At 47.4% G+C, this 143,561-nt stretch overlaps 1 protein-coding gene across 1 annotated transcript; it reads left to right on the top strand.

Annotated features, from left to right (window-relative positions):
• The first annotated feature begins 57,671 nt into the window (after positions 1 to 57,671).
• Positions 57,672 to 126,558, top strand: AMOTL1 (angiomotin like 1). The gene is made up of 14 exons (XM_075717769.1): positions 57,672 to 57,756; positions 60,250 to 60,300; positions 80,682 to 80,828; positions 83,232 to 84,111; positions 96,440 to 96,728; positions 102,350 to 102,494; positions 103,576 to 103,665; positions 110,468 to 110,613; positions 117,071 to 117,220; positions 120,939 to 121,129; positions 122,434 to 122,559; positions 123,970 to 124,196; positions 124,916 to 125,185; positions 126,455 to 126,558. Exons 1-14 carry the CDS (start codon positions 57,672 to 57,674, stop codon positions 126,556 to 126,558), a joined length of 2,901 nt encoding a protein of 966 aa, XP_075573884.1.
• The last annotated feature ends 17,003 nt before the right edge of the window (positions 126,559 to 143,561 follow it).

The following is a 143,561-nucleotide window of genomic DNA, read 5'->3' as shown; positions in this document are numbered from 1 at the left end:
GGGATTTGGATTGGTGTAAAACAGGGTGATCCAATGTCTCCAATTTTATTTAACTTATCTGTGGACACCCTGCTGTGTTGGAGGAGGAAGGATGTTGTTTCCAACACTGCTTGAAAAATGTAACAACTATGGCTTTTGCAGGCAACTTGGTACTACTGAGCGATTCATGGGAAGGAATGCAGAAAAATATTGAAATTTTGGAGGTCTTTTGTGATCTAACTGGCCTCAAGACACAAGGGGAGAAGTGTCATGGCTTTTACATCAAGCCTACGGAAGATTCATATACTGTCAATGACTGTCCTCCATGGATGATTAATGGCAGTCCCCTTGATATGATTGAACCTGGTAGCTCTGAGAAGTACCTGGGCCTATGTATTGACCCATGGACTGGAATATTGAAACCAGAACTACTGGAAAAAGTGAAGTTGTGGTTACAATAGATTGGGAAGGCTTCACTGAAGCCATTTGAGAAAGTTGACATCTTGAAAGGATGTATTATTCTGTGATTGCTTTACTTAGCAGACCAGGCCGATGTAAAAGTTATGTACTTGTAAACCCTTGATTTAGCAGTTTGAGCTGCTGTCAAGGAATGGTTACATCTACTGGCATGTACCTGTGATGTTATCCTGTATTCCGGCATCCAGGATGGAGGCGTGGGTATTACCAGACTCTCAGGGCTGATCCCTAGTGTACAGGCTTGAAGACTACACAGAATTGCACAGTCTTTGGAGGAGACAGTAAGAGTGGTCATTCAGCAAGAGGGTATTGAGAAAGAATTTGAAAGATTATGGATTGCAGCAGGAGGAGATAAGGATAAGATCCTATCTATTTGGGACCTGAGAGCAGCATGGTGATTTCAGAGGAAGCAGGCAGTGAGGAACCAGTCTCGGAATGGGAGATACCTGCTCCAAAAGTTATTTCCGAGGCCCTATAATTGGCAAACCCAAGAATTTGTGAATTGGACCAAGCTGCTGTCCCAGGGCTGTGGTATTTCCAGCTTTGAGAAGGATAAAATCAGTAACAACTGGATTGAATATTACAGAGGCATTCCCCACAGAAAGCTTATCACTGCATTACAGCTAAGAGCTAATGTCTACCCCACAAGAGAATTTTTGGCAAGGGGCAGATAAGAGACTCAGATTAAATCTTGTTGGCATTACCAGGCAGAGAATGAGGCCTGCTCGCATATTATTGGATACTGCCCTGCGGTGCAAGATGCTAGGATTAAGAGACATAACCAACTATGTGAACTGTTAGCAGATGAAGCCAAAAAGAAAGATTGTGTAGTATTCCAGGAGCCACTGCTGAAAGATGAACAAAATGAGTTATACAAACTGGACTTGACATTTGTTAAATGAGGTCAGGCCCTTGTAGTAGACACCACAGTTAGGTATGAGAGTAAATTAACATCTTTGGCAGATGCAGAAAAAGTAAAGAAATACCAACATCTTAAAGGTCAAGTTCAAGAACTAACAAATGCCACTACTATTAAATTTATTGGATTTCCTATAGGAGCACGTGGCAAGTGGTATCAAGGCAACTACAAATTGTTAACAGAACTAGGACTCTCCAGTTCCCAACAGGAAAAGGTCACTCTTCATTTATCAAATCGGGTGCTAATTACTTCAGTAGATATTGTACATATATTTGCTAGTCAGGCATGGACTATTTGAAGATCTTAATGAATTAATGAATTGTAATTGTATGAGCTAATGAATTGTAAATAAACTGATCCTTTCTATCTAAGGTGGGAGCTGGACCCCCAGGAGTGGTGGTGGCAAAAGGCGAGAGGGCGGAAGACATGACAGGGCACTGATAGTATGTAGGGAGGCCAAGGGACTTGGAACCATGGCGCGTTATCTATCCCACTTAAGACATTAATTACCAGTCTTTACGTAGGTGGACGGGCCACCTTTACCTAACCTGGAAAAGGAACATGTATAATTTTATATGTGTTCGTTCGATAAATGGCCCAACATCCTTAATCAAGGCCACAAGCCAAACCCACAAATTAGCACAGATATCTCTAGACACACCCTTTACAAGGTGTCATATACCTCAGAAAGACTCTATCATTTAGGCCATCTGCTGTTTTCCTACTCATGAATGACGTCATTTATTTTACAAAGGCTACTTTAAGAAGGCAGAGTGTTATATTGTCCAAAGAAAAAGCAGTTTGTTTTTTTTCCTGATGTTAACTGCTAGAATATGTGCAGGCTGCCAAAAAAAGATCTGGCTGCTTGGGATGTTGGTCAGCCACATGCTGCTTGTAGTGTTCTGTCAACATCCACATATTCCATGGATTTCACAAGTGATTTTGGAGTATATAGAGTGGTATCAGCTCTTGTGGAAATTCCTGCTTATTGTCAGTCCAGACCACACTATATGCTAGGAAGCTGGCAATTTGAGCAAGACTTCTAAAAATAGATAAACTTTTCTATATCATGCCCATCTTTCTTGCTCTAGATTGGGATCAGTGTTTTAAATCATGCTAGGAGAGCACAACTGCTGCACTGGTGTACCGTGCTCTGCTGCTTTTGCATATCTGCCATGGTCTAGCAGCTTTAGGGCTGCCACAAAAATATGTGCAAATGAGCAAAGAAAAAGAACAGATTTCATCAGTTCAGATGGAACTGTCCCTTTATAACCCTTAAGTTAAGACTTAAGAATGAAGAGGACAGTTTAAAATGGTTTATCTGAAGTTAAATAAATAAAACACAACTTTGGGACTGGGAACCTGCTGTCTTGTGTTCAAGTGATTCTACTGTCACTTCCAGTTAGAAGTTTAAATCTGATGCTTTCAGCTTCAAGACAGGCTGGATGAGAGCCCATATGCTAAGGCAGGGTTTGCTTGACAGAATATGAGTGAGAAATGGACACAAATTTCACCACTGCCCTGTGATTACCCATTACTGGTCATCACTTTTTAGGCTGGATGGCAGGTCCATCTCTGGCAAGGTGGAGGTTATGAGGTCCTGTTCTTGCAAACTCATTTTTGCTGCTTTCAGGTAAAACCAGAGATCCAAATGATTGCTTAGGTATTTACAGCTTTAACATGTCATTGATTCCCTTCGGCTTTGAAGTTTGTTATGAAAGAGCAACATGGGTACCGTTTCTACATTTTACAAATGTGTGAATTTGCTGCAAGATGCTTCAGCATCAAAGATCCCACAGTCAAAGCAGACTGCTATACCATTAAGACTTAGGCCTGGAAGGATTTAGGCATTTCACTCGCTATTGAAATTAAACCTGATTTGCACATCTGAAGGAATCTGTATTTATTTCAGGAAGTCAATGTACAGAAACTGGCTTGTACTGAAATGCCAGATTTCCCCTTTCGAGCTGAAGAAGTGTCTGTACGAGGCTACTGGTGTGCCAGCTGAAGCACATGCTGGTTAGCCCAGGCTGTAGTGAGGGCAAGCGAGAGGGTTAATAAAGTGGGAATAAGTTAATAAGTGGGAAAAAACTAACAGTGGGGAACATGACGGAGGCAGCATCTGAGCTGGTTTAAGCAGGGTGCAGGAGCCACTTGTTTCTCATGCTTGCTGGCAAGGGGTACAACACCTGTGGGCAGGGGCTTTCAGCTCCTGGGAGCCTGGGAGAGCCTGGGTGATCTCAGAACCTGGAAGAGGCAGCTGCTGGGGAGGGACCTGGGTCAGGCACTCGGCAGACACCTGCTTTAAGTGCTGTCTCCATGCAGCCCTACCACATTGACCAGGGTGTTCTTAGGAAGACTGAAGTCCTCCATTGGACTTGCAATACAGATATACCCATGCACAATGTGCATGGGTGACTGACAGGTCTGTGACAGAACAAAGAGCATCTGGTTGGTTGTCTGGAGCCTGGATCTGGACCAAGACCTCACCACAAAGGAACACTGGCTTTGTTCTCACTGAGGGGTCTGACCACATTGTGCCTCCTGGATCATCTTGTTTCTCATGGTGTTCACAGTACATTAAAGCCTTCTGTATTGATCCTTCTGGAATGCTACTGCTGGATCAAAGGAAAAGTATGCATTTGTTTCAGTGGCATCTCACCCGTCTGGTTTTACCAGAGCAGGATAAGAAATGTCAGCACAGCAGTCTACTCTATTTACTTACCAGGGCTGTTAGTTGTCTGAGTTCACAGGTACGTCTCTATTCTTCTAGAAGAAAATAAGTTCAGTTATATCTCAGGTTACTTGGTTTATATGAGAAATACTCAGCATTAGCATTAAGCTAAAAAAAATTATGCCTTTAGTGAAAATGTCACAGAAATTATCTCTGCTTGAGCCTCCACAAAGTCTGGTATAAAACATGAGATAGATTTCTGAGGAGTTTCAAAGTCCTGTGACCAGCCATGGCATCTTTCCTGGCCTTGACTCTTAGGACCGTATCCTAGATATTTCATTATCTCCTCAAAAAGCAACTTGTTCTATGTGTTCATTATTGATAATAACAGGAATTAATTTTCCTCAAGCCATGAGGGTATATGGACATACTGTCCACGCACAGCTGGTGCAGAAGGGGACACCATCTTTTTGAAACTATTTAATTTGATCCTTGGACTTATTCCAACTGCCCAATGGAGTGGAAGGAGCTTCATCTGTGTCTGCTGCCCTTCCCAGTGCAGCAAGGTGGATCTGCTTGCTGCCTGCCTGGGTGTGACAAGCTCCTTAGGAGCTCGCAGGATCCGGGTGCGATCCTATCTCTGTGCCAGTCACTGGAATACAATTTTTTCTGCTCTTGACTTATGATAACAGCTCTCAAACTAGTCTCTGCAATTTATATAAGATAGCCTTTTTTTTGTCCTTTTGTTCTGCTGGAGAAAGTGCTGGGAACTAGGGCTTTTGCTCATGTGTTCTGGGATACAGATTCACCATGATTTGTGTAAGAAGTGCCTCACCATTAGCCACTAACCTAGAAATCATTCTTATCCCAAGCCAGATTGACGTAGAATGCAAGTAAAGTACCTATTAATTTAAAACATCTTTTAAAACATTAAGGCAGCATATTTGTTCAAGTCACAAAAAGCACATAAGAAGAAATGTAGAAGGCAAGCTAACTGTATAGAGAGTCTCCTGTAAGGAGTAGTCCAGGAGGCACAAGTAGATTTCATCTTTTTCTGAAGTCTTACATGTTTCTAACTTTCTGGAAGTCATTCTCGTCTGACTTCCCTGGAGGCGGCAGTGCTAATTCACCAGGATAGATACCTTCCCTGCACTTAACCTCCTCCTCCAGTCTGTGACCCAGCGTGTGAATTGCTCTGGGGAGGGTCTCCACTCAGCCTTACACTGCAGATCTGTGTGCATGCTCACAACTATCCTTCGCACAAAACTGTACTCGAAATAGATGTAGCTCATGATCAGTTCTTATCTGAATACAGAGATGAGACCAGCCAGGTTAGCTCAGTTGGTTAGAACATGGTGCTAATAACGCCAAGTTCACAGATTCAATCCCTGCTCACTGCAGGGGGGTTGGGCTGATGATCTCTCAAGGTCCCTTCCAACCCAAAGCATTCTATGATTCTATGGTAGTAATTAATGGCAGTGGGGTGCTGGTGGCTTTGGGAGAGCTGGTGCCTTCCCCCCAGGAACACCACAGTGGAGTAAGATGGGACCTTCTCAGACCATTCCTTGTTCTTATTTTCCCCTCACTTTGATCACAGTAAGCTGCAAAGAACCCCCCTGTTTGTAAATGGACCTAATATTAACCTTGTTTCCTAGGGGGATTGCGAGATATTTTTCCCCATTAATAAAGTGCTTTGAGATCTACAAAGAAAAAACTACCATGGTGGTATGAAGGAGCTAATGCTAGAGACTACAGGAGTGCATGGCAGTCAAAAGAAAAGAAAGGGGGGCTGCATTAAAGCAGCCTCGATCTGTGACCTCTGCCGGGATAAGCCACAGGCATCTTTGCTAAGCTGAGGCTCTGGTGGGAGTTGTTACTTCTGCCCCAGCAGTGCAGTGCACGCTACCATCCTCATCCCCATCTCCATCCCCATCCCCTGCATTTTGCCTTTGAGAGGAACCTTGCAGCACAACAGAGACAGGAAGGTCTCCTTTGTGCCAGCACTTCCCCATAAGCTTGACCTGGTTCAGTTAAAGGCATCTATTCACCCAAGACTCACCAAAGCACAAGGGAAATCTCTCCAGAGACCTTCTTGGTGTATCACCCTACATGTAAGTGCTGTATTTGCCTACATGGCCACAGAAATTGTCACGGGGGGCACAGCAATAGGACTGCTCCAATACTAACCAGAGTGGCTGCGCTGACGTGGTGTTTGTTCTGAAAGCAGCAGAAAGTGAAATAAGGTCAAATTGTTCTTGCCACAGGCACTGTTTATGTTCTATTAGTTTAGTAATATGTTTACGTACTCCCGATGCTTTGCATCTCTTTGATCTTTGCAATCACACAAGTTACAGCACAAACCGAACAGGGTCTGCAGGAAATAATACTGCATTGTGTGCCTTTGTTTGCAGCAAGCATGACCTCATGGACTGCATTTTGGATGGATCTACAGTACAAGAACCTTGGCTGTGTCAAGAAGCTGGTACTGTGGAATAAAAATAGTAAACCCACTTGCTCTGCTATTTTCAGGTGGGATGGCCTACAAAGGATGTGTGGCAAGGTATTTTAGGTAAACTTTGAATCAGATAAAAAATGTAGTCAAAGTACTATCACAAACACAATATTGTGGGATTCTGGGCTGTAAAATAAACTTTGTTCTGTCTTTGAAAGGTGGCTTTTCGATATCTCAAGCTGACTCTTAACAGGAGCAATATATACCAGTATAGGTTTTTAGCAAAACTTTAGGGAATTTTCCTTCAGACTAATAAAGCAAAGAAGGTCAAAGTGGCAGAGAAGCCTATAGCCCCAGAGGAGGAGACAGTTTTCTTCACCACTTAGATGCAGCCTGTATAAAGGAGAGGTGTGTGATTGTCATGTCTCATCATATTCAGATTTTCAGGGTGGACGCCAAGGTTTTCAATGACCTAATGCTCTTCCTGTCATCTGCTACATTTCATTTGCCACACCGGGGCCGCACTCTGGCAATGGAGGACGTGCTTTTGTCTGCACACTGCAAAGCACGTACGATCTGGGAGCCATGGGGAAGAGGAGGGCAGGATCAGGACAGCGGGCCGTTGCCTCCTGGAGCAAAGAGCGATGCAGCGAGCTGCTTGGTGCCAGTGGCAGCCATCGTCACCCATCCTTGGCCAGGCTACTACATATGTTTGGGTAAAATCAAGTGATTTTCTTAATCTCTGAAGATGGTGTTCCCTATTCTCTTCTAAGTTTAATACAGAATTAATTTGATCTCCAATGCATAGGTATCCAGAGTAAATCCTTAAAATAATGGGCTAAAGCGAAGAGAAGAAACTTGACCTATGTAGTAAAGAACAACTTTCCTTAATCCTCAGCCCAGTTTTGGAGATAAAAGTGCCCTGAAGAGTAACACATATACTGGCTAATGAAACTCATGCTGTCAATGTCCTTCTTTTATAGGAAGGGTAGGCTTCCAGCTCAAAAGCTACTGCCAATTTTAAATAAGAGAGTACTGAATGAGAAGAGGCATAGGCTCTTTGGTAATCTATATCAGGCCCCAAAGACCATTCTGGACATTTCCAGTTAAAATCAGCATCTTGGATTTTATCCACAACTTGAAATTATTAGTATCTCCTAGAACAGAGGGGTCAAAGACACAGGTGAAATTCAATTACAGAAGTGAAATTCAGACCCATGGGGTCCCCCTGGGAGAAGTTTGGGGACCACCCTAGATCTCAGTTGACATGGGTTTCATACTGTTGGCCTTATTTGGGAGCAGTTTTCTGGCCTGGCTATGTATTACCTTCTGTTACTGTGATCCAGTCCCAGTGTAAGATAAGCACAGATAACTGAGACAAAGTCTGCATAGAAAAAGACATGGTTGGAAAAATGCCTAGTTACGCTGAACACTCCTCTTTCTCCAGGAGCAGGTCAGGCTATCATAATACTTCTGTTTTATTATGTACTTACATTACAAGTGGCAGCTGAGTCCTGTCAGTCAGGTACACAGATATAATTGTCACTTTTGCTTCTGATTACTTTCCAGAAATGAGGTAGGTTATCTGAGTCCTCACCACGTCGAGGCATTGCCAGGTGGCTCTCACCCAAGGCCACGACTCACCTGAACACTGGATTCTTTGTTCCACTGCCCTTCCTCAGGTCAGACAAGGAGCAAATAATCAGATCGCTGTTCACTAACAACCTGTTTTCCTTAGACTAAGATCAAAAGCTTTGATGACTGGGTCTTTTTTGTCAAACCTTCCTCTAGCCTCCAATATTTTTGATGTAATTAAAGAGCTAAGCTCCTAAATGGAGAGAACTATACATGCAGTTAACTGCATGAGTGTTTTATTATAAATAGGATGCATGTCCATGGATACACAGAAATATTGATTTCCTTTGTTTGGAAAACACTTTATTTTGCTTGTGAACTAGCAGCAGAATTGCTTTTCTTGTCATTGTCACACCAGTGAGGACAACTGGAGTGTGCATGCTCTTCAAAACTGAGTGGTTCTTGTTAAAAGCCAGGCAATATGGCTCATTTCCTCTGTGGGTATCGATAAAAGCACTTTACTTGCTTATCAGTTCTCTAGCGGTGTAGCTGTTACCTTGTAATTTGCAGTCCTTTATGTTACCTGTGCGTTAAGAGTTACAAGAACAAAGGACTTCTCTCTAGGGCTGCCTGTGTCTCACCTCTGTTAGCAACATAACGATTGCATGTGTGTTGTGGTTTAGCCCCCAGTCAGCAGCTGAGCACCACGCAGCCGCTCGCTTGCCCTCCCTCCCGGTGGGATGGGGGAGAGAATCGGAAGGGCAAAAGTAAGAAAACTCGTGGGTTGAGGTAAGAACAGTTTAATCATTGAAATAAAATAATAACAATAATAACAGTACTACTAATAATAGTAATAGTAATAAAAATTGTAATGAAAAGGAGAACAGCAAGAGAGAGAAACAAAACCCAGGGAGAAAAAAAAAGTGATGCAATTGCTCACCACTCACCGACTGACACCCAGCCTGTCCCCGAGCAGCGATGGCTGCCCCCCAGCCAACTCCCCCCAGTTTATATACTGTGCATGACATCATATGGTATGGAATAGCCCTTTGGCCAGTTTGGATCAACTGTCAACAAACAATCATGATTGTTTCTTTATGACAGAGTTGTGCTGAAGTAGTTCCACTGTATTGCAATAACTGGTGGAAATGAGAATGTGGTCCATCAAGTGGCATTTCTACTTCTGTTGCCATTTGCCTTTTGTCTCAACTTTAACACACAAATTTGGTGTTTCATAATAGTGTCTGATCAGATTGAGTTTCCAGAGCATCCAGTTCACTGAAGCTGAAAGTGGAATTCCTCACTAGGGAGAGCCAGACTCAATGGAAGCAGTAAAAGGTCAGCTACAAGACAGTTTGTTTCTAAACTGCATGTGGAAATGACATTATTTGTTCAGTACCATAATAGGATGGATCTCCATTTGACAAGGTAATAATACAGAAACCTCATTGTGCTAATACTGTCTTTCAATAATGTTGAAAGTTTCCCTGGCAGAGCATGGGAAGCTGAAAAGTCCTTGACTAGTGTAAGCAGTACTTGGCAACAACTAAACCATCAGTGTATTATCAGTATTATTCTCATACTGAATCCAAAACACAGCACTATGCCAGCTACTAGGAAGAAAATTAACTCTATCCCAGCTGAAACCAGGACGATGTGTCAAAGAAGCCATCCAGACTTCCTGAAACCTAAAATAAGAAAGACAATGTCATATTAACAGCAGACTTTCAGTACCAAGCTCAGCTTGTTCGGTCATCCTTAAAAGCCCAACAACAGATATGAGCGTGACAGCAGGCTGTGGATGTTACTGGATTTGAGTATTTTGGTTTCAGGAGGTGAGGAACTGACTTCCAACCTCAGATTGTAAAACCCACTCTGCTAGCACCTGCCAGAGCTGCTGTGGGAGCATGTTCCCTGCCATAACTGTACCAAGATGGCCCAGAAATCTCAGATTTCAGGCATTCCAGATTCAGTAGAAAACAGCTCAAACTCAGTCCCCTAACCAGCACGCTGTTAGTATGGAGTACGGGTTCTGGGGTTTCATAGAGCACAATGATGCTACACATTTCTGTGGTCCAGCCTTTGTTTTGTGCGCCCACAGGTGTACATATAGGAGCCTGTGGAGGGACAGTCACCAGGCTGCAGGCAGTGGGGTGCTAAAATTGCTACTCATAATGAAGGCCATGATGCTTTGGGTACAAGGAGTGGATGGGATTAGGTAAGAGCATTAGGTTCAGCAGGATTTTGCAAGTGCAGAAGTGAGAGTGCAACAGTTTGGCATCCTGCAGGTAGTAATTAGTGTCTGTACATAGCTGAGGACAGGCAAGGGAAGAGGTTTTAGCCTCTTCCCTTTCGTGATTTCCCCTCTTTGAGCTTGCTGCTTTAGCCAAAGCGTTGTGTATTGAACATCTGTTTTATTACCTCTTTCATGTCACTTCTTTTACACTCTCTTGGCTTTGGGGTGTTAAAGCTTTTAGTGAAGAGCAAGGTGAAGCTGGGCTTTGATGTTCTTCTTGTGCATTGTTTCTTTAGTGTCCTGTATCCATAGCTAGAGTGTGAGAGTCTGGATGGGAGGAGGGAATCGATGCTCATGTATATTAGCAGAAGGTGACAGCAGAGCCAGCCCTGTTCCCCTGTTCTCTCCAGTACCACAGAAGCCAGATCCAGACAGATAAAGCAAGAACCATATGAATTAGGACAGTGTTAATATATAAAAAAGACAGTCCTAACTCACTCTCTTGTATTAGTCACTGACACTATGAAAAGGTCCACTCTGTGTTCCTCTAGCTGCAAAAAAATGAAAATAGCTGTTTTAATTAGGGGGAAATTCGCTTTTCTTGTAACTCTTGAAATACATTATTGTACTGAATATACAATGAATGCTGTGTTTTGTCTGTGCTGCACAAAAAATGTATATGAAGAACGGATATTTATCATCCTTTAGCATAATTTAGCCATGCCTCTCTAGCCAGTTATTTTTAGTATGGTATGAATCATGGCCTGTTTCTGCCCAGTGACTATAAAAGGAGCCTAAAATGACCATCTCAGATGCAGGTGTCTTTTGTAACCATTTTTGTTATACTCTTCCTTAATTTAGTTTCACAGTTACACTTGGTTAGAAAAAGCTGTTCATAAACCAGAAGGCATCAGATCTGTTACGCCAAAACTAAACGCAAAAGTAATTTATTTTATATAATAAAATATGATCTGGAGAGTATAAAAAAATTGCAGGTGATAAAGTAACCCCCCCCAAGATCTCCAGAGTCATGGTTTCCTGTGGTGGGTGCTCTGGCAGCGCTTGTGTGCAGTGGGTGGTGTGTGGGTACGGGGCTCTCCTTGCCCACCATGCTGCCTGCGGTGCGCCTTCCCAGCCCCAGCAAAAGAAACAGCATTTCTCAAACTCTCGTCTTCTGACCTATTTTAGACATCTATGCTGCAGCAAGATGTGTAAATAGATTGAGAAAATTGAGAAGTGAGTGAAAGTTGCTCAGAGGGCTGGTTTCCATCCCTCTGGGCTCCCCTTGCAGCTGGGGACCGCTGCGGAGTGAGGTGTCTGCAGCACCAGCATCCCTCTGCGATGCGATAGACCAGGCTGCATCCCGAAGGAGCTCGCACGAGGGAAAAAACACAAGGTGAAACATGTTGGGGTGGTGCTGGCAGAAGGGCATGCACTGTAGAGCACAGATGTGGCCAGTTGTTATTAGTGGTTTCACGGATGGATTAACAGCATCTTGCAAGATCACTGCCGAGGGGCTGAACCCATGGCTGCTCAGGCTTTGCAGCCTGGGAAAGGAGCTTCCACCAGGGCTGACCGCAGGGGAGCATCAGACCTGACTCCAAAATGTGAGCGTGCAACCAGCCACCCTGCTTTGCTTAAACAAATTGACGGTCAACTACATTATAAGCTCACTGGGCAGTGGCCATCTTTTTTTTTTCTGTTCTATTTTCAGGGTTTTTTCTGACATTGTCACAGTAGAGAGAATAATGCTTTTATTAAAACGTATTATAAGATTGGTGTAATGTATCATTTTCTGACCAAAGGTATTGGTATTTATGAGCATTAGGCACAGAATGCTGTAAATAAATTAATTTCAATGTGTATAAAAATAAACAGTTTTTGTTTTGTAAAATAATTTACTATTGTTTATTCTTTTGTAAAATTTTGCAAATTATTTTGTCATGTTTTGTAAAATAATTTATCGTTTACATTTTTGAAACAAGAATTAATAGATTATAATCCCATACTAGTCATTAAGCCGATTGGGACAAGTTTAGTAAGATTAACTTTGCATTCTGATGCTGTGTACTCTGCTGGCCAAATGAAAAGCGATTAACTGTAACGAACCTTCAGAACTGCTATTCATTTTGCAAAACCAGGAAAAACAGAAGACTGCAATACTAGCTGCTTCTAAACTTCATCGATCCCACTGGACCCGTTAAGAATGAATAATTTTAGGCTTTTCTCCATATTCCCATTTTCTCCATGCACTTTTTCCACACTGCAGGAGAGATCGGATTCACAATGCCAGAGAGGGGGAGGAAGGCTCACTGTAAGGTTCAGGATTGAGAAATAAATACCAGAAAGGCAATATCAGATATCAGAGATCATAAACCAGGTAGAATAGGGGCGGGGGGTTATTGCATTACTCTGCATTTCTGGGATGTGATTTGGACAGTGGCTGAACACTGGGAGGAGGGGACCTCACTGTTTTTGCTGTGAGTGGCTCATAAGGCTGAAGCTTTAAATCGGCACTTGGAAATACGAAAGCATGCTTGTGCAAAGTACTCATCTCTGGTTTTAAGTAGTCATTACCGCTGAGAGGGTGCTCAGAACATGTGTAGGAGTTTTCCGCTACCAAGGGAATATTTTGAGATGTCTGGTTTTTGACATCCTAATTTTCTTTTTATGCTTCAACTCCTTGGCTTCACTTCCTGACGAGACAGTTCTGTCAAGCATTTGCAATCTTTTTGATTCAAAGGCATTAGTAAATCTAACGAGGGTGAAATCCTGCTAAAAAAAAACCCAAAACAAAACAGTAAAGAAGGCTTTCTATTTTTTGGAGAAAATATTCTTTGTATTTTTAAAATACAAATTTAAAATACAAATTTAAATACAATTTATTTAAAAAAAACCCCACAGCTGCATGTTGTCTTGGCTGTCTCCTAGCATTGCTCAGAATTAAGAACAAGGTACCAGGATTATTCAGACACACAGCACCAAGGTGCTCCCTCATGCGTCACCCACCTCTCCCTGGCAAACACCAAGCACTTCCCAAATTCATCAGGCGCCCCGACGCTGTTAATCCATCAGCAACCTCTCTGCTCCTTAAAAGCAGAAGCCTGCTGCCATTTGTCCCCTTGCTTTTACACCAGCACAGGGAAGGGGGGATGAAAAAGAGCTGTTTAGAGAAGCTCTGAAGGTGGCACTGAAGAAATGAGGTTACTTTCCACCGCTGCTGGCATGCCCAGCAATGTGCTCCTTCTCTCACTGCTGCGCTCCTTCCTTTCCTTTGGTTGTCTTCCTCTCATCACTGTGAAGACCCCTGAAGGTTAGGTCGGTGTCCATTTCCCATATTTACTTGTAGTTTTAGAGTTAATTTTTTCCATTTCTTCCCTTATTGTCTCTATCTTCATAATTTCCATAACGTAATACATGTTGATAATGGAAAATTAATTTTTTTTGTTCTCACTTGAGGCTTCGTACATCTTCTTATGCTTCACCAGAGAAGATACTGTCATCACAAATCAATAAGAACTAAGATATTACTATCAACGATGTCTTAAAACAAAATTTTTCATTTATTTTCATTTCAATGGTAGACTCAAAATTGGATTCAAGGTGCCTGCTACTTGCTTGGCTTTACAACCTTGAGGAATTTCTTGGAAAAGCTGAAGCATCTGGTGGTGCTGCCCTTTTTCTGTTACAAAAGCTAGAAACTTTTAATCCTGCTGAGGTAGATAAATAGGCATGCAACTTTGCACGCATGTTTTGCAAGAAAAATGAAAAAATGATGGCTTATCTGCATTGTGAGTGCCTTAAAAATGATGCTTTCTGGGCCCGAGTATGTCATGATGCTATCGGCCAAAATGGCCCCATGCACCATCTCCTGTCCTGCTGAACTTTAGAATGTGGCAGTTTTTCCCAACTGTTTTTCTCCTCTCTACAGCTGGCTGTGTTTCATAACAAATGGGCAAATTTTGAATGTGCTTAATTGAATTAACTTTTTTTTCCTGTTTGAGTTACAAGGCACATAAGGTTTAATTGTCAGGACTGCCTGTCTTCTGCTTTTATACACTTTATACACATAGCTCAGGATATTTTTAAAAATAAAAAACCTGCAGGACTATGATAAATCAGAGCTCTACTGCATATCTTACATTGGTGCCACCGTACCGCATTTATGTTGTTATAGTGTGTGGCTGTCTTCATCCAGCTTGCAGGCATTTTGCTTGGGTGGCCTCACCTCCACGGTAGAAGACTTCAGAACTGTGGCGGGGTGCTGTACCGCAGTGGTAGAGTCATAGAGTCATAGAATGCTTTTGGGTTGGAAGGGACCTTGAGAGATCATCGAGCCCAACCCCCCTGCAGTGAGCAGGGATTGTAACCAGCCTCTGCTCCCCAGGCAGGGCTTCCTCACACAGCGTTGGCTGCTTTCTGGTGCGGAAGCACCACTCGTGCTCCACGTATCCAGCAGCCCACTCTTCCTCCTGCTTGCATGTGGGCTTGCTGAGGTTTCTGAGATGCCTTGCTTCCTCACACATCCTCAGGGCATGGCCAGAGTAGCTCCGTAAATGGAATTAAAGGAAGCCACTCATCAATGACCTTGATTTGTGATGGTTTTTAGCCCTAAGATACACTATGTGACTTAATAGGGGCAATTTTAAATTTAGTCCCAAATTAATCTCTTTTTATGTGTAAAGAATTTCTCTTTATGATGATTTTAACTATCCCATCTCACTTTCTGAGCTGAACTACCCATTGATGTTTCATGCATTGCCATCATTCTGACCAGTTGTTTTCCCATTTTCAATATCTTTCGATATGTCGTCTTCTGCTGTGTGGTATGTGGGAAGGTTTTGAAGAAATTCTTCAAATGGCAGATTGAAGAGAATTTCTCCTTCCTCAGAGCTGATGGAAATTCTCTAGCACAAGCCCATTTCTGTGTTTCTTTTTTTTTCCCTCTTGCTCTTGTTATGCAGGAAAATGGTATTTTTTATGAAATTTTAGAGTGTCAAAAGACTTTGATCATTTTTTCTTGCTTCAAATCAGCTTTATTGATGAGTTTTATTTGAAAACAGAATCCCCACCACCATACCATGCCCCAGCATTTTGTTATGGTGTTCTGGATATTCCAGATACTTGACAGAATTTCTTGTTCCCATCAGCAGTACCCCTAACAGAAGGGAAAGAAAAGTAGGGAAAAAACTGGTAGTGCAGCTGTTTTGTGGGTAAGAACAGGAAATCTGAATTTTGCTTACATGCTGGTTTCTGGAGATAATGATGTTCCATATATTATAAAGCACGACCGAGATTTCTAATGTTAGGATTGATGCACATGGAAACATATTAGACGATGCATGGCTATTCTTTTATTTATTTATTTATTTATTTTGCTGAGATGTGTATTATGAGTAAGGTTGGAAGGACCTCGTTGGTTTTGACATACTCTTGTCCAACTTATGGTGATTTCACTAACCTACACAAACACTCTGCTCAACCCACCTTACTTTTGGAAACTGCCTGGAGCATCCGAGGTGTCTGCAGGTGGCTGTCAGTCTGACACGGGACCTTACAGGAGATCTGGTTCAGCAAGGGGGACAAGGCAGGATTGTCCTGGCGTGTCTCAAATGCAACCGAGGTCCACAGAAGTGCTTGGATCAGCTATCCTCACTGGTGACATACCATATCATGATGGGAGACTCTAGGGACACCGCACTGGATCAACAGATACTGCTCCAGAGAGGTGCATGTGTCCTGTGGATCCTGTGTCTGATGTGCCCGCTAGAGTTTTGGACACTGCAGGGCATCTCGAACAGTGCTTGACACCTGAAACAAGCGTTGAATTTCTCCTGCTGCCAGTTAAGCCAATTGACTTTTTTTCCCTTTTTCCTGTGGATACAGAGATTTTCTTCTGCCTCTTACATATTTAATGATCATGGTCATGTATCTTCAGACTAGATATAAGGAAGAAATTTTTTATGATGAGGGTGGTGAAACACTGAAACAGATTGCCCAGAGAGGTGGTAGATGCCCCATCCCTGGAAACATTTAAGGACAGGCTGGATGGGGCTCTGAGCAACCTGATCTGATTAAAGCTGTCCCTGCTCACTGCAGGGGGGGGTGGACTAGGTGACCTTTAAAGGTCCCTTCCAACCCAAAGCATTGGGTTTGGATTCTAGGATTCTATGATTCTTCTCCACACCAGATAATTGCTATGTTTGAGATTACTTCTCCACACCAGGTAAATACTATGTTTTGAGGTTACTTTTACCAGATAAATACTATGTTTGAGATTACTTTTTACTTTTAACAGTTAATAAAATATCATACTTTAGGACTAGTGTTTGTAAACATTTTGAGGATGAAAACGCTATATGTATGAAATATTATGAGCATTTTGTATTGTGTTAGATCATTGGTGTGGTCAAGCAGAAATCAAAAATCTTCCCACCATCTCAAGAGGTTATTAGGATGCAAAACTCTTGATGAGTAACAGCTAAAGCAAAGTGGAAGTACTGTACCAGTGAGCATACTGACTAATATACTGAGGTGGTGAGACACAGGAGAAGGTTGCCCACAGACGCTGTGGATGCCCCATCCCTGGAAGTGTTCAAGGTGAGGCTGGGGCTTTGAACAGCCTCATCTAGTGAAAGATGTCCCTGCCAATGGCCAGAGGGTTGGACTAGATAATCTTTAAAGGTCCCTTCCAACCCAAACCATGCTGTGATTCTGTGATTATATGAAAATAAAGACTCTTCTTTCTGTTAGACATCAGAAGTAACTGGACCCAATGTTTGGAAGTGAACCCAACACCAACTGTTTCAGTGTGCCAATACACTTTTTAAGGTAGCAAAACAAGGTCTACCCCATTTGAGTCACTGTATTTCACCCTCTACTAATGAACGTAGTTTCAGATATGTAAGTATGCTATCTATATGTAGTTATTATCACATACAGCATTCTATGAAGAATCTCAATTTGTGTTTAATTCAATTCAGAGGACATTAGTCTTAACATGGACAAAAATTTAAATATGTATCATACCTGATTTTTAAACTGTTGATCTCAGCGTAATAAGTGCAGGTAGCATGCATTAGTTAAAATGTCACTTCTACCCATTTTTATGCTTGTGGACAAGTTTAAGAACAGACATGTATTTATTCTTGCTGCAGACATTTGTTTCTAATCACATTTTTGAGAGAACAAAAAAAAAAATTTCCCCCCAGTTTATCATGATAAAGGAGATTAACACAACATTTCCCAGTTTATTATTAGTACCAAAATATTCCTTTCATGTCAGTAAAGTCTCCTCTAACTTACACTGATAAAACAGATGAGAATCCTGTCCCTTCTCTGATACTCCTCGCATGGGCATGAAATACAGCTGGCTAATAAGATATATTTGCTTATGTCACCAGGAATAAAGCCATATATGAATTTTCAGTGAAGTTTTTTGTCTGTGTAATGAGCTTTGCTGAGGAAATGGTGAATTGAACTTTTACTTCTGTCACATTAACAGGTACCTGTAAACACAGGGAAAGTGTGGACTGGCCACATGCTGACAGAGACAACAGCTCACAGTCCTCCCAGTGCCTGGAAATTAGTAATTTTCTATCCTTTGGATTTAAATGTAGGAATCGTTAAGCAACTCTTGCCAACTGCCAGATCTTCTTCTGAGGAAGAATAGCCTCATCTTCAATGCAGATGTGTAAAATAGAGAAAAAAAATTTTTTTTTTTTTTTTTTTGCTACCTTCAGCTTGCTTGTTGACAGTTGCTGAATGGTTACCTGCTGACAGCTACAGAACTGCCTACCAAGCATTCAGAAATTGTAGCTGATGATAACAACACGGGGAAATTCCCATCTGGTACATAGCAATGTCATATTGCACCTCTTTCTAACAGAGAGAAGTCAATTTTTTCATCTAAAACTTCACGAAGCACCAGTGTTGATGATCCTCTGGCTTTGCGTTTGTGGTAAAACAGAAGGTGGCACTCCCCAGTTGTACATATACTTAGACTCTTATATGTACCAAGTTTCCAAAACTAGCATGCCTGTTGCCGTAAGCCATGACAAACATAAAGCAGGCAATTCTGTGCACACTTGGATCTCCTCTGGCTTATCCTCCCCAGTGCTAAAAGACCATATTCTTACAATCATATAAAGAGTGTTGGAAAAAGAAGTATGATATCGATTACACGATAAAAATCCTCCCGAGGAGGCAAGTGCTCTAGTCTAAACAAATGCACTGGAGTCAGAGCATGAAATGAATGTTTTGTATTATTCTTGAGGTCTAAAGAGTGGTCCCTTCCAGCTATAACCTCTATAAAATGGATGGGCTTCAGCCTACAGAACCCTGAGAAGCTGCTATGCAAGGGGGCAGGTGTAGGGCAGGAAACCCCAGTCCCTGCCTAACCATCCGTGACCAAAGTCATGCTGCGGTGTCTAAAAATGCAAGTTTCTATACTGGATTTCAGGGTGCAGAGTTGCTACGTGACTCTCAGCATGTGCCTCTGTAGGATTCCCTGATGTTTTTCCAGTAAGAGTTTGGTGCACATCAGGTTGATCTTCCTATTTGGTCAGGATTTGGCAGTCACATTTTCTTCTTCCTCAGAGCTACTTAAATATCAAGGAACATGGTGTTGTCATCATTTACACTAGTGAGGTATAGGTTCATATCTTAGGGATTCAGAAAGTAGAAGATACTAGTCTCCTTGCAGGAAAGTGAGCTGTTACCTGCGGTCTATATACGAAGTGTTACACTTCTAAAAATGAACCTCATGAGGTTCAACAAGGCCAAGTACAAGGTCCTGCACCTGGGACGGGACAACCCCCGATATCAATCCAGGCTGGGGGATGAAGGGATTGAGAGCAGCCCTGCGGAGAAGGACTTGGGGGTACTGGTGGATGAAAAGCTGGACATGAGCCAACCGTATCCTGGGCTGCATCAAAAGCAGCGTGGCCAGCAGGTGGAGGGAGGGGATTCTGCCCCTCTGCTCTGCTCTGGTGAGACCTCACCTGCAGTGCTGCGTCCAGCTCTGGGGCCCTCAGCACAAGAAGGACATGGACCTGCTGGAGCGGGTCCAGAGGAGGGCCACAAGAATGATCAAAGGGATGGAACACCTCTCCTGTGAAGACAGGCTGGGAGAGTTGGGGTTGTTCAGCCTGGAGAAGAGAAGGTTCCAGGGAGCTTTTCAATCCTTAAAGCAGGCTTGTGAGAAAGATGGAGAGAGACTTTTTACCAAGGCCTGTAGTCACAGAAGAAGGGGCAACAGTATTAAAATGAAAGAGGGTCAAATTAGATTGGATGTAAGGAAGAATTTTTTTATGATGAGGGTGGTGAGACACAAACAGGTTGCCCAGAGAAATTGTGGATTCATCATCATTGGAAGTGTTCAAGACCAGGTTGGACGAGGCTTTGAGCAACCTCACCTAGTGGAATCTGTCCCTGCCCATGGTAGGGGGGTTGGACTAGATGACCTTTAAAGTTCTCTTCCAACTCAAACCATTCTATGATTCTACCTTTTTCAGAAATAGTGAGACCCAGAGTGTGCGTGCATCATATGAACTGAGGCCTTTGGCTGTAACTGCACTCAGTACAGTCTGGGATGAACAGAACGAAGAGGGAGATGCCCTGTGCTCCTCAGTGCTAATCTTGATGTGAACAGAAGCTGAATGTTCATTTTCCAAAGTCAGGTTTGATTTTATTTTTTCTTCTTGTAGCAAATTGCTCTGCATTCATGGGTTTACCAGCTTTTTAAAATAATTTTTGTTTCAATTGTGTTTAACCAGTCTAATCCCTCTTAAAGTATTTGATTTTGTATAGCACATACTTAGGTTTATATACAATCCGTACTTACTGGTGGCAACAGGCAGGGAAAATGAAGACTAGAGTAGCACAATACATGGTAAAATTAGATGAAAACTGAAAAACAGGGTGAGAGAGATGTAGTGCAGGTAAAAATAGGAGGGTTTAAGAGCTGTGTGACAATCAGTCATATGGAAAAGGCAGGGTAAGTGGGAGTTTGGGGCTGGAACAGTGCTATTTTATTTAAAAGCAGTGCCCTTCTCACCTAGTACTGGGCTGCCAGCTGCACATGCTTCTCACCAGCTGAGATGAGACGAAGTCCCCTAGATGGTGTTATAGCACTGTAGTTCTTGGTTACCTCTTATTGCTTGTTCTGCGCTCTCAAGGGACTAGCTGATAAAATAGGCACTATCCTAAGAATGTCTTGTCTTTCGAGGGGTGACATCATGTTGGCAAACGTCACCCAATCTAATCAGCTAGTATTGGGTTGTTTTGCTCAAGCAGTAGTATGAAATACAATCAGATTCTTTGAAAACTAAAGTTTGCTTAATTGATAGCTGTTTCTCACTTTTGTTAGTGTGTACTTAAATTCTTGTCAAATAAATATATATCTATATATAATCTTAGATATAATATAATATAATATAATGTTGTAAGATCTTATATATAATCTATACCAAATAATATGCTTCTGCAGAAACAGAGGCGTATTTATATTGGAGATCTGGCCATGCAGCTTGTGTGCCAAATTTCTTTGAGTGGATAAGTTCTCCCAGCTGAGAAAAGTTAATAGAAGAGCAGAGAGTAAGTTCACAAACCTAACTTTCACCATAAATTGCATATTTCTGTGTGTCTTCACAGTATGGGACTGCCCATCAAGTGTTCTTTGTGGTAGCACATCTGGGCTTTCAAACCCCGGGGAGAAAAGCCTGCTGCTGGAGAAAGGCCAGCTATGTCTTTGTCTCAGTTAGAAAGAAAAAAAAGACAGTCTTTGAACCGCCATGGGGGATTGCTATTTAATGTTATACCATTTCTATCTGCAACGTACGTTCCTGTTAGTAGAAGTTCCTTGGCTGCAGGAGGTGACCTTTCCATGCAGGTGTTCAACTATCAGCATTGTGCCTAGGGAGTGCAGCACTCTTTAATGTGAAATGATTGATCCATATTGGGAAATTTCGTTGTAAGCCATTGATGTGAAAGAGTCATCTGTGTGCCTTAATAATAAGAAAGGAAGAAAGGCTTGATCCTCAATTCTTTGTAAGTAACAGTTATCAGAGCCATACTCGCTTCAAATGCCACAGTGAGCTGACACAGGATGTCAAGTTTGGGTTGAGGAAATCTTGTGGTCCCAAGCCGCAGGTGGAGGAACTGAATGAGGTGGGAAGCACCCCCTGCTCTGCCAAAGCCCTCCCCATTCACGCTTTCCAACCCTGCTCCAGGGCGCACTCCCACCTTGCTATGCAAAAAGGCTCTTTTTCCTGCTTTTTCCAGATATTACTCATGTATTTTAGCTTTCCTTTGGAAGAAGGGGCTTCCTTTCTATAATTTAATATTAATTATTTACACAGCTATAGGAAAATTGTTCCTGAGCTCTTAGTAAACATGACATCTCTGTCACACCTGTGTACCCATCAGCTCCTTGCTCCTCATTCTAGCCATGGAGTCGGAGAAAGAAAAAAATAATCTCCCTCTCTTAACTGCTAAAGCTGCTGGTGTTCAGGGAATGATGCTGGATTTCCTCTTGAAGGTGCAGCAGCTCAGAAATGACAGTTCATGTTTTCTATTTGAGGAGATTGTTTATGAAGATCTCTTTTCCAATGAATTTTTTTCTTTAATGAGTTGGTTGTTTTTGTGGGATTTCTTAATCTTTGCTAATTGGCTGCCAGTTAGTGCTGGCGATCTGTCAAAGGGCAGTGAAGTGCATCTTCTGGGCAGCTGGCTGCTATTGCATTTCTGCAGAAGAGCTGAGCTTGCAGAGCTGCCTGAAACAGTCTGAAAGGAGCCAAGAGTGCAGCAGGGTTTCATATGAAATATCCCAACATGTGAGGTTTCTCAGAGGTGCCTCAGTTTGCTTAGTAGGGTTTGCCATCCTCAGTGCTTTATCACAGCCAAGGGTAATAGTAAGTACTTGCATTCATGTGCCTATTTCATCCAGCAGCACGTAAAGACCTTTCACATGCAGGCATCCCCCAGCGAGAAGATAACTGGAGTTATCTTGAAATGTGTTTTCATTGAATTACCACGTTTGACAGCTTGGTCTTTGGAGCTGGAGCTGTGATGTGAGTCTTCGCTCCATGATTCACTTTCCCACTCTTCTCTGAACACGCCGTTCACTCCTACTGGGAGGTGGGTGCAGAGATTGGGTGCTCCTCAGCAGTGATGCCGATGGGTGGTTTGGTGCTGGCTGCACGGCCACCCTCTTCCTTCTGCAAGTCGACCACAAGTGGCTCTGTGAACTGCACTGTGGATTTTACATAGTTGTGCGACACGCAGGTTTCCTTGAACAGTAACAGCCGTGATCAGAGGAGAGCTGAGATGGCAGGGCTGGGCGCAGAGCTTGGTGCTGTCCCAGCCACAGGGACCTACCTGTGGAGCCAGTGCTGGATGGGGGCTTGCACAAGTCCTGCACCCACAGCTGCCGCACTGGCATCTCTCTGCTTTGCTGGTGCTCGTTACTGAGCATGATTCCTGGGTTCAGCTCATGCTAGAGCTGGGCTTACTTGGGGTCGTTAGCTGCTTTTGACCATAGAATCATAGAATCATAGAATGCTTTGGGTTGGAAGGGACCTTAAAGATCATCTAGTCCAATCCCCCTGCCATGGGCAGGGACACCTTCCACTAGATGAGGTTGCTCAAAGCCTCATCCTGGCCTTGAACACTTAAAGAGAGGGGGCACCCACAACTTCTCTGGGCAACCTGTGCCACGGTGTCACCACCCACACAATAAAGAATTTCTTCCTAATATCTAATCTAAATCTACCCTCTTTCAGTTTAAAACTCTTATCCCTCATCCTATTACCACACTCTCTGATCAAGAGTCCCTCCCCATCGTTCCTGTAGGCTCCCTTTAAGTACTGGAAGGCTGCTGTAAGGTCTCCCTTCTCTTCTCCAGGCTGAACAACCCCAACTCTCTCAGCCTGTCCTCACAGGAGAGGTGCTCCAGCCCTCTGATCATCTTTGTGGCCCTCCTCTGGACCCACTCCAACAGGTCCGTGTTTGAACAAGATGTGTATGCCTGCAGAGCCTCAGTTTCCGGGGTCAGAGTACTCAAACTGACTGCTGACACCTCAGGAAGCTGCTGTTGGGCACATTACAGCATGCAGGTATTACTGCAACATCCTTTATACACTCATTCTGGAACCAATTTATTCCTTTTAAGAACTAGTTACCCCAAAAAAATCAAGATTTTTTTTTTTTTTAAAAAGGGAGGTTTTTAAGTGTTATATTTGATAGATGTGGTATCACACTGGCGACTGGTCCTCATCTCAGAAGAGGAGCAGCAGACTGGTATTTGCAGTCAGTGCCCTGCTGAATGTGTTTACTGCACGTGTTTTTGTTCAGATGACAAGCGCCAGAGTACCGGGTGACATTCCCACAGGCAAGGCAGCAGCACGTGAATTTTGAAGTACAGCTGGGGTTACTGCCTTGTATTGACGCAGGCACCCGTTTGCACTGCATTTGAAGAAGATGCAGCCTGACTTCTGGCTCCTAGGGAGGGAAGACACAGAAGGAAGCAAGTGTTGGCAGCTCAGAGGTCAGAAGCCTTACAGCAGTTAGTTTGGATACTGTTAGCGGCACAACTGCAAGGGAGGGAGGCTGCATTTTGCCCTGCAGCCTGCACTGGAGGCTTTGGTCCCATAGTTAGGCTGTGACTGGTATTTGGACAAGCTGGTTGAAAGCTATATAAAGCATATTTGTGCAAGACACATTAATTTCTTTAATTTTTAGGGTAGGCGTGAAGAGGCTGTGGGTGGAGCGGGGTGGAAGTGGAGTAGGTGAAGGGGTGGCAGCTTGGGGAACACCACGTCCTGCTACACATCTAATGATGTATGCTTGCTTTTTTTCCCTCCCCAGAACTGGGCTAAATTAAGTCTGCTGTATTTGCTCCTTGGCCTGGTAGTGTTGCCATCATGGGGGTCTCACCCTCCAGTGTTTCAGCTCGTTTGATCCTGGCAGGATTTGGCCTGGAGCTGAGTCACCAGTTTATTCAGAGTGGTCCATTTAGGCAGGTATCTTCAGCCCTTTTATACGGATTTAATTTTCCAGCTGTCATCTTGTATGAAAAAGAAATTTGCAGGAAAACTAAGTTAGTTAGACTTCATAAATTCTTCCTGTTTCATGGGAAAAACTGTGTACATGTTTAAAAAGGTGGAAAACCCTTAAGCATGAGGAGATGTGTGGAATTGCAGCATTGCTCCATTACCTCTGTGCCTCCTGGGGAGGCACGTGGGTGCTGTGAAATTTATATGTGGATCTAGTTATAATTTTGCTTGAATGATAAAACTGAAGGAATCTGAGACTACCAACGTGAAGGGGAGTATGTCCTAGGAAGGGGCCTGTGCCAGGGGCCAGAGCAGACAACAGGGAATATTACCCCCAGGACTGCCTGGCCAGGGACACTGTCCTCCTGTGCAAGTAGGAAAGCCAAGTCAGAGACAATCTCTTCCTCTGCAATCTGGACACTGGAAGTATTTTAGCCTTTTCTTCACATAGGTCCCAGAGGTGTGGTGATCTGCTGAGTGATGTAGGAGGTTGTAACAGGTTGTCGTGGTTTAGCCCCAGCCAGCAACTCAGCACCACGCAGCCGCTCGCTCACTCCCCCTGCCCCGATGGGATGGGGGAGAGAATCGGAGGAGTAAGAGTGAGAAACACTCCTGGGTTGAGATAAGAACAGTTTAATAATTGAAATAAAATAAAGTAAAATAATAATAATAACAATATAATAATAATATACAAAGCAAGTGATGCACAATGCAATTGCTCACCACCCGCCAACCGATACCCAGACAGTTCCCAAGCAGCGATCGCTGCTCCCCGGCCAACCCCCCCCAGTTTCTATACTGAGCATGACGCCATGTGGTATGGAATAGCCCTTTGGTCAGTTTGGATCAACTCTTCTGGCTGTGCCCCCTCCCAGCTTCTTGTGTGCCTGGCAGAGCATGGGAAGCTGAAAAAGCCCTTGACTAGCATAAGCAGTACTCAGCAACAACTAAAAACATCAGCGTGTTATCAACATTCTTCTCCTACTAAATCCAAAACACAGCACTGTGCCTGGTACTAGGAAGAAAATTAACTCTATCCCAGCTGAAACCAGGACACAGGTAGACTTGACCCTGGTGCAGAACCATAACCCGTGCGAGGCGTCTGTCCCTGGGGGGTCACCCTGTGTCCTGCTGGTGCTTTGGCACTGCAGAGCTTGAAGCCAGAAGGGGCTGCAATGTGGGGTGTTTCACCCAGGTCACGTGAAGTAGCTGACACGAGAGAATATTATAAAACTAAATTAGCTTTTTCCATTCATCAATAGATTAGAAATGAATTCTATCTATTGGTCATTTGAGGGTTGATCAGCCATAGATTAAAATGTTTCTTCGTTTTCAAAAATAAGTGGGTACTTAGTTATTTACACAATGCATTGTACATTTTGTCAGTGTATTAGTAATAGGAAAAGTTTGCCCCTATGTTTCTGACACATTAATATTAAATCTTTCTTTACTGTTTTTCTCCCCGTCTTCAATATTATAATAAGAATTGTCATAGAATCATAGAATCGTTTAGGTTGGAAAAGACCTTTAAGATCATCCAGTCCAACCATTAACCTAACACTACCAAGTCCACTACTAAACCAATTAAGGGTAAAGTAATAATTTCATGTTTCCTGGCTTGGTGGCTGGATTATTTTTTAATGAAAGTAAAACTAGAATACAATCATTAAGGTTGAAAAGGACCTCTATCAGTCCAACCATCAACCCAACACCACCATGCCTACTAAGCCATGTCCCAAAGTGCCACGTCTACCTGTTTTTTGAACACCTTCAGGGATGGTGACTCCACCACCTCTCTGGGCAGCCTGTTCCAATTCTTGACTACTCTTTCTGTGAAGAAATATTTCCTAATATCCAATCTAAACCTCCCCTGACACAACTTGAGGCCATGTCCTCTTGTTCTATCGCTACTTACTTGGGAGAAGAGACCAACACCCACCTCACTACAACCTCCATTCACGTAGCTGTAGAGAGCGATAAGGTCTCCCCTCAGCCTCCTCTTCTCCAGACTAAACAACCCCAGTTCCCTCAGCCGCTCCTCATAAGGCCTGTGCTCCAGACCCTTCATCAGCTTCGTTGCCCTTCTCTGAACATGCTCCAGCACCTCAATGTCTTTCTTGTACTGAGGGGCCCAAAACTGGACACAGTATTCCAGGTGCGGCCTCACCAGCGCCGAGTACAGGGGAACAATCACCTCCCTGCTCCTGCTGGCCACACTGTTCCTGATCCAAGCCAGGATGCTGTTGGCCTTCTTGGCCACCTGGGCACATTGCTGGCTCATGTTCAGCCAGCTGTCCACCAACTCCCTCAGGTCCTTTTCGGCCAGGCAGCTTTCCAGCCACTCCTCCCCAAGCCTGTAGCGCTGCATGGGGTTGTTGTGACCCAAGTGCAGGACCCGGCACTTGGCCTTGTTAAACCTCATACACTTGGCCTCGGCCCATTGGTCCAGCCTGTCCATGTCCCTCTGCAGGGCCATCCTACCCTCCAGCAGATCGACACTCCCACCCAGTTTGGTGTCATCTGCAAACTTACTAAGGGCACACTCAATCCCCTCATCCAGATCATTGATAAAGATATTAGACAAGACTGGTCTGAAAACTGAGCCCTGGGGAACACCGCTTGTGACCAGTTGCCAACTGGATTTAACTCCGTTCACCACAACTCTCTGGGCTCGGCCATCCAGCCAGTTTTTTACCCAGTGAAGAGTATACCTGCCTAAGCTGTGAGCTGCAAGCTTCTCTAGGACAATGCTGTTGGAGATGGTGTCAAAGGCTTTACTAAAGTCCAGGTAGATGACATCCACAGCCCTTCCCTCATCCACTATGTGGCACTGTAGAAGCTCAAACACCAGTATAATGGCGTCACACCATTTGATTTGAAGTGACCCATCACTGTGAGGCCTCATTATTGAAATCTGTCCATTTGTTTTGACTTCTGTGCATGGGGACATCAGGGACCAACTCCAGTTTGGGCCAGATTCCCATCTCAGTTATAGTCATAAAGCCAATTATTTTCTTCAATCTCTAACAGTACACAGGGATTGTGCAAGGTGCAGGAAGTGGCATCAGGCATTATAAAAACCACAATGTTTAAAATGTAATAATGCATTAGGAGCTCATCAAAAACAGTTTATCACTAAATCACTCCAATTTTAAATACGTTATTTCACAGTTCACATCGCTCCTGGTGATTGATGCTGGTAAAGACCCCGTCAACGCAGAAGGCTGGGTAATGGGGTTGGTGGCCCTCCCTAATTCCAGCATCATGAGGTAAGGCTTTGCTAACACTGCTGCTATTATTACTGTGTCTGTGTTCCTTATTAGAGCAGTCTGAGGTTTAATTTCTACTTGGACAGCCTCAGACAAATCAGATCGTCACTGAACTGGAAGACAGCAAAATTCTTACTAGTAACACTCGCAGCTGCCCCAAACTTCAGGAAATGGGTAAAAGAGGAGGGAGGACAGCCTGCGGATGCTGAATGGCCCAAATTACCTCTGGCCATGGCCAAATTCTTGCTGAAGAGCAGAAGGTGGTGACCCATCTGGTACACTTGGTTATACAGCATGGGGCTTCTCTCCTGTCAGAAAGCATGTGCCTTTGGCGGGACACAAGGGCATCCCCAGTGCCTACAGGGAGGGCATGGAGGAGCTGGAGCCAGGCTCTGCAAGGTGCTGCAGGGCAGGAGAGCAACAGGCAACAGGCACAAGCTTAAACATGAGAGTTTCAGATAGGAGATTTCTCCCCATGAGGACATCCACACCAGCTGCCCAGACAGGCCGTGCAGCTTCCCTTCTTGGAGGCTTTCAGGACCCAGCTGAGGGAAGCTCTGAGCTGCCTGGGCTGATGTGGGAGCCAGCCTCCTGAGGTCCCTTCCAGCCTGAATTTTCCTCTGGTACTATGGAAATGCAAGCGGGCAGGAAAATATCAAGTAGGAGTAGATGAGTTATTGCACCTCCTCATTTGGCAGTGCTGTGGTAATTCTTGAGCTGTGATGGTTTCAGTAACCGTTTAACACTGGGACAGTTTAGGGGTGAGTCACAGATTTAATGAAGTATTGGGAGAAGTGCCTTTGTTGTGAGACTCTTAATGAGCTTAACAAAGTGAAGATTGAGAGTCGGCTTTGATCACTGTAGCTGTTTATTTGAGGGACAAATTTGGTTATGGGCTTTCCAGTGTATCAACTAAAGTCACAGCAAAAGCCAGTGGCTGAAGTCAAAGCTAGATGGATTCAGGAGAGAGGTCATTATTAATCTTCAATAAATCATTTTAATAAGATATTTGATTTTTGGAAAAAATTGCTGTCGGTCAAGATCTGTCCTCCACTATGAACCATGTTTAAATCAAATATTTATTTGACATATATGATCTACCTTAAAGGAGAATGCGTTCAGGCAAGTCCCTTGCCACTCATGATACAAGCTGAGGTGGTTGAATGGGTGAACCTGAGTGGCCAGTGCTGGACTTGTCCCCCGGACCAGTGCCATCCAGGGAAGGCACACAAAGCTGAGCTCAGGTGCCTGGCACAAAACTGCAGCTTTGTTTCTGATGCTCTGTTTAGTCACTTGGACAGAGGTTCAGCAAAACACTCGGTTTTGCTGTAAGAGTGTAAATACTTCCGTCATCAAAAAACAGCTTAAATTACACTTAGTTCCCATGACCTGGTCACATGGACAGTCTAGCTTTCTGTGTTTTACTTTCTATAACTGCCAGATACAGATAATGACTCACTAAAATGCAGCATTTCATTATTCATCTCTATAATTCACAAAATGTGAAGCACGTTTGATGAAAGCGACATATGAACATTACTGTGTTGCAATTAGTTGGCAGTCACAAGTTTAACCTATATTTCAAATAATGCAAACTTAATGTGAGCTCACAGTAGAAAATGTACAGCCTTTGTCCTCTGCATATTTAACAAGCACTCATGAAGTGCTCCACTTCATAGAGCAGTTTTCATCATGAGGTTTAAATACATTTAAATATTAACGGAGTGCCCAGCATTTTTATGAGAAGGATGAGCAATAGTGAGGTAATGGTTTGATTTTAAGAGCACGTGCTGAAGACCAGCAGTGCACTGAGCATAATTCCTGATGCTAACGCTGGTCTCTGCAGCCCTGGGCACCATCTTTTCAAGAGTTTTTTTATTTAGAAAAGTGTATTTACATTTTAATGGACCTAATGTTGGCTATTGTCACAGTAATTCTCAGCTAACAGTCATCAGGGTGCTGCCAGCTGAAGTGTGAATGGGCACAGATGGATAAGCAGAGTCATGAGAAATGACTCATCTGGAAGTTGTGGGAGCCAGGAATAGAGCCCTAACCGGGAATCAGACCTCCCAGGCCACCCGCTCTATGTGTTATATATCGCCTACTTCCATGCTGATGGAGAAATGTGAAGACATTTTCTTTTAGTCCACAAACAACTCCCATCATTGTTGCTGAGCACAGAGAAGTGATTTCTAATAAACCAAGAGCATGGCATCAACTTAAACGATGAGAGTGTCTTAAATGTTATAGGTAACAGTGGATAATCTCACATATGTTGTACGTGCATTCTGTTCTTTATCCTGATGGTAAAATCAGCCAGAGACAGCCATGGGTGTTGAGGTTCCCCAGCTGCTAAATGTCACTGCAGGGTTCAGCACAGGGACAGATATATGAGATTTCTTCTTGTCCTTTTCATGCTCTAGGAGCCTGAGCAGGTTCATTGCTTACCTGCTCTGTAAGGGTTTTTTTTTCCCCAGAAAATATGTATATATAAGAACTTTAAAGGTTTAACATTTCTTATTTCTATAAGGAAATTGGATGTAGAGAGACACTGCCTAGTTTTGTACCAGTGGATGTCTTTCTCCTCCCAAGCCCAACAAACTGCTTAGATGCAGAGGCTGCGTTTGCAGTGAAGGGTCACGGTGTCACATCGAGTGCCTCTGTTTTTGCTGTTAGTGCCATGTTCACCTCCCCTGCCTCCTGACACAGCTCAGATACCTATATGATATATGTAGTTGCTGTGGGCTCCACTGTTAGGCAGTGAAGATGACCATGCAGCTCTGGGAAGAAAACCAGATCTTACAAGGACTGAGCCCATCTTCAGTGATACTCAGCTCACACAGCATCTGCGCAGGGATCCTAGGGTAGGACAGGATGCCAGGACTTAGCTGCCTCAAGTGCATCCTTAGGTGAGATAAATCTGAGCTTAAATTCATTTATATTTAGGAAATATGAATATATGTAAGTATCTGCGTATGTGTGCTTTTGTCTTCTCTGTTGTTTCAAGACCCAAAGTGTCACAGCTGTGGTCTGGGAGAAATGCATCCCTTGGTTCCTTGCATGCACCCTGAATGGCAAGGAGGGATTTACATTGGGCTGAGCAAAAGTTTGGCATCTGCACGGTGAAGCACAGCCCAGTGAAGAGAGCCAAGCTAAGGGGAAGTAACGTTGTTCAGAGGGTATCTGCCATCACTCAGCGTTTTGAGAAAATAGCCAACTCAAAAACCAGGCCATATACCTGGACCTAATGAAGAAGTGCATGACTATTTTTAGCATTTCTTCATCTAATAAACTTGCCTTGCCTTAACTATCTTACAGAAATTCTCATATTTTTAAAATTACAGATATATATTAAAATTCCAATATGGAACTTGCTGACAGAGTCGTTAGTTACGTTGCAAAGAGTGCGCAGCAATCCATGTTAACTTTTTTATTGCTTTAGGATGATCACAGTTCATTAAAAATAGAAGATGTTGCATATAGACCAATTTCATCCATGTAGTCTTAGATTTTAAAGGTAATTACTAATTCATGTGCCTCCTGGAAGAGAAAAATGCAACTGTAGAATTTCTCTTAAAGTAATTCACATAAATCTGATCCCACAGTTTCTCACAGCAGTTCTGCACCGCTGCCAACACAATTTTATAGTGAAGTGTAGTAATAATCTTAATAGCCAAGAAACTATATTAAATAGGTATTGCAACAGGTAATATATTCTGAAATCATACATGGAAGAAGTCTGCATTTGGATATTTCATAACATTTGAAATCAGAATTGCAAGTGTGCTGGAGAAGAAAGACTTTCCTACAATATAAACAAGAGAGTTGCCACACATCTCATATAGGTATCTGAGCTATGAGTCAGGAGACAGGGGAGGTGAATGTAGAGCTAACAGCAGAGACAGAGGCACTCGATGTGTGTGGCACCGTGACCCTTCACTGTGTATGCAGCCTCTGCATCTAAGCAATTTGGTGCTCATGTGCACAAAATGCTTTTCCAACTCCTGCAGCATGGGTTCAGCAGGCATGAGCAGCGCTGCCTGCGCAGCAGCTCCTTTCCAATGCCCAAGGGGTCCAGGGGAGCTTTGGGGGAGCTGAGCAAGATGCAACTTTCTCCATACGGTTCCTGGTGAATAGGAGGGTTCATCTGGGGTATGGGATGGAACACTCTACCGAGGCTGGCACTGGGCACAGGGAAGCGTTTGCCTTGCTGGAGCTGCCTGGAGGTCCTCAGGGGCATGGGGAGCATTGCCAGGCACTGCAGTGTCTTCCCAGAAAGCTGCTGATAAACTGCTAAACATGCTTGTATTCTGAACCTGTTGTTAGTGTGCCTGTGTCAGGGCTGCTGGCTGTGAAGAGCATCACTTGGCAGTGGCAGGAGAGGAGCTCAGTTGGTTAGAGCATGGTGCTAATAACACCAAGTTCACAGGTTCAATCCCTGCTTACTGCAGGGGGGTTGGGCTCGATGATCTCTCAAGGTCCCTTCCAACCTAAAGCATTCTATGATTCTATGATTTCATGATTCTATGATCTAACAGCTAATAGCTGCTCTATTCAGCCCCCTGCTAGCGTTCAGGCATCTGAAACCCTTGGTGATGGCTGGCTGGAAGTGTGGCTTTGGAGCCTGGACTGTCTGGGACCATTCTTTCCAGAACAAGACAGAGCCTGTAAAAACAAATATTTAAATATATTTGCATATCTTCACACAGCACACACACACATGCACTCTGCTGAAAGAAAAAAAATTACAAAGATTTAAATGCTTGGTCTCACTTGTTTTGAAAGATGACTAAATGTAGAAGGCATCACTGCAGGCATCCCACCAGTGCATCTCAGCAGGCATAAGAGCAGGCGTCTCACCAGCCGCCATTCCACATCATCTCACCAGGACATCACAGCAGGAACCACAACAGGCTTTGCTGCCAGCCCCGCTTTGGAGCCTGGTGGGGGCAGATGGATGAGGAAGGCAGGGCAGTTGTGTGGGCAGAAGCAGGCAGTGCAGGTGACTGATCACCCACCGGGTTAGCCTGAGTGGGACGAGGAAGGGCTCAGGAAGGGAGAAGCAGCAGCCTCTGAGAGCATCCAGTTGTGTTGGTTGACGGAAGAGTCCTGAAGGTGTCATGCCTGCTCCTCAGCTGACTTTTAAGGAGTTTTGTGCATGTTTAGTCCAAAACCAGTAAAAAACAGCTTTCCTTCTACCGACTATATATATCATGTCCCCAAAAACACAGTTTTCATAGTGAAATCGAGCCTCTGGCTGAATATGCAGAATATGACCTTGGGCGGCACATGCCCACCAGCGATGGGGAGAGCAATCCTGCCACAGCACTGCGTACAGGAATGGTATTTCCCTGGGGCTTGTCTCTCTCAGAAAAAAAGAAAAAAAAAAGAAGCAGTGGTGCAGATAAGAAATGACCATTTATTTTTCTCAAATGCTTCTTTTGCAGGGTCTGGTTGGCTTGTGAGCACCCCATGCCCACAAACAGGGGGACGGAGCAGCCATACAGAGCCAAGCCTGCAGCTGCCTGACCAGCTTCTCTGCCTAGTAAAGGGAAAAACTTCTTACCCTAAAAAAGATTTTTAGAAATCTCGCTGGAATCTCAAGGCTGCCAATACAGTCTTGCTCCAACTGTCTCTTGCGTTAGAGAGGGGAAAATATTTGGGGTTATATTTAAAATGAGGAATAATCTGTTCTCTGAATTAGGACAGCTGAGGACTCTGTGTGCCTGGTGTGGCACAGCATCAGGAATTATTTAAATTCACATTCTGGTGTCCAGGAGCAACCCCCTCACTAATGGCCTAAGATGTGGGGCATAAATAAACCATGTCTTACCCTGCAGACACAGACATTTAACTTCTGGGTTGCTTTTCAAGGTCGCTTCTCTGTTTACAGAGTTTTTTCTGTCTGTTTACAAGAGATTTCAAACGGATCCTTAAGAAATAAAGTTTCATTGCATTATACGACTATTTTTGCTACATAATATGAATGCTGAATTACTAAAGATATGTTAGGCTGAACTTTTTTCTGAGCTCATTCTGTTGTTAATCTTGATACCGAGTTAATCTTGGTAAGGAAAGAGGCATTGGCACAGATGGTTTGGAAAATGGACCTTAATGTCAATGCAGCGCAGCGTAGGAACAGATGAAGACATTAAAACACACTGACACATGGGCTGGAAATGGAGGAAATGCTCCAGGCCTTGCTCTGGGCTCAGCTTGTACAACTCAAGAGAGTCATTATGTTCTTGCTGTCTGCCCGCCACAGTTACCCGAAGGAGGACTGTGCTCAGGCAGTGGCTGCAGTGCAGATTTGGCTCCCAAAAGACGTAATTTGTAATGAAGAACTAGGACTAAGCCTTTTTTGCAGGGAGTTTATACATTTCCAGTCCAGCCTTGCTGGACACCAGTGAGTTTCTGTCCAAACTATTTCCACATTGAAAGCACAGTGCTTGGCTGTGCAAATATGGCTCTAAGTAATGCTCCTACTGTGGTTTGAATTTTATGTACTATAAACATTGCTATTCAAGTGATGAGTCCAAGGAGCTGAAAAGATCAGGTCACGCATTTCAAATGGCAGTATTCTGTGGATTTCCTGTTTATATTTCAAATATGAGGAGGCTAACAAGTTGGTAATTTAATTTATAGATGGTTTGGCTGATGCTGGCATCCAGTATTTGTCCACCCCTCCTGTTTTTGCAGTAGCCATTTCCTGTATTTGACAATCTCCCTGTGTTTTATCCGCATGCTGGGCCAAGCTGTTTCCCCAGCTCTTATCCACAAGGCGGTTATAGGAGAACTGAGCCATATGTGACTGCCTGTTTAAATACAGGCACGTGAACAGCCAACATGCTCTTAAACAGTAAGAAAACTTTCTGGAAATTATTTTCAAGAAGGAGTGAAAGGAAAAGGATTGCATGAGTTTATTCTATTTATTTGAGAGCAGGGAGAACTGTCAAGGCCAAGGAATACCTGTCTTTACTAATATATCACTAAGAGATCTCTCAATATCCAAATTTATTTCAGTTCTTAGTATCTTGCCATACCCAGTTGGACTAGAAGTTCTTTAAAACAATGTGATGGGGCTATTAAACATGTATACTACATGCAAAGGTGATACTTGCACTTGTGCCCTTTCTTCTCAAATTCTCTTCAAAAGAATTCCTTTCAAAATAAGTAAATTCATTTCAGAATAAGAGTGAGTGGGAGTTTTAACAGGATAAGACTGGGTTTGACTCAATGTTTTCATTCCCTGATAACATTGCAGCATAATAATTTGTGGATCAAGAAAAGCTATGGGATTTTCAAGCATCAGTATCCAATACTTTACATTTTTATTGAAAGAACCTACTTTTACAGCAAACAGCTAACTCACAGAGGTGGTGAGGATCAGGAGATGAATGTCACCTTGCAATATCTCACCTTGCATTTTACCCATGGCCTGAAGGCCCACGGGTGGCTCTGGACTCTGCCCTGGCAGTTCCAGGACAAGAGCTGGGTCCAGCAAGCATCTGACTTCTAGGGACCCTCACTCCTGCCTGGGTCGAGCCCTTCAGCACTTGGGCTGTTGGAGCTGCGTGCGCAGGCACGGCAGCCACTCTGCTTCTGACAGCAGGTTTCCCCATGCGGTAAATTGGTTAATAACAGTAAAATTTCAAAAGCCCTTTTTTTTAACCACAGAGAATAAATAAAGCCAAAAAACTGAATGTGAGCATGGTTTTATTCAGGACAGGTTTGAATCCAGCATCTAATTTAGCCAATATACTTTGAATTATATATAGATTTAACATTTACTCTTCAGAAGCTTAAGGTTCCTTAAAAGGTCATATTTCATTTTGTATTAGAACATGCCGTGTTGGCTTTCTGCTCGTGGTTTTTTGCACGTATGAGCGCTTAAGGTAAAATGTTTTCTACTTCCAAAAGCAGCAAGTGTACAGACACTTAATAAAAAAAATGTTTTCTTCATGCCCATTTCTGGTTAGTAGGAATTTTTCCTCTCTCTATAGAGCAGCAGGGTAGAGGAATTCAGGCCGATTTCTTCGGGTTTCCATCTCAGATTCTCCAGAGAGCAATGAATATCATAATAACACAAAATTATTCTTCATGTTCAGTACCATTCCAGAACGATTTGCCTGTCTAACTCATCATGCTGATCTCAGCTGCCCGCTTTGTTTTTATGAGTTCTGGGAAATCAAAACACAAACCAATTTTGCTTTAGCAATCATAACTTCAACCAGACAAGAAACAAAGCATGTGCGAGTCCTTCTCCCTTCGCCATCAGGCTTAGAAGAAACGTGACTGAAGTTAATGGAATAACACCTGCGTTATATCTACCAGAGTAAGCCAGAAAAGAATGAGACCCATGATACTTACTTACAATTTTGCAAGAGTGGTCTGGTTTTGACTCTATTAAACCAAGTATGGACCCAGCTATGTCATGTCAAAGGTTCAGTGCTAAACTGAAAGATGTGTCTGCTTAAATGTGCAGTATTGCATTGGTTTCATTAAACTGGCGCAACCGGGGTGTGCATACCTCTGACAAGAGTGGCTGTAATGTAATTTGAGGGTCCACACATTTTTAGCTTATTCAGATTTAAATGGGTCAAATAGTAGAACTTTGTCAATCTGACGTGTTTTTGTTCAAGTGGGCTGAGGACATCTGCATGCATGCCCCATCCAGCAGATGCAGAAGGCTGTGCTTCTCAAAGCAGGACACTTGCCCGCACGGTCTCTCCGGAGGAGGTCATCTGTTTGCTGCCAAGGTATAAAGCTGCAGCTCCTGCCTTTGAAGCAGCCCTTAATGAAGCTCCAAAGTGAAGCATCTGGAAAAACTGGTGCAGTCCCTGCAGACATGGAGCTGTAAAGAAAAAGTCAACTCTGAAGCTGACAAAGAGTGAAGTGTCTCTGAACTGAAACTGAAATCACTGTAAAGTGATGTACATGATAACACAAGGAAACAAATTGGAGAATGGAGAAAGAGGACAAAATGCACATATGTAAGACCGAGACAGACACAGCTACGCTACAGAAAGAAATGCTGTCTTCCACCCTATCCATCAGCAGCAGATGACTTCAGGTTTATTAAAATTACCTTCTGCTAATTGCAGTCCAGAGAATAGCCACAGTCTCCCACTTGCTTCTGTAGAGGTTTGTGGATGACTCAACTGAAATGTGATATTTTGGTTTAATGGTAGGCAGAGGAACATAATTTTTCTATCACACCGGGCTGCAGGGAAGTGTTTCTCTCTGGAGCCAGCTGCTGCCTTGTGCAGACATATCCACTGCATGGAGCATCCCTCTGCCATGCTCACCGACATGCCTGAGCACACCAGCAGAAAAAACAAACTGAGGAAATACCCAAAGGGAAAACACAGCTCATCTAAAACTCCAGGAGAGAATGAAATTTGCAGAATGCCATCTCTTCCTGGGAAAACCCTCATAACTCATTAGCGTGCTTTACCTAACAGGCACGGGAGGGGCACACACATGCCTAATTTAGCTTTGCAAATATGTCAGTGGGCACAGGATGGAAATCTACCTGAAGTTGGAGAAACAGAAAGAATTTAGAAGATCCCGACTTTTAAATGCAAAAAATATAAACCAAAGCTGCCTGTAGGGGCCCCAGCTCCAGCCCTGTAACTCCTCGAGCACAGGGACTGCAGGGAGTGGCCTCCCTCTCCCAGCTATGGCTCATCTAAATTGGTCATTTGAGTGCTGATGTCAGTGAAGTGAGAGACGGATGCAGCCCATCCCAAGTCAGGAATTTGGTGTGATTCATCTCATCCCAAATGTCGGCACCTCCATTCACATGGGATGAATTTTACAGCTTAAATCAGGTGAAGCTAATCCTGTCCGTGTACCCCTTCCAGATTAGAAAGCTTTGAAAGTAGTCTGCAGTTGTAGATCCATTTTGGGTGGGAATCATCTCGCCTCTTTAGGACATTCAGAAATCGGATATCCAAGTCTGAAGTAGTTGCCTTTGGCTTTCTTTGTCATCAGCGGAGAAGAATGGGCACCTCTGGAGGGAGATTCATCCCTTTTAGGAGAGCTGGTAGGCTGGTTGGCTGAATCATCCTCTGGAAATGCTCACTGCCTTCTGTTAAGGCAGGTCACTTAACAAAAACTGCTTAAAAATAAGAAAAGAAGCCTTTTGGGAATACAGAAAATATTTTATGAGCTAGAAATACAGGGATTTGCTAGCAGGTGGAGAACCTGGGACTGATTCAGTAGTTGCAGGTGCATTGCTGGAAGCACTCGACAGAAGTGCAGCAGAGGTTAGCCCAAAGCTGACTTACACACATGCTGCACAAATAAAACCCCACAAGTTCTCTGATCTCGGACAAAATAAGGAGTGTGACTCCCAGAGTAACCTCTGAGGATGGAACTTCAAACACTGTTCGACCAGGCTATTCACAGAGTGTTGGATGCAGCTTCACAGGGTTGACACCTGAGTCGAGGTGTGTACCTGGGAGCTGGCTGTCTAGCCCTGCATATCTATCTATCTATCTATCTATCTATCTATCTATCTATCTATCTATCTATCTATCTATCTATTTATCTATATAGGTATGTATGTACAGACATACACACAGAGAGAAGTCAAATGTACTGACATGGAAGGATCTGCTGAAGCTCACTTTATGCTCCAGCATGCAGGTTAAAAGAGGAAAGACATGAGGATGGTTGTGCAAGAAAGACTAATTTTCTCCTGAAACTGAAAACACTGGGTTGGTCAATGGGAGGAGAAGCTGCCATGCTGCGCCCTGTGTAATTCATATTGCCAGTTATTCCAGGCTGAGTCTGTGCTTGTGCATTCAGAGTTAGGAATTTATGTTGGTAAAAAAAAGCAAAGCAGTTTTATCTGAAATAGGTTTTTCTGTATCAAAAGTTCATTGGCATGTGACATAACAATTTAGTTTTGTGCACAGGTACTGTGTAGGTGAAGCTGGTGGGAGGTGTTGGTTGCCCTATCACTCAACAAATGCATTTTTGTTAGCTACACACTAAACCATGTGTAGATAAAATGTGTATGCTCTACTTTTATTGATGAGGTGGTGTTGGCCAAAGTTTTCCTAGCTTTTTATTATTAAACTGCATGCAAAATCCGTATATAGCAATCTGAAATGGTAAAGCGCTGTATACTAAGCAACAAGGAACTGTCATTGTTAAAGTTGGGTATCCTTTGCCCTCTTCTACATCTTGCTGGATGAAGGGGTTTGCTGGATGAAGGGTTTTGGTTTTGCTTTTGTATTACTCTTAACACAAGACTATTGAGACAGCGCTACAGCTTTAGATATGCTTGTAACATCTTTTAAACCTAAGCAATTGTATTAATTTGTTATAGAGCTCTGTAATTTCATAATGAAAGAAGACAAATTAAAGAGTATTTGTTTCTATTGACAGAAAATACATATTACAATTCTTTTGAAAAGCCGCACAGACTTTTTAGATGCAGAATACACATAGATGCAGTTAATTACACAACTAATTTCCTGCAAAGTTATGCTTCATTTATTTCTGAGTAGTCCCTTTAATTTTAATAGGCCTACATGTTAGAATAAGATTAAGCAGATGAATATTTGCATGTCAGAGCCTTAGGGGGCCAGTATATACCAGCCAAAATGTATAATACAGCTTAGTGCTCTATATACGGGCTATGACTGCTCTTTTAAAAATAGATTCCTGGGTTAGAAAAGGGGATGGAACAGAACTGTTTAAACTAAAAGAGAACATAGGCTTAAGAACAAATGGACACTACATCAGGGGGTGATGTGTTTCTCAAAAATCTGGAATAGTTTTCATTTCAGAACTCACATACTTCCCACAGAAAATCCCACTCTTGGGGTGCAAACACCTGACATCCTCAAGGATCAGGTGCCATCACTTTCATTTTCTTTCCAACATTGCTACTTGTAGTACATCTAGACATTAATTTGCCTGTTTCACAACCACCTTTCACTGCGCATCATCCCCCAGGTTTTCACAGTCCGTGACTGCTGAGGATGTTTGCTACAATTTGACTCTGCAGCTAATGAGCAAGATGCAGTGTTGTTCTCAGATCAGTCATTCTTCTGCCCTCTTTTGTTCCTCCTTTGATTAATGTGTTCTCTTTGATGCCGCTCACACTCAGGGACACATTGCAAGTGCCTTCATCTTCCCACCTCCTGTTGCAGTCATTAAAGGTCATCAGTCATTTCCACCAGCCCAATTACCTCTGCAGAAGAGGACTTGATTCTACCTCACAGCTTTCATGTGGAAGTGCTTGAACATAATGAGCTCGATAGTGATTAGTGTGGATCTAAGCACTTGTGAAGAACCATGGAGGTTATTTACATTAAAAATACTCATTACATTGTACTAGAACCAGAAGATGGCTGGAGCAGAGCTCCTGGGTCATCATACTCCATTGCTGTCTGCCACAAGGAATCACATAATGAGATTGTGCTAAACCAGCCAAGGTATATCTCACAGCTACTTTCATCCTCTATATCTGTTTTTCCTATTAGAAGGATCCTCTCACCTTCTGATGGTTAAAGAAGTTCTTCTCATTTCCAGTCTAGATACATTCATGGGCAGTATTTGAGTTCTGAAATGAAAACTATTCCAGATTTTTGAGAAACACATCACCCCCTGATGTAGCGAGCGTATTATTCCCCTGTGTAGTGCTGATAAGGGCCTGTCTGGGCTTGGTTGGGGGGTAGATACCCTGAACTTGAGCATCCCACATCCCATGGGCATGGAGAACCTTCACAGGCTGAAGATATGGTGATGATTTTCCTCAAGACAGAGAAATTTGGAAATGCTGTCAGCAGCTCTTCTACATATCCAATAAATTTAATTCAAATCTGAAAAAAATCTCATTATACTGATAATAAGCTCTACAACTTGTCATCCAGATTATATTAGTGTACTCTTAGGCATCACTAATGTCAGAAACAAGAGGCTGGACTTGAGGGCCATCAGCCTGCTTGGCTCCACTGCCTTTTGGTATTATCATGGGCTAGGGAGAAGCACTGAGAAAGCAATTAAGGGTTATCTTGTTTCTCACAGTCTGGCTTGGAATTAGCTGCTTCCCATGGCTGCCATTTCACTGGCTGTTTGGTGGCTGCAGATCTATTCCTTCAAGAAAGCAAACAGATGGCTCTTTCCTTGCACCCAAAATGCTCCAGTCTCTATTATTCAGGTGCCACACGACTGCAGCAAAACAAAGCAGTTGCTCATACAACATGATACGCTTAGAAACAGAGAGATGCTGCTTCTGATCATGTCAAATGTGGGTGTCCCACAATCTCCATACTGAACCTATTTGAAAATTCAAGGGTATTATTGCAATAGCTTCCTGGGATGTTCTTCATACAAGGAACAGACAGGGCTTTGCAAGAATCAACACAGAATCAAGAGAAAAAAATAAAGTGTCTACGAAAGAGACCATAAACTGCAGAAACCACCTTCTGTAAGTACTGAGGTTGCCAAAACCAAACTGAATTGCAATTACATACCTACAGCTTCCACCCACCTCTACAAATAGCAGACAGATGTGGGATTCAGAGACTCTTCTTGGACTGTGGAGTTTCCTCTTCATCTTTTTGGGGGAGCTGCTTCTTTTGTGACTATTTCCCATTCCTTTCCTTTGGAGGTACACTCCTCTCGGGGCTGGCTGGTTGGTGCGAGCTGCAGCATCCCCTGGAGAAGGGACTTGGTGGCTGCAGGAGGCTCTTGGGGGAGTCTGTGGGCTGGGAGCTGCTCAGCGTCACCTCCCCTCCCACATCACTGCCATGCGGGAGGCATCTCCGTCACCCTCCAGCCTTCCACCCTGACCAGTGGAGCAGGAGCAGTAGCTCCACGGGGCTGTGTGATTTTGGGAGGGGTCCCCATGGCCCTGCCACTGGCAAGCCCAGAGAGGCTGTTTGCTTTTGTGCCATAGCACAGCATGGTGTACCTTGCTGGGGGGTTATTTTTGAAGGGGTGACGTGGTGTAGCAGTGGGGCTGGTGCAGAAGCTCCTGGCTCCATCCTCTGCCTTGTGCTTGGGCTAGGAGGTGGTTGCAGGGTGCTGTCTCTCTCCTGCCAGCCTGACAGTAGCTTTCCTCCAGACCATTTTAGGACTGTCCTAATCCCCTAAATTTAACCAGTGATGTCAAAGGCTCATGTTAGCTCCCTGCACCAAGTCCTGTGCCCACACACGCTGACGTGAGCCAGGAATAACTCCATCACGACGTAGATTTGAATCCCATCCCAAGCACTGCTGCCTGATGCCCATTTTCATAACACAGACCCTTGAGCCATCGCTGTGCAGGTGCAGCAGCACCAGAGCTGGGGGGGAAGGAGGCACCGGGGCTGGGCAAACTCGCTTCAGGAGAGCCGGATATGGCCAACAGGGTAAGGAGAGACCTCTGAAGGTAAGCTGGAAATGGAGCGGTGTTATTTATTGATCCAGCGGTGCCTTGAGAGCAGGCGTGGGGATGGCTGTGTTTTGTTTGGCTGCTGAACTGACAAATTGGAGGAGGAAAGGAAACGTACTCCGGTGTGGACTTATACGGATGTTACTTTTTTTGTTGTTGGTTTTTTTGTTATTAAAACTGCAAAGGAAAGAAGAGAAAGTTCTGTTCAAAACAAAATTTTGGATGGGGCTAGAGATGACTGTTTCCACTTTGGGTGCCCGTAAAGGGAAACAAAGGGCTCATTTCACAAAAATGTTGGGAGGCTGGCAGCCCCCCTGGCCAGCCTCCCATCCACTCTCCTCCTTCCCTTCCTGCCCCCGAGATGCAGCAGTGCAGCACCCCACCAATGTTCAGGACATGGACAAGCTCCCACTCAGCTCCTCCCTGAGCTGCCCTGCGAGGTCGTGCCCAGAAAGACTTTCCTAGGAAAAGTGTCTGTTTTCAGATAGAATTTGCCAACCACAGTGGGATGGCCTTTCTCATCCCGTTGCCTGGTGTGACCCTCTGTCTTCATTCACCCTGCTCTTTTGGGGGAGCGCAGTGCTTGCAGCTGGGCAGATATTTAGCAGAAGACCGGCACTGGTGTGAAGACCTTTCCCCCATCAGTTCAGAAGAACTGGTGAGCAGGATGAGCTGAGAGGAATGGAAGTTTTGACATGGTATTTCGGTGGGGCATTGTCATTTGTGAGGATGGACATTGTCATTTGGTGGTGTTAGGGAAAAGCAGTCACAGCCACGCGTGGTGTTTTGCTGCCTGGGCAGAACCTGGGTGGGCAGAGGGCTTGAGCTGAATCAGCACAGGACAGCCATCACCTCTGCATTTCAGTCTGGTTGCAAGCTATTACAAACTTACTGAAGCCTGTAGCTTTTCTTGTCTCCCAGAGCCAAGTGTCAGAGAGCAGACGCAGCATGGATGGTGCAATCTTGGCTCAGGACACATGGACATTATAGGAAATGTGTGGAGAACATTCCCTGGGAGTAAAACAGCCTGAGTTATGGCTGGGAAGAAACACTTTTCTAGCTTTATCCTTTCTGCCCAACTTCTCAGGAGGACCAAATCTCATCTTTATATTTTTTGATTCATTGATTTTGTTGGGAAAAGAGTTAGAGCCCGAGATTATAAGCAAGGGGTTAAGGATGTGGGAAGCTCAGGTCTGAGATCCCCATTTGAAACAGGCCATCTGAGGTCCCACCAACCGCCAGCTGCTGGCGCCTCCCAGGTGGCTTTTCCACACGTGGACTAAAAATTCCAGCCTGAGAAACTTTTCCTGGCAGAGGTTTTGTTGAAAGTGGTACATTCCCGCAATGAGAAGGAAAAAAAAAAAGGATTAATTGATATTTTCCAGGGAAATATCAATTTCCCTGGCAATTGAGAGGCAGTGGGCTGGGCGCAGGGGCCGTGGGAGCTGCTGCTGACCCCCTTGTGTGCAATGTTGGGTGGACGAGGCTCTTCCATGGGCAGGGAGCAGCTCTGGGGCCTCCGTGTGTCCTGGCCACTGCTGACACAAATGACAGCCCTTTGGAAAACTGTGGAGGCTGGCGTGCAGGCTCCAGTGCCTGGGAAAAAAACAGTAGCGGAAACCCCACCAGCACAGCCCAAGCCACAGACAGCCAAGAATGAGCTGTTAGCTTGCTCATGGGGGAAAAGCGGTACATTTGGTCTCCTTCAGTTCCCATCAAGGGCACATATGCAATGTTTCATCCTTCGTGAAAAAATCTTGGAGGAGAAGCTTAATTCTTGGCTTTTCAGATAACCCAAGCTGTACATCCGATGTGGTTCACTGTCCCCATAGGAGGGCAGAAGGTGGCTTTGCAGAGGACCCTGCCTGCTCAGTGGAGAGGGAAGGAACAGAGATATCGGGGGATCAAGGAGCACCAGCAGCTTTCTTTGAGCTGTAGTGATGGCGAGCTTGGTGTAAGTGGTTACTGGGAGGAGGGAAAAGGGAAAGGGCAGCCTCTGTCACACCATCTTTTGGGGAAGAGCCATTGGACTGCTCCATTCCCTAGAAGAAGGTGACTTCAATTTGCTTAGACCCACTGGGCACACTTGCTGCGTGTGGGTTGCAGAAAGAATGGGAAAAAGGCTTGAGAGCAGATTTTTTTCTTTGAGGCAGAGGGAGTCAGGCAAAATGTAATGTGTTTAATAGAATTTAAAGCTGATCCTTTATTTATGAGTGGTGGTGGTGGTGGGGAAACCCAAACCAACCCTCTGAAAAGAGTTCATGTACAAGTTGTCTTTGATTAGAGAATCACAGTGACCAAAGTGGGTAGGATTGACCATTACGGTGAGCAGCCTGGTAACACCACAGGAAAGTTGTTTAGTTTGTTGGCAGCACCACAAACATGGTGTTAAAGGAGGTGTCTTCTTGGCCATTAAGAAGTGTAGGGTAGTTATTGTGTATCATACAGTAAAAAGATAGAGCTATCCCCATACACTCACTTTGTTGCAGCCAGGCGGTCTGGTCCGTCATCTCTTGAAGTCAACAGGGAAAAATTCACTGGCCCGAGAAGGTCCCTCTTTGCCCCACACCTGGGGCTGTTTCCATTTGCAAAGTGCTACCCACCAATGTTGGACTGCTGATGATTTTTTCAGTAATGTGAATGAATTTTTTCAGTGTGAAAGTAATAACTGGCTGTGTATTACCTCAAGGGATGATTAAATCACCCGGTGTCTCAGTCTCCAGGATGCAGTTGGACACATCCTGTTAGACGCTGTTCTTCCATAATTGACCTGAGCAGACTTTCTTTACGGTTGCTCCTCACCAATAGCTCATACCGGTTACACGGCATCACTGTGTTCGTCAGAGTCGCCCGTGAATCACCAGACCGTGGGGTGGATAATTGGTACTTTGTTTCCTTGCTGAGAGTTTAAATAACATGCACAAATCAAAAGCCCCTTATTGCTACAAAAAGCAAGTCTAAAGAGCACTCAAGCAGTAATGTGAAAGGAGAAGAGGAGCTGGCGTGCTTCACATTTCAGCTGGAACAAATACCACTGCAATGCTGGTATTTTTATGGTGGAGACAGTTTTGTTTTCTTAAGCAGCAAGTGGACCTGGCTGGAAAACGGCATTTCTCTTTTATGAGATATTTAGAAGTTTCAGCTTTTGGTTTTGTTCTGACGTGGAGCAAAACCAAGGTCTTCTCTAGTTTTTCACAAGAACTGAAGAGAGTAAGGCTGGGGCTTGGCGACAGGGACTCTCCTCCCACCATGCCACATCTGAGACTGGTGGCCAAGCCCTTGCTCAGTGTAATTAGTGGGAGGGGGCCTTATAATTGTGCCATCCTCATGCCCAGTGAGCAGCCCTGGCTCCTCCTGTGCCAGTGGGCAGAGAGGATCCTGCATCAGGCAGGGCTGAGACCTGAATGCATCCAGGTCCTCCTGCAATTAGAGGAGGAACCTGCAGGGAATGCGGGGCGGGAGGTGACCACAGCATCTCACTGCACAGTTTGCAGGGAAGGGTGGGCAGCTGGGAGAAAATCATGAGAAAGTGGCTGATGGATGCATTTGTTTGACCCCAGTGGCAAGACATTAGGTGTCTGTGCTGTGACTGACCCTGGGGGCAGAGATCATACCCTCATAAATTGCCACAGAACTCTTGGGGGTGAGGAGACTCATTTCTTTTAGAGAAAGGAGGAGGGAGATTTATTTCTCTTCTCCCTACCACCACAGCAGGGCTTTCACTCTCTGTTTCATGTGGTAGACACGAACAAGCTTGTGGCTTACTGTCATCTTGAGGTCCCACTTGGTCTGCTCTGTAAATATCCCAGCCTACCCAAGCAAGACTTGAGTCTTCTCTCTTCCGCCCATGTGAAACTATCAACGAGCATCCATCTGTGTGTCTCTCCAACAGGCATGCCACGAAGCCAGGTAGGTGGTTGGCCAGGACCTGAGGGCCCCACACCAGCACCTCCCAAGCACCGGTGTCTTTTGCTGATGAAGCTGGGGCTGGGGCACCCAGCAGCCTGGCTCCCACAGCCCAGGGAGAGGCACGCTGGGTGCCGGCTGAGCCGGGAGCGAGCGCGGGCTTGCCCTTGGATGGCGAAATATGGGACCGGGGGAGCCCAGAGCTACGTGTGGGTGAGCCGCAGGGAGCAAAGGTGCTGGGTTAAACCTGAACTGAAGGAGGATGGATTAGAAGCCAGATCAGGTGCGGGATGTCATAGCCCCTATATGCAGCCAGATAAGGAGGGAAGGATAAGGCATCCTTTATATGGGCCAGTGAGGTCTGGTTTTGCCATGAAACTCGTTCCACTGTTGCCAACACCACCCCTCCCTTAACCAACCCTTTCTCTGCTCTTATCTGATCCTGGGGAAGCCATTCAATGAGATGCCGGTTGGATTCCCTCTTTATTTTTCCCTGCAGAGCTCTGATGTTTTTTAGCACAGAATGACATCTCCAAAAGCAGCTTCCTCTGAAGAGAGTGCTGTAAATATGTCTCAGTCCTCTGAAAAATACTGCAGCTTAATCAAAAAAGCTAAAGTGTTTCCCATCTGCCAGCAGAGATTCTGCCTAGAGCCTCCATTCCATTGAATGATATACTTAGGTTCTTGAGCAAAGAAGCTTCCTCAGCCTGCTCTTGTCTCTTCACCAGGGAGAAAATTATGATGATTATGGCTGCGGTGCCTGCTGGGGTCTCAGTGAGACAGAGCTCTGCTCTGACACTCCCACCACCAAGTAACCCAAGAGCTGCTGCCTGTCTCCGCCTGCCCCACAAGTAACCTGAGACTCCCTGCTGCCTGTGGCTGGCCTGGGGTCTTACCTCCTTCCTCCCACCACCCACTCTTCCCTCCTCTCCCTCGCTTGGTGCAGGTAACCCAGCAGTGTTACTGAATGGAAGAGGACGATGTGCACGGGGCAGTGCCCAGGGTGTGGGGACAGGGAACAAACCAGTCCTCAGCCACGAGGCTCCACTGCTGCTCAAGAGGCAGCGCTGCAGCACCCCACCAGTGTCTGGGACATGGACACGCCCCCACCCAACCTCATCCCTTAGCTGCCCTGCCCAGAAAGGCTTTCCTAGGAGAAGTGTCTGTTTTCAGATAGAATTTGCCAACCACAGTGGGATGGCCTTTCTCATCCCGTTGCCTGGTGTGACCCTCTGTCTCCATTCACTCTGCTCTTTTGGGGGAGCGCAGTGCTTGCAGCTGGGCAGATATTTAGCAGAAGACCGGCACTGGTGTGAAGACCTTTCCCCCATCAGTTCAGAAGAACTGGTGGGCAGGGCAAGCTGTGAGGGACTGGAGTTTTGACATAGACACCTGGGTTCAAGGCTCAGGCGATGTGGCTGGAGAAGGAACAGGAGGCCGGTGACATCCAGCACCACCCCATGTCCTCAGCACAGGGTGGGAAGAGAGGGGAGAGGCACCCCCTTTGTGGGTAAACCTTTCTGCAGCAGATGCAATGCTGTGCAATGACTGCTTATGGCTGCCTCGCCCCGTCTCACCCAGGAGCTTGGCTTGGGCTGCAACCATCCTCTCCATTTTTCTGCAAGGCAGATCAGTGCTGCCGGCTGTAAATCTGGTGGGGAGCTCATGACTCACAGTGTACAAGCTGTGGAGTGCTGTGAATTACGTGGCGCCGGCTGCTCACCTTTCTGAAGGCGGTTTTGGCTCCCCAGGATGTTTGTGCAGGAGAGAACGAGCCTGTGCTGCGGTGGGGCAACCACAGCCCCGCACAGACACGCTGGGAGGAGGGTAAGAGCGTGCCCCATGTCAGCAGGCCTGGAAAAGCCATCAGGACTCGGTGGCACTGTATTTACAAGCCTGCTATGTAGGGTTGGTTTGTTTTTTTTTTTTGAAAAAACAAGCTTAATCCAAAGCCTCCATTTCACATACGGCCATCAGTTGACTTCTGTCCAAGCGGAGTGGTTTCTCCAAGTGTCTCCCACTACAGAGTCGAAGCCTCAGGGAATCCCCATCCTCAGGGTGTGTCCTGGGGCACCATCACCCCAGGGGCTTGGTGGGAGAGCTTCGACACTGCCAGGGCTGCTTCTGCTGCGTTGCAGCTGTAGTGGGTCAGCCTGGATGTGAGGATAGCATCTCAGCACAGCCAGGCCTCCTCTCAGCTCTTCACCTGTGCACAGGTGGTGGCACAGCCTGAATCTTTCAGTGTCCCACACACGGGCTGCCACCACAGCTGGCACCAGTTGGCACTGTGCTGGCAGTCCCCAAAACACCCCTTGGTAAGAGCGTGGATGCTTTTTCCTTTGTGGTCAGAGCTGAGACATGCTTCTGGAGGAGGTGTGGGAATGCAGGCTCTTTGAGGGTCTTTGCTCCCTGGCTGCTGATGTCTGCTGCTCCTGGACCTGCTGGCTTCCTAAATTCACAGGGGGCCTGCAACCCACCTCATGCCTGCTCATGCCGCACGAAGGTGCCAAGCACAGCCGGATACTGTTGGAGGCATTGGACAATGTTGGCCAAAGCCAGGATAGGGTGATAAAACCAAGTCCAGCTACAAAGAGCAGAGGCCACAGATCAGAGTTGGCTCAAAGGCTGCACAGCACATTTCTCTTTGTCATTGAGTGCACATGGGTGCTTGAAGTCCTTCTGGTCCTGGGAATGGGAGCTCTTTGCCTCCCAGGTATGAGGTTTTCTGTCTAACCTAGTGGCTGGAAGTCATAGAATCACAGAATCATAGAATCGTTTAGGTTGGAAAAGACCTTTAAGATCATCCAGTCCAACCATTAACCTAACATTACCAAGTCCACACTAAACCAATTAAGGGTAGACTAGACTAAACCATGTCCCAAAGTGCCACATCTACCCATTTTTTGAACGCTTCCAGGGATGGTGACTCCACCACCTCTCTGGGCAGCCTGTTCCAATGCTTGACTAGCCTTTCCGTAAAGAAATTTTTCCTAATATCCAATCTAAACCTCCCCTGGTGCAGCCTGAGCCCATTTCCTCTTGTCCTATCGCTAACTACTTGGGAGAAGTCCTTCACAGCTGAGCTCGTAATTTTGAAATCACCTCCTGAGTACCATAAGCTATCAAGAGAGATGATGAATGGAGCTGGTCTTTTGGGAGACAGAGCAAAAACTAAGATCCATTCACATCTGCCTCAGGTGTGTAGACTGCCTACACTCAAGTGAGCTTGCTGCTGTCATGCATGAATTGGAGCTTCACTTCTGAGATGTCCTTGCTATAAGCCATTTGGGAAAACTGGCGACTCTGACAAAACATTGCAAGGTGTGAACATCTGCTGGAGCTATTCGCTCCATGGTAAGCTCATATTCTTCCTTGCGAGAAGATGCTCTAATCAAGGTCACATTCACTGCTTGCTCTCCATTCTCAGCCTTCTCTCCTCCCTTATGCTTGGCACAAGGGGCTTCGCTGGGAAGCTCACCTGCACGGTATTCCATTCGCCCGTGATATCTATTCCTCTTCTGAGACTGCCTGAGGTGGCATTTGATCATGGCAGAAATGCCTTTCCTGTTGTCACCTTCCCCCAGGTGCTTCTGACTCAACGGAAAACCCGGGAAGACACCCGCCATCCTTATCAAGATGTAACTAGCCCAGACACTGCCACATCACATCATTTTTTCAGCCTGTATCACTGATGACTCAGCCTCCATTAATAGCAGTCATCAGGGACTATTTCTCCCTACCTTTCCTCCTGGCCAGAGGCCACTCCATAACCTGTGCAACCCACTGAAGTTTGGATCAGCCTTTCCAGCACTGTGACTGCTTTTCAGACCGCGCCACTGCTTCTCCTCAGCGCTCCCTGCACGTGCTGCTGCAAACTGCCGAGGAAGGTAGGAATGAAAGCGGACAGCCTAGCATCTCCGTTAGCTTTGACAATTGGGACATATGAATTAGCAAAGCCTCTATTCAAAGTGATCTCCTTGCAGGGCTACTGCTGACCGTCGAGGGATTTACATGGCCAGTTGGTTTTTTTTCCTCTGCTGTGCTTCCACAGGTTACTTTCCCAAAGACAATTATATGACTCAGGAAGACAAATGCATACCTTGCATACTTGCGGGAACCATAATGCCGATAGGTGGTGTAGAGCGTTTTGAAGCTCTTTAAACACACAAGAGCAGCTAAATTCCCGTGACTTACGTACCCAAACCAAAGCAAGTCCAGGCAATGGCTGCATAGTTTTCGTGGAGCCCTTACCCAACGGAGGACAAACATCTCCCCGGGAAAGCTTTGGTCTTGCAGCACCGAGGCACAGACGCTTTTTGTTGGCAGAGGAATCACGGGTGTTTTGTCAGGTAAGATTTACCATTTGTATTTTACCAGTTTTTGAAAGATCTTGTCCAAACTGAGGCTGGAACAGGATCATTTTCTACTATGAATGCAAAAAAAATAAGGCACTTGTATGTTTTCTGAGAGGTCATAGGAACAGCACAGAGAAATTATCCTCTCTTAAATAGGTAGGTGATTGTTATGGCTAAAACAACCTGGCAGCTAATCGCCTGTGAAGATAACTGGCAGAAATGAGGTGCGGTGGTGTTTGGTATTGCTAGTTTAGCACAGACAGCTCTGTAAAACACACAAAGGGAGACACAGGCTTTGCTTCAAGTGCTTTAACATTTGAATCATTGAATTGCAACTCGATTTGCTGATTTTGGAAGAAAACCAGAGAAGTAAGAAAGAGAAATTTTATTCCACGTGGTACCTTGGAGGACCTTACAGATCTTAAAACCACCCCAAATCTGGATCGACATGCGCACACAGCATCTCCTGTACTTTGTCATCAGAGCACTGGTCCTGGAGCGCTGCAGGGTGGCTCCTGGCATCCTGCCGTGCCTGCGGGATGGTTGGGACAGGCTTGTGAGCTCTTTGGGACCATTTCGGGGGCACCCTTGCTCAGGAGTGAGAGTAAGAGCTTGGCTGAAATTGAAGCTAGCATTTTCAAAGCTTTTCAAGCTTTTGGTCTGGTTCCTGGGTATCTGTGTAGATGTGTGTCCCTAGCTAGGGATGAGCTATTCAAATGAAATCATGACATGTAAATAGAGATGTATTTATTGATTTGGTTCCTACCTTTATATCCAAAGGGATAAAGAGGAGCTTCCAGTGCCTGTCTCCATCAGTGTGGGTGACCAGAAATCACCCACCTGCCAATATCTCCCCTGAGACCAGACTGGGACAGGTCCTTGAAAAGGGCTTCATCATACAGAGGGCTTATTGGAAATGCCTTGGGGTCCATGAGCAATGTTGGGAGCCTGCCTCCGAGCCCCTTCCCTCTCTGGCCATCTTCCCAGCCCTGAACTGAGGCAGGGGAACAGCGGCTGCGCTTTTGGGAAGGCTCCTTTCGGAGGAGATCCTGTGTTTCCTGGCTCCTGAATGTTTTTGTTTGTCAGGGCAAGGGGAGCAATACAACTTGCTGCTTGTCCCGACGTGCCTGCTGTGTGGAAACCTGCAGCTTTTATAAAAAGGGCTCCTGTCCTGGGGACTGTGGAGCCTTCAAGCGCTTCTTGGCTCTGGGCTTCTCCTCTAGCTGTCGTAAGATCAGATTAATGATGTATTAGTTCAAGATAACTGCCATGAGATCATGTAATTAACTTGTGATCATGCTCTGTGCCAGTTGGCTGAAACTCGCTGCTTTTAAAAACACCTCTTTCAGACCAGCTACAAATAGAGCTTTTTGAATGACAGCATTAACAAATAGCTCATTAGTTACCTTTTGGGCTAATTAAGGGAGAGCACATCCAAGGCAGTAAAGAACAGCAGTGGGTGATTAAAGGCAGCGATCAGGCTGAGCTCTGCAGTACAGGGGAAGCAGTTTATCACCTTGTGCCCTTCGCTGTGGCCATTGTGCTCCCAGTTACACAGGTGTGTGATGTCCCCCTTCATGGCCTGATCCTGCCCTGCTCAGCTCTGTAAGGCTCAGTCAGATCTTCTCACTGCCGCTCGTGTTGCCCTTGGGCAGACGAATAGCTGCGGAGAGGGGGGTGCAGAAAGGCAACGCCTTCGCAGGGCAGCGATACCTGTCCAAGAGCAGCTGCTGCTTGCCCAGGCGATGTGACTTCATCTCAGCACTGCTCCCACATTTGGTATACGTGGCTTTTTTGACACATAAAAGTTTTGCTGCGAGCAAAACTGAGGGTCAGGGGATGCTTTAACTTCTCTGGACTCATTGGGAGTGGGAAGAATCTGGATTACTACGTAGGCACCATAAGGGTGTATATACCATTTTGGTGAGCACTGGGCTGGAACAAGCACCGTAAGGATGTATATACCATTTTGGTGAGTGCAGGGCTGGACACCCCATGCCTGATGAGAGGAAGGCTATGTCGCTATCCCAGTATTTTTTCAGGGAGCTGGAAAACATCCCAGGGAAAGGGATCTGTCTCGTAGCATTTAATCCCATGTGTGGCTGCTGCAAGACTGCAGCCTGAGACCTTCTTCCACAGTCTGCCCAAGCTCTCTCCCTCTTCTCCAGCTGGACCAAGCTCCCTTCTTCAGTCCCTGCATCTTGCCTCAGCCTTAGTTCTGCCTTGGCTACCCACCTCATCCCTTTGGCATGGTGAATGTCCGTCCCAAATCCCAGAAATTGCTCAGAGGCACAGGTTAGGGTCAGTGCCCTCTCTTGCTGGAAAACACACCAGCAATGGCTGGCCCCCACTGCAGGGTTTGCAACATGAACAGAAACAGAGATTTCTCTCCCCTGTCCCACCCTCCCTCGCCAAACTGATACCCAACCCCACTCTCCTCTGTGTCCTCCCTGCTGCCCCATCTGCCAGACCTCCCATGGCTGGTGGCCACCTCAGCTGTTGTGTAGTCCTTTCTCTTGCCCCAGTCCCTGCCGATGCTCATTTCCCCTTTACACTGGGTTGTGACATGCTGCAGGTGGCTCTGCAGTCACCTGCCCTGGCCTGGTCACCAAGCCCTGTGATGGTGTGGCTTGGGGCTGCTCTGCTGCCCAGGAACCAGCTGTGTGCACCCCACACTGCCTGACTCCCCTGGGCCAGATCCTGCTCAGAAAGGTTCATGTGAGCCCTTCTTAGGTGCTACAAGGGGTTGGAAAGGTTGTTTATCTAAACAAACAAATCAATAAATGCAAAGGGCTCCTGTGTGCTGCTTTGGGGGCTCACACCAGCGAGGTGGTGTGTGGCTATCATCAGCCCTAGGGGGTTGCCAGCCCTAGGTGATCACCAGCCCTACGTGGTCACCAGCCCTAGCAGTGCCCGAGTCAGACTGGACTGAGCACCTCATGAAACTATGCCCTCCTTCATTTCTTGTGGAGGAGAGGAGAAGTAGCTGAGCCTGCGTCTTCTGGAAGATGACTGATTTTTACCCACAGTCAAGTAGGTGGATGCAGATAGAGCTCTGAAGTTGAAATGTATGCAAGGAGGTACGATAGCTCAGAGAAATGGGAGCTTCTTTGTACAGCATCTGCATCTCTGGTCAGCAGCACTTGGTTTTGGTGAGCCACGTGCATGGAGCCAATTTTGAGGGCAGTGCTTGGGCAAACACTGCCAGCTTCTTCTTGTCCTCCAGATCAAGCCCCTGTGTGCTGAAGCGTTTAGGGTTTGACACTTTAATCTCTTGTCTGTCTGGGTTAGTCTCACTCAGGTCATTAACTTTTATTTTCCTGCTGTTCTGGCCATGTGAATTCTGCAGTTTGTGGTACTAAAGAAAAAATCCCCATGCAGCTGCTGAGTGCCCAGAGAGGCTGTGTGGCAGATTGTCTTAAACTGGAAATGCTCCAGAAAATGAGCTTAACTGGGGCTTGTCCTCCAACAGCCACTTCTTACAGATTAGAGAGGTTGTAAAACATTCCTGAAATGGTCATTCCAATATTACACTATTTTATTCTGCAGTTTGGAAGGGATTTGCAGGTTAGGCCAAAAATGGACAGTGGTTTGTGATCCTTTCATTTCACAGCTTTCACTATACCTCAATAACACCCACGTAGATCACAAAATAAAAATATATAAAAAAAAAAATAGGGGCTGAATGAATGTCCTGGTTTCAGCTGGGATAGAGTTAATTTTCTTCCCAGTAGCTGGTATAGTGCTGTGGTTTGGATTCAGTATGAGAATAATGTTGATAACACAATTAAAACACTGATGTTTTAGTTGTTGCTAAGTAGTGCTTACACTAGTCAAGGACTTTTCAGCTTCCCATGCTCTGCCAGGTGCACAAGAAGCTGGGAGGGGGCACAGCCAGGACAGCTGACCCAAACTGGCCAAAGGGCTATTCCATACCATATGGTGTCATGCTCAGTATAGAAACTGGGGGGAGTTGGCTGGGGTGCAGCGATCGCTGCTCAGGGATGGGATGGGCATTGGTCAGCAGGTGGTGAGCAATTGCATTGTGCATCACTTGCTTTGTATATGCTTTTATCATTATCATCATTATTATTATTATTATTTTTATTATTATTTTCTCTTCCTCTGCTGTCCTATTAAACTGCCTTTATCTCAACCCATGGGTTTTACTTTTTTTTTTCCCTGATTCTCTTCCCCATCCTACCCGGGGTGGGGAGGGTGAGCAAGCGGCTGTGTGGTGCTTCGTTACCAACTGGGGTTAAACCACAACAATTACAAATTTACATTGTATCAGGATATGACATATAGCAGGAATATAAGTCAAGTCTTTTCTTACCTTGTTTTTTCTTAGAGGACTGGTGGAAGCTGTAGGTGTGTAAAATGAGCTCCCCCTGCCCTAAATGGAGACTGAACACAGGATCTGAGTGCAGGCACTTTGGAAAATCTGGCATTTGATTTGTGGTCTTCTTAAAAGATGGAGGTAATAGGTGTTGACTATTGACTGCAACAAGGCTGAGCAGTTCAAGCAGCTGGAGCATAAATCCCAGGCCTTGTGAGACACCAGGCTGAGTGGCAATGCCTCTTTCTTCAGCTTTGCATTTTAGTGAGAAGTCTATTGAGTGAACATTAATGCAGCTAGTGTTCGTAGCCATCCCTTTCCCTCCCATCCCATCCTGCTGGGCGGCCGCAGTGGAGGGTGGGCACAACGGATGCTCTGTGGTGAGGCAGGGACACAAACCCATCCCTGATCCTGTGATGCTGGCCCCGAGGACCCGACACCACCAGCCTCTGCTGGCACCAAGCTCTGCTGTGAAGGGAAGGGATGGATGCCCCAAAGCTACAGCAATGACGGAGGTTTATGATCTTTTAGGTGTTTCTCATTTCCAGTATTATTGTCCCCAGTAAATTTTGGCTTTTGCTTTCTCTAATATTGGTTGGACTGTATGCATCAGTAGAGTCAGAAGTATTACATTTGCAATTAATCTTCTGTGTGACGGGAGCTCAGGACTCGTGTCTATATGATTTCATGTCTATACGATTTCCTGTCTGTATGCTTTGGAACAGAGGTGGACAGTGGGCAAGGAGCTGAGGTCTGGAGGTTTGCTTTTTTCTTCTTTCAGAGAAACAAGTGGATATGGAAAAGCCATTTTTTCTTCTGTGCTACGTTGATAAATTGCCCTTTCGTTCTTTCTCTCTTATACTTTTATTGAACTTGCAGACAAACCTCTCCCTTGGCAGGTGGAAAGAATAAATTGCCAGCAGTACACATTGACGAGATGCCTTTCAGTAGTGGAGCTGTACAAATAATAGGTTTTTCATTTCAGTGGCTGAACGGAAAAATTGAAAATACTTTTTGTTTTGGGTCACCCCCTAAAGGAGAATGTTTCTTTTCTTCTTTCATTTATTTTCATAAGCATTGCACGAGACTTTCTAGTTTGAGATTATTTAGTGCTTTTTATAACTTAAAAAAAGAAGACAAAAGAAAAGAAAAAGCAAAGTAGGTCACTTTCAAACTGAAAATGTCATTTGACAGAACAACAATAAATGTTTCATTTAAAAAATGTCAAAATGGAGTCTTGCAAATTTTCTCAGAACTTTTTTCTTCTCTTTTAGCTAAAACTCATTAGATATTCAACCCAAATTCACACAGAGTCTCAGTACCTATTAATTGCCTTTTGGGTGAATTTGCTACATCAAAAAAACCCAGTCAAGCTCCGCCTGCACACGGCAGTGACCAGCCCTGTTTACTGCTCAGCAAACGCATACACACAAGTACTTAATTCTACTTAATTAAGGTGTTGAGCGGGTGAAATGACCTCTCACAGGTCTGGCTGGCCAGGGAAGCACTGGCACAGCCATTATTCACCCTGGTGAGACCCAGAAGCGTGCTGGGGCAGGAGCTTGAGAGCCACCGGGGCGATAGGCCAACGTGGGGCTGCTGCGCCTTCCCGCAGACCCCCCAGCTCTGGCATATCCCCCCCGATGGGAAGGTGGCTGGGGTGCGCCAGTGCTTGGGAAATGCAATGGTGTGGCTCGGCCACGCTTCGCTTCCCCATGGGGCCAGGGCCCATCCGTCTCTTTCTTTGCCTGGTTTCCTAAGGAATCAGTGCTGGTGTGATGGTGTCCCTCCACCGCCACCTGCCCGTCCCTCCCAGGAGCTCCCTGAATTCAGGGCCCTGGCAGCATTAAATTACAACAAATTCCTACAAATGATGATGATGAAAATCAGGGGCTGAATAGAGATGCACAGCTTCCAGTGTGGCGGGTCCCGGAGGACTCACTTCACCATGAAACCAGCTCCACCGGTGCCATTTGGGGTCTGGGTTTGGCTCAGACAACATTAGGGAAAGTCCCTGCTGTCACGTCCTCTTCAGCATCTTACCGCAGAGGCAAAAAAGCTCCACAGTAACTTTTTGTTGAGCTCCACAGTAACTTTTTGTTGCATCCCAACACTGCTGTGTCCTTCCTTGATAAATTAGAGGTTGTTGGTGCTGGAAGGATTCTATTCCCTCCCAAATACATGTAATCATGAAAATTTCGGGGCGGATTAAATGCCCCTGTGTGCTTACCCTGCCAGGGATGCACAGGTCTAAGGGGTCAGGGAGGGAAAATGCCTCCACATATTCCCATGGACTCCCAGCTGCAGCAAACCTGTAGGTAGCACTGAATGGCTGATAGACAGGAAAATAATTCAGTGTTTACACCAGAAAGGGAGTTTATGGGGTTAGGAGCTCCAGCTTTAACTGCTCAATAAAGTCCATCCTTCCCTGGTGGCTCACAGCCGCCGCTCCAGGGCTGGGGCAGCTGCGAGAGCCAAGTGGCCAGTGGTAGCATTGGCTTGTAACGTGTAACTGATAACTCCCAGCCTGTAATTCCTGTCTGTGGAGGGGCTGGGACCAGGTGGGAGCAAGGGCCAGCACCCCTGCCCGCTACCTTCGCCAGCCAGGACCCCGGGATGCAGCCAGGCTGGGCACGTAGAGCTGAGGCACTCATCCCCAATGGACACCCTCGTGGCACGTCACCTGCTCGGAAATAAAACCCTATGCTTGCAAATATTGTGAGGGCTTAGGAATTTCTCAGTGTTGGTCAGACTGACAACAGAAAATTAAGAGGTCCAAGCATCAGTGGCCTTTTGAGACAGCAGGGAGACTTGTCGATAAGTCAAGGCTTGGCAGAGTCCAACAGTCCCCTGTGAGCCATGTGATTCTTTTCCTTTTTTCCTGAAATATTGACAAGACATTTTCCTCTGCTGAGGAAAGCTTCTCAGCAGCTGGCCACGGTGCGGACCACGACAGGCACTCAGAGTATCTTCTGGTTATTCCCCAGAGAAAGCGGCAGGAGGCATTGCAAGCAGATCTTTGATTCTGCAGATCAGAGATGGACCCTGGTGAAAACTGGAAGCTGGATGAAACCAACTGGTTGTCTCATGGTGGGATCCATCCCTTTGCCAGTGTGAAAGGAGGTAGGACACGACTGATGATTTTTAATCCACCCAGAGAATGTGCTGAGAGCCTTCCCGATGTGCTTGCAGTGCTCGCAGGGGTTTTGCTGGGCTACATCCAGAGCAAGGCAGTACTCAGTGTGAAGGTAGGAAAGGTATGACCCAAACGGCGGTGTCTTGCCAGGAGCTGGCACACTGACACAGGCACTTGATCTGTGGCTTGTCTTCCTTATCTGGAGTGGCCTTTTGCCAAAAATAACCCCAACACCCACCTTTCGGCAAGTTAATATGCCGCTTGTGCTAGATGTTACCACCCTCATTCTCCACAAGCAGGACTCTGCAGATGACAGTGGTTGGGGAGGAGTGAGGAGGAGAGCTAGTAAAATAGCCCCTTCTCTCTTCCATCGTATTTGCGTGGGACGATTTAGGATGGCTCCAGGGAGACACGCTGTCCCAGCAGTGACAGGAGGGCCGAGGGCTGCCCTGGCTGGGGCTTCCTGTGCAGGACCATTCAAGGTTTCGGTCCACCTTAGCATGACATAAGACCTCCCCGCCCAGGGCTGGGGTCCATCACTCTCCAGAAATTGCCACTCTCAGGAAAGCACTCGGGGCAGATGCAATGGGAAATAGCCAGCAGAACTATTTCCTCTATCGATTCATCTCTACCTAATTTCCAGCTAGCTGCTGTAATTTCCTTTTAATCCCCATTCGGACATTTGACAGAAGCAGCCACATGTGCTCCCTGCTCAGCCCCAGCTCATCTTCATTACCAGAGGTCCCTGTCCCCCAGGCCAGCACAAGCTGCCCCTCCTTGGGCAAAGCTCCTTCTTTGGCTGGGACATGCTCTGCCCCGGCATAAAACCAAAATAAACCCACAGCCTTCCAGATGACAGCACCTTGGGATCAGAAATATTTTGCTTTGGTAAATCTGTTTCCCTCGGCTTCCCACTGATAGCCTAGGTGCTTGGGGTAGGGGACAGTCCGAGATGCAGCATCGCCTCCTTTTCCACGAGAGTTGAATTAGATAAGGAGGTTTATGCTTTTGAACCCAGCAGCCCTGGGTTCAATCTCCCCAGCCAAGTGCCAGTGGGTGGCATCCTTATGACAGCACATCTGCTGCTTCTGCAGGCGCCCAGCCCGGGGTGGCTCCAAGGGACCAGCACAGGGATGCTTGCTGCAGTCCATCCTTTTTGCCCGTTAGGACAATCTCTGTTTCTGTTATTTTTCTAAAATCTTTGCCATGTGCATGGTCTGTGTTACCATATATAGGTTGGGTTATACTGTTGGGTTTTGAATCCCACAGTGCTTGGGTCTGAAATGCAGAGGAGGGCAGATTTGCAGGCGTTTATGAAAAGCCAAAACAATTAAATGTGGTTTTTGGGTTTGTATGCAGCCTGTTGCTATCCTAAAGTAGTGGCTCACAGCTTTTTCTAACAGATGGGCCCAACAGCATTTTATAGTGGGGGGCAAAATCTCTCAGAAATGTCACAGGTATGGATTACTGTATGATGTCAGTCACCTGCCCTTCTTAAACATCCTCCTTGAACCCCCTAGGAGCAGTCCACAGATTCCAGACCAAAATTTTTTTTAGTCTAACCCATGCATTGAACAAATGCCATGAACCTGGAAGGAAAAAAACCCAGAAACCAACCCTCTGCAATTTTTTTTTTTTTAAGTTGCATTGAGTTTCTGCAATTTAGCAGCATTGTGACATTGAAAAAAAATGTTTGAAAATAAAGAAATACACACCAACTCCAAGGCACAAATGGCATTTAACACTTGGCCACATGCTCCTATGCGGCTGCAGGTCCTTCTGGCAGTGAGGGATCCCTGTGCGCTGTGGTCCACAGCTGGGAGCAGGCAAGGATGGGTGGGCTCATGGTGGGATTGGGCTTGGGATCCAAAACAATCTCCCACAAGCTTTCGGTGAGAGATGCCACCAGCTCAGGAGTTTCCAGAGCTCATGTCTAACCTGCCACAGGCACTGAGTTACAGCAATATTATTATCAGATGACTCAAGGGTTTGCTCAGCCTCTGAAAAATCCCCACCAGACCATTTTCCTGCTTCTGCTGGTTAAACCTACCCCAGGTGCTGTTGTTGGAGAAAACCATAGCACGCAGGAAAGCTTTGCTGTGGGCAGGATGCTCCTTGCCATGCCCTGAGACCTGGCTGAGCCAGGGAAAGGGAGCAGAGAGCCATGGCATGGCCAAAAAGGGGAGCATGGCCAGGGGATCCCAGCATGGGCAGAGACAAGGCAGCAGAGCTCTTGCTCTTTGGCAATGCTGGAGGAGGGTAAGGATTCATCCTGCCAAGTTTTCGTCTTGAGCTGACTCCAGGGTTTTTCAATAACAGCTGGATTAAAAGAAACACACATATAAAGGCTGTCAGGGGTGAACTGGAAGCAAGCTGAGCAGGGGCTTATCTGCAGTGTGATTAAAACAGTCTTGTCACCCCAGCTCTCTGCACCTTCCTCTCCAGCTGATCTTTCCAAGCATTTTTTCTTCTTCCCTCAGACAATGAGCTCTCCGAAGGTGCCCCAGCCCTCTTTGCTCTGGATCAGCTGGGTAAGTCCATGCGTGATACATTTTCCTCTTCCTTTTTTCCTATGTAAAGTAATTAGGGGATGACTTAAAAGACAGGGCAGTTGCTGAATGCTTTCCACTGCGTAAATTCATCATCACTAGTGCTTCCTTTCTGTGTTGCTTTTGAATGCCATCCATCAGAGGGATGGGACAGCTTGATGCTAGATGTGTTTAGTACCTTTCTCTGTTAAACTGATGTGGATTTTTTTCCCCTGGGAGAGAAGCTGTCACTTCTCTGGTGCAGAACGCTCTCACATGCTGCTGCTTCTTGGCTGGGGGTTTGAGTTTTAGCCCACGGCTGGCACTGGAGCTTCTGTGACTTTCTGGTACCTTGCAACTCAACGAGGGTTTTTTCCCCCTGGGAGGCAGAAATAGAGGTGTGTAAAGTGAGAATGAAGAGTAAGAAACCCAGGGAGAAAACAACCTTAAATGGGCATGGGAAGCTGAAGGCTTCAGAGGCTGAAGCCATGGTGGAGCCCTGTCTGGCAGTGATCTCCCCTTAATCCCAGGGCCAAGGTCAAAGAAGATGTGTTGCTTGGGAGGAGTTAGGGGTGCTCAAGGTAAGGTGGGGGTGAGGACCTAAGCTGCACACTGGTAAGCTTCTGCAGGAGGTCTGATGTGCAGGGAAGGGGGAAATCAAGCCCCCAGCCCCTCCTGGGAAAATGGGGGAAGGCTGGAGATGGAGCATGCGGGAAAGTGCAAATTAGATGTGTTGGGAGAGATGCCGGGCTCGGGTCTGCGCACCTTTCCTTGCTCTTCAGCAGCATGGTGGGACTGCCCCCACACACTGCAACGCCTGTCACCTTACATGACCAAGCACCAGCCCTCCCTCCCAAGGAAAAGGCACCCTCCTCTTCACTTTCAGGGCAATGAATTCTCCATCCTTGGAGATATTCAAAATCTGTCTGGACATGGTTCTGGGTGACCAGCTCTAGGTGGTCCTGCTTGAGCAGAGGGGTTGGACCAGATGACCTCCAGAGGTCCCTGCCAACCTCAACCAGTCTGTGGTTCTGTGTCTTCCCCACCTGCCTGGAAACCCACCTTGTCCCCATTAAGGATGCTCTGCATGCACTCACTGGGCTGCTCACCACATGCCGCACTGGTGGAAACTTGGGGTAGGAGGGTAAAAACTGCAGGAGCCCAGTACAGTGATTTTTATCATGTTTAATTATCCCTGCTGTAAACCTCTGCTACTAAGAGCCAGGATCTTGAAAAAATTCCTATAAATACAAAAATGCCTATAAACTGTATGATGCCTTGCTGGTGCTTGAAGGGGTGGCTGGGCCAGCAGCTGTTCTCACTGGCAGTCTCATACACTTGGATCATATTTTAAAGGAGTCCTTGTGAGCTCTCTCCACTTGGTGTCAGGATAGAGACTGCTCTGAGATGTGTTCACCCAGAGGAGCGTCTAACAGGGAATGGGAATAAAGCCAAGAGCCTTCTCTTGGCTGCCTCATTCATTACCCAATTGCTGTTAAAACAAGTCAAGTAACTTTAAAACGCATTTCTGTGACACAGCTTCCACCACCTCCTTTTCTTCTTGATCTTCCTCATCCTATCCCTTGACTGGTGCCTTCCCTCAGTGACATATGCCCATTTCTCCTACCCTTGGCAAACCCTCCAAGTCTTAGCAAATGTATTCAGTCACAAAGAACAAGTTCCCTCTCCCAAATAACAAGATTTGTTTGGTTTTAGCTGAGTAGCAAAGAAATGCATTAGAAGCTAGACAGATGTCTTAGATGTGCAAAATGAGGCTCCTAGTGACCCCTGGTCAAGGGGCAGGACCCTGGAAGGGCAGGGATCAGGGCTGTAACATGGGACAAGCAGCTTCCTGGAATCCTCCTCGCGTTAATGGGGGAACAGTCTGTGCCATCCAGTGTGATCCATTGCCTCCTGAGGTGGTGGTTGACACCTCCCAGGGCTTCTGCACAGCCCCGCTCCCAGCAGGAGCTGCTCGGACACCTCTTTCCTCTGCACAGCAGTATTAGACATCCCTCAGTCTGGAAAAGATTATTCAAACCAGTGCTTGTATCACCTTACATTTCCACTCTGCTTTCCAAACACAGCACAAGACGTGATTGCTCCATCCAAGGTAGACAAGACAGACAAAGGATGTGAGATAGCAGAACAAGTAATGGAAAACTGATCTCTCCTCTTGCCTCCCTGCCGGCTGGTGAGTTTTCAGCTGGATCAGTCTCCTGATCTGAGTCATGTGCAGCTGTGTGTTCTGCAGTGCCAGGCAAGTGAGGGGTAGGAGCAAGCACATGTTGGAGGGGGAGAGGACAAGACCATCCCAATAGCAGCTCAGATTTATGCTGTGTTGAAGTGCTCACGTAACCAGGGCCTGAGAATACCAGGTCAAAAATACTCAGCCCTGGTCAAACCAGCCACCTGAACAGCAGGAGTTATAAGTAGAGGAGAGAATAAAGCAGCATTACAATAACAACATCCTGAGACAAAACATCAGTATGGTAACAAAGCATCATCACCATAAAAATCACAGAAAAGCAGGTCTGAGCGGAACTTCAAGAGGTCAGCAAAACCTCTCTTCTACCTGAAGGCAGGACTAGTGCCTCCTGTTCGCCCATCACCCCACATGGAGGACCAACCTGTCCTAGCAGCTTTCCCAGGCAATCCACCTCAGTGCTTCACTGCACTGGAAGGGTTTTCTTGGTGTCTAATTAAATTTCTGTAATTTAAGCCAATTATGCATTGTGCTGCTGAAGGCAGGCATAAGCAGGGAAAAGCCTTTCCATGGGTCAGACTGAGAGTTTCTTGTCCTCTGTGCAGGGGCTGGAGGAGGATCCCAATGGAGGATCACTGGATTGCGCCCTTTTTTTCCTGCTCATGAAGTCTGCCTTGACCTCTGGTCCTGCATCCAGCTTTCTGGCAGCTTGTCCCAGCCTGCTGTCAACTGCAAATGTAAAAAGCTGTGCTTGGATTTTGAGTCATTCGTGGAAATGCTGATCAGTACCAGATTTACAAGAGGCTTTTTGCGTTGCCTCGTGCCATGAGTAACTAACCTCCAAGAAGTGTTTTGACCTGTCATGCAGCCATCTATTCATACTTTCTCCTAGTCCAGGTGTCCCTCTCTTGCTTATAGTGATACCATATGACACAGCATCACAAACCTTACTTATACGCCAACATATACGGCCTCTGCACCTCTCCACTTCCCCTCTCATCTACAAGGTTTATTACCTCATTGCAAAAGATTAGATGAGTCTGACCAGCTCTGTTCTTGCTGAATCTGCGCTGGCTGTTGTTACTCACATCCTCCTTTTCTATGTGTTTACAAAGCCTTTGGTCGTTCCAGTGCTTCCAAGGATGGAATTAACAAAGACTGGGAAATCATTTCCTAACTCTTCTTTCTCTCCTCTTCTTAAAGACTGGTGCTCTGCTTGCCATGCCCAACCTTTGGAAACACCTCTGTGGTCTGCTGCTGTGTAAGTCAGTGCATGGCTCGCCTGTACCTCGAGCAGTGAGCAAATTTCTGAGGTTCCCTGGAGAAGTACCAGGCAAGGGAGGCAAAGGTGACCCAGGGACAGAGCAGCTTCTGTGAAAGCAGACGTTGAGTAAACTACAACTTGATGAAGTGGAAAAGAGATGCTTGAAGGAAGGTATGGTAGAAGTACAAGAATTATGAATGGCATACAAGTAAATAAGTGCAAGAGAGACATGGACATACTGGAGATAGTCCAGCAAAGGGCCACAAGGATGATGAAGGGACTGGAGCTCCTCTCCTGTGAGGAAAGGCTGAGAGAGCTGGGTCTTGTCAACCTGGAGAAGAGAAGGCTCAGGGGGATCTCATCAATTTATGTACATACCTGAAGGGAGAATGCAAAGAGGACAGAGACAGGTTCATTTCATTGGTGCCCTGGGACAAGACCAGAGGCAATGGGCACAGACTGAAACACAGGAGGTTCCCTCTGAACATCAGGAAACACTTTTTTTACAGTGAGGGTCACTGAGCGCTGGCACAGGTTGCCCAGGGAGGTTGTGGAGTCTCCATCCTTGGAGATATTCAGAAGCTGTCTGGACGCGGGCCTGGGCAACCGGCTCTAGGTGGCCCTGCTTGAGCAGGGGGGGTTGGACCAGACAACCTCCAGAGGTCCAGCCTCAACCAGTCTGTGATTCTGTGAAATAAGGAAAGGCTTAAAACAACCCACAGGAAGTATGTCTTCACACAGCACACAATTACATTGTGCAACTTGCTGCCACAGGATGTCCAGGGTGCCAAAAGTATGAATGGGCTCAAAAAATGCTTAGAAAACATCATGGAAGAAAGGTCTATGAAGGGCTCTCAAACCTGATGATGCGGCTACAACCTCTGGCTCAGGAAGGGAAGCAGGATCACGTACTAGAGGAAACAGGATTTGTACTTGTACTGTTCCTTGTATGTTCTCTGTAGTCATCTACCAGATGCCATGTCAGAGAGAGGACACCAGGAGCTCTTAAGCCTTGGTATAATCCAACGTGGTCCTTCTTGTCTTTCCTTAGGTCCACAGTGACTAACCAGAAGAAAAAAACAAAACAAACCCACACCTCCTCTTCCTTTTCTGTCTTCATCTGTCTCTCCTCTCCTCTCCCACAGCTTTGACTGCTGGATTTCAGCAGATATGAATCAGATGGTGACTGTTGTGTTCCTTTTGTTCTGTAAATGATTAAAACAGAACATTTCACACTTGCTTTGTGGCCCAGCAGAGGAATGCTGCATTGTCTCCTTGGCAAGTTCTGAGGTGGAATTTCTGGCTGTGGAGAAAGTGAGGTCAGGGAAAGAGAAACTCTCCAAACAGGGAACATGTGCAGACTACTTCGCTGTCTCTCTCCTGTGCTTGCATGTCTTCTCTCCATCTTCCATTCTCTCATCCCTCCCCTCTTTTCCACCTCCCTCCTGCTTCATTGGAAATTTTTCTGCTTGCTGCTTTGAGATGATTTAGCTGAATATCAGAAAAAAGAAGAATGAAAAATGCAAGGTGAAAGCCCCCAGCCCAGAAAGCCTTGGGTAGACCAATGAGAATATGTGATGAAATGGAAAAATAAAGTGGGAGTGTGGGGTACAAACCCCACCTTGCCAAAATCAAGATGAAAAATGCTTATGTAGGAGATGCGGTATCTCAGTGGAAACCCCTAGGACCTGTGCCTCACATTTCCTGACAGCTGCCCAGGGGAGGGATTAGCTGGCTGTGCTATTTATACCTGCACCCTGGGTATGGTGAGCCTGCTGCAGGAGGCTCCCCACAACAGCAGCTTGCAGGAAACACTGCTTTTGTGATACCATCTGCCGGGGGAATAAATACGCCCAGGAATGAAATCCCATTGGATAAATAAAAAGGGAAGGAAAGAAAAAGCCCTGGTCCCTGCCCTGTTTGTTCCCACTGCTTCATAGCCATCCAGCTGTTTCTTTTTCTTTGTTGTCCTGACCTCATCCCGTACTGGAGTGAATCCAGAGAGCGAGTGCTCTGCTTAGCTGTCTTCTGCCAGAAACCAAACAGGTCAAGTTATTAGAGAAAAATGAAAGCTCTTTGGCAGAACTGGAAAAACAGATGTGCGAAGATATTTCTGCTGCCTCGAAATACAATGCTGCCTGTTAAGTGCATATCAAGGGGACCTGATAGATGTGCACAGTTGTCATTGTGGAAATCTTAACAGTGGCTATTAATTTAGCAGGAGGGGTTTCTTCAGGGCTCTCCAAGCAGCTGAGCTCACTGCCTGCCTGGTAGCAAGATTGCTTAAAAACCTTCTGCAGATGTGGTTTAGAAAGTGCTGCTCCAGCGCTGCAAGAGGATTCACCTCTGCTCAGTAGTTAGGGATGCTACGGGGATGCTGAGGATGGGTAGGAGGGTCTCTGAGGGGCAGGTGAAGCCTGTGACTATCAAGAAGAGGTAGGATTATCTCCACCTGAGATAATGGTAAGGGCATCTTTCATGCCAAAGGCTTTGTGGCTTTTATTTACTAAACTTACCTGGGTGAAGCTTTCTACAGTGTATTCTGATTTCTTGATTCAGCTCTTGCTGTGGTCTCAGCATCGCACGGTGGTTATTCGTGCCATCCCCAGCGGTGGTGTTAACGGGGCTGTAACTCTCTGGCTGCCCATTGGGCATCGTTAAAAGCAGCAGCGACAGCAAGAAGTGAAATTGCGTGCAGGCATTTGGGGTTGCCGCAGCATCAGGCAGAGTGGGACAATTATTTGTTTGCTTGCAGTATTAGGAATCTGTGGGATTACACGGATGGGTGGGTGCAAATGTAACGAGTGTCAATACCCGAGTGCGCTTGAGATTTGGGATGGCCGCGTCCCTTCTGCAGGGCCTCGGTGGTCCAGCCCCAGGTCTGGCGGTAGCAACTGCTCGGACCTCCCCAGCCATGGGGGATTCGGGATGGTGCAGGGATGCTGAGTGATCCAGGGGGCTGCTAACGGCCGAGCCAGGGAGGCACCTGGAAATGCTTCTCCCTTCCCACACAGCTCACTGAAATGCGTGGGAAATGGATGGGAGGTGTTTATTTTCCACAGCAGGGTATAACAGACACGTGCTTCCAGCCCATGGATCATGTGTGTCTCCTGGATCTGTAATTACCAGGGAGAAGCCAAAGGGATGTGGTGAAGCAAGATGGCACTGTCAGCTCCGCTCCGCGGCCCTGACAGCTGGAGTTGTGGTGGCACTTGGCCCCAGCTGAGCAGGTTAGGACCAAAGGGGGTGGAAGGATGAACTTCTTTCTTTCTCCAAATTCAGTGGGGGAATAACATAAAAAATATTTTAAAAAATATACTTAAATATATATATATAAAAAAATAGTGGAGCTATTCCAAAATTAATTGGGGGAACAATATATTTAGTATATTTTTATACATATATATATTAAAATATATATATAATCAGTGGAGCTGCAAAGCGGAGGAGCTTGAGCAGTGGTTGCCTTGCCCTCCTGGGCAGGCACAGCTTCCTGGTGGTTATCAGGTGTATCAAACCACAGAGGGATTAGAGAACTCCCTGTCCGATCTGCCATCCTTAATTTATCAAATCAAAATAGAGTTGAACAGGAAAAAGACTTTGAAAATCACTTGGAAACATGCACCAGAAAATTAATAATTTGGGGGAAAAAAGACACTTTTACCTAGGCAGAAAAAAAAGGCTGTTTTCCTTGGATACATAACAGCATGGTTCATGAGGTCTTTGCGATGCTACTGAAAGATAAGAGAGCAGAGAATCCTTTTTCTTGATATATTTGTTCTTCTAGCACCAAAATCATCACTGATCATCAAGCAGCAGTAGGTAAAAGGGGAGCATAGACCGTGGGGCCAGAATGAGAAACAAAATAAGCCCTTGGGCAGGCTGGGTCTGCTTGGCTGTGGGTACTACAGCCAGATCGCACTGCGATCACCCAGTCCCCCATGACACAGACTGTGAAGCAGAATAACCAAAATAACATGTCCCATTTTGCCCAACCGAATGATAAAGTTAGAGCATGACAAAAAGTAGAGCTTGAATTGCCATTTTGAACCGGGCTCAGCGAGCAGTGCCCTCATCCAACTTCATCCACTGCTGTGAACAGGCAACTAACAAGCCGAGGGCAAAATTTCACCTTCATTTACAGCTGAGCAGGTTCACGCTTTGCCTGTGTCTATAAGCAAAGCCAACATTTATCTCCAGGGGAGGTAGGAGAGAGCAGCTATACAATGTGAAAAACCCAAAGGCCAGCTCCTCCAGGGGACTGAGGTGTCTAACTCTATCTATTGCCATGATTTTGCAGAGGATTTAGCATTTCAAAATGTTAATTAGGGCTTGAGTTGCTCTGAGATACTCGGGGCATCTATAGGAGACGAGGGAACTCAACATCCCCATCCTCTTCAGCCTGTCGCTGCATTTCCCTGCTTTTACCCCTTTGGTAAAGATGGAGAAACCCAGGCAGCGCGCTGGCAGCACCAGTCATCCAAGAAGAGGTCTGCCTGTGGGGCAGCGCTGGGAAAAGGCTGCAGAGGGGCTGCTGAACCCAATTTGTGCCCACATGGCCCCGAGGAGGGGGACGGAGCATGGTGCAAACACCCGAGGAGATGTCCCATGCTGTCCCCCGTGCCAGACCCTTGGCAGCAGGGCCGGGGTGGGCTGGGGAGACGAAGCGGCGGCTCCAGCCCTAACGAAAACGCATCCCACGGAGCTGGTGTGCTGAACCGCAAAGAAACCCTGAGCTGGAAACATGTCCTGTGTTCCCGTTACCGCAGTGCTCGTGCCCAGCATTGGCTGTAAGTCCCTTGACGTCAAGGGGTATGTGCATCCGCCGCTCATGTGAAAATGCGCCATGAAGGGGGTGGGCAGCAGAGGAAAGGGGCTGCATTTAAGAACAGGGGGGGCTGTATCTCCCCAGCAGGCACAGGGAAAGCGGCCGGAGCCCCCAGGAGGCGGGGAGGATGCCTGGGGTTAATGTCCAGGCTTGGGACTCGGGGTAACTCCTGCCAACTGCACATGGCCCGCGAGGCGGGGAGCGGGGCCCGGGGAGCCTGGGTCGGTGTGTGGGATGGGATTCCGCTCCCAAGCACCCCCGAGCACCGGGTGGGGAGGCCGCGCTGCCACCCAGGCTCGCCCCCGGCCGCAGCCAGGCGTCTTCGGTGGCTCCGTTTGGGGCTGCAAAACTCCAGCAAACCCCGCGGCCCAACCCGGGGGGGGGGAGCGGGGAGCCGGGGCTGCCCCCGAGCCTCGACGGGAGGCACCTGCGGCCCCGCCGCCCCCGCCCCCGCCAGGCCCCGCCCACGGCCCCGCCCACGGAGGCAGGCCCCGCCCACTACCCGCCCCCAGCGGCTGGCCCCGTCCCCGCCCCCCAGCGGCTGGCCCCGCCCCGCCCGCTGGCCCCGCCCCGCCCCGCCCGGCGGCGCGCGCCCGGGGCGCGGGGAGCGTGCGGATGGCCGCGGGGCTGCCGGCGGCGGCGGGGCGCGGGGCCGGAGGTAACGGCGGCGGGGCGCGGCGCGGCGCGGCGCGCGCGTGTCTGTGCGCGCCCCCGTGGGCGGCGGGGTGCGTGCGCCTTTGTCCACGTGCGCGGCGGGGGTGCGTGGCGGGGCTGCTGCCCGAGTCCGGGGCGGGCTGCGGCCGCTCGCACCCCCCCGTGCGGGGCCCGGCCGGGGTCGCGGCTGCCCGCGGAGGATGCGGGGAGGCCCCGGCAGCCCGCGGCGAGCTCCCGGACCCGCCTGCCCCCGGGCTGCGGGGGAACCGCAGCCGGCGTGGGAGCGGGGGCGAGTTCATCCTTCCCCCGCCCCGCTGCACCGTTAGGGCCGGGCAGCCCGGCCCGGCCGCGGGGCGCTCCGCGCTTCTCCGCGCCCCTCCGCGCCCCGAGCCCTCCCCGCGCACTCGGGCGAGTTTTCTCCGCTCCGGAAAGGCAACAGCGGGCGGGCGCGGAGCCCGGGGCTGGCGCCGCGGCAGCCGCCGGTGGGGCCGGGCCGCCTGCGGCTCGCCCTGAGGGAGCAGCGCGCCAGGCGCTGGGGGGGAGCCGCCGCCGCCGGCTTTCCCGGGGAAGGGCGAAGCGGGCGGCCGGGACTGTCAGCCGGCGGAGCGGGGGGGCTCGGGGCGGCCCCCCGGGAGCAGCCGTGGGGGCGGCGGCGGGTCCGGTCCCGCTCCTCCGCCGGGCGAGCGCGGCCGCGTCCCGCTGCGGGGCGTGGGGAGGGCAGAGCCGGCGGGGGTGCCGCGCAGGGGGGGCCTCCGCGCCGGGGGAGCGTTGTGTCACGTTGTTGTTGTTGTTGTAGGGGGATGGCGAGAGGGAACTTTTATATTTAACCTCCCTACCCCCGCAGGGAGAACAAAGATAAACTCCTGTTTAAAAGAAAAAAAAAAAAAAAAGCATTGAAAAAGGAGGAAAAAAAAATTGAAAAAGGAGGAAAAAAAAATTGAAAAAGGAGGAAAAAAAAAAGCATTGAAAAAGGAGGAGAAAAAAAGCATTGAAAAAGGAGGAGAAAAAAAGCATTGAAAAAGGAGGAAAAAAAATTGAAAAAGGAGGAGAAAAAAAAAGCATTGAAAAAGGAGGAAAAAAAATTCAAAAAGGAGGAGGAAAAAAAAGCATTGAAAAAGGAGGAAAAAAAATTGAAAAAGGAGGAGAAAAAAAAGCATTGAAAAAGGAGGAAAAAAAATTGAAAAAGGAGGAGAAAAAAAAATTGAAAAAGGAGGAAAAAAATTGAAAAAGGAGGAGGAAAAAAAGCATTGAAAAAGGAGGAAAAAAATTTGAAAAAGGAGGAGAAAAAAAAACCATTGAAAAAGGAGGAAAAAAATCGAAAAAGGAGGAGGAAAAAAAAAGCATTGAAAAAGGAGGAGAAAAGAAAAAGCATTGAAAAAGGAGGAAAAAAAAAAAAAGCATTGAAAAAGGAGGAAGAAAAAAAAAAACCCATGTGAATTTAACTCGAATCCTCCTGCCAGGTTTTGTGATTCATAGCTTTAAATACAGGAAGGTCGCTGCTTGGTCTTTTTCCTCTTTCGGTGGAAAGAGGTTTGGTTTGGTTTTTTTTTTTTTTCCCCTCTTTCCTGGTGCTGTGTGAACGTCCCGGGAGCGGGGAGCAGCTGCCCGCGGAGCAGCGCCCGGCCGGGCGGCCGCACGCCCACTGGAGACCGGGATCTGGCTGCTGAGGCGCCTGCAAGGCCCTTAGCGGGCACCCGCTGAGCTGAGGTTTTGTCTTTTTTTGTATAAAAATAAAAAGCCTAAAAAGCTTTCTGAGAGAGGGGTGGCCTTGAAGATGAGGAGACCCCTGATTTTTTTCTCGCATGCGGCTACCTGGCAACGCCGTTCCTGCTCACAGGTGTGCATGGAGGTATATATTTCTTTATATATATATTTACATATACACAGAGTTCTATATGTAAATATATGTAGGCATCTATTTTTATACCTTTGTGTAGAGATATATAAAAATATTTGTAGATACATATGACTACGTATATATATAAAATATATAGTACATATATTTATATTTTTTTGTGTGTGTGTATATACATAATATATATACGTGGTCGTTGCTAACGGCTAGAAAAACTCTTAAAAGGATCCTATAAATACCTTATCAAGAAACGCCCAAGTGGGGAGGGCAGGGAATACCGGCTGGGCGAGAGCCTGTGATGAAGCCCTCTTTGGGCTTGCGCTGGGTGCGTGCTGTGGTCCCGCGTGGAGGGGCCGCATCCTGCCCGGCCTTCCGCATCCCCAGCCCCGGCTGGAGCCGTGGTGTGAGGGGATGGAGTTGGCTGGCTGGTGCCCCCCAGCACTGCTGGGGCTGGCCCCCGCCTTTGCCCAGGCTGTGAGGGGCCGGTGGGAGCCCTGCCATCGCCTGCATGTCCATCCTCCTCCTCCTCTGTCCTGATGTCCGCCGCTCCCCTTTGCTCTCCGCCAGCATTTGGCGAGGGGGGGGGGGGGGGCTTTGCTTTCCCTTTTCTTTTGGAAAGCACTCGGCTGCTGGAGGAGGGCAGCTTCAACCGACACGAGCGTGTGGTGTCCCTCCGAAGCCCCGATGCCCGCGGGATCAGTGGTTGCTCTCCCTTGTTCTTCATTTCCAAGCACGTGCTGCTCCGGCGACGTTGTGGAGGAGCGTGGAGGCAGTTCCCGGCGTCCTGGCCCCGCACGGCGGTCTGGACCAAACCCACCGCACATCGGCATCCTGGATGGGCAGGCTGATGTAGAGACAGCTCTATCGCTCCTTGCAAGAGCTCTTCTGTAGGAGCAGCCAGCGCGGAGCCGAAGGCGTTGCGTTTCTCCGGCGCAGACGCGCCAGAGGGGGTTTGTAGGGATTCCTGCAGCAGCTCCGGGAGGGATGTCCGCGGGGCTGTCCGCGAGGTCAGGCTCAGCTGGACTGTGGGGATGCACGTGGAGGTTTTGGGGAGACATGGAGATGTTACTGCTGACCATTGCAGCTTTCCTTCGGGAAATGAAAGCCTGATGGTCCCCAGTGCCATTTTTTAACACTGGTAGGTGTATAACTCGCTTTAAAGGCCAGATCTGGTAGAAATGTTACTCGGTGCTAAGGTGGGAGTACATGCCTTGCACAGCCTCCTTGTCCTGGAAACCATTAGGAGGACGGCTGCGTGCTCGGGTTTTTGCACAGAGACCATCTATCTGCTAATGTAATAGTCCCAGTGGAAACTTCAGTGCTCGGGAATATTTTGCGGATTTGGGAAAAATCCCAGGAGGATTTTTGGCTTCATACAGCAATTGCTTTTTGGCAGCTTTGGGATAGATGTAATCTGGTTCCCATTTGTGTCCTGAGTTTTTAAATGGAGCAGCCTGCCTTCAGCTCAGAGCAGAAGTAGAAATAGATGGAAGTAAATAGAAAATAATAGTAATAACAGCAAGAACAACTTCACCTCTGTAAGAAAAATTGTTAGGGCAACTTTTCTATTGAAATGTTGCATTTGAATAGAAATGTTCTTTTTTGGTCTTTTAAGGGACTTTTTCAGTAGGTGGCATGCTGCTGTGGCTGTGAATCTGGAGTAAATCTGTAGAAGCTGCTGAAATTACTCTGGATTTGGACGAGCGCGGGCGAGAGCAGAGTTTCGCCTCGCAGTAAGGCATACCCTGCGTGCAGCGGCAGGTCCTGCAGCACTTGCCGGCGTGGCTGCTTGCCGCTGCCTCTCGGTGGCCTTGCCGCAGCCCTGGCGCGTGCCGCCGCGGCGCGTGGCCGTGCCTTTCCCCACGCGCGTCTCTGCCGTGGCTTGAAGCTGTAGCAGGTCCTCGTTGCACGAGCTGGGCGATGACAGCCGGCACGTGTCGAGGCAGAGCCTTTCGAAGCGCGGGGTGATCTATAGGGGGATGCCACATCTCGGGGAAAACACAGCCTGGGATTAAATAATTGAGGAATGCTTGGGGTTGTCTGTTCAGACCGTATTAGTTAGCACAAATATAAAAGTGCTTTAGACAACAGTAACTCCAGTGATCAAGGCTCAGGCTGGAAAATAATGGAATTATTTTATTGATTTAATTTGATTTAACTTAATGAATAATTTTATGAATTAAAATGCTTTTAGGAAAATTCAGTCTCCATTTAAGACCTAAGCCAGCTGAAATAATTAAAAACCTGTTATTCCTCTGCCCTCCCTCCCCAGTGTGTATGTTGTGAGCAGGTATTTCAGTGAAGTCCCCGCCGGGCTGAGGGTCGGCACATGGGTCCCCCCGAGGTGGCTGGAGGTCCCCCCCAGGGACCTGGTCTGGGCTCCTGCATCCCGCAGAGGCGGGGAGGCACTTCTCGGGGGAACTCCCTGCATTTTCAGTTAGAAAGTACTGTACAGTCTTTGTACTATTTTTGTTCTGTCCTTATCCCAGGCTCCTTTGTACGCTGCAAGTTTGTGGGAATGACTCAGGGAGAAAGCTATTTAACCTAAAGGACACCACTGGCAAAAAAAATAGACGGATAAAGAGCAATGTCAGTGACTGCGAGTGGGAACTGAGAAGAATATATGTGCATATCTGAGGAAGAGGATCCTGAAACTGTCTCCAAATGGGGTGGGAAAAAAATTCAACTTTTTCAGATGCTGTTTATTCAGTTCAAGAAGGGAGTTTTATAATATGGTTTCTTGAAGTAACGAGGAGCTAGACTTAATGATCCACACTCCTAGGTCCTATTTCACTTCTGGTTAATTAATGGAAGGGCTTAAATATCCAAGTGACACGGATCATGCTAGTGCTTTTCTGTAACGTGATCATTTTTAAAGGCAGTAAGTACAGCAAACTTAATCGTAGCTTAAACTCTTGCTTTGCAAGTGTCTTGTCTGTATGTTGTAGCTGGTTGATTTATGATTTCCCTCCCCCCGCCCCAGTGGAAAAAAAAATCCTTCCCTAAGATTTGCATGATGAATTTTTATCTTGGAGTTTTTTATGGATTGGAAATCAGAATTTACGGCGTAGTGAAAATGTCTGCAGACTCTTCGCTGTGCTGACAAGCGGTGCGGCTGTAGCAGAAGCGTTGTCTCACTTGCAAGCTCCATGTCAGCCTTTGTATTTCACTCTTTCATGGAGAGTTTCTTCCCTTACTTTCAGCTCTGAATAATACTTACCCTTTTATCTCAGAGCAGCAACGCTGACATGAGTCGTCATTGTGCCGCTGGCACTTTGATCAAAGCAGAACTTTCAATTATTGATTCAATTCTTTGAATAAATTTGGGCTGGCTGCATATTGTAGACTCACTGTTATAGCTGCAGAGGCAAATGTATAGCTCATAATATATAGAGACCTTTAAAATGCACATATTTCTGCAAAGCCTGGTGCAGCCACCTAAGGAACATGTATCCCCTTCTCCATCGGGTTGATGCCCAGGTAACTGCTCAGCGCCTGGAGCTGCAATGAAAATACTCTGCCTGCATCCTGCCTCTCCTCCGGGGGTGAGCCTGGGAAGGGGGAAAAAACAGCGGATTATTCTAAAATTATAAAACCTGTAACCATCCAAGATGAAAGAGTTGTGACAGGCACCGTTTGCCCCCACATGCCCGCGCACCTGATTTCCATCGGGAAGGCGGGCAGGCGTGGGCATCCATGGGGGATCTCCCGGGCAGGCAGACTTGGCTCCGCTCTTTCCTGTATCCATCTGATCTCATGCCAGGTTCAGGAGCTGCTTTCAAGGCGCCTTTGCTTTGCTTCGCTCGTAGCTTTTTTGCTCGTCCCCTTTGTTTTTTGCTGACGGGAAGCGTATATGAAAATAAGTGCGCGAGGCTGAAGTTTCACGGAAAGCGTTCATCCTTGTAGGCAGTTAAATTTGGATGTGTTAGCACGATTCCTGGGGAGAGCTGGGGTTTGGCTGCTTCCCTCGCCTTTTCTCATTAGTCTTGCTAGTGCTTTTTTGGACGATGCGCTTTTTGGAGAGTGAGATGACAGTATCCCAGCTGGGAGACTCCAGGAGCTCTTCTCGAGCAAGGGAATAGCACAACATGGATCCCGAAGCTAACACTGGGATGAGGATTTCTTCCCCCAGAGCAGGGAGCTGTGGAGGGGGGGCTCGATCTGGCAACCCTGCCAGGCACAGGGCTGAGGCTTCTCCCGGCTCAGATGTGGTAGATCCCCGGCTTTCATGTGGGAAATGAGAGGTGCTGCTCGCTCACATCTGGTGTGCGTTATGTGGGTTGGATTTCTGTCCTGCAAGATGTTGCTCTGCTCCCGTGAAAATAATATTAGTGATGCTTGTTCAGTTCTTGCAGCGGTCAGGAGCCCTGGCAGCGGATGTGAGGTTCCCAAGCGGAATTATGGGGTGTGGGAGTGAGTCAGCCACCCCAGCAGTGACCTAGAAAACCTGCACATCAGCCAGGGAGCTGCTGATGGGAAACAATCACCAACGTGTGTCTGAGCCCCTGCTCTTTGTTGGAGCTGGGGCTGCAAAGGAGTCCTGGCGCTGCCGGAGGAGAGCTGCCGGCGGTACCAAGAGCATCCTTTGCAACGCTGTTGGAAGCGGCATCTCCTTTTTGTAGGCAAACCAAGAAATGGGACGCGTGAGTTAATGTTTTCTGAGCTGAAGGAAACTCCAGTCTGCCTCCCAGCCTTGGGAGAGTGGCATGCCTGTGTGGATGGGGTATGGTGATTTCCCCCTCTCGAAAATGGGCTGATGCTTGGGAGAGGAACTAAGGTTCACGGGCCAGGATGCGTATGGAGGGGCGTCCAGCCTTGGCGGAGGGTCCCCGTGACCCATTGGAGGGACTGATGGGTCCACCCTGGGGGATTCATGGCACAGCCTTCGGGCCGCCCCTGGGACCCTGGAGCACTTCGACCATCCTTTTGCTGGTTCCTTTAAATAATTATTTTCCTTTCTTGTTGACGTGAGATTTTTATGCAGCGACAGGGCAGAGAAAATATTTTAAATGTGGAATAAGGTATTTATACTCCTTTCTGGCTTGGCTATGAGACAGACGGACAGATGTGGGCTTGGAAACGGTGTCATTTTTGTTCTGTCATTTTTGGACCTCCCTTACAAACCGCGGCAAAGTTTATAGGAAAGTGTAAAGCCATCTTACTTACTTTTTAATTTCAGATGATTGCTTTGGATGGTATTTGAAATGCCTTGGTCTCTTTCAAACCGCTCGGTCAGTAGGGTACAAATTGGGAGAGGATTTTTTGGAGGATAACTCTGTGTTTCTGTTTGGCTGGGTGGCTTTTGGGTGGCGGAGGAGGAGCCGTATGTGCCGGCAGCGCAGGCTGTGCCACAGGCGGCCGCAGAGCGGTACCCACGCAGGCAGTGGGGTCTGATGCAGAAACGCATCACTTGGGCGCTGTTTTGAGGCGTTGCCTCTAAATAGCAGCAAACTGTCTTTGCACAACGGGCATTTTTTTGTGTTTTACTGAAGGTAAGAGTAGTAGGACAGTCTGGCTGTTAGAAAACCATCTTCTCCGACTATTTTTTTGAGCAGGAAATTTGCTTCCTGCGGATGCTGTTACTGCTCTAAAACCGTGGCTTTCCTGTAATGTCACAGCAATGAGCTTCCTATGAGGTTTTGCTTTAGATCCTTTTCAAAACCAGACTGAAACCACATCAGAAACAGGAAATATGTAAGCATTGCTCCTCTGTCTCGGGGTCCTTGCTGACTGTCTGGTGTTAATCTTAGCAAATGATTCATTGAAATCATTGCGAATCTTCAAAAGAATTGTGCTGCTGTGTAGTAACCCTCCAGGATAATACGTCTGCTTCTGTACAGTGTAAGGCGTGTTTATCTTAAGAAAAAACAAAACAAAAAACCAAACAAAACCAAATGAATTGGTGTCAGGCAATCACTTAGATGTGGGAGAGTTGGTAGAGATGCAGAAATGAAGGCCTGGAGCAGCTGCCCAATTCAGCAAGGACTGAACCGGGACAGAAATGTGGTCATGTCTTACAGAGTTGGCTATAAGAGACACCAGATGTATGGCATTGGAAGAGGTGATGTTTATGGACTGGGCTGTATCCTGGCACACTGGGGCTGAGGGGGTGGGGCTGGCTTTGGGAGAGGAGGGGGCACAGCACAGCCGGCAGCTGCCCGTGGGCACCTACAGAGGTGATGCATGCAGCTCTTCTTGGCAGCGGCAGCGACAAAACGTGGGGCAGCAGCCATGGTTTGTGGCTTGGGGCGTTTGGTCTGGATGTGGGTAGAAAGCCCTTCCCTGGGGACGTGTCCTTGGAGGGGTGATGGTCTCCATCCTAGGTTGCCCTCAATCAGCTGCTTGCCCATGGCCCCTGGGCACCGCAGCTCTGGCACCGGGATTCAGTTTTAGGGAAATTGCTTTTTCGGTGAGCATCGTAGAAGAATGGGGAGGTTTGGGGAAGGAGCAGGTGCCCGAGCATCGGAAGGGCGCCTTGCATCCCTGCAGGGCTGGGTGTAGCAGACTCTTTCCCTCTGGAGAGGGGAGCTGGGATGGATGGGGGAGGCTCCAATAATAGCAAGGGAGGAAAGAAAAAAGGCTCGTGCCTTGCTCCAAATGGCTTGTGAGGCTTCTCTAAGCTTTCAAGTGTTGTGTGTGTATTGCCCATGATCTCGATTGTGGCCACGTGCCAAGCACTGATCTCTCAGCAACTGTTATCTGTTTTACCCATAAACTGCCTTTCTGTGCCAGTTACAACTGACATTTTATTAAAACCTACTGTGAATGAACATAAAACATTGTATGTCATTTTTAACATCATAAAGCACCATTACTTCATTTTATGATGATAAAACATCAACATGGGTACAGCAAAGTGCAATGGTTTCTGGCCAGGTCAGAGCTACTTGGTTTCAACTCCGATATAACAGAGATCAGAAACCGAGCAGTTTGACAGATGCCAGCATTTACAGTCCTTGTGATTATAGTACAATATTACTTGGCCACGGCTACAGCCCCCAGAGACAGTTGGTTAGGTGAGAATTTCTGCTCTTATCACAGAAAAAACAAGTCTTTATTCTCCATTTTGCATCTTGGAAAATTTGAAAACATGATCCAAGGGTGCCTACAGACTCAAAACACAAAAGGCGAGCGTACAGTTTTAGTAACAGTTTATTTCTTTTAAATTCTGTTTGGTGAATGGTGAGGCCAAGCTGGTAGTTGCTGGTTGTTTGGGTTGCCTTTAATGCTCAAAACTGCATGTCTTCCTTGGGTATGTGGATTTTCTTTATTTCACCCCAGTCCGCTTTTTATTCATAAAACAAGCCCAGGCTCAAAACTCCCTTGTTTCGTACAGAATTCCTGATTCCAAGGCAGGACCATGTGTGTGGAAGAGCAGTGAAGGATGTTATTCTGTACCAGAATAGGGTAGTAATGTTGGAAATTAGGGTTCTTGAGATTTGTCTTAGGTCTGTATCAGTATCAGCACAAATTCCAGGCCAGTCTACCATGCTCATTTTCACAAACATACTTGGCTTAGATCTACTCAAGTGAGCAATCTTTCCCTCTTGCTCTCTGAATATAGATAACTGCCATGCACATTCATGCATAATATGAATGGTAAAGGGATGAATTAATTAACATTTCACAGAAATGCCTATTTTCTCTCCTCTGGGTGCGGAAGAAAATAGTATCTTCATGCCTGTAGAGAAGATGGGCTGGATCCTGCCCTCCACTATGATCCTTCTGCCCTGCTCCATGCAGGGGCATGGAGTTAGCAATGACCTGTACATAAGGAGGAGAGCAAAGCAGCCTCCCCGTGTGATATATGCCCGTGTGATATATGCCAGTGAGCATGCAGTTAGTCGAGCGCAAACCAAGCAGTCAGGATTAGTAAGTCCAGGTCATCCGTGGTGGATGTTTTTTCCTGCAGAGCATGGTGCTGTGGGTCCCTGTGCTCATGGGCTTCCTGCCTCACTGGGATGGGCAGATGCCCTGCTGGGACGGATGGATGCCCTGCCAGTGCCACTGCGAGCCCTCCACCTCCTGCCCGAGCACACCCCTTGGCAGTGGCCAGTGCTAGAGGTTGATGGCTGCCCCTTAATCTAAAATGTCTGGCAATGGCTGATGTAAATGAAGAGCAATTCTGCTGTGTCCCCACTGCACCAGCGTAGTCGGGGCCAGGAGACGCTCACCTCCGAGGTTTGAACCTCAAAGAGCCTTCTCTTTACAAAAATGAGGTAATGCTCAGAAAAATAAGTAGGAAGTGGGAAATCATAGAATCATAGAACAGCCCAGGTTGGAAGGGACCGCAGAAGATACCTGGTCCAACCTTCCATGGGAAGGGGAGCCTAGATGAGATTATCTAGTACACTGTTCAATCGCATCTGGAAAACCTCCAGTGATGGGGACTCTGCCATGTCACTGAGGAGGTTGTTCCAGTGAGTGATGGTTCTCACTGTAAAAAATTTCTTTCTTATGTCAGGATAAAACCTCTCTTGGTGCAGCTGGTACCCATTACCCCTTGTCTTCTCCATGTGGCACCTTGTGAAGAGAGAGCCTCTGCCCTCTTTGTAGCCACCCCTTTAAGTACTGGAACACTTCGATGAGGTTCCCCCCGCCCCGAGCCTTCTCTTCTCCAGGGAGAAAAGATCTAACTCCTTCAGCCTTTCCTCACAGGGCAGGTGATACAGCCCTTTGATCATCTCTGTGGCCCTCATTTGGACCCTCTCCAGCCTGTCTGTGTCTTTCTTGAATTGTGGGGTCATGCCAATGTCATTCCTGTCTTAACACTGCTGTGTTGCATTTTGTATGAGCTTGTTAAGACAAGCACCGCTGGAGAAAGCCATCCCTGAGAGCAGATTTAGGATGAGCTTTGTTGCTTGCCAGGAGAGCTTGTTCCTGCTCACTGATTGTGAAAGGGGTTGGAGGACTAGTCCAGCTGTGATGTCTGTGGGATGCCGGAGTTCGGGCATGCAGCTCCTGTGCAGTTGGTCTGCCGGACACATTCCCGTGGCTCTCCAGCTATGTTGTCTCCTTACCATAGTAAGAACATCTGGACAAAGTGATTTATAAACTCTCTCCCTTGATAGCGTTGGCTGTATTTTATGTCTCAGCAATTTTCTGTATTGTTGAACTATTACTCCTGAGCGGATTTTGTGGCAGAGCCTTTCCCAAACTTTAGCCATATTACATGTGTGGCTGGGTCCTCACCTATCCTTCTTTTTACCCACTCCCTCTTTCACTTTTACTCTGTCTCTGTTGGCTTCATGTCCCAGGGCTGTGCCTTGATTTGTGAGCTTGTCACTGGCAGCTCTTACAAGCCGGGCTGTGCCAACCTTGCTTTGTATCTGGTATCAAAGGCCAGGCTGGGTCGGTGCATGGAACATGACTTGGTGGCTGCCTCTTCTTCCTCAGAGCTAATGTGTTATTTGGGTGGTGAGGACAGCAGAGGCAGTAGGCTCAGTGGCCTCAGCAGGGCTTCTCAGGTACCTAACCATGCTCAAGAAAACATTTTGAACTTCTGTCATAAGTCATGGCTTTATATTCTGTTATTCAAGTGGTTTATTTACTGAAATCCCTTTCTTCTTTCTTGCAGGCTCCACATCTGTTTGTTACAAGCCTACCAGCCCAGTCCAGGTGCTGGAAGACACTGGCTTTCTTTACCAGGATCACCAGTTGTTTGCTGGCAGGCATGAAGTTTCTCCTCTAACAGCTGAAGCAATCAGTGCCAAAGAAAAAGCTGGTAAGTGGGTGGCCACACTTCCATAGGAACCCACCGCATTTACTGCCAGGTTTTTCCCAAAGTATAAATTGAGCAGTTTAGACCATTTACAAATAATATTTATGGAGTTGAAGGCCAGCTTCGCATCCTTGGTCAAAGGGGAGTTGCCTGTGACCTGAGTGTTATGACCCACCATCATTTGTCACCTGTACTTCTGCAGGATGCAACGTTTCCACTTGTCCTTCAGGACATGGTTGCTCTTCGCTGCACAGCTGGACCAAGGTCCATAGCTTTTTGCCGATGGAACAGGACTGCAGGCTCCTGTGGAAGGCTTGCTGTGGTCAATCCTTTTGGACCTCAACAACAGGCATATAAAGTACATCTCCCAAATATAAGGATGCTAACAGATATCTAGCTCGGGGGTGGAAATCCTTGTGGTGTATGATAAAGAGCTGCCTTGATAATGTAGCGTTGGCTTTTTCCACTTTCCGCAGGCTTATCTCAGGCATAGCCTAACAACCTAGACTATGAGCTTTCTGGTACGTTAGGGAGATTTTATTGCATGTCTGCAAAAATGTCCAGTATGTTGAGGCTTCTGTGTGCTGTGATAACACAAATAAAGCAGTAAGAGGTTCCTGTAGCTGCAGGGGCATATCAAGTAAATGGATCCTTGGCTGTTGTGCAGACAGGCAGATGGAGGTGTGTGTGTCTGTGCATCTTGTTGGCTCAAACAGTGGCCCAGGGAGCTGACAGACCCTCTGAAAGCTGGTGGTCAGGCTGGTAGGCAGATAACATCTCAGGGAAAGCAGGAGAGGTGTATCTCATAGGGCAGGCGTGGAGCAAAACAGCCTGGGAATCTTCTCTCCCCCTCGAGCCCCACAGTCGTCTTTAAGGCTTTGCCACAGAAATGTTGGTGGATATGACCTATTCTCGTAGTTAAGAGTCGAAGGCTGTTCTTCCCCTCTGGCACCCAGGTTATATATAAGTTATCCCACAGCATGTGCAGTAACTGGTGAAACCTCAGGGAAATACCAGACCTCAAGAGAAAGTTTGCTTTTTAACTACTTTCAAATGCCAAAAAACAAATGTAAGTACTTCTGCCAAACTCCTCTGAGAATTGGAAACAGCAGGAGAGAGAGAAAGTTGCCAAGAATGACCTCAAAAAGCTGAACTCAAAACGGCACCTCCTTCTTGCTTAGGGACACAGGAGGACTCTGTCCAGAGCTGTGGGCTTATTCTCACTTTTGTCCACACCGGGGTCTTTCAGGAGCACCCCTCTGGGCTCAGACACTGTTCAGACAGATGTCTCCCAGCAGGGAGGGATCCCAGCCTCCCAGCCGTGGTTGTAAGCCATTAGATGCTTAGCTCCAGGCAAGCTCCACTCTGTATATGGTGCAAAAATGGTACCGTTGCCTCTGAATTACTTCAGTAGCCTGTGTTAGGGTTGTGTAGCTGATCTGTCTGTGCTCTTTTCAAAATGCTGCCATTACATCTATGACCATAATGCCTTCCTTGTACTTACCCAGCAAAATTACAAAAGTTAGGATTGACTCCCTTAGAAATAGTGTTATTGGCCAGAAGGGAAATTGCAGTTTTAGGGGAAGATGCTACAGCACAGATTGTTCTTTAATTACACTTTCAGGACCCTTTTATTTTCAGTGTCGTTTCACAGTTTTTCTGTGACACATTCTGCATTTTGTTTTGTCATGGCAGGCAGTGCACTTAGGAGGGGATTTGAGTTGTCTGACTCTGGCCATCAAAAATGCAGCATCTCATTTAGTATTGCCGTGCAGGCTCCCTCTGTAAGCCATGCAAGGCATCTCCGGGGGGCTGGTCAAACATTGGAACAGGCTTCCTAGAGAGGTGATCGATGCCCCAAGCCTGTCAGTCTTTAAGAGGCAGTTGGACAAAGCCCTTAATACCATGCTTTAACTTTTGGTCAACCCTGAATTGGTCGGGCAGTTGGACTAGATGATCATTGTAGGTCCCTTCCAACAGTCAATTCCGTTCTGTTTGATTCCGTTCTGTTCGATTCCGTTCATATTTTAGAAAAGACCAAATTTCCCTGTGACATCGTCTGTCCCTCCATTGACTCAGGAGGGGCTTCAGAGCAGTGGGTATGGGATGCACGGACTATTATGGAGAGGAGGGCCAGGGAGGGGATGGGAATATGTTTTTAGGGGTCACTGCAAACAGAATTAGGGATGAGCTGGGGTGGGGGGATGAGCAGGGAGCAGTGCCCTGCCTCTTTTGGTGGCTTCCAGCCATGTGCCCTCTGCTCCCGGGGTGCCCCGGCAGGGCCCTGCCCCAGGGTGCATCCTGGGCACGGGGTCACAGCCATGGCGTGTAGGAGGGGACAAAAGCGGGGGGATCGGTCTTCCCGGGCAGCAGAGCTAATGGCCGCCTCTCTCTCCCCCTGCCCAGCCGAGGAGGCCCTCTGCACCCTGCGCCCACCCAGCTTCCGCCGGGTCCCAGAGGCAGAGATGCGAGGGGCGGAGGAGGTGGCAGCCGGCACCGTCCTGCAGCGCCTGATCCAGGAGCGGCTGAGGTATGGCAACCCCAGCGAGAACATGAACCTGCTGGCCATACAGCACCAGGCGACGGGCAGCGCCGGCCCCTCCAACAGCACTGCCAGCACTCTCTCTTCCGCAGAAAACCTCGCGCCCGAAGAGCCGCCAATGGTCCAGCCGTCGGGGCGGCAGGAACCGCAGGGGCAGGAGCACCAGGGGGACGGTGCTGCCATGGAGAAGCAGCCCCGGGCCCCGCAGCCCCCGCACGGCGCCGAGGAGCTCCCCACCTACGAGGAGGCCAAGGCCCAGTCTCAGTTTTTCCGAGGCCAGCCGCCGGCCACTGCCACCGCGCCGGGCTTCTACGGCGCGTCTGGCCAGAAGTCCAGGACGGAGGGGAGGCCGACGGTGAACCGGGCCAACAGTGGGCAGGCGCATAAGGACGAGGCGCTGAAGGAGCTGAAGCAGGGCCACGTCCGCTCGCTGAGCGAGAGGATCATGCAGCTCTCTCTGGAGAGGAACGGGGCCAAGCAGCACCCCCCGGCCCCGGGGGGCGGGAAGGGCTTCAAGGCAGCCCCGCTGCCCGGCAAGGCCACGGACCCGCGGGGCCCGCCGCCCGAGTACCCCTACAAAGGCAAGGCGGCGGCCCCCAGCAGCAAGGCGCAGGAGCACGGGCTCTTCTACGGCGAGCAGCCGGCGCAGGATGTCCTCAAGGCCTCCTACGCCGCCCCGCAGCCCGCCCGGGCGGAGGTGGCCCTCGTCCGCTACCAGCCGCCCCCGGAGTACGGGGTCAGCAGGTAATGGCCGTCACGGGGGGGTGGGTCTGGCAGAGGGGCCTGGTCCTGCCCTCGCTGGAGGAGCCGGCTCTTGCGGGGCTTGGGCCTTGCCTAGACGTGGCCCCTGTGAGCTTCAGCCTCGGGCCCGCGGTGGGGACATCACACCCCTGCGGCGGGGACATCACACCCCCGTGGCAGGGACATCACACCCCCACGGCTGGGCCCGCACGGGACGGCTTCTGGAGGCACCTGCATCTCTGAGAGGGCTCTATAAAGCATATACGCCACTTACGCCCTACTTAAATCTTCCTGACAGAGCTCGTGTGGGGCTTTCACGGGGCCGGGCCACCCTGTGAGCATGGGTTTATTCCAAGCACATTAAAAATAATCCAGAGCGGAGCGTTCACTGATTGCGAGCTGATCCCTGCGAGCAGCGCGGGTCCTGCCCAGCGCTCAGGCAGGTTTGCTGCCTTCAGAGGCGAGCCCGTGTGTTGAGGGCTCCCTTTTCCTTCCTGTACCTAAATACAAGTGTTTCTCTGTCTCATCCCTGTCTCTTTGACCTCCCAGACAGTATTTTGCTGGATTTGGAAGGTTGGTGGTGTCTGGTGTGATTACAGGTGTTTTTCATGTTGCAAGCTGCATCGTTAGGTCTTTTCTGACCCCAAAATCCCCAAAGGTGTTGTTGGCATTGACTTCAGTTGCATGCACTTATTTTGCTGCAGCGCAGGCACAGAGAAAAGATGGTGCAGCTGACTTGGCTCTTCCTATCCAAAATTTGTAAGGCATGAAATCAAGGGGTGAATGCTCTGCCTTTCTGTGTTTGCAAAAGTGACGGGTTTTGTGTCAAGACAGGGAGGAACTCGGAGCGTGGTTTTGATGAATGTTGCAAGGCAGTTGTGGCAAGTGGAGGGCCAGCGTTGAGCGCCGCTGGCCTTCCTCCAGCTGCACATGTGTTTTGATTACCAGCCTACCACTGTGTGGAGTTTGTGCAATTTTTTCAGAGCGAGATGATATTTTTAAGAGCTCAGCAAAAAATCTCTGTTTATGCTAAGGAACAGCTATATGGACTTGAGGGCAACTGGGTCGAGCTGCGGCTGTGCTCTGCCACAGGGATTCGCGGTGCTAATGAACACCTCCAGCACCAAGCAGATTCATCCCCACAGAAAAGGAGCCAGTTTGGGGTTTTTTAATTACTATTAGAAAATGCTGATTCAATACCCACAGAGTCTGTTCTGCTGAGTCCATGTGAGTGAGTGGACCTGGGTGCTGCCTGCAGTGCTGCAGCTAACCAGGAATGGCACTGGTGTCAAGTAGGAAACACTTTGTGACCAGTTTCAAAACCTTGTTCAGGTGCCTGATCAGCAAGGTCAACGCTGAGAAACCCCTTGATGTCTGTGCAGCTTTCCGCACAGACAGCACGGGCCAGCCCCCAGCCTTATCGCAAGGCGCTGCTGGGTCACCCCAGCAGTGTGGGGAGAAACCCCAAGCTTGTGATGGTGGTTACTGCTCGTTCCTGGTAAGGCAGCATGGTTTAACCCCCAAATCACACTGCAGAGGGGATGCCTGCTACCCTTGAGTGCTGTTTTCTTTGCATGATGGTGCAGAAATGTCCCTCCTGGCAGGTTCAGGGGCACAGGGTGATGTCTTGCACAGCGGACGACTGGCAGCATGGCAGAGCAGAGCTGCTGTGGTTTGCAGACTTACTAAAAAATCCTGGGTGGTGTCTTTCTTGCAGCTCAGTGAGGGTCTGAATACCTCTTGGTCTGGATATATTCCTGCTGGCTGCTCCAGCATCTGTTTCCAGGGGTAGGCGAGGAGGTTGGCATAGCTGGGGGGATGTTTCGCCAAAGCTGGATTTGGTCTAAGGCGTATGGTCTCTCTTGTGCTTTCTCTAAGGCGGTTCTGGGTCCTGGTGTGCAGACGGGGATTTTCAGGTCCTTAGCTCCTTTCACACAGTGCCTGGATTTTGGGGGATGTTTCCTGCTTACGTGTTCCTGCCTGCTGCATTTTAGGTGGTAATTACCACTAGCAGAACAGTTGCTCGCTTGCATACTGTATCTTGCACTGTTGCTCACACAGCGCCAGTGACTGGGGGAATGTTTGGCTGCATGGGAAATGTTGGAAAGCGGTGGTCTTCATCCTCATCTCGGGCTTTTTTCTGTGATACTTTTTGATACAGGAATGTCAACCTTTCACTTTGTTTGGGCACACTGAAATATTCACTGTTGGCATTACCCAGACTTGTTCTTAATTGGCATGAACTGGTTTGGTTTCTTCTCCTGTGCCATATCCCAGCTTATAACTGGCCCCATGGGCTGCAGGATCCCCTTACGGCCCTGTTACCTGGGAAGATTTAGGTGACAAAAGCCTTTAGGAAGTGGCAATAATCCCAGTGTGCTCATCACTTGCCATTTCTCTGTCTGCAGCAGCTGTGCTCTGGTGCACCCCTGCGCACATCTCAGGTTGTCTCGCAGGATGGGCTTGTCCAGGTCTGGAATGAGCATGGTTAAAATGCAATTTCACAAAATGGCTTCTGTCCCAAATTCCTCTCTATGGAGAGGGTTAAGGCAGGTTACCTGTTTGGGGATGCCAGCCCCATCTCTGCTAAAGGACTATTCTGGGCGGCAGCCCCTGAGCACTGCTGGAGGAGAGCCGGGGGCTGTGTTACACTGCTGGGTTGCTCCCAAGCGCAAAACTTCCTGTGCCTCTGCTCTTGCTCACTGCTTCCCTCCTTACCTGGGCCCTGGGGAGGCTCACAGCCAGCCATCTGGCTGGGATGGAGGACCTTAATAAGAGAGGTCAAGGTAGGAGACTACCTGGTTTCATCAGGTTAACGGAAGAGCCGGGTTTGGAGAGGCTGTTTTTTCTACTAGAGGAGCAAGCAAGGTGAGAAATTCCAGCTTTCATCTCATCGAGAGGGCCTGGGAAAGAAGCTAATGGAAACAGAGCTTTGCCCGTGGTCAGATAGGAATCTCAGGTATCCCAGATTCTCCTTCCCTCTGTCCTGGCCATATCTGTTCCCCAGCCTGGCATCCTCTGGACAGGGGCTGTGCAAAAGGCTTTTGCCTTCCAGAAAAGAGAGGAGAGAAGCACAGAGCTGCATCGGTTCAGAGGAAGCACCCACAGATACTGCAGGTGGAAAAGACCTGTAGGGTCACTGATCCCCCACTCCCCCCGAGTCCTTCTGTGATGAGGGAAATGTGGCTGGAAACCCACAAATGCTGGCAGGGAGCTGTTGAAGGAGAGGGGAAAACTGCAGCTGCTGCTTAACTTGCTTTTTTGGTTTGGCTTTTTTTTTGCACATGGCTGATTTTAAAGTGAGTGTTGCCTTTATAATCACTATGGTGAAATCTCACAACTTTACTGTAAATCTCAAGATACTTGGTATTGTCCTGAAGACCTCCTGGAGTCATATGATGCTGCAGTGATCTCAGCATTTATATAAATTAGACTTAGTGATCTCTGCTTTAGTCACATCAGGATTGCAGAGCAGAGCTTGAACCCTGAAGCTTAAAAGGCAAAAAAAACCGGAAGGCAAATAAGAAGGAACCGATATTTGTTCCTGTTTTAAAATATCAGTATTTTTAAGCCAGTTGCATGATGCTTGGGGCTCTGACTCATGACTTCTGAATGCTTTAAGTTGGCCAAGTGTAATAATCTTTAGAAAACCTTTCCTTTCCTAGATGTGCAGCTATTCCTGGATGGTGTCTTCGCTAACTTTCCTTAGGTGCATGTTCAGAGAGTCGCAGCTTGTCAAGTAAAAGGGCTTGGAAATAGTCTAATTTAGTCTTTTGTACAACGCCGTGAATTAATTCCAGTTTTTGAAACATTCAGTCCTGGTGATTATAACACTTTCTGTCTGGAGAATCCATCACGGCTTTTACAGACTTGTTCCACTAGCTAATTGCCATCTCTGGCACAGATTTGCATCTTAGTTTTAGCCTGTATTTTCTAGTTACCAGTTGGGATTTTGCAATATCTTTGTCAGATACAGTGAGGAGCCCTGTGCTATCAGTCCTTTAATGCATTTAACAGATGGAGCCCGGAGCCCCACAATTATTTCACTGTTGTCAAACCCCCTTTTTTCACTGTGGAAAGCTGACCTGGACACTGTTGCAGTACCAGCTGAACCAGAGGCTAGTCAGATACACTATCACCTCTGCAATGCAACTCAATGTTCCTCATTTACATAGCTCATTAACATTTGCCGTTTCAGGTGTTGAGACCCCAGGAGCTCCCCACCCAGCTTGTTATCCGGTCAGGCATGTGAGGTAGTCATAGCCCAGGATAGGATTTCCCACCCTTTTACTGTAGCTTGCTGTATTTATTCCTGGGTGGATGAGCTTGGACCTGCTTAAGTCCATCTTGTTTCTTCGTGCCCTGCTTAAGCAGTGATCCAGATCACTCAATGCAATGAATCCTCTTCATTGCTCCCAGTGGCCCTTGTCAGATCCTGGTGTCTTTTATCCAGAATGATTTCTTTCTCTGCACTGTTAATAAAAAGCATGTATAATGCAAATGAAGCCTTGAACTGGAAACACCACTGCTTGTTGAGGGGAATTCATTTGTGGCTACATGCAGAAGTCAATCATGCAGGCACCTTTTAATTTTGATTTAATCCATGCATTTTAAAAGACAGCATGCAACTGAAGAATAAATCTGGGCTGTTTTTAAAGATATCCCAGTTTTTTATGTGCCTCATAAAATTCCACTCTGCCTGGATGTAGAAGCCTATATTTAACTGCCGGAATAGTCTGTGGCTTTTCTGGTTATTTGTGTATTAACCCCCCCCACACACATTACCGCTGTTTTCATACAACCTGTTGATATTTACTCTTTCAACCACATGTCTGTGGCCACTGAGGGGACTACAAGGAGCTCCTTTTCCTCCCCGAGACACCCCAGGCAGGCGGGCATGCTGGCAGTGCAGCTGAGCCGAGGGATGTCATGCCCAAGCTGACTTCTGGCGTTTCTCTGCGAGGATAGCCCAAGCGCAAGCGTGGGTTGGAGGCTGCGCTTCCAGCTGATGTGGATGCTGGCAGGCCTGCAGAAGAGCTTTGTATCCTCTCCTTCTGGTCTAATCTGCCTTTCATGAAAATAAATGGAGGAGAAATGAAGCCGTTCTCACAGCTTGGGTGATGCCCATGTCATTTCCCCTTACCCTTCTGTGTTATTATCCCGGTTGGCTCCTTTAGGAGTGCAGAGGTTGAGGAAGGCGCCTTTTCCTTTGCTGAAAATCAGCTGGGCTTTAGAAAGAGTATTTATTCTAAGTGTGGATCCCTGTGAGGAAATACAATGTCTTGTCCCTCTCTTAACTACGGAGGATATGTTTAATACAGCATGTGTCTTTTCCGATGATAATTTTGCCCTGCAAATCTCGATGTAATCACCCCCGAAGAAGCCGGGCCAAGTCTTTCCAGCACCAACAAACATCTCTAACAAAATAGTGAATTCTGGAGTTGTGAGTCCAGGTCTGCAAAGTGGTTTTTGAAATAAACCTTTGTATTTACAAGGTGCTGCAACTGTTGCTGATTCCGTAAGCCAGAGGGTACCATGAGGGCTATGCCTTGGCTATGGAAAGCCTTCTTCCATTTCTGGCTGTATCAGCATTTAATGATAGGTCTATAACTGTGTTTCCTTGCACCATGACCATCAGACTGGGCTTACTGACTTTCCCGGGATCCTGTCTTTTTCCCACACGGTGACAACACTGATTCCTCTATGTTACTCACAGCTACAAAGAATAGCATTTGAAGTCTGCTTCATGACTGCAGAAATCGTAGCTGAAGTCAGGTGGACACCTGGGTCTAGTGTTAGTATCCAGACTAAAGGTTCCCGGTCAATGGGCAGGAATGAGCACCTTTCATGCACTTTTTACTCTCATTGTAAAGTAAAAGCTGCTTTAGCAGTTTCAAAGATCTGCACCCCAGAAACACCTCTTTCTATTTGCTGACTCAGCTGGAGCATCCACAGTAGATGTGTGAAGTTGTGAGATGAAGTCCCTTTGGAGAGTCTTCAGGAGATGAAGTAGGCCAGTCTGCCCTAGAGGCAAAGGAAGGCAGACCATTCAGAGAAAGATGAGATAAATAGGTTAGAAGAGGGCATTTTAGTTATGAATGTAAATGCCATGGTATGTTGGAAGCAAAGTCCTTCCTCCGCTGGCCACTCTTCATCCCCATGTAGAGGAGAGCTGCATTGTACCTGTAGCAGGGCAGTGGTGAACTTTCCTTTCCAGAACATGTACAGGCATTTTCATTTCATGACTTCCTGATACTGCCCTGCTTTACTGAGCAATATCTCTTCTGTATTTACAATTTCCTGGTGGTCAACAGCAAGTGGACTTCATCATTAATTGTCCTGTCAGGGTTTTTTATTCCTACATACAGCTACAAATTCCCCCCCCCCCCCAAATTCCTCTATGTTGGTCATTCTTACTCCCAGGGGTTCTAGTATAAGAGGTGTAATTAAGACCATGCCAAAATTTGGGGGCTTGGGTGTCCTTGCTGAATTCTGAGGGGTTTCTCATGACAGTGATGTTCCTGATCAAGTATTTTGCTGAAGACGCTGTATTGCAATCTATATACAGCAAGCTATTACATATATCGCAAGCTATACATCACTTAAAAGAGAGAGTGCAGTCTGGTGACCCTAGCTTGGTAGCCCTTGAAAAGCTCACTGCCTGTGTGGTGCTCCCTCTTCTAAAAGCTGATTTCCTTAGTTTTTTCTTTTTTTCTGCTTTGCATTACATTGCAGAGGTATATAGGAGCCCTACTTCTACAATAATGTCAATAAAAAATGTTTTCAATAGAATTCTAGCTGCAGTGTTGCAGAGATATCCAAAACTCATAATGTTCCACAGTTTCATGCTTTTAAGAAGGATGATTTTTGATGAAAACATGTTGGTCTGGAAGATTTTAACCTGCTCTAATGCAGAGTAAGATCAACATTTAAAATACAGTAGAAGCATTTTGAGAATGTCATTCTTTACTAAGTCCGAAGGAGCTCGGGATAATCCTGATTACTTCGTTTCTTTGGAGCTTTATGTGAGTGGTTGGATGTGAACTAAGCTGATGTTATAACTCTTCTATTTCTACAACTGTTGATTTGTTAGTAAGAATCGCTGTGTTGATTTTATTGCATATACACTTGGAGATTTTGAATTAGGCTTAGTCAGAATTAAATTGGGACAGATTAAGCAAGTAAAAGGAAAGTCAGTAACATGCTCATTATGTTGAACAGATGTGCTTCGAGAGATGTAATGTCGGTTTTGCCAGTTTCGTTTCCAAGCTGGAAAACACTTTGGAGAATCTCTCCTGTGGCCCCAGCTATTGAGAATCTGGTGCCTGTCTGATGCTACAGGGTGTAAATCTTTAGTCGCTCAACAAGTGGTTTGTAGTTCAAGAAAATGGAGGTCCTGGGGGGCTCTCCTCCCTGTGTAGTGTAAAACTAGACAGACCAAAGTGCATGTGAAAAGGTTAAATTGATGGGAGGTTGAGATTTCCCAAAAGTACAGTGTCAGGAGTTCCTGCAAGTGTTTAAAGGGTGTATCTATGACCAAAGAATGTACTACTTCATTATGAAAAGGAAAAATTGCTATATCTCCACTGGTTTAGATTCAGAGATAAATTTAATTATATTACTCTAAGCTATTCCCATAAAAAAGTGAGAAAATCTGTACCTGTAGCAAATCTGTCTTTGTAGTGGTATAACTGTGTCCAGACAAGCCGGGATTTTACTTGCCTAGAATCAGCTGTGGCCTTTATTTTGATGAAGATAAACAAACACACACTTAGCTCAATTAATTGCTGTGGTAAAACGCACAAGTGCAGCCTGGCTGTCAGCAGCGCTGAGGAGGTGCCGTGTGCTTGGCTACATTTGCACATGCTTGTGGAGCATCTTTTGTATCATGAGTGTCATCCATGGCTCCACCACTCATGATGTTCTTTACTGTTCAGATTTTCAAGCAAAAAAATATTCCAGTCCCACAACAAGCATGGAGTCCCATGTTGGGATTTATGCACTGGGGTACCAAAAGAAAGGATCACTGTGGGGATGGTGTGAGAGCTGTGCCCATGGTGGGCTGTCCTTGCAATTTGCTGAGCAACTCGGCACAGGGCTCACTGGCTTGCACAGCCTCGGATCACCAGGTACTGCTAGGAGACATGGTTTTGGTCTCAGGAAGGTAAAACGAGCCCCTCAGGTCAGTGTGACGCCCCAGGGCATCCTGCTTTGAGGTCCCAGCAGCAGGCAGAAGTGGTGAGGCTGGAGATGCAGTAAACTAAAGGCAGGTGAGCAGGGAGCAGCATCTTAACCAGTGCCAGTGTCCAGTAGCTCTGGGGCTACCTTGGGCCCATCACTTTAAGGGGATTTCAGGGGAAGTCATGACTGCATCTTTTTGCAGCCCTGGGCTTTGCTGAACACCATCTGAAGGCCACAGTGCAGATACACCATCCAGAAAGTCAGCTTGGGGATGGGGGTGCACGCTCCTTTCCTTTCTGATGACAAATGCAGGAGAGCAAGGCAGCCTAACATCCTGAATTAAAATTATACACTCCCTGTTGGAATGTCCCCTGTCCTGCTGAGGCGACGTTGAGCACCACAGCAAATCACTGCAGTCAGCACAGAGGAAGGAGCTGCGGTAGCATCCTCTCCTCTGGCAGAGCGGGATGGTTTTTGGCTCCAGCTAGTGTGGTGTTCAGTGACGGGTTTTGTGTAGCTACTCCAGTTTCCTTTTTCTTCTTTCCCTGTGCTGTCACGTTTCTGCTGTGGTGTGCACTGTGGGCACAGGGGTGGATGAGGGGGCCATCAACAGGCAGAACCTTCACCAGCCAGAATGAATAAACTTTGCAGTGTTCCTCCTGGGAGCTATGTCAAAATATACAGAAGACAGAGAGGTGATTAGAGACAACCAACACTGCTTCAACCAAGGGCAAATCAAGCCTGACTAACCTAGTGGCCTTCTACAGTGGAGTGACTGCATCAATGGATAAGGAAAGAGCTATGGATGTCATCTGGGTAGACCTCTGTAAGGCCTTTGATATGGTCCCCCACAACATCCTTGCCTCTAAATTGGAAAAATGTGGGTTTGATGGATGGACTGTTAGATGGATAAGGACTTGGCTGGATGGCCACATCCAAAGAGTTACAGTCAATGGCTCAATGTCCAAGTGAAAACCAGTAATTAGTGGTGTTCCTCAAGGTTTGTTACTGGGAGCAATGCTGTTTAATGTCTTCATCAGTGACATAGACAGTGGGATCGAGTGCACCCTCAGCAAGTTTGCAGATGACACCAAGCTGAGTGGTGCAGTTGATTCACTGGAGGGGTGGGACGTCATCCAGAGGAACCTGGACAAGCTCGAGAACTGGGCCTGTGTGAACCTCATGAGGTTCAACAAGGCCAAGTGCAAGGTCTTGCACCTGGGTCAGGGCAATCCCCACTATTAGTACAGGCTGGGGGATGAAGGGATTGAGAGCAGCCCTGCAGAGAAGGACTTGGAGATCCTAATGGACAAGAAATTGGACGTGCGCCAGCAATGTGCGCTTGCAGCCCAGAAGGCCAACCGGTATCCTGGGCTGCATCAAAAGAAGCATGGGCAGCAGGTTGAGGGAGGGGATTCTGCCCCTCTGCTCTGCTCTGGTGAGACCTCACCTGCAGTGCTGCGTCCAGCTCTGGAGCCCTCAGCACAGGAAAGACATGGACCTGCTGGAGCGGGTCCAGAGGAGGGCCACAAAAATGGTCAGAGGGCTGGAACACCTCTCCTGTGAAGAGAGGCTGAGAGAGTTGGGGTTGTTCAGCCTGGAGAAGAGAAGGCTGCGGGGAGACCTTATTGCAGCCTTTCGGTACTTCAAGGGGGCTTGTAAGAAAGATGGAGAGACTTTTTACCAGGCTCTGTGGTGATAGGACAAGGGGCAACAGTTTTAAGCTAAAAGGCAGTAGATTTAGATTGGATATATGGGATAAATTTTTTTATGATGAGGGTGGTGAGACACTGGCACAGGTTGCCCAGGGAAGTTGTGGATGCCTCATCATTGGAAGTATTCAAGGTTAGGTTGGACGGGGCTTTGAGCCACCTGGTCTATGGTGGAAGATGTCCCTGCCCACGGCAGGGGGATTCGCCTAGATGATCTTTAAAGGTCCCTTCCAACCCAGACCAGTCTATGATTCTGTGAAATACTGTATGTTTTATTGGCCATATGTAAAGTCTCATACATCACCTCTGTGCCTTCCTGTCCTCTGGAAAGTTTTAACCACTTTCAGTAGATGCTTAGCTCCTTAGTCATTAGGCTGCACCTCTGCCAGAGAAGTGACATGCCTGGGGCTGAGAGCAAACCCTTCTGGCCCTGGGAGCTGTTCATGGCAAATGGCCCCTCTGCTGTGCTCCTCAGCTCCCTCCACAGATATTTAATTTACCAGGGGAGACAGAGCCTTAAGGTTTGTCTGTGCCGTGCGGGTAAAAGCCATTTCGAGGCCAGGGTGAGCTCAGCACAGGCTTTCCCAATGCCAGCTGCACAAAGCTTGGCTGGGATCTTCCTCCCAAAGACACTGAGCCTGTCCAAGGGTCTGTGCTGCTGGGCAGGTTAGCAGTGTGCTTGTGTTTGGGAATGGGCTTATCACTGGTCTTCGCTCCATTTCAATACCTTTCTGTGTCACGGTGGGCGCATCAGGCAAAGAGTGAGAGCTGGGATGGGAGCGTGGGGCTGTGTGTGTGCTGCATCTGGGGGGCTGCAGAACCTCGTTTGCTTTCCCTCTAGTTGGGACAGAAGATACATCTGAATTGCTGGCTTCCCTCACTGCCGTGTGGCTTGGTGGGGGCAAGCTTGTTAGAGCAGGACTGTTTGCTTTTAGGGCAGGGTTTTAAAATTGTCTTCGCTTTTCGTCTTGTTCTGCTGCAGTTGAAGGCGGTAACGGGTTATTGTCAGTAGAATTAGGCCAGCACTGAGAGCTTTTGAAAACCCCGCACTGAGAAGCCATGCAGGTGCTGAAGACAATGGTAATCATATTTATTATGTATTTATATAGCACAAAATCATCTGTCTAAAAAATAGCTTTCATGGCTTTTTGAGGCCAAATGGGATAAATACATCTGTTTGTTAGGTCTCCTGCCTCGTGTAGGGTACAGAAATAAAGGCAACAATAGCTACAGCGAGCCTAATAGCTTGTGATTAAGCTAAAATAGAACTTTCAGAAGGTGCTTGATTGCAGACTTCAGGTGGGGTCCAGCAGCCAGCTTATTTTCCAGCCAAACTGGGCTCTGACACAGATGTCCCACGTGGTCTGGGTTGAGTCTCTTAGACGAGCGTGGTGTAGAAATTTTACAACTTGGCCATCTGGGCTGAGAAGTGGCTCAGCCTGTGCACAGCAAGGCTCTGCATGGGGCTGCTCGCCCTGGCCGAGACTCCGCGGCTGCCTGTGTGGTGGATGGAGGGATGGAGATGGGTCCGGTGCAGACAAGCTTTGAGCTGCTCCCTACCTGAATTTCCCCCTTTTGAAACAGGGGAAGTCTCCCTCCTTGAGCTCACAGGACTGAAATGCAGGACAGAAATGAGGGACTCCAGTCCCGCCTGGCCACCGGCTGCAGGGTTACAGTTGCTGCTAAGACGTCCTCCTGGGTTATCCTCCAGCCATTGCAAATTGTGACTTGGGTGGATTAAAGAGCCGCCCACTGTCAGAAAGCCTAGCCCACAAGCAGGTCCACCGCCAGCTCACTTATTCTTCCCTGACACGAGCCTCCTGGGTGATGGATGCTGTTAGTCGGGGAGTGACACAATGAGGTCTTGCACTAGAAGACGGCTTTCGTGGCTCACCGTGATTGACCGGGGCTGTGCTTCCAGCAGCTCCACAGCAGCCCTTCCCTTTGCCGCTTGCTAAAGCCGCTCGGGGACGCTGCTTCGCTCACATCACTTCCTTTCGCCTCCCAATTCGGCCGATCAGCCGGTCTCGCTCCAGGCAGGGAGCGGTGCTCGAAGGGTGAGTAATGCATCCCTTGTGTTTCCTTCGAGCCCGCCGGCTTACGCTTCTTAGCGGTGGGGTTTGTGGCAAGGGGGGGCAGGGAGAGACTGGCTGGCTGCTGAAATATTAGCTGCACACCTAGGCAAAAATGCCGTTTTCGAGTCAATGCTTCCTTTATCCGTTCATGCCAGATGTATACATCACTGTCAAGAGCAGGCGAGGAGACAATTTACCCGGTCCCTGCTGCGATTGTTGGTATTTAGGAGTGACTAAGGACCAGAATCACGACTGTACAGTTACAACCCTATTAATAAACCGTGCAGTCATTAGGCGAAAGCTCCTGCACGAATTTTGAGGGCGCGCGGCTCTAACACCTCCCCTGTGTGTGCTTCCCCGCAGCCGACAATGCCAGCCACCCTTCCCACCGCCGCCGGCCCAGCAGCACAGCCCCATGTCCTCGCAGGCCACCGCCGCCACCGGCCCTCCGCTCCCGGGCGCCTTGCCCCCGCTGCCAGCCCCTGCCACTGCCCAGCCGCCGACACCAACGCCACCAGGCCATCAGTTGACACCCGACGCCTTCGCCATCGTGGAGCGGGCACAGCAGATGGTGGAGATGCTCTCCGAGGAAAACCACGTGCTGCGGCAGGAGCTGGAGGGGTACTACGAGAAGGCGGACAAGCTGCAGAAGGTATGTGGAGGGGTGGATGGGGCCTGGGCAGGGTGACCGTCTTGGTGCTTCTGCATTTGGGTCCCCCAGGCTGTTCTTCATAGTCATGTCACTGCAACAGGGACACAGCAGTGGCCATCTGTAACCATCATCTCTTCATGGTGGTCTCCCAAAAGTATAATCCTGTGCCCCATGGCCTGTGGGCTCCCCTGCCTTTAGGGCGAAATGGGGCAGCCCATCACATGTCTCTCAGTTGGGGACCTTCCCCTTCTATCCTTCTGTGAGGGCCTCACCTGAGCTTTCCCTGGGTCTTCCATGGGCAGAGTCTGCTCCTGGTGCAGCTGGGTCCTGCACCATGGGCACAGGCTGTAGAGCTGCAGGTGAGAAGCATTTGAAGAGCATGGCCACATCTGTCCTGAGCGGTCTTGTCCACCACAATACGCTCGCGTAGCACTCCATGCTCTTTGGAAGTGTAACAGCTGTCCAGGGGGTTGCCTGTTATTTGGAAATGCATTAACTTGGTTGTCTCAGAGGCTTTCAGTGACTGCTCAATGGGTTTCTAAGAGCTGATGTTAGACACCCACCTTTGAACATGTTGGTTCAAAAAAGCACTGCCGCCTTATCTGAAAGAACCATTTGGTAAAGGTTTTGCTCAAAAACCCTTTTGCAAAGAGATCCTGCACCCTCTTTTCGTATGCAAGCTGGCATTTTCAGTGGAGAAGGGCAATGTCTTGCGCACTGCCTGGGGTGACAAGATGAAGAGTCAAATCAAACAAAGTAGAAGCTGCTTAAAAATGAGAGCTCACTAAGGCGATGCAGAGACTCTCCCCAGATCTGCTCGCTTTGGGTCCCAAGGGCCCAGACCAAATGAGTTATTTCAGATTCTACACTGCTATTTAATTTATGCATTCCCACCACTTATGCACAAATGGGCTTAGGCTGCAGGTCTGTTCTGTCTGAATTCAGGAGTTTAAATAGGAGCTCAGTTTCTTCTGTGCTGTGTGGGTCAGGGTGGTCTTGGAGACACCCATCATAGAAGAAGAGGCAGCTCTGAGAGACCATGTCCCAGCCTCAGCTTTGGGAGAAATCTGTGACAATCTGTTGAAACAGGTTAGAAAAAAGACCTGTTGTTTTGTAGCTGCTGTCGTCTTTTCAGACTCCTCCTCTGCAACCAGACGAGTTGAATTTATTCACAGAATTTCCTAACTTAGTTGAGAAATTTTTGCAGCAACATTAACTATTTGTGAAGATGTCTGCAAAGATTTTAACGCTGACTTCCCTGTGGCCTTCGTGGGCAAAAAGAAATATTCCAGCTATTAATTTTACAAAAGTTGCGTTGTTCAGTAAAAGGTATTTGAGTGTGATGCCCTAAAAATACTCCGATTTCCTTTTACACTCTTGGAAACGGTTCTCTCTTTATCTTGGATGCCCCGCAAGTCGATTGCATCAGGCACCAACAGAAAGGTATTCAAGCACGGGCTGAAGTCTCACTTCAGTCAACAGAGCGTGGACTCAAGTCCCATTGACTTTGGGGGAATGTAAGCGGAATATTAAAGCAAAACACATGCTCAAGCGCATTCTTTCTTCAGGAAAATGTCCTGAACCAAAGCCTTAACTCATGGTATCCCTCCCATGCTGTTTTTTCTGTGTTTGAACAAAAGGACAGGGCAGGTCCTCTTTTATTCCCACAGTTTCAGCTGAACATCACCTCTGACAACGTGACAGTGAGTTAAATTATATACTTTGGGTGTGAAAACTCTTCCCTCTTGTTGGAAGTGGAAGTGTCACGAGGAGTACTTGTTTGTCTGTGCATAATGATTTTGTTCTAGGTAGAGCCACCCTCCCATCACTTTTATTCATTACAGATTAGGAGAAGAAATTAGAGAACATCAGCTTGACGTGGAGGGCTTCCTGGGTGTCAGGTACAAACAGATCAGCCCTGAGGGTTGTCAAATTCTCAGTCGTGTCTGAACAGACTTTTTGCAGAGAGGTACAAGGTGGTGATTAATCCTGTGCTGTTTGATGAGTTGTCTGGTTTTCTTACCTAAAAAGAGTTGGGTGGGAAGAGGGGTTGTGCAATTTAATTTTGAGCTTTTTTTTGCAAAAGCAAAGCATTATATTATCTTTTTTTTTTTTTCCTGTTGTTTTTTTGTTGGGCTGTGTTACCTTGCTCAAGTTCAATTGCCAAGCTGGGCTGGCTCTTCCCCATGCCATGTATGTGGGTTGTTTGAGTGGGTTGGTTCTAGGAGCTACCAGGCAGAGAAGAGGCTGAACTGTTTTTTTTCCCCTCCATAGAAGAAGGGGAAGGAAATCCCAGAGCTGCTGAGAAATGCCAACACAATTTATGGCTGCTGTTCTGCTCTCCTTCAATTTTGTTCAGTGCTGACGGAGGTTCTTTCTTTTCCTGCAGCAAGTCTTTGCCTCCGGGGCTGCAGGAGACTTGCATGGTGATATGTTTTGGGACATAATGGCACATAACGGGCAGAGCAGAGCCCTTGTGGTAACCAGCAGTGCTGGGCAGGACTGTCAGGCTGTGGAAACCCGCTGCGGTGTTGGCAAATCTGTTTCACTGTGTGGTAGGAGCTCTCTGGAGCAGGCATCTTCTCCTGCAGATAGTGGCTCACCCGGGAGAGGGGAGGTGGGGGGAACCGGTGGGTGTGGGGGCACCCAACTGAGCACAGTGTCTGGGTGGGATGATGTAGTTAAGGATTCAGGAAGATGCTTTAAAATTGTTTTTGCTAAGTCAAACCTTCCTTTCAAGGAGACAGAAGCTCGATCTGCTTAAATGGTCATGCAGAGCAATGCGAGGTAGCTTGAATATAGCTTCTAACTACTTACAGGAAGAGAAAACTTTTGCTGGTGGAGGTGACACCAATCTCAAGAAAAAGCTGTAACAGAACCAAGAAGCTGAAATTATGCTGTTATTGGAGTAGCTAATGGACATATCATGTTGATTCTGGAAAATGCATGTGAAACAGATTTTTGATTGTAGGTCATAGTCATAGAATAGACTAGACTATTTCCATTGGAAAGGACCTACAATGATCATCTAGTCCAACTGCCTGACCAATTCAGGGCTGACCAAGTTAAAGCACTTTATTAAGGACATTGTCCAAATGCCACTTTAACGCTGACAGGCTTGGGGTGTTGACTGTCTCTCTAGGAAGCCTGTTCCAGTGTTTGACCACCCTCTCGGTACAGAAATGCTTCCTAATGTCCAGTCTAAACCTCCCCTGGAGCAGCTTTGAACCATTCCCACGTGTCGTATCACTGGATACCAGGGAGAAGAGATCAGCACCTCCCTCTCCACTTCCCCTCCCCAGAAAGCTGAAGAGAGCAATGAGGTCACCCCTCAGCCTCCTTTTCTCCAAACTAGACAAATCTAGTGTCCTCAGCTGCTCCTCACAGGACATTCCTTCCAGCCCTTTCACCAGCTTTGTTGCCCTCCTCTGGACACATTCAAGGGCCTTCACATCCTTCTTAAATTGTGGGGTCCAGAACTGCATGCAATACTCAAGGTAATTTTCTCAAAAAAGTTAAGACTTTGTGATGAGGCTTTGTACATAGAATCATAGAATCATTTAGGTTGGAAAAGACCTTTAAGATCATCCAGTCCAACCATTAACCTACACTACCAAGTCTACTCTAAGCCAATCAAGGGTAGACTAGACTAAACCATGTCCCGAAGTGCCACATCTACCTGTTTTTTGAACACTTGCTTGTGTTGCCATGCATATGAGGAAAAATAAAACTCATTGACTTTTTTTGAACCACAGTAAGGTTCAGTCTGAATTTCAAACAGGTTTGGATTTATGCAGCATTGCTCTGAGCATGCTGTCCTCATGGTGGGAACACGCTTGGTGTCTGGCCATGCATCAGCAGGGTGGGGAGGAAGGACCTGCTTTTCTAGATGTGGTTAGGGAAAATGTAACGGGGCTTCCTGGAGCTCCTGCTTTAAAAAAACAAAATGGAAGGTCAGAATAATCTAAGTTTGTAGTTCACCCAAGAAGAAGTGTCATAGCGTGGAATATGGCCGGTTCAACAGCTCATCCTCTTCTTGGAGCTGTGGAGAATTGTCAGCTGAGAACTAATCTACATATGGTACCTTTTAATGTCATGCACGTAGGGGAGCAGTTTGTATGTGTGTGAAATACCTGCAAGGTGTTAAATCAGCACTGGTGTGAGATAGGTGACATGATACCCAGCAAGGTACTAATCCAAAGCTGCTGGTGTCACGGGGGCCATGCCATGGGCTTTACACATTGCCACTTGTTTCAGCTTTTGTGCCTGAGCAAGCTGAAAGCAGAAATCAGGGAAGGTAACCAGGTTTCCCCAACATGGCTCTGCTGGGCTTTCCTCAGTGCGTGGTTTGGAGGTGCCACGTGCCCATGAGCCATATCCAGACAGAGTGGCCCCAGCGTCATGGGAAGCGCTGGTCCAGGCTGCTGGAACCTGGCTGCAGGTTCCTACGCAGACACTGGGGTGACAGCTCCAGTGTCCCTGTAACTTTTATTCTGCAAGTGCTGCAGCTGGCAAATTACACCTAAGGCTTAACGAGCCCTGGAGAGGGACCTACCTCCACAGCAAGCGGAGGTGGGCTCGCACCTTGGCTTCACAAATCACGAATCCATCCCACCCATGATTCAAGAGGCTAAAAAAGTGCCAGATTTAGAAAGGTATGCGGGAGGCTATATATATCTCACGGATTTCCAGCCTCTGCACATTATCAAGCTTTTCTCCACAAACACAAGGGCCAGGCATGCAGGAGCAGATTCCCACATTGGTGTTGATCATTCCTGCAGCAATGATTTTAGCAAAGCTGTAACACTTAACACAATATTAGCTTATTAAAAGAATTGAATGAGATTGACCTGAAGAGCAAAACTCTGTCCGGGACTGTCCTCCTGTCAGTCTTTTGGGCTCACATCTTAAGATGCAAGTTTACTGCTAAGGGCTTCCTCTGCATGCCCTGCCTGCAGTTTGCCAGATTTCAAGGAGACTTTTTTTAAGAAGACTGAAAATCCAAAACAGTTGGTTTGGTCTGTTATAGAGAGTTTCTTCTTGTACAGAGCAGTCTTCAGTCAAGGACGGAAAGGAGTGGACCACAATAGTTTAAAACTGATGTGAGGTCAGAGCTGAGCCTAAAACACTTCTGGTGGCACACAGAGCTCGGAGCTACGTTTTGGGTCAGGGATCTGGCAGAATAATAAATCTTGCCTCCTACAACCCTTTCTAGGAAAGAATACAGCCCACACAAATACACTGTTTCCTTTGTTTTTTCTCTTGGATGGCATTAAAGCAGCCACCTCAGTCGCAGAGCGAAGGCAACCAAGCAGTTAAATCAAGTCCAGCCCACCCCAAGCTTTTTTGGGAGCTGCCAGTGGGGTGTCATGGGGTGTTGTGGCATGGCAAGCTAGCCCACAGGGTGTTTGCAGGGGTCCCCACTGCAGGAACCTCCAGCACCACTGGGGGCTTCACACCATCTTCCGCTGGGGAGATTGGTCATTGTAGAGCTGGTGGCTGGCGTGACACTCGGCATGAAGCATCGCCCTGACCCCTGTGCCCCATCGAAACATGCTGGGAAAACGCTGGGATGGGACGCGTTCCTGCCAGGCTTTAATAGGAGCTCTCTCTCCTTTCAGTTTGAAATAGAGATTCAGAGGATTTCAGAAGCTTATGAGGGCTTGGTCAAGACCACCACTAAGAGGGAGTCTCTGGACAAAGCAATGAGAAACAAACTCGAAGGAGAAATTAGGAGACTTCATGACTTCAACAGGGATCTCCGTGGTATGTTACACTTGCTTGTGTGTTTTGGGTTTTTTTTCCCCCTGGCTGACATGGTGTTTCATTTCTTACAAGCTGCAGAGCAGTAGGCTTTAGATGTGTAGCTTCACACATGTTTTAGATAAGTGACTTGAGAAATCAGGCCCTGCTCATTGGCATAAGACAAAACTGCTGTCACCCCCCTGGTGGCAAGGAAACCTTCTGGCAAAATATGAGAGTCAGCTTCAGATGGTGCCTTTGTGTTTAGCACTTGCAAATAATGATTTGACAGCAAGGCCACCAGTTCTGAAGTCTCGTCCAGCTCTGATGAGCTGAAGAGCAAGTTGCAATATAGAGCCATGCTGTACAACCTATAAATCTCAAAGTTCGGTGCCTTCACGAACCAGTAACAAGTATCAAAGAGTATCTCTTTTTTGTATTAAAAACATAAAACTGAGGGTATATGCTTTTGAGAAAGCAGATGGAGGATATGTTGGGTAGCTACTACCTGTCCAGGTTCCTGATGGGAGTACTTTGGTACCTCCTTGTGCAGTGAGATGCCTTCTGCAAGCTGGCTCATGCTTTTTGCAATGGTGCAAGGAGGGTCGCATGGTCTTTTTGGAGGAGGGAGGCACCTGAAGGCAGGACCTTCCCAGGGGAAGCTGTCCCTGGCTGCAGAAAACTGCCTCTTTCCCAGGGTATCCCCAAGGATTGGTGTCAGTGGGCTGGGGACTGCCTTCCCCCAGGGCATCTTGCTGCACCAGGGGCAGCACTCCACTGCAGGAAGGCACCCATCCCTTTGCAAAGCTGGGTAATTCAGATTGCAAGTGCTTTGTGCGTTTTGGACAGTGTGAGAGGTGAACTGCCTGGGCACATCAGCCCTGAATGGCAGAGGCTTTTCTTCCAGTTTCTGTAAATCTGAATGATACAGCTTCATAGAAGAGGTCAAAGGTCTCATCTTTTATGTATGTGTCAGCCTCCATTTTAACGTCCTCCTTCAGAGAGTCTATTTATACTGCTCTGCTGGCATGCATCTTATTTTCTTGGTTGGCCTACAATTTTATATACATATATTTATACTTCAAGTATTTCCTGTTTTTTGCAGAACGACTGGAGACCGCCAATAGGCAGCTAGCCAGCAGAGACTTTGATGGGCATGAAGATAAGTCAACAGAGGGCCTTTATGTCACTCAGAGTGAGTACTGTGCTAATCTGTTTTGAAGGTACATATATATATATACACACACACACACACATGCGCATACATATATATGTGCTGGAGTGGAAGTGAATACTTCGCTATTAATTGTTTTTGTCCTTATGGCTTGGTTTTACTCAGCTAATTTGTCAACATACTCTTATTTAAGCTGCAGACTGGATTGTTTAGGCTGTTTTTTTTTTCTCTCTGAGCACCAGAACCAAGCAGTGGGAGTTAATAGTAACACAACTTAGCTTATTTTTGATAAATATTTATCTGAAATTGTGAAGTGTTGCTTGCAGGAGATGCATGCTTTTTAGAGAAGCCAGATTCTTCTCTTGGCTGGGATAAGCCCAGAGCAACCTCTGCTGACTTGTCAGTGACAGGGGTTGACTAACAGGAGGCAGAGCAGAGCTGGACCCTCCTTTTCACAAAGGATGGAAGAGACAAAGATTTTACAACTTCTACTGCTATGAAAAACATTCATTCCTGTCAAGTTTTAGGCTCCCGTAATGACTGAGCACAGTGCTGCGGCATTTTCCAGCCATATGCTGATGGCTCCATGTGACCAGCCAAACCAAAACCCAAGCAGCTGGATGCTGCCTGACAGCGTGTGGCTTCTTGTGTGTCCTGAGCATCTTCAGCATGCTTCCAGAAGGGTTTGACCACCTGGGAGCTGTGCAGTACCTTGCGGGCTTAAATCCTGTTGAAGCTAAATGCTGCATACAGTTGATCCTTCTGTTTTATTTACTGCACCAAGAGCTTCCTTGGAAGATGATATGCAACTGCAAATCCTTAGGTGGACAACTGGCCACCTCCATTAGCAGCGTGGTGTTCAATACTACTCGGCGTGCCTCGCTGCCAGCCCTGCAATGTCGACCGGCTGCTCCAAATGCAAGAGAGCCTTCTCCTAGCTCCCACCAGCAGTGACGATGCTAGCACGGCAACTTCGCTGATAATTGTGCATGTGTGCACAAACCAGAAGAGAATCTAATGATCTTTTCCATGACTCTCTTAGCTTTGCCATATTAGCAGATACCACAGGGGCATGTAGGTACTGCTGTGAATCCAAGGGCATGATCTGTTAAGAAAATAGCATTGCTATGTAAGTCTTGTCATCCTTGGGAAGAGTTCAAACGGGGTAAGTCGCACAGTGCAAATTGCAGACTGAGGGCTCCTGTCTTCGAATAGAGACAGCCTGGCAGGGTTCCCATATGCTGGTAACTGCAAGGGGGAGTTAAATCCCCAGGATGGACTGAATTTGAGACATTTTCCAGTGCATAAACACGCTCTGTGCTTCTACTGATAAATATCTAGTGATAAAACTTTGTGCTGTGCATTCAGCATATTACTGCTATCAATTCACAGCTTATGAACAAATATAGCTTTTCATATCCTATCACATAAGACAGGCTGGATGCTTGGAGTGTCTCCTGGCTAGGCCAGAGAGCTAAATGTTACCAATGCAATGCAGAGTGCTTCCAAGAATAGAAAAATGGGCACATGTAAAGCAGGTTCTCTTCAGTCATAGTCTTTGGGCTGCTGGGGCACATGCAGTAATGACCTCGATATCAGGGTATCAACCTAAAACACCCCTCTGAGACCCCATAAAAGGTTTTGCTTGGAAATCCTCTGTTGCTGGCTGCATTTATATGCTGATGTTTGTGAGTCTTCCCCAGGGGCAGACCATGACTGGGGTTGCACCTCACTGCCAACCTGGGGGTTTTGAAGCACGGTCTGTACCCTCCTCATGTCTTTTGATGGGATGCTCAGGCAGGAAACTGAGAGGAGAATGGGTGCAGCTTGTTTTAGCTGCCATGTGTACACTTGTCTATTGAGACTGAAATGGTCATTTTTAGAAGAAGAAGAAAAATGGTGCCTACAAGCACTCCCATCAGCTGTTGCAATTTTGTCATGAAACTCATGTTTGTTTTTTTCCTAAGGGTAGTAGCTTATTAAGTCAGATTAGTAAATGCAAATCTTAGTTTTCATTAGGAAAGCAAAAGCAGATTTCTAGTCTCTATGTTTATGGAAGACAGCCTGAAAACATGACCCTTAACACCCCCAACATAAATTATATAAAAAGACTTCAACATCATCAGGTTCCTAAAAGCTACCATTTTTAAGCCAGTCTTATGATGAGATGAAGAAGGAAAGATAAAACTCTTGAGATTTTTTTTTTAACACTCGTCCTTGGTAATACTGCAAATGCAGAATGAATAATATGGTAGAACTCCCTGAAGAAGAAGTCTGGCAAGGCAGGACATGCAGGAATCATTTCTCAGTTCCTCGCAGAGCTCTCCATTAGCAGTGCAACAGTACAGAGCGGTTGTGGAGACCGGAGGTGACAAAAACTCTTGTTCTTTGTTATAATAATGTGCAAAGCCAGGCTGCATGCCTCAAAGTATTAAGTGCTAGGCATTTGTACCTAAGAAAAATGCTATAGTTGTATTGGGGGTAGGAGAGAACTCCCAGCCTATTAGTTTCATGATAATTATGTCATGTTTTGTCAGTGAAAAATGTTCTTTTAAGGAAAGACATGAAGGAGCAACTGGTGAGGGCGTATGGGCCCATACAGGCAAGAGCCAGGCAGGAGGAGGCTGAGAGGTGCTATAGAAAGGGAGAGGCAGGAAGACTGAGGATGGTTTCAAGGGCGTAGGGCAGCGGGAAAGCTTATGACACAGCATAACCCAAGAAAAATTTGTTTTGGTGGAGTCTGAGAATTTTGTGTGTTTTTCTGGGATTTCTGGACTTACAGACACTCTGTCAGAGCAGGGGTTCCTCCAATGGGCTGTTTTTTCAGGTGTCTGAGGCAGATCAAGGCCTGTGCCCATCCACATGGCTCTGCACCCATTAGTGGGGATGCGTAGACAGTTTTGGCAGTGTGTTGGTAGAGCCGCATGCTTTGTGGGAGCGTGCAGTGGATGTGCCATGTACGACTTGTGCATATATCTCTGTCCCAAATATCCCAGGCAAAGAAATATTCTAATCGAATGAATCCAACCAAAGAAAGTGCTTACAGTAGATGTTTTTGAGAGTGGGGTTTTGGGCAGACTAAGAGCCATTTGGTGTTAAGACAGGAAATAATCAGGGCAGGAGCAGAAGTTTCAGGGGTGAGTGAAAGGGAGCTCCTTCCCCTCTCATTTCACAGCTGCGAGCTGCATGGGGGGAGGTGGGGAGCCGCTGCCCGCCCTGCACCCAGAGCCAAAGGCACAGGGTGCCAAAGGCACAGGGACCAGCGTCCTGAAGAAATGGTGTCGTATAGAAAAATGTGCCTGTTCTCTGTGACTTCCCCCTGCCCTCTGAAGGGAAGGGGAGTGGGAAATCTGATTCCAGTTTTCAACATGTGAAGGTCAAATTCTACCCTGACTTGTACTTCATGACATGCAAATGGAAGTGTCCTAACTGTAAATCAGACCATGCTTAAGCTGCCTGTGATACTTTGTAGGGTGACAAAAGCCATCATGAGTTTCGATGGAGATTCAGTGACTTCCTCTGACAACAGAGTATCAAACCTCTCTGCATCCCTGCTTAGGTCGATGACCACAAGTGACCATGTACCAAACCTTTTGTTAAGTATGTTGCAATTGATTGTAATTATTAATGCCAGTGCAGAATCCCTGTTAATCACCACGTGAGAAAACGGACTCAGGGACTTCAAGCATGACTCCCTGCAGCTTCTCAGCCTTTTCTTGGTGCTGGTGTGGTCCAAACTCCAGAGAGCTGTTGGGAATATGTCGTTTGTGAGCGAAACTGCAGGAGGAGAAGATTGCAATGAGCTGTGTTGTTGGCCAGGACGCAGGGGTTAAAGCAGCTGCTTCTTGTGAAGTGTGCAGGGTGGACCTGTGCTAGCTATAATGTGGTGTTTAGTTATGAGTGGCTTTGAGGGTCCACATTCAACTGATCTAGGTAAATGGTACGTTAAAAACATATTTCTTGTTTTTCTTTCAAGACTGATCAGATCAAAACCTTCTGTTAAGCATGAGGTCTGTGTGAAAAGCTGGGGGTCGCATTTGAGTCTAGTGAAGGGGTGGCAGAAATTGTATCTTTCTGTCTAATGTTTCTGCTTCAAAGCGGGGTCAAGACTGGTCTACTCTTGGTGTGCCTACCCAGCTTGACAACTCAAAAAGCCTGTTTGCGAAGCAGCAAAGCAGGCTTTTGGCTTTATCTCCTCTTTCTTCTACCCAGCCACAGAGTATCGCTGTAATGTCCTCGGTGTGTTGAGGTACAACAGTCAGAGGCAGTGGATGGAAAGCTGTGAGATTACAACTGTAAACTACACCAGAGCAGCCTTCTGGGGACTGTTCAGTAATGGGATGTAGCAGTGACCCACCAGAAAATAGAAATAGTTACTAGCTGGAGTCTGTTAGGTAAAAAGCACATGCCTGGGCAGAAGGTACATGCAAGTGTAGCTCAGTAAAACAGTATTTTTAGACTTTAAGGATACCTGTATGTACTTGAAGAGAATTTAAGGTATGTTCAGCAAAGACCTTCTTTACTAAACATTAATGCAATATAAGAAAGTACTTGTAAAATGTGCCTCCTGCATTTTGCAGGGAGAAGCTGACATGGAGAAGTGTTCAGAGCTGTTAAGTGAATTTTTCTTGTCAGCTTTCTAGTGTGTTCAGTGGTCATTTTGTGTACAGCATAATCTTGTCCTCCTTTTAGGGGAGGCTAGAAAATGTAATGCAGCAGAGAAAGCTGAGTCCTTTGAGTTCCTTGGATGAAAGTTGAACGTGAAGGTCCCAAGTCCTGTTTTTCTATGTGCTGTCCTCCTATAATACGGGTTTCAAATCTGGAGCACAGCAAGTGTGGTCCCAGCACGAGACGGTGGAGTGCCACAGGGCTGAAACAGCATTCGTCTTCCAGCTTCTTCGCCCTCTAATGAAATCAGCTACTTGATAATTTGCCCAGATTTACACTTTCGTACAATAGATATTAATGTTTCTTCTGGTGAATCTGACTGAAGTAAAATGTCTTTGCATTGAAGGAAGAGACCTGCATGTCCAATATAAAATTTCTTGCTGACATGGGAAGATTAAGGCCACATCATACCAAGATGGTTTGTGGTGGCAGTCAGCGGCACGGTGTGCACAGCACTCTCTGGGCTTTGCTCGTGGGCTTTGCAGAGACCAATATGCTGGTGCTGCTGCCAGGGAATGTTTTTGTGAGGTGCTGAATTCCTCCTTTTAGGATAAATGGGAAGACATCTGGGTGGGTTTGGGCTCACCTCGGCCACTTGTGCCTTGTTCCACATGGCTCAGCTTGTATGCATCTCACCTCGCTGCGGGCACCTACTGGTAGTGTGTAAATGAAACCTGTTCTCATCCCACCTCTAATTAAGAATAAGGCCCTTCTGGGGGTAGTTCAGGTCTGAAATGGGCTGGCTTTGGCCATGTGAAGTTTGCTGGCCCTCCTTAAGGGGAGGTGGATGGTGGCGCTTCCGGCTTGAGTGGACACACTTGGGTGGGACGGATTGGATATTAGGGGCAGATTTTCCACATTTTGATGGTTTTGGAGCAACTTTTCACTTCAGTTAAAAAATAATAAATTCTGTAATGCTGTGTTTAAAAAGTCAAAAATCAAAACAACATTTAATTGACGCCAAATTAATTTTCAGAGGAAATTTTCCCTCCTGGAGGCTTGCCAAGTGCTCTATTTTTGTTGTCATTCAGAACGAAGGCCAGATTTTGAAATCTCAGATTTCACTGAATGAAACCTCCATCCCCTGCTCCCTCCCATCATTAACTATTTGCGGTCTAATGTTGGGAATCAAGTGATTGGTCTGTAATACTTGCGTTCCCTGAAATGGCTTCTCAACACTGTCAGGGCAGAGAGAGATGGAGCTGAGCCTTTCCCCAGGCAGCTTGCCAACGAAGTCAGTGGTGGGCCTGCAGTTTGTTGCCAAAGAAAAAGATGTGAGCAAAGCTGACTGAATTTAGCCAGGGTTTTTTTTTTTTTTAACATTGTTTTAAATCTTATCCAAAAAAGGGATGATTTTTCAGCACAGAGGTTATCTACATGTCTTGCTCCTGGTGCTTTAAGGTGCTTAATAAGGGAGAAGCACTGATCGCTTAACTGAGGAGGACTGGAAAGTCACCCAGGGCCCCCACAGGGTTGGAATGCCTCCTACAGCCGCCCTTTCTCCGTATGGCCAGAGAAAGCCTGTTCAGATGCCTCCTATCTTGTTCTTCCTTATTACTTTCCCCTCTTTCTGTTTTCAAGCTGTCCAGCACAGATCTGTTTTATATTATTTGGCTTCTTCACATGTTCTGAATCTCATGATCTCCATCCTTGCAAATAAAATGGACCAGGCACGGCACAGCCCGCATCCACATGGCTGAGGTTTCTTGACCCTTAGAAAAGGGCAGCAGCATCCAAGCTGGCAGCTATAAACAGTCCTTGAAGTAGGCTGTCCTCAAGCAGGGGCTGGGCATTGTTGGGAAAGGAGTAGCTGGAGCAAGCAAAAATTTTGCTGAGGGAACATGCTAGTAGTTCAGCAGAATGGACAATTATGAGGCAGTGCTCAGGTCTACAAGCTCTGCTAGTGCAGATGCAGCCCAAGCTGCCACTCGTTTCTGCTGCTGGCGCTTGCGTAAGGCTGGGCATTGAGGGACTGAGCCTTGACGGTAGAAAATCCTGGCCCACTGTGTCTCAGCACTGTGTTGTAATGGTCCCACTTGTTGCTGCTTCACATAATTTTTGCTTTTCTAGGGATGTGGCAGCTTACCTCTGGCACGTGGCCCAGGGCCTGTGAGCTGTCCTCCTGGAGCGGCTCTTGTTCTTGTCTTTCTTCCAGACAAAGAGCACTTGAAGGAGAAGGAGAAGTTGGAGATGGAACTGGCAGCTGTGCGCTCTGCCAATGAGGACCAGAGGAGGCACATCGAAATCCTCGACCAGGCCCTAAACAACGCGCAAGCCAAGGTCATCAAACTGGAAGAGGAGGTGAGGCATGGGCAACATTGCTCTGCTCTGAGGCTAGTGGTGGCTCATGGTTAGGGCTTTCTCCATCCAAGTCATGAATCTCTTCTAGCCATGGTGTGGCAGGTCTTCCTGCTCCTCTGGCACTGGCTTTCTTATAGAGAAAATGCGTAGTTACACCATACTGAGCCAAACAAGCAAGCAAAGATGACCACAACCATAGATATTTTCAGAGCAGAGCCTTCAACATGTAACCAGGAGCAACACCAAACTCAGCTAGCTGGTGGTTGAGGTAATGGTAGGACTTAACGGAAACATCAAATAAAGAGCTGACTACTTGCTGACTTGGGACTGCCATACAAACATGTGATATTGTTGCATCCCATTTCTCCCCAAAGAATGCCAGGAGGCGTTTGAGTTGTGCACCGCAGTGCAGGGCTTGGTAACTTCACATCTGAACAGTGGTCTTAAAAAACCTGACTGATCTGGCTGGAGGCCGACCTTCAGACAAGGTCCAGAGCTACAAAGAGTTACAGGTTTTATGTGAGAGCTGGAAAAAACCTATCATACCATGACATCTTAGAAGTGCCATCTGTGCAAAACCCCCAAGAGGTCTTTAAGGCTCCTATAAGCCTGATAGTGAAAATAGGTATTCAGATGGGAAGAGAAATCCCAGGAACAGAGTGTTCTTCAAACTGACAGACAAGTACAGAACAATGTCTAGTAGCTGGAAGCCGGAGTTACACAAATTCAAAGTGGAAATAATGCTCAGTTTCAACTATAACTAAGAGTGATGTCAGTTCTCCATTATTGGAGGTCTCTGAATCTTAAATTTATTTTGTTCCTTAAGACCTTCAACCAAAAGGTGTGGATTTAATAACTAATTGAAAGTCTGTGCACTCTGGCAGATCAGGCAAGACTGTCAAACCAGGCCTTTTTGGCCCTAAAATCTCTATCCCTGTGACCAGCAAAGAGGGAGGATGTTTTATGGGGAATAAAATAAAGATAATCTTTACTATCTGAGTGGGCAGGTCATTGGTGAGGGGAAGGATGCTCACCTAGCAGGCTTGGGTAGAAGTTCGTGCTCTGGCACAGACTGCTGGCATGATCTTGGGCAGGTGCCCCTCAGTGCCTCATTTCCCACCTGCACCCTCCCCAGGTGGCTTGGGGGTGAATCCACAGGAGTCCGCTGGGTGCACAGATGCAAGGGGTCTTGTCAGGAGCAGGGAAGGTCTTTTCTCAAATACCTGCACGTAACTTAAGTGCAGTTCCTTGTCTTGGAAAGATGAAGGGTGAATTGACCTCAGAGATATTTGAATGCTCTTTATCAGGGTATCCAGCATGACAGACCCCCTGTTAGGCTAACTAATGGTTACGTAGAGTCTGGAAGGTTTGAGGTATTATATGTAAGTCCTCAAGGCATTGCTGTTTTGTTCCTGACCATTAGACCATTCTGACTTCCTATTTAGAAACATTTTAAAAGCTCCATTGCCTCTGGTGGATATACTCAGCAGCAAGAAGACGATCACATTAAGTTTAACTGCTCCCTTGTTAGTTAGACTAAAGCCTGCTTGCCATCTCAGTGTATTTGGGGCAGTCCCTTTGGGGTAGCTGCAGGAGCTAGTGTACCTTTAATGTGTACATAATTCACCGGACACTGTTTGCCTTAAAGGCAACCAGAGGTTTTCTATTTGCATTTCATTACAAAGTGGCTGAATAAAGGAATGTTTTAGGTGGCAACACCTGCTCCTACAGTTGCGGCATCACACAGAGGATGGGAAAAAATACGTTTAGCTCCTGCCTGCCCTGCAGACTGTCAGTGTGGTATTGGCAGGGAACACCGACTTGCTGAATACACGCCGCTGAAGGCAACAGAAGCATAAACACAGATTTCCAGGCAGGTGGTGTAAGAAGCTACCCTGTGCCTGCTGGGTTGTAGTAAATACATTTGCAGCCTTAGGACTCTGTCTCTTAAAAGCTTTGCAATTGCCAATTTCTAGTCTAGTCTTCCAACAGAAATGTGCCTCTGCTGGGGATCAGAGCTTGGATTTTGGATTGTGGACTTGTGGAGCTGAGGAGAGGATAAACGTTCCCCTCTAGAGAGCTGATAACCTCCTGCCCAGGGCATGGTAGATGTTGCAGAGGTGGTAACCTCCTGCCTGGGGCATGGCAGATGTTATGGAGGTGGTAACCTCTTGTGTAGGTCATGGTGGATCTCAGAGGTGACAACATATGAAGGTGATGCAAGGGTATTGGACAGTTTGTCTGTCAGAGCCCTCAGCCTGAGCAAACCCACGTCGACCTGGTAGTGTTTAACTGTTTTTTCATTCTAGGGGGAGTTTGAATGAATTTTATCCCAGCTGCTGTGTTTTAATTGTTTAAGGCAGTGTCATGCAGTTTGGGTGAAGTGCAGTTAATCTGTGGCTGCTGGCGTGTGCCCAAGCTCCTGTGTTCCCTTTCCCTTGCTTTTGGCCTGTTTCATCACTAAATCAGAGCACCTTTTCAACAGTCTCCAGTGTTCCTGGAGCTCAATTTGACACGTATACAGCACATATTATTGACATTTTGAACCTTCATCTTAAACCAGGGATTTTTACTAGAATTTGGAATATATTGAAGGAAACACAAAATCACTCAAATGAAAATGACTTTATTAACAGAGCTCTACCTCATGCACTGCTTTGTAAATCCACCCAGATTTCTTCTACCACCAGAATGTAATTAAGTTTAAAAGCTTTTTAAATCAAGGCTTGAGAAATAAGCAGTAGCTACTAAGTTGAATTAACATAAGATAGCGTACTATGTAAATCTACATTATCCTGAGTGCCTGCTAGTAGAAGGATTTAATTCAAAAATATGTAGGTGGTATTATCACCACATGTCATTTAGGAGTCTGCTGCTGGAATCATTTGTCTGGTCCATGCTTTGGATAGAAGACTGAATAATTGCAGAGGGTTCAGAAAACAGCTGTAGAATTTATGTGGGGCCCAGAAGCTGTTCTTTGTTGTGAACAATTAAAGTGAAGAGGTGGCTGAGCTCCAGCCCATGCACATGAACATGAAGAAGGGATTGCTGTCAGCCAGATTAAACGTTGCTCTTTAACATAAGAAGAAATAATGAGATGCAGCGTTTGAGCGCTGAAGCTGAGGAAATCGGGACGGAAATAAAGAGTTAGAGTAATTAACACTGAAACAGCCTACTTAGGGTGATAGTGGATTCTCCATCTCTTACAGTCTTTAACTCAAATCTCATATCTATAGGATAGATATTCTGTAGCTCAAACTAGAGTCATGTTCCTAGTGCAGATATTTTTCCAAGACCCACTCGTCTTTACTCAGATTTATTTGCTTGGATCATCGCCTTTTAGCCTTAGCTATTCTTCAGCTTTATTTTCCTAATCCCTGGGACAAGGGCAGTGTTCAGGCAAGTTTGCTGATCTTCTGAATATGTGAATAGTTTCATTAAATGGTTCTTGCTCTAGTAGATCACAATTTGGAAACAGAACAAGAAGTAATTTGCTTAAATTGCATAAGAAAGCCAGATTAGGCATTAGGGTAAAAGTTTTCTGGCAGTACAGGAAAATAAACCATGAAGTAGTTTGCAGGGGGAGGTTGTGGAGTCTCTACCCCTGGAGGGTTTTGTAAACAGATTATACAGATGTGCACCAGGTTTTGGGTAGAGTTGATCTTACCTTGCAGCGGGAGGATGGACTGGTACCTCTCCAGGTGCCATCCAGGTGTTTTTTATTTGAGTCTGTGTGTCTGTGAGGTAGTGGAGCTTAGTATCATGTATTTCTGATTGCAGTCCCTCTCTCTTACGGATGCATACTGAACTGACAAGCCCATTAATTTAAATGACAACATTTTGTACTTGGTTTTTTAAATGTGTGGGTGAATTTTTTGCTTATAAATCTACAGGCAGGATAGAAAAGTCAGAATTGGCTCAAGAACCTCCCTATAAATTTACGAATGTGGGAACTTGTCTTGTTGCATATCTCCAACAAAATTGTTTTCTAAGGCGGTGGACGCATGTGCATTGCCTCACCCACACAGGCAGAGGTGCACTCATGTGCAACCATGTGAACCCTGGGGCTTAGAGGGCTGCTGCAAAGCCAAATGCTGGCTGCTGTGGTATGGATGGACCCTCCAGCATCCGGCAGGACGTGGGGAGGATAAGGTCTGCTGCTGAGGAGGGACCCCGGTGGAGCCCCCCTCCCCTTAAATCCATGCGGGCGTGGCTGGGGGGTGGCACAGGCACCTTCCTACTGCCAAAATAGCACATTCAGCAAGAAGCCACTGCTGTGTCTGTCTTGCCAAGTCGTGAGCTCCCAAGGAATGCAATCTTTGTGCTGCTGCCAGAGACTAGTGGGGATTATAATCTCATTAATTTTCATGGAAAGCCCTGGGAGCCGTAAGCATTAGTCCGGATTACAGCAGGGCTAGGGAGGTCACGCTGCGAGTCGTCGGCTCTGGCTGGGGAGGTTTGTTTTGGCCAAGTTTTGCTTTTGCTGTGAACAAGCCCGTATTTCACTTCACCTTGTGACATGGATGGATTGAGGGTGACAGAAGAGGAATTTCAAGAAAAAGAGATTTTATTATCATTGTAATCTGTGGGAGGGGACCTAGGTGAATCCAGTGTCACATAAGTTAAAAAAAAAAAACTTCTTTGCAGCATAGGAGTCCTGGACTAAGCAGAGGACTCTGGGTGAAGGGGAGTCCCACAGAGCCAGGGGGACCCAGCATTGGTGTTTATTTGCTCTACATGCCCAGGAACAAGGCAGCAAACTTCTCACTACATGCCCTAGATATTTAGACACAGATATTTAGACACAGATATTTTGTGGCCAGGGCTCCTATACCATCATGCACATTGCAGTTAATTTCAATAATGATTTAAGTACTTAAAAATGAGGTAGGCACTAGGATATCGCTTTGGCCCTGGCCTTGCCAGCTCACAGCACCTCTCCAGCCTTCCTTATTTATCTAGTTCCCCAGTGTGAGCTGGGGTTAATGCATTTTTCTGCCTCCTGTTTTGCTTCTGAAAAACTTCAGGTCTCAAACAAGTGTACAAATAAATGAGGGAGACTAGAAGTCCTAAAGAGGATCTTAGTGATCATGGCAGTGACCTCGAGCATCCCCCATTAACCCCCAGGCTGCAGATGGGGTCCAACTGAGGCTTGGCAAAGTCTGTGTGATCCAGCATTCAAAACAAGTCACCCTCCCTTTTTGAGTCAGGGAGTAGTCAACAGTGTTTTGGGGTCTTTTGGGGTTTGTCCAGATCTTTCAGGGATTGCAGCTTCAGGCTGTCTACACTGTTGCTTTCTCTACTACAAGGCAGATACCTTTAGAAAAGTAAATTTATTCATGCTCGTGAAGGGAAAATTCATGACAAAAGGTTGGGGGAGAAGAGGGGAACTGGGTTTCCTAAGGTTGGGACTGCAGCCTGTGGGGAGTGTGGGCAGATCCCACTGCCACAGCCCTGTGGGTGAGTTTTTAGGTCAGCATCCACACTCCCCAGGGATGAGGACTGCTCACGGACACCCAGGTGTGCCTGGCCACCATGAGCTTGCCCCTTCTCAGTGCTAGATTTTGCCTGGGGGTCAGGTTTCAGCACAGGCTTTGGTGCCCATACCAGTGCCCAGCGCAGCTGATGCCCAGCATGTCCAGTGTCTGCAACCTCCTCTCCTCAAGGGCTCTCAGGTGTGCCAGTTCCTACCGTGACCCCCAACTGCGATACCCTGTGGTGTCACTGAGTGCCTAGGGGCGTGGTGGGAGGCCAGAAGAAGTGGGGATAGCTGCTAAGTACCCTGAACATCTGCAGCCCACTTGCAAATTCCTTTTGGGGTATGCTGCTTGAGCAATCTCTGGCCATAAAACCCTGTATTGCAAAATCCTTGTGTCATGTTTAGCCCTTCAGTAATTGCGTTATATGCATAAGGAGGGCGCGCTGATAGCTGCCAGCACATCTATACATCAGCATGGCCAAGCCCGTGAGCAGGATAGAGCAGGTGGAGCGCTTCTGGCTGCTGGCACTCCGCTTGTTCCACCTGCATTGAACAGATATGCAGCATTGAAAAAAAAAGACTCTGGGTGCAGAGAATGTGCCAGGTGCCACCAGTCGATAAAACCCACTGAGATTCCTCTTAGCTGAGGCCAGTCTATGTGCTTGCCCGAAGAGTATCCACCAACATGATGGCTCTTGCTCAGAAATGGCCAGGGGGTTTCATGGGTACCAGATCCCCAATGGGTGGGAGATCTGGGCAGCGTTCCCCCCAGAAAGGGTAGAGCTGCCCGAGCAATGCCCGCTGTGCCTTTTCCCTGCCCATCAAAGGGACACCATCCTTCCCCTGGAGAAACTCTGCAAAGCAAACGGCCAAAGCCATGCTTGCGCCCAACGTGCACCTACAGGCGCGCAGGGGTCTGGGTGGCCCAGGGTGGGTGTGCGGTGCCCCCCGGCGCTGCTGACCCCCTGTTCCCCGCAGCTGCGCAGGAAGCAGGCCTACGTGGAGAAGGTGGAGAAGCTGCAGCAGGCGCTGACGCAGCTGCAAGCAGCCTGCGAGAAGAGGGAGCAGATGGAGCGGCGGCTGCGCACACGCCTGGAGCGGGAGCTGGACTCACTGCGGATGCAGCAGGTGAGGACGGAGCGGTCTGTGCGGGACCCCAGCACAGGGCTTTCGGCATTGCTTTTAAAGAAGGACGGTAGCTTGCAGCCCTGCCAGGTGCCATCTTGCTTTTAGGTTCAGGTCATTGGGCTTTCCACCTAAGCCTTTCCTTTGGATGAGGTTATGGATGCCTCATCACTGGAAGTGTTCAAGGTCAGGTTGGACAGGGCTTTGAGCCACCTGATCTGGTGGAATATGTCCCTGCCCATGACGGGGGGTTGGACTAGGTGATTTAAAGGTCCCGTCCAACCCAAACCACTCTATGATTCTGACTCCTGGTTTTCAGCAGAGGATGGGGGAGCTCCACAGTGGGGCTGCTGGATGTGGCTGAGCCCTGCCTGCTGTGGGGCTGGGAGGTCCTGGCCCTGCTGAAGGGTGGGCAGGGCTCTGTCCCTACGTGTCCCGCCATACCTGCCAGGGGAGAACGTCCTTCCAGGTTTTTCTCCAGCAATCATAGATTGTGCAAGATCAGCTCCGCACTAAAGGAGAGGAAGGGTGCACTACACATGGGTGTGAGATTGAGCCCACAGATTTTGGCCGATCTTGTATTGAAAAAGCAAGGTGGGATGATGTGGGATTAGGTGGGAGCAAGGGCTCGGTCAATATTCTGGACAGAGATGACTTAATCGGTTCACAGAAACATCTGTCCATAACAGATCTGGAGACAAATCATAGAATCATTGAATATCTCAAATCAGAAGGGACCTATAAGGATCATCGAGTCCAATGGTGTCATCATCTTCAGACAATAAATTATTTAAAATCACTCCAGTCCGGACTGGCTAGAAGTGTAGTTTTGCATTTCTGTCCCCTTGGTTTTTTGGCGGCCCTGTGTCCTCAGAGGGATAGTGTTATGCTTGTATTTTATGCACAGTTATTCCTTTGGGCAGGTAACCTGGTCTCTCACATTCTTCTCCATCCCCAAGTCCCAAAGTCCAGTCATCTATGAAGCAGGGGGAAAGAAGCGTGGGGAGGTTGCAGGGAGGATTTCCAGGTTACAGCCAGCACTGAGTGCCAAATACATGGACACTGGCAAGCAGATTTACTAAGTGTATCAGAACACCACTTGGCGAAAAACCAGCAAGATAAGCAAAGCATGATGCTCTTGTAACTCTTGAAGGGCTCACTCATTTCTCTGTCAAGGAATGCATCTGCTGCAGTAACCATTCCTTATTTATGAGCCATTAGTGGAGACCAAAGCAGCTGTTACACAGAGCTTGTGCTGCCAGAAAGTAGAGGGTCTGATCCTGCTGGAAGGATGCGGCTGGGAAATAGCTCTATGGGCAGTATCAGTGGTTTGCAGAGTCATGAGGTGGCCAGACCTGAGAGCATCTCCTCCTCACTGGCAGCCCCAGGGCAGGGCAGGTCCCTCAGCATCCCTCCAACAGCATCACTGTCACTGCTGCTCCCTGGAGACCCTCCCCATAAGTCTTGGCTTTTCCTTGCTGCCATATAAGTACGTTAAGGCTTTCTTGCCCTGTCCCCCCCGGGCTTGCTGTTCCTGTCTTCTTCCAGTAGCTCTTCTCAATTACCCCTTAGCCTGCTCTCCTCCAATTTAAAAAAGAAATTAAAGGGGGTATGACATGCTAATGCTGGTGTAAATGAAAGAATATTTGAGAAAATACAATTAAAATTCAAGTGAAGGTAAAACTAGAACTAGAAGAGGTTTTGTTCTCTGGGCTGGAATATAGGGACAAATCAATATATTAAGTAACTGGGATGGACTGTTGATAAATTCCTTGTCTTGGGAGTTCAGGCTACATCTGTTCATTTTGGCAGAAAATGCCTCTGTAACTTACAGATTGCTTCATTGTTAATTTTTTTTTTTGGCACTGTAATGAGCAACTGCATTTTGGGTTGCCATGGTTCTCAAATGCCTACACCAGTTCCCTCTAACAAGTTTTCAGAAGAAAGATGCTCTGACTTCACATCTCACCTATCAGCTTTGAGAGGAGACTTTGGGGTATTTTTTACTATTTATACTTTTTGTTTTATGAGCCACAACCCTGCAATGAATCATGTTGCTTCAGGGTGCCCCAACTTTTTACTTCAGAGCTCTCTTCTCTGAGTTATCAAAGTCGAAAATATGAAATATTTTCTCATCACAGAGGAAAAAAAGAGCTTTTTTCCTCCTTTTTACTGGAGTCAGTAGAGATGCAGCACACAAGGAGACAATGAGCCAGAGTATCCTCTCTTCCTGACTTGTTGATAACTGAGTCCGAATGGCAATTCTTCATTATCACTAATGCATGAGCTAGGACCAAAAAAAAAAAAAAAAATCCTTTGACTTAGTGTTGCAGGCAGAGCATGCAGGGCTGGCAGAGGTTTTGACTAGGAATGAAGACAACAGGCACCCACGGTGTCCCAGGGTGCTGTTTACAGACCAGGGATATTACCTTCCTGTCAGGGACTGGACAATATTTGAAGTGTAAGTGCTGGTTTTTGCAGGAGAAGACTTGCAGCCATTGCTCCTAAGGGTTACTTCATATTGTACTCTTCCAGAACGCAGCTTCCAAACACTTTACTGCACCAAAATCAAAGGCTGCAGCCCTCCCCTGGTATCTCTCGTTTCCCATAAGCAGGAGATAAGTGTCTAGAAGGAGGAAATGTGGTTTGGAAAATGGAAACGATTGCTGCAGCCCTTGCTCCGGTATGCTGGTACTGCGCCAGGGAGCCGCTGGTGGAAGCTCGTGGTGTAGCACGGATGAGAAGCCGGTGCTCCCAAGACACCGTTTCCCTTTTAACATAGTCCCACGCACCATGGAATGTAACAAATCTCATGCGTTTTTTTATGGAAAACAACATTTACTTCTACTGACTTCTCCCAGAGCTTCATGCCTCTCCCCCCAGTGTGGGCTCATTCCACCCAAGCTCCCCTGAGCTGAGGGCTGGATCTCCATCATCCTCCACTCTTGACCAGCAGTGAGAGGAGCTCAAGGCTACCTGTGCTGCTTAGGTGCTTTAATTAAGTGCCTGTAGCTGGGTGGGATAAATCCTGCCTGGGTAAGTGCTTTCCTTGCAGCATAGATGCAAAGGGTTATGCACCCATTGCTGCTTGTCAGCATCCCATGGGAGCCACCCTGCAGTGCCCGGGGTTCTTCTGCCCCTCCGGTCTGTCGGAAAGTTACCTGCTGCGCCATAGAAAGCATCTCCTGAGGGCACATGAGAACTAATGTGCCAGAAGACACGGGCATAAATCCATGTCTGGGGTGTTTTCCCAGCTGCTGTTTTAAATAGGTTACGTGCAGCTAGGTTACATGTCACACTTCTGCTTTCATATATATAAACCCTCTGGTAATAACTGCCTGTCCATACCAAGTACTGCCCAGCCATGTGACGAAGTCCCAGCAAGAATGTCTTGTAAAGCTTCATTGCCTCTTTTCCCTACCAGCTTTTTTTCCTACCTTTTCCCCTTCCTTGGGGTATCCCAATAAATCCCTGCATATCCAGGGAGCAGCCAGATCCCTGCTTCTGTCAGCATGGTCCGGAGAAGCGTATGCTGGGCTTGCACACATGGACAGCCTGCCTGTCCTCCTGCAACACAGGGGGTTTAAGCCTGGGGTTTCCCCTCGTCCCTGTCAAAAGACATGGGGATGTCTTTGTGAGCTCCAGAGAAGACATGGGGAAAAAAGGGCCAGTAGCTCCCATACTTGGCAGGGGGTGAATATCTCGCTGTTTCCACTGGCAGAGGCAGGGCAGCTACCAGGCGAGCAGCCTCCCGGAGCACAATGCCCCGGCCCTGATGGAGCTGGTGCGGCAGAAGGAGGAGAGGATCCTGGCCCTGGAAGCTGACATGACCAAGTGGGAGCAGAAGTACCTGGAGGAGAGTACAATCAGGCACTTTGCCATGAATGCTGCAGCTACAGCTGCAACAGAGAGGTAAGATGTTGCTGCAGGCGGGCAGCCCTGTTCGCAGCAGAAAGCATGGGGGAATAATAAGGAAAATAATATTTTTTTACGGCTGGATTTTGCTTGCCTTTCCCCACTGAGTCGTGCCATCGGGGTTAATGTACCTCTCTGTGGCATCCTGCCAGTGAGATACAACAGTTAGTTAAGACAGGATTTGCCCTTCTGACCGGGTCCAAAAGTTTATCAAATCCAGGCACCAGACTCAAGCCATGGCCTCAACAGCAAAGTCTCGGGCTGCCAAATTGCACAGCGTAGGTGAGGTTGCTCCCCACCTCACCGATGGAGCAAGGAGGGACTGTTGCTGTATGGCTGCATCCATCCCATGGTTTGCAACGTGGTGGTTTAACCTAGTTTTAAAAACCTATAACGAGGGAAATTTTGTTGCCTAAGTACCCTGTTTCACCACTTCATTAAGCTTCAAAATAAAAAGGTTTTCCCAATAGCTAAGCTAAACCTCTTTGATTGATTCTTGTCCTTCCCAGGTATACATGATGAACAACAGATCATTGTTGACGTTGTAACAGCCTTGTAAATATTGGAAGACAGATACCCCTGTTGTATCTTTCCTGGCCTGAACTAACTTACTTCCTTCAGCCATTCCTCACATGTCGTAGTGTTAACCCCTTCCCATTCCCATTGCATTTGCCTGGACTGTGTCCAGTTTGTCTGTGTCAAAGTGCGGCGCCTAAAAGCACACAAGGCACTGCAGCGAGACTTCCCAGCAATGAGGAGGATGGGATAATTAACTTCTCGCCCCAGTTTCTTAGAAGCCAAATCCTCTGAAAACATGCCAAAATGAGATTTCCCTTTGAAATGCAGTTGAGTGCATGACTCGGGATGATCCTTTTCTTTTGTGCTCCAGTCTAGGCAGCAATTCCTGTGCTATTTTTCGCCTTCCAGAGTGTGCAATTTTGTTTCTAATTTGTGATGTAGCCTTGTTGACTTGGGACCATTTCCCCAGTGAGTGAGTCCTTCTGATGTCTGACCCTGTCCTCCAGGACGATTGTTAGCCCCAGGGGGTTCGCCCACAATTTTAGCGTGCAGTCTGTTCCATCAGCCCAGTTATTTAATGGTCTTAATGACTAAACCTGAGCCAAGAGTAGACCGCAGGAAGGCAACCCAACGCCAGATAGCTGTCTGCTTGACAGGCAGCCATCAGAAGCTTGCTCTTTGAACGTGGGTTTGAGGTTTTCTTTGCAAGGACCAATCTCACTTGCAAAAGCTGCCCTCACGTTCTCAGAAGCCTGACTCACCGTGTTGAACCACTTTGCCAGGGACACCTCGGCCCCGAGCCACTCACGCAACGGCAGCTACAGCGAGAGCGCGCTGGAGGTGCGGGGCTGGCAGGAGGAGGAGGAGATCGTGCAAGCCAACCGGCGCTGCCAGGACATGGAGTACACGTAAGGGGCTGTTGTGCCATAGCTGCTCATCGTGGAGTTTGGGCTGGGTTCGGATAAACCAGGATGCCTTTCTGTTCCTTCATGCATGCCTGGAAAGGATGGGCTTAGCTTCACTTTGACTTAGTTTTGCTCTTCAGCATTAAAATGGGGATTAAAGAGTTTCTGTCATTAGATAACTTCCTCCCTACCTTCCCATTAAACCTCCTCTGTGCCAAAAAAGACCTTCTTACAAAACAGAGGCTGTTCCACTATTAAAAGTAGGTTGGCATATGAGGAAGCGGAATGCTTGTTTAATCTCAGTGAAAATCCCCTTCTGGAAACAAGAGCATCTGGTTGTAAAAGCTGAAGTTGTAATCCCACTCCTACATAATCAGCAATGCGAGGGCTTGCCTTTGCCTCGCTCTTCGCTCCTTGCCTGCTTATTGCTCTTTCTAGATACACTAAGTTTCCCACATCCAAGTTGTGCGACTGTCACATTGGCATTTAGGAACAAACCTGCAAAATTTAGCACCACGAGCACCACTAAAAACGATGCATTTACAAGTAGTAGAAGATGTAAAATAAACTTTTTGGGGCACAGGCAGCCAGTGTCAGAATAACTTTCATTGTTTCAGATACTTCTCCATTTTCAGCACACAAGTGGACATGTGGCCGTGTAGTTCAATGAGCGTTAGACCTGGGCAGTATTTTTAATCCAGACTTTTTTCCTGGTGAAAAGTGTCCTTTTGATGAATAAAAATCCCATGAGAAAGTTTGTGTATCCCTCTAGATTTTTACTAAAAAACTATTTAAAATCTCTTCCTCAGTGCTGGCTTCCACACAAAAACACTGGTCTGCAGACACTTTTATAAAAAGGTGTGTTTGTTGCTTGTGGAAAATATCAGTGATTGTTTTTACTGGGTTTGGTTTTTGTTTTCCACTCACAGATGCAAGCTAATCCTGCTTCCAGTGAAGTAATGGGGTTTTGCCATTGGCTTTATTAAAGATAGATTAAGATCTTGTGTTTTCATTGCAAATTAGACATCTGATTATGAAAACTAACACCAACATGAAGTTACTAGCTATCTCCCTTGTACCTATAGGTTTTTCAGGTGTGGAATTTTAGCTTTCACTGCTGCACAAAATGCAGCTGCATTGGACTATATATTGTACATCACAGTCACGCTATAGTCATCTGGCTGTCATACTGTACATGTACAATTATTTTTTTTAAAATATGGTTTGTAGTCTTTCAGTATGATTTGGTGTTAATCATTCCTGGAGAAAAGTCTCAGATAATCCTATTTTTTTGTGATTTGAGAGTCTTCAGGGTATATACCTGGGTCCCATTCCGCTGCCCCAGGGTGGGGAGAGCTGCCTGTATAAATGCTTCTTCCATTTCCTGTAAGTAAGGCATTTATATTTTGACAGAATAAAGAATCTCCATGCAAAAATAATTGAGAAGGATGCCATGATCAAGGTCCTTCAGCAACGGTCACGGAAGGACCCTGGGAAAGCCGACAGTGCCAGCCTGCGACCAGCTCGGTCCGTCCCCTCTATCGCTGCTGCTACGGGCACGCATTCGCGCCAGACCTCGCTCACTAGCAACCAGATAGCTGAGGAGAAGAAGGAAGAGAAGATCTGGAAGGGAAGCATAGGTGAGCTCAGTCTTTGCTTAAGCTTTGGCTCATCTATCACTTCGTCCCAATCCTTCTGCTTGAGCTTAGCAAAACTGACCGTGGCCGTGGCACACATTGCTCCAGTGGCTCATTTCCAGAGCACTTTCTGTGGGAAGAACATGTGTCCTTGTGCTGAAGTAAAAAATTAGTCATTTTTTTAACCTTGCATTGTATGTTAATTATATCTTTACTCATATTAAATCATTCTGCACTGATTATAGAAAGCTATAATTGGGGAAAGCCTACCAGAAACAAGCAGATGATGTTTGCAACTTTGTGGGAGTAAATAACAAATTTGGGCTAGAAAAAAAAAACTGGTTAAACAAGAGGGTGAGCATCCCTTTGGGTAGGAGCACATGATGTGATGCAGCAGCTAAATGGGAAGGTAAGTGCAGGACTGTGGTTTGGAGCTGCATGGGACGGGGTATGGAGGTGTGTGAGGCTGTGCTAGGCATACCACTGGGACGGGCATGCAGGAGGGGATGCAAGAAAGGGCAACTGCTCTCAAAAGGCTGGTTTTGTGGGAAAGTACCATGTAGATATCAGGAGAAGAGCAACAGGCGGTGTCAAGGGGAAAAGCTAAGCCAAGCTAAAGGGATGGAGACATATCCAGACCAGCGCCTTGTAGCTCTGGCATGGGATGGGGGGACAGCACTTACGTTTGAGCTGGGATGTGACTGACCACCACATGTTTTCAGGGCTGCTCTTGGGGAAGGAGCACCATGACCACCCATCGGTACCCTCGCTGCCTCCTCCGCTGCCCTCCTTGTCCTGCATGCCCATCCCGGCACCAGCAGCCTCCCACACGAAGACGGGCAGCAAAGACAGCAGCACCCAGACGGACAAAAGCGCCGAGCTCTTCTGGCCCACTGCTGCCTCCTTCCCCGGCCGTGGACGGCTGGGTACCACTGCGTCACACAGCCCAGCCCCACGGCCCCCGGGGGCACGAATGGCCAGCGAGAAACTGGGTGAGCTCTGCCAGATCCCCGCATCGGTGCGAAATGCCAGCACCCCCAGGGCTGTCAGCGGATCCCCAGAGACACCCCAGTGTTGGTGGAGGGGAGTGATGCCTTCAGAATTTTTAAGGTGGTGGGGAAGTTTCTTCAGGGAAACTAAAATCATAGCAGGAGAACTTTCCAAGGTTGTCTGGTCTGGCTTTGCAGAGCTTTGTGTTCAGTAGCTTCTGTAAAGCTCTGCTTGCCTGCGGCGGGTAGAGTTTCCAACAAATGCAATCATTCATGCTGCCAAAGAGTTTCACACCTTGAAAAAACTCCATACCTGCTCACGTACTCAGACCCTTCTTTTTTTTGTAAAGGAAACCTGGGGGGAAATAGTAAGGAGAAAGTGGAGATGTTGGGGACAGGGGGGAAAGAAATACAATTTTTATTATTTTTGAAAGGTGGAAACTGCTGGTTTGCAGCAAGGGAGACATTTATTTTACGCACATTATTTTGAAAAAGCCGGTTTCCTACATATTCATCTTGTCTCAAAAGCAAGCCTTCCCTCTAAAAACATGCCATGTATTATTAGTAGGGCTGAATATCACTGACTCCTTGAAACTCTGGATTGCTGTGTTTTGGGCAGTCCAGATCAGAATTTGTTTCCAGGTACTCTTAAAATAGCCTTTAAAGCTATTCCTGCTTGTAAGAAATTAGAGCCCTTCTCCCTGAATTGCACTTTAAAGAGCTATGGTGATGAAGATAGGCACCTAACAACATCTATCATACATTGTGATAATTGGCCATATACAGTCTCTTAGTGCATCCCACTGGCAAAGTAATACATTTTAGATTAAACCATCTACCTGATTAGTTGTGTACTGCCTTCATGATGTTTTAAACTCCTTAATTTTCTATCTGAGGCAGAATAGGAGCATACATGTGGAGAGCTACCATGGATCAGATGACAAGTAGTAACTTGGTAAAGTGATGTAGACCTTTCACAAATGCCTGTTTCTCTCTAGGGCCACAGCTAAAGAGGTGCTTTGGTCTGTATCTCTTAAATACCGTCTTTACACCGGCCCTTGGGGTCTGTGCACACCAACACACCTACTGTCATTGTGCAGGGAACTCAGCATGGCATGTTCTCAGCCTCCTGATCAAATTTCGCTTTCAGTATGTAGGACATACAGTTAGGATGTGCTCCACCACCACTCAAAAAAATGTTTTTATATATCCTTTGAACAATTTGCTGTTGAATTTGAGCTGAAGACCAACTTTCCCTTCTTCTCATTGCAGAGAACTCAAGCCACGGGAAGCTGCCCGACAGCAAAGGCAGAGTGAGCAGCTTGCTCCATAAGCCTGAATTTCCAGATACAGACATGATGGAAGTCCTTATCTGAGCAGAGGATGGTGTCTCTGGGGTTTTGTGTGCGTACAGCCAGGTCCAAGATGGTCCTCGGTGTGCCAACCTTAAAAACTAACCCTGAGAGTTTGAAGAAAGATAGAGAAAGTTTGTGCCCGAAATGAAGCTTGAGTCTGATATGTTGAGACTTTGGACCAGGCGAGAAGTCAAGAGCGCTGAAGAGGAGCAATGAAATGAGTATCTGGGATTTTCTGAGCAGAAAGGGGCATTGTAAATGGAATGTGGCATGGGAAGGGGATCATTGAGAGAAAAGGACACTGCATTTTCTGGTGTGAAGAGAAGGTAGCAGAGTTACAGACTGGGTGCAAACTGCTGCTTTTCCTGCCTCTCTGCAGCTGGGACAGGGAGTGAAATCCCAGTTCTTTTAAGGCCAGAGGGAGTTTCTGAGTAACCCAGGAGAAACTTGCATCTTCCTCAGTATCACTTCATTTCTCAAACGTATTCACTGCTTAATTTCAGTGAATAACTGGTCCGTAGATGTGCATGGCAGGTTCTTTTAAGTATTTGTTTGAAGTGGTGTGGTGTGGTTTTCCTGGGCAGGCAGGTCAGGTGCCTCTTTCCTGGCTGGACAAGTGTTGCTCTTGGAGCTGGATTTACAGTGCAAATATTCGTGTCTTGCAACCTCAGAGCTTGCTGAGACTTCTTTTTTTGGTAGGAGCAGTTGTTGGCTGGAATTCCCATGGAGGATGAAAGTAGAGGGGGGAAGGAGGACCCTGCTGAAGCAATCCCTTTTGTAAGGATGGGGGAGTTTCAGGAGGGAGAGTCGGGGGAAGGTCCCAGTAGCTCCCCAAAGGGCTGTGCAGTGCAGAAGGTCATTCAGAGGCGGGTTGCGTGGGTGCGTTTCCAGTGGAGTTAAGCTGGGCTTGCATGTGAGATCAGAAGATGCCTCTAACAGTGCGCTGGTTCATAGTACTGGAAGAATCAGTGTGTTTGTGGTAGCAGGATTTTTCCTTATTTTCAACGCCTACAGCCAAATCCTACCTTCCTTGAGTGTACAAACCTGCCTGCCATTCAAGCTGACATGGGACTGGGCATGAAGGGGTGTAGGATCAGGCCAGGAAGGGTTTAACTGCAAAGCAAAGCATGGGCAGCATCTGTTTTCTGTGCTGAGCTGCAGTTTCTTTTCACCTTGCTTTACCCAGGATGGAACATTTCTCATTTTCAGCTTAGTCCCTGATTTCTGTAAGAGGTGGCAACTGTCTGTGTAAGACAGCCAACTCACCAGCAGCGTTAATCATGGCATACCATTTGCTTCATGCATTGCACATGCTGATCGGGAAATTTTCCTCTTGGAGGTATTTTTGTATTGGCTTTGCGGTTCCTGAACCTTGTGGTGCACCGTAATGGCATTAGGAAGAACTTGGCTTTGGGAAAAAGGGTAATGGGATTTTATGTGAAGCTGCCTAGAGTGGAAAAATGATGGGTGCTGGAAGTAATCATGTGCTCAGGGCTGGCTCAAGGTCACCCCTTCCTGTAGGTATTGGATCAGAGCCCTTGATTGTGAAAACACCAGGCACTTTAAACTCTGCTTTTGCTGAAAACTGAAGTCCTTGCAACCTCAGCGCCTGCAGGGGCCAGAGCCCTGCGTTCAATACTGCCTGGCTGATACATTTTTTTAAAAAACAAAATTGCTATGTTAAATCTATGCACTTATTTTTGTGTGTACATAGAGTTAGACATATGTTGGTGTCACCCTCTCTCTGATTTTTGCACTTGTTAAACGAAGTAGTGGTAGGTAGGTTGTGTGGGCAAGCGAACTGTGTGTTTCGAGTATTAGCAGCTTTGCATTGTGAAACCAAATGTGTAAAACACTTGGAAGATGTTACGCAGCTTAATATATGCCTTGTGAAATAATTTTATTTTTTTCTCTAAAGTTAATTTAAAGGTTGTAAGTGTTTGCGTAAAAGCTGGGCCTGTGCGTGGCAGCAGCGCAGACCCACCTCCGTAGCCCTTCCTCGAGTGTCTGTGGTTGGAGCGGGGCAGGAAGAAGACAAAGCAAGGGAATACAAGTAAAATGGTGGTGAATATTTCATTTCATCATTTTTCTTCAAGAAATAAGGATACCCAGGTGCTTGGACGTCCCTAAGCATTTTATTACCAGCTGTATTATTTCTTTTGATGAAACTATTTAATAATTTGTTTACAGGCAGACAGCTAGGCGTCCAGTAGAAACAGTGTTGGATCAGCATGCGTGATGTGGCTTTCAGTTATGTTTGGTAGTGGTGCAGCTCAGCTTCTCCAGGTCAGCTGGAGTGCAGCACTCCCCCTCCTCCTCCTCCTTCTCCTTGTGGAGACCACAGTCCCTCCCGTTTCTGGTATCCCAAGGTGTGTTTACAACCAATGCTGCCCCAGAATCATGGTCACATATAGGAAACCATTTGGTAGAGGCTATGGTGTAGGCAACTCTCGTTTGCTTTTGGAGTCCCAGCTCAAATAAACTCAAAGGTTCATTCTCCTCAATTACGTTGAACTCAAGAGAAGTTAGTTTTCCTGGAGGCAAGGTCTGGAGGGCCAGTGGGTCTCCCCCCAGCCCAAGCACCAGCAGGATTTACGTGGAGCACTACTGCCATAAATCAGCCCCTCTCAGCAGAGCGGTGCAACTCCATTTGTGCTGGTTTTCCCAGTTCTTTGAACTGTTTTGTGTTTTGGGAAACTGTGCTGTAGCCATTCCAGGTGACATTGGTAACTAGTTGTAAAATACTGTCATTTTTTATTGTCGTTGGTTGTATAGAGAAGTTGGTGTACAGTGCTGTACAGCTGGAGGGTTATTTGTACATAGGGGGGGAAATGAAGAATGTTATGTGTCACCCACAGCAAATATTGATATTGTTGGTCAGCCAAAGATTTCTTATTCTTTGCTGTTTAAACTTGTGCCTTAATATTGTATATAATAAATGTATAAACATGTTTCTTTTCTCACTTTTCCAGTGTGAATATATTCAGTCCCCAAGAAGAAAGGACTTTTTAAACAATTCTCTCAGCTTTGCACACAATGTGCTAAGACTAAGAAGTGATACATTGGTGTCGTGGAGGTGCACCTGCCACACTTGGGCACTTTAAGGTTGCATCTCCTCTGTTTTTCGTAGCTGTTAATGAAAGGCCCCACAGCAGGTACCATCAGCAGGTGTATGGGGGCACGAAATCAGTGGGCCTGCAAAGCGGAGGATCAGACTGAGAGCTTTGCCAAGCAAGAGGAGCATGATTTTAGCGAGATCATCTTCACCTGAAGGAAATGGGGGTGGATACTTCACGAGACGCTTTGTCAAAGATCTGAAGAGCCTTTAGCCCTACATTCCCGCTAAGCATAGCACTCCCATTGATTTTTTTTTTTTTTGTTCTTGAGGGTCTGGGGCTCCTTTATTTGACAGGTGTTGGATCAGTGCGAGTGGGATACCTGACTACCTTGTAGATCTAGATATTCTTGAACTACTATAACGTCCTCAGTAAGGAATAAAGATCAGATCCCATTTCAAGGGCAAGGGGAGTGCTCCGGCCCGGTGGAAATATTGCTCATACGTTTGCTTATGCAACTGAAATAAACTGGGGGAGGGGAGCAAAAGTTACCCAAGTGTCTGGCTTTGAGTAAGGGAGGTTTGCTCAGCAGGCTCTCACATGCTCTTGAAAGTGTCTGTTAGAAAATTCCTGAATCGGGTCCCAGGGACCTGCAGGCATGAAAGGCATGAGAGCCACTAAGGGCATCGCTCCCCTATGGGCTCTCCTCTGCCTGTCCCAACCTCCTCTTCCCAAACCCTCACACACATTAAATAAAATACCTGCCCTGGGCAGGAGTGTGTCAGCAAAGACCCAGGGGTTTTGCAGAAAATCAAGCAGTGGTTTGCTTCACCCACATCCCAGCACCTTGTGTTCCCCGTGTGAGCACAGGTCGGCCTGACCTGTGATGATTACTCCATCTTCAGGACATGGCAGCTGGAAGTATTTTTAGTGCCCTGACTCTTTACCACAAAGAACAAAAATTTGGTGATTGCTGAGATTGTTGCTTTTCAGCTTTCTTCAAGTGAAGATTTGACAGTAAGATTTGGGGCTTATCTTGGTTTTTCAAGGCCATGGGAGAAAAGAAATCAACAGAGGCAAAACCAGTATTAGGGTGAGGAAAGCCTTGTAGCCAGCTGTGTTCAGGTATAACAAGGCAGGGTTTTATCCCATTTTTGGGTTGTGCCTTCACCACAGATGCTCCAGCCAAAAAACAAGAACATCACTGCAGCACTGTCTCCAAGTTAAGTGCATTTTGCATATTAACCCTGGGGGAAAAAACAGTACAATGAAGCAACCTCAGAGTGAATTTGTTTAAACACTAAAATCCCTGATTGCTGCATGTTCCCAAACGTAAGTACTGGACAGTGATCTCCTTACTTAATGCATACAGGGAGAGAGCTCAGAAGAGCTAAAAATATAACAAAATTGCCATTTAGAGGCATGCAAAGGTCACGAGTCAAGTCCTACCCAAAATGATGAGACCTTTTCAGGATTCACCTGGATTCAGTGCACTATATAGCTGCGATGTCTCTTCTGCTCTGGTTTGTTACCATATTCAGGGCTTTCTCTTCCCTACATTGTAGGAACAAACGTACAAACAGCAGTGAGGTGCATTCTTGGGCAAAAGCAGTGACTCCTTGCGTCATTAAATACCTCTTCGAGCTGGACTTCAGGCACGCTGCAGTGAAACATGCGCAAAGTACAGACATCGCTCGCTGGGGTCTGGATGCGACCCAACAAACTGGCCTGGGTTTGAGCATCCCACTGTGTTCCTGGACCACCCTTAGCCAGGTTTTTGGCTACTCTGCAGCAGATGAGCTTCTCACCCAGACAACACACAGCGTGGGGGTGGAGAGAGCCCTGGTGGGTCAGTGGTACCTGGCGGGGTCTGAGCCAGGCTGCCCTTCCCAGCCATCAGCCTGCAGTGATGGGGGCTTGAGAGACCATCTGCACATGGACCTTGAGCCCCATCTCCTTACAGGTCTGTAGCTCTTATTACAGCTATCACGGTAATTTGGGAAACATTTCTCCTTGCCCCCATGGTGCAAGAGTGCTGTTCAAACAGCAGCCTGGGGAGAAAAGCAAAGTGCAGGGTCGTGCCCAAGGTTGGTGCCGAGCTGCATCCTGTGCTGGCACTGCAGTGGTGTGTTGGGCATGGACCCCTCCCTTGAATCCCAGCACTAAAACTGGTGGACCCAATGGTCCCGCAAGCCTGAAGGTAACACACACACACACATACAGAGACCAAAGCAAATGTCTCAGACCAGTGGGGAAAACAGGGTGCAATGTGCAGAAGTGCAATCCCGCCTGAAAGCTGGGTAAAACATGAGCAGCTGTCATCGGCCCCACTGTGATTAATGCTCATCCAGACCTTAAGCTGCAGCTTCGCAGCCTTGTAAAACCAACCGAGAGTGCCCAGCATTCCTGAGCTATAAAAGGCCCAGGAATTCATTGACTCGAGGTATGAAAGACCAGAAGCTATTTTCTTTCATACCAACCACTTCAGCTTTAGATGAATAAAATATCATCATGCATATTTTCCGGAGTAACCCTGCATGGCCCTGCTGCAGCCCGGACCTCGGTCCTTTGCCAGCGCCCTCTGACGCAGAGCAGGGCAGCAATGAGAGATGAGACCCAGGTCCGCATCGGCCCCCCATTTTGCAAGGGTCTGAGGACCCACAGCAAAGCTCAGTGCTGGACTGGAGCTTGTGTTTGCCTGGGTACCGCCGGGAGAGGCAGCGACGGAGCTAAGAGGCAGCTAAAAGCTGGGGGACGGCAGTGCCGCCACCTCCACGGAGGGCATGCCCACGCCTGGCCATTGGTGGCTTTCCTGGCTGCTCGGTGGCCTCTCTGACTCCCTGTTCACGGCCCCCCCGGTGCCCGCCTGCCCTGGGAGCGCCCTCGGGCCCCTGCAGAAGCGGGGTGGGCAGCCGGTGACCCTCCAGGCATGTGAAGCTTCCCGCGGGACAGCTGGGCTTGGGGCGAGGACAGGGGACCGCAGAGGCAGCCGACATCCCCCTGGCAGTCCCCGGCTTGGGACCCGATCAAACCAGGCAGGAGAAATCATAGAATCATAGAATCATTTAGGTTGGAAAAGACCTTTAAGATCATCCAGTCCAACTATTAACCTACACTACCAAGTCTACTCTAAGCCAATCAAGGGTAGACTAGACTAAACCATGTCCCAAAGTGCCACATCTACCCGTTTTTTGAACACCTTCAGGGATGGGGACTCCACCACCTCTCTGGGCAGCCTGTTCCAATTCTTGACCACCCTTTCCATGAAGAAATTTTTCCTAATTTCCAACCTAAACCTCCCCTGGCGCAGCTTGAGGCCATTTCCTCTTGTCCTATCGCTAACTACTTGGGAGAAGAGACCAACACCCACCTCACTACACCCTCCTTTCAGGTAGTTGTAGAGAGCGATAAGGTTTTCCCTCAGCCTCCTCTTCTCCAGCCTAAACAATCCCAGTTCCCTCAGCCGCTCCTCATAAGGCCTGTGCTCCAGACCCTTCACCAGCTTTGTTGCCCTTCTCTGGACATGCTCCAGCACCTCAATGTCTTTCTTGTACTGAGGGGCCCAAAACTGGACACAGTATTCCAGATGGAGCCTCATCAGTGCCGAGTGCAGGGGCACGATCACCTCCCTGCTCCTGCTGGCCACACTATTCCTGATACAAGCCAGGACGCTGTTGGCCTTCTTGGCCACCTGGGCACACTGCTGGCTCATGTTCAGCCGGCTGTTATCCAGCACCCCCAGGTCCTTTTCAGATCCCGCTGGGAGGGAGAAGGGTGTGAGGAGGTGGAGGTCCTCTCCCTTTGCTCGGTTATTCAAGCAGGCCAAGCACCAAATCCAGTGTTTTTCTGCTCTTATTGGCGGCCTGGTGGCCTGTCTAGGCTCTGAGCCCATCAAAGCAGCAGTGGGGCCCAGTGACCCCACGGGGAACACGGAGCACCCGAACCGGCTGCCCGGGACAGTCGGAGGAGCAGGATCAGCCCCCATCCAGGTGCAGCCCCCGGCTGCGGGAAGCCTCCCCTCCTTGCTGCTGGGCGAAGCAGGATGCAGGGATGGGGAACCGCCGGGGCCTGTGGGTCCGGCCACCTCTCACAGGGGCTGGGGAAGGGCCCGTGGACAGGGCACGCTCGCCCCACGCCCGCAGGGAGCCCCGCGTTGTGCGGGTTTGGCCCCAGCCAGGTTTGGGGCTGCGGCGGGCTGTCCCCATCCGTGCCCTCCTCCTCCACGGGGACACATCATTCATGTCCTGCTTCTCCATGGGGACACATCATTCATGTCCTGCTTCTCCACGGGGACACATCCCCACCCACGCCCTGCTCCTCTGCAGGACACGTCCTTGTCCCCCTCCCTGCTCACCCCTGCTGCCGCTGCGGGCTGGCAGGCTCGGCCTCGCAGCACATCCCACCCTGCCTCTCTGCTCCATCCCTCTGCTCACCCTGCTGCTTCCCATGTCTCTTTTTGACCCAACCCTGCCAGGAGCAGGCAGGGAAAGCCAGGCATTCAAGTTCTCGTGTGCCACCATTTCCCCACATTTCCCTGTTTAGTTAGACTGAACAGCTGGGAAGAAGGGGCTGCCTTCATTTCGGTGTTTGCACAGTGCCTGGCACAGTGGGGCCATGTGTCCTGGCCCAAAAGCACCGTCTCAAGCTGTATTTTAAAAAAAAAAAAAAAAAAAAAAATCTGCACGCCAGCTCTGTGCACCTCTGCTTTTAAAATTAAATCATTGTGCAAGTTCTCCGAGCCTAAATCTGGCACAGAAGTAAGAGCCCTTTCACTTAGGTGTTAAATAATGCCTCACCCCCACCACAGGGCTTTTTTTAGATGGATGAGCCTTTATTTTCAGATGCCGTGAGCTCCTTATCGTGTTACCCAGACGGCCGTGTGCGCGCTGGCTCGTCTCCCGCCCGCAGGGCCCCGCAGCCTCACCCGACCCCGGCTGGGGCTGCACCACCAGCCTCCCTCGGCCCCGTCCCCATCCACCATCAACAGGTCCCCAGTGCCCGTCTCCAGCAGCCACGAGCCAACCCCCGGGCGAAGCCGGCCGGCAGCAAGGGGTCTGCCCGTCTGCTGGAGCAGCCGGGAGCCGCTCGCCCCTGCTGCCCCGTCCTGCCGGCTCCTCCCTGGCACTGAAACTGGGAAAGCTCCGGGATGGGGGTCATGGGCATTTTGTGTTTGTGCAGCACACAGCATGGTTGGATTTTGGTGCAAAAGGTGGCTCCAGCCTGTAATGGTGATGATGATTTAATAGTGATATGGTAATGGTAACGGTAGTAATAGAAATAATAATAGCAATAATAATAGCAATAGCAATAGTAGAGGAAGGGATAGAGGGAGAAGAATAAGAATAAGAATAAGAATAAGAATAAGAATAAGAATAAGAATAAGAAAGACTAAGACTAAGTAAAAACAAGAACAAGAACAAGAACAAGAACAAGAACAAGAATAGAATTGGAATAGGAACAAGAAAATAAGAGAATAGGAATAAGAATAAAAGAAGAAGAATAAGAAATTCGGTTCATCACAGGGAACAAGAAAAATAAGAATAAGAAATTCAGTTCATCACAGGAAAAAAGAAAATGAATGAGAACAAGAAATTTGTTCACCACAGGTGGCAAAAGAAGGGTTTGAAGGTAAAGAATTTGATTCCAGAGTGTGCTGCGTGTCCATGCAAGGGGGAAATTGTCTGTTATCCCCCTGTGACCACTGGCTGTGGCCAGACCAGCTCAAACTTAGGCTTTCCAGGTAAAAAAAAAAAAAAATCTCAACCTGAGCACAAGGTTTGAGTCTGTATGGAGAAAATGGATAATGCGCTCGCAGGAACCGGGCTGCATTTGAAAACTCTTTATTTTATTACATAGCCTCTGGGCATGTAAGTCCTCCTTGCCTCATCATCCAGTCAACAGGTTCAGACCCAAAACAGCTACCGCAGGCCAGGTTCATTTCAGTTTTAGAGAGGAATTTCATACACCTCTTTAGAGCAAACACTTCCCAGCATTTGGCAGCCTTCACCCGGCACATGTCCACTTTCTCCTTGGATCCTTCACCAGCGGCAAGATTTTTCCCATGTGAAAAATGCACTTGAACTCCGAAGTAGAAGAGATTTTTTTTCGGACGCACAGACTCCCCCCCCAGCTCACTGGGGAGGGGAACACCATTTCAGGGCCTGCCCTGGGAGCAGCTCTGTCATCACACTGCACTGGGCATCCATCGGTGGGGCTTGCTCTATCGTCCCAGAGCCCCTCGGCAGTACTGTGTTATCATAGAATCATAGAATGCTTTGGGTTGGAAGGGACCTTGAGAGATCATCGAGCCCACCCCCCCTGCAGTAAGCAGGGACTGAACCTGTGAACTTGGCGTTGTTAGCACCATGCTCTAACCAACTGAGCTAACCCAGCTGGTCATGTGTAAAAATTGTGACCCATGGCTAGTCCCTCTTGACCCCAGCAGAGATGGCATGGAAGGGCACAGCAGTGCTGGAGTTGCTCGGGCACCAACCAGCAGCTGGGAATCCCCTTGGCAATCTCTTCCTCACCCCGCTGGCTCCATATGTCCCCTATGCCAGCCCATGGGACTATCAGGGAAGCACTGCGGAGTCTCCACCCATCACCAAATGCATTTGCAGGGACTGCAGGTATTGCCCTTTGTGCTGGGGAAACACCTCTGTCAGACCCCTCCAGTCCCTCTCTTCTATACCTTTCCTCCCAGACCCATGAAGCAAATTGTTCTTAGTCATAATTAATGTTTGTTTGGGCCCCAAGTTAGCGGTGTGCTGTATAGTTGTAAAGGGAAGAGTTGTGTTTGGGAAAAAGGTCAGAGGAATCGGCCCTGCTGCAGTGGAGGCAGAGCAGATTTCAAGCCATTGGACAGAGATGGTCTAAGGACCTGATCTTATCTCCTGAAAGCCAACAGAAGAGAAAGAAAAGAGGATGAAACAGTTGAGGATACTTCTGTCATATATCGAGCTTTGCAATCATGGTGCTAAGAAAGACTGGTGAGAGGTTGATAGCATGTAGAGTTCCTCCTAAATCACCAGCAGATACTAACTTGTTGCAGCAGTGGAGTAGCTATTTGACATCCTGTTTGTACACAGGTCCCAGAGAATTCAGCCTTCCATGACCTATAAAGCCTCAAAGCTCCTAAAACATGCCTGTTCCTGTGGACTGGGGGGATTACAAAGCTTCCCAAGATGGGAGCAACAGAGAGGCAAAAGAGGAGGCCAGAAGACAAGTGGAGAGAGAAGCTAGATTGGAGTCATCCTCAGCTCTGAGACTGAGGATGGGGCCCAGGTTCCAACCAAGAACCTACAGGCACTTCCATGTGACACCTTTATTAGGTGTCTAAGGTAAAGCGGGGGTCTAATGAGCTTAGATTTGACTGAGACCACGGTGAAGGAAATGGAAAGTCAATAGAATAATTTTCAAAGGGGTTGACTTCATATCAAGCAAACCAGCTATTTCTCATGGCAGCTTCCAGGGTGAGTGTGCAGAAGATCAGGCAAATAGTTGGGTCAGGCTGGGGAAGTGTGTGGGAACCGATGAGTGGGATATAGACTTAGCAGCAGGGATGGAGAGCAGTAAGCAGACCTCACAGTGGCTCTGCAGAAACACGGTCTAATGTGAGCATTAGCCTGGGAGAGAGGTTAATCACATCCTTCGGTGCTTCGGCTAGGAACTATCTAGCAGGTGTCAGCAGTGATAGGAATGAGCCAGGAGCATCAAAAGGCCGTACAAGGGTAGTGCTTGCACTTTCCTCTGGATCAGTAGGCTCAGATGTGGATATGGACAGGGATTTCTGTGCTGCTGTCAATGGGGCTCATACTGTCAAGCATGGGAGTGGTGTCTTTAATGAAGACCTTAACTTCCCATCACGCTGCTAGTAACAATGAGATGCGGCTACTCCTGGACACAACAGTCTGGTTTCTTCACTGAAGTGTCATTAATCCAACAGGAGGGAAGACTTTTTTGCTTGGCTTTGAAGCAAAAGAAGTAAGATGACCTTGATGTTCTTAAGAAGTAAGGACATTATAAAGGAATTTGTCATAGAAAATACCTTGGATTGAATGCCCTCATGGTATTTCAATTTAAACTAAAAAGGAAAAGTTAGCTTGCTGCTAACTTTTTCAGAGGGGGAATTTTGAGAAATTAAGGGTATTAATCAAGGAAATCAACTGAATTACAGCAATATGGAATGCACTCCCAAGCAAGAGAGGAAACCTCTCAGGGGAAAGGCCAAAGCCTTAACTGGATGAAGAATTGCCACAAAAAGAATATTAGAAATAACCACAAGCCTGAAATGGATGGAAAAAGGGATTAACCAGAAAAGAGAGGTTTATGTTAAAGGTCAGGCAGTACAGGGGTAAAGTGAGAATTGACAAAGTCAAGCTGTGTTAGATCTTGCAAAGGAAATTAAAACAACTAGCAAAATGTTCATGAGTCGTAAATGAGAAAAGAAGAAAGAAATGTGGTTTCTGCGTGCCCAGGGTGTGGCAGAGTCTAAAGATACTAAAACTACATCCCTCAAACAAGGTGGCTGTTCAGTGTCAGGCTTTGGGAATAAAGAGGATGCTGAATCACAGGTCAAACTGAAGATGGATGGACATCAGGACATGGAAACAATCACATCTAAAGGGGAAAGAAATGCAAATGGGAGAAACTGGACCAGCTCCATCCCAGAGTCAGGGAAGAAAGCCATGAAATTGCAAGTTCAGCAGCAAGTATTTGAAATTAATCTATGGCAGTTTAGAAGCAGTGCTAAAAAATAGTAATTTAAGAAAGGTGCCCTGGGCAACTACAGCTACATTTGTCTACAGTAGGTCTGCCAAATTACATTCTTGCCAGAGAATTCTGCAAGCTTTCCTGAATAACTGATTTTCTAGGCAAAGGAGAGGCATTCAGTCATATCTCACCAGACTTTAGCACTTTTATTTATGGTGTCTCATGTGAAATTATTAGTTAAATGGTGATGACAATACCTGGTGGGAGGAAACAGTGAGATGGGTAGCAAATGGACTAAGGGAGATCCCAGTGCTCTGTCTCAGTAAGGGTATTCTCGTGCTGCAGCGAGATAACTCCTGCAGATCCTCAAAGATCAGTCTTGGCGATCATTTAGTATTTCTCACAATGCCAGTGGCACAAGAAATAATGTGCTAATGAATTTGTGGTAACATAAACATGTAATAGTTTTCACCAGAAAAAAAAAAAAAGGATTTGCATGTCATTTCAGGGGAGCTGAACAACCCTGTGGAGTGGAATAGTAGAAATGGGATGAAATTTAATAGGACAAAAAGCCTGAATTCGTGGATAATGGCAATGTCTCCTAGCAGACAGGCATACGCACACACACATATACATATATATATATATATATATATATATAGGTTTCAAATGCTGGAGAGAGATGATGATGCTGAGCCATCAGCATGATGGTGCCCTGGAAAACACAAGTACCCTCACAGGAGTATCAAGCACTTAAGAGCAGCCTCCTGCTTTTGGAGGAGACAGACACGAAGCGGGGGAAACATGGCACATCCATGTTTGAGGGAAAATGAGTCTAAACTGGGACAGGTCCTGGGCCGAGTGAGGCATGGCAGAGCACACCAAAAGAGAGGAGAAAGTGGCGGCTCAGCGTTTCCAGCTTGCAGGACAAGGGCTGGATGGATGCTCTTGCCTTCTATCAGAGTATGACTGGGGAAGGTTGGAGAGATGCTGAACTACCAGAAGGCCCTTGGGATGGGGCCTCACAGCTGCTGTTTAATTTCCTTCGGCGTCTCATTTCCCACCCCAGTCTGCTCCAGGAGGGTTGGAAACTTATCTCCTTCAGGGGTGGATCTGTGCCCATCAGCAGAGCATCTGCATCTCCCCCAGTTTATTCTGCCATCTGTATGTTACATAGCAGGAACCAAAGCCCAGAAACACTGAATGACTTCCTCCAAGTCGTGCATGAAATTAGAGATCACAAAGGCTTGAAGCATACCCCCAGCTACCACCTTGCACTGTACCAGCACCAGTTTCTGCTGCGCTTCTCGCATGGCCGAGCTGCCCAAGCTGTCGTGGAGACACTGGGGGATGCATCATGCTTGGACCGTGCAGTGCTCAGCTCAGCTCAGCCCAGGGAAGTCCTGGTAACAGGAGCTGCCTCCCTGATGCTGCTGCCCAGTATGAAGCCCTTGGAGAAGCTGTCAGGAGCAACCCCTGCTGTGCCAGCTGGGGTTTCTAGTAGGAAGGGTCAGGAGAAAGCTTTGGGATTTGCTGCTCCTAGAGAAAACACCATGGGAGCACATTTTCTCCTGGTGTTTACAGCTGTAAATACCCTGGCTTCCTCCTGGGACCATCCTGGCCAGGACATCCCCAGGCTCGGGAGGGGACCTGGCAGTGAATAACTGAGCATAGCTCTGCAGTGCGGAACCAGCCCCAACCAGATGGAAACCACCAAAAAGCTGTTTAAATGGAATTGCTTTTTCCTCCCTACCTTGAAGCGAGAATGTGTTGAACAACCACAACTCGGGAGCAGGGTGCCCATTTCTATCCTCCCCCGCTGCAGCAGTTGGTGGGTCCTTTGGTGGTGGAGCAGTTGATGGTGCCCCGAAGATTTGGGTGCTTTTCCAGATTACTTCCAGAAGGCTCTGAGGGGATTTGGGCAAAATGTGCTGAAAACCAGAAATCCCAGGAAAGCTGTGGATTAGTGCAATGACTTCTGACTCCACCTGGGAAGCCTGAGCCTGCCACGTGTTCAGGAGGGGAAAGAAAGAGCCACGTGTGAGCCACATCTTTTTTTTAAGGGTAACCTCAGCCTCAGAGAGCAAAGCAAATTGCTTAATGGTCAATGGTCAACAGGAAAATGATAAAAAATGAAAGCTTATGAGGCCAAAGTCCACCCCCAATCAATGGGCACTCTTCAAAAAATAACTTCTTCTGAAACAAATTATTAATTGTTAATTATTACTTGCCAACTGGCCTGGATGCAGAGCCCACAAGAAGGCACCACTCTCACCGCACACCTGGAGCACTGAGCCACGGGCTTTGAAGAGCTCCCTGAAACACAAAATAGCAATGAAAACCAAGACTATAATGAAATAACTAAAACAGGGTCACCCAGAAACCAAGGCATCCAAAGCCATGAGTCACTTCTGCACAGCTCAGCCCATCCAAAGACACTTTCTGCCAAAAACCTCTGAGTTGTGTGTTGTGCAGCAACGGTTGTGAGCTGGTGAGCGGGAACCTCTCCAAGCAGCACCGTCCCCTGAGACCGGCACACATCACACAGCCTGAGCATCAGTGACACGCTGCACTGTCCAACTGCCCTGGACACACTGACACATATATATTTTTTCCAGGAAAAAGGATTCCCTACTGATGCTGCAGGCCTCTTCCCACCAGATCTCTGCCAAGAAAAGCAGTTGTTTAAGCAAGAGGAGAGAAAGCAGCTCTGCTGTGGTCTTGGTCCCTTTGCCCCAGGCTGCTGCGCCCTGAGGCTTGTGGAGGTGCTGTCTGGGTGATGCTGCTTTTGAATTGCACACCACTGCATCCCTAACCAAAAATTGTTGCTGCAAGGCCCCCAAAGCTATAAATAATAGTGGTAGTAGTAATAGTAATAGCAATAATAATAATAATAATCATAATTATCAACCATTCTTACATATCCACCAGCAAACATATCCATTTGTCGCAGCTTGCTTATTTTCAACCAGGAGATGTTGCTACAGGCAACATGGCAATGGGATCTGCTGTCTGGCAGAGCAGACTTGAAAAGGGAGTTGCAAATGCGTCATGATATGTAATATTTCCACAGCAAAAATCCACCCAAGGATCACTGAGCACTTCCCCAAGGCAAAAGAACCTACCTCTGCAGCACCCTGAGGAGGGAGCTGCCAGCCATCCCCAGGGAGGGAGGTGCTCAGAGCCAGACCCTTAAATCCCTGTTGTCCCCTGGAATGTGCAAAGTTGGTCCTGGCTCCTGCCAGCACACCTACACGCCTCGGGGCAGCCAGCAAGGCTGGAAGCAAGCCCACCACTTAAGTGGATTTACTTGCTGTCCTTGAGACCAGCCCAAAGCACCTCCCCAGCTCACCGGGGAGCTGGAGTCAGGATCAGACCTTCAGCTTGTCACAGGCTGTGGATAAATCACAAACCTTTTATTTTTCATTCACAGAGCCATAACAATAATCCTTGAAGAGGAATTGGAGGAATCTGGAGGGGTTCTGGTTTTGGGACCCTCATTTTCACTCTCAGCAATGTCACCCCTTGGTGTCCCCCAGCCACTGCACAGCAGGCGCAGCATGGGGGGACCTCCTCCCACTGAGACCTCCACGCCAGATGCAGGAGGGACCTCTGCACTGAAGGAGCAGGCAGGTACCTCACCACCAGCTGGGTGCAAAGGCTAAAACAGCCCCACCTAGGATGTTACACCTCCCAAAAAAAGCGGGCAAGGGGGTAAGCTCAAACATTGGACCCCCAGTTGCCCACAGTGCAATGTTAGTCGACAGCTGGCTGAACACAAGCCAGCAGTGTGCCCAGGTGGCCAAGAAGGCCAACAGCATCCTGGCTTGTATCAGGAATAGTGTGGCCAGCAGGAGCAGGGAGGTGATTGTCCCCCTGTACTCAGCGCTGGTGAGGCCACACCTGGAATACTGTGTCCAGTTTTGGGCCCCTCACTACAAGAAGGACATTGAGGTGCTGGAGCATGTCCAGAGAAGGGCAACAAGGCTGGTGAAGGGTCTGGAGCACAGGTCTTATGAGGAGCCGCTGAGGAAACTGGGATTTTTTAGCCTGGAGAAGAGGAGGCTGAGGGGATACCTTCTCGCTCTCTACAACTACCTGAAAGGAGGTTGTAGCGAGGTGGGTGTTGGTCTCTTCTCCCAAGTAACAAGCGATAGGACAAGAGAAAATACCTTCAAGCTGCGCCAGGGGAGGTTTAGATTGGATATTAGGAAAAATTTCTTCATGGAAAGAGTGGTCAAGCATTGGAACAGGCTGCCCAGAGAGGTGGTGGAGTCACCATCCCTGGAAGAGTTCAAAAAACGGGTAGACATGGTTTAGTAGGCATGGTGGTGTTGGGTTGATGATTGGAATGATGATCTTAGAGGTCCTTTCCAATCTTAATGTTTCCTAGTTTTTACTTTCATTTAAAATAATCCAGCCACCAAGCCAGGAAACATGAAATTAATTATTACTCTACCCTTAATTGGTTTAGTGGTGGACTTGGTAGTGTTAGGTTGATGGTTGGACTTGATCTTAAAGGTCTTTTCCAACCTAAACGATTCTATGATTATTTGCCCGTTGGCCCTCTCCAGTGTGGCGAGCTCCAGCTGGCTCTGCCCAGGGTGACACCACAGCCCAGATCCGGGCACGCTCCAGGGGCCACGTACAAAAGGCACAGGGCCAGAATGGCACAGCCTGGCTCCTGCCCTGCATGCTCCTCCAGTGCTATCCCAGCAGACTTCACCCTTTCAAACACAACCTTTCAAACATGTGCTTGTGGGCCACCACCCAGACACTCAACACTCCTCAGCCTTGTGCTAAGAAAAAAACCCATCTAGGGTTTAAGATTAAGCAGATTAAGGCACATCCCTCACTTTATGGTGGTGAACAAAAATAAAAAAACCCACCAGTCAAACTAATGATAATGCCCATGAGCCCCAGGAGCGCTGTGGAGGAGAGCTGACCCAAGCGCTAGATGGTGGGGACATGGCTGTGCAGGTGGGAGCAACCCCAGGAGTGGGAGCATCCACAGCACCTGTCCCCCTCCCGCTGGGTCACACGGCCACCCTGCCATGTCTCAGACACACATCTTCACCTGGCACAGCCACCCGGGATGAGTTGTGTCCTGCTAAACTGGGCTGGCAGGATCAATCCACTCCATAGCACTGGTCCAGCCTCACCATCTTGGTCAGGAGATATGGTGGGAAGCAGGTACTGAATATTACCTGGGCAGTTTACACTCAAGACACATCTCCCCAGGTTCAGGAGCGCCAG

This window comes from Pelecanus crispus, chromosome 1 (assembly GCF_030463565.1).
Source record: "Pelecanus crispus isolate bPelCri1 chromosome 1, bPelCri1.pri, whole genome shotgun sequence".
NCBI lineage: Eukaryota > Metazoa > Chordata > Aves > Pelecaniformes > Pelecanidae > Pelecanus > Pelecanus crispus.
Note: the sequence above shows the minus strand (reverse complement) of the source record. Positions and strands in the feature narration are given on the sequence as shown.

What these genes read in the sequence shown, in the direction of transcription:
- AMOTL1 (XM_075717769.1), top strand. Translation starts at nt 57,672, where the DNA reads ATGGACCCTGGTGAAAACTGGAAGCTGGATGAAACCAACTGGTTGTCT. An exon ending in CAGTGCCAAAGAAAAAGCTG is followed by an intron (nt 80,829 to 83,231) that starts GTAAGTGGGTGG and finishes CCCCCTGCCCAG; the next exon opens with CCGAGGAGGCCCTCTGCACC. An exon ending in AGGCGGACAAGCTGCAGAAG is followed by an intron (nt 96,729 to 102,349) that starts GTATGTGGAGGG and finishes CTCTCCTTTCAG; the next exon opens with TTTGAAATAGAGATTCAGAG.